Source organism: Myxine glutinosa, chromosome 13 (assembly GCF_964187855.1).
Source record: "Myxine glutinosa chromosome 13, kmMyxGlut1.1, whole genome shotgun sequence".
NCBI lineage: Eukaryota > Metazoa > Chordata > Myxini > Myxiniformes > Myxinidae > Myxine > Myxine glutinosa.
In genome coordinates this window covers 23,426,601-23,570,779 of record NC_136273.1, presented here as the reverse complement: position 1 = coordinate 23,570,779, position 144,179 = coordinate 23,426,601, and the positions used below count along the sequence as shown (strand labels likewise).

General features: G+C 47.4%; 3 protein-coding genes across 5 annotated transcripts in view; all 3 read left to right on the top strand.

Annotated features, from left to right (window-relative positions):
• The first annotated feature begins 30,164 nt into the window (after positions 1–30,164).
• Positions 30,165–47,801, top strand: LOC137438708 (high affinity copper uptake protein 1). Its single transcript, XM_068133981.2, has 6 exons — positions 30,165–30,237; positions 32,426–32,488; positions 40,422–40,558; positions 43,562–43,634; positions 43,970–44,138; positions 45,224–47,801. The coding sequence occupies exons 3-6, from the start codon at positions 40,442–40,444 to the stop codon at positions 45,423–45,425; spliced, it is 561 nt and encodes a 186-aa protein (XP_067990082.1). The 5' UTR covers positions 30,165–30,237; positions 32,426–32,488; positions 40,422–40,441; the 3' UTR covers positions 45,426–47,801.
• Positions 47,802–53,275: 5,474 nt separating this feature from the next.
• NIT2 (nitrilase family member 2) lies at positions 53,276–129,410 on the top strand. 2 transcript variants are annotated; one of them, XM_068133978.2, is made up of 11 exons: positions 53,370–53,504; positions 90,047–90,170; positions 90,579–90,697; positions 105,691–105,811; positions 105,951–106,039; positions 106,529–106,622; positions 120,803–120,877; positions 123,751–123,829; positions 127,778–127,876; positions 128,232–128,287; positions 129,052–129,410. In XM_068133978.2, exons 2-11 carry the CDS (start codon positions 90,152–90,154, stop codon positions 129,141–129,143), a joined length of 843 nt encoding a protein of 280 aa, XP_067990079.2. In that variant the 5' UTR covers positions 53,370–53,504; positions 90,047–90,151; the 3' UTR covers positions 129,144–129,410. The 2 variants fall into 2 exon arrangements, with proteins under 2 accessions (XP_067990080.2, XP_067990079.2); XM_068133979.2 differs by lacking the exon at positions 90,047–90,170 and having other exon boundaries at positions 53,276–53,504.
• Positions 129,411–143,443: 14,033 nt separating this feature from the next.
• Positions 143,444–144,179, top strand: part of TOMM70 (translocase of outer mitochondrial membrane 70) — a 56,473-nt gene continuing 55,737 nt past the window's right edge. The window contains exon 1 of one of the 2 annotated variants that reach the window (XM_068099924.2): positions 143,444–143,704. In XM_068099924.2, coding sequence (XP_067956025.1) covers positions 143,504–143,704 — 201 coding nt within the window. In that variant the 5' untranslated portion in view covers positions 143,444–143,503. Of the gene's footprint in view, positions 143,717–144,179 lie in introns of both variants that reach the window. The other variant, XM_068099923.2, reaches the window with a different exon arrangement.

Genomic DNA, 144,179 nt, shown 5'->3' with positions numbered 1-144,179 from the left:
GGGGGGGAGGGGAGGGGAGTATATTTTGCAAGTATCGTGCTCTATGCGACGTCTTTCTTGTTTGTTTGTTTGTGGATGGATTCGGTCGCAATTTGGTGGAGAGGTTGGGTAGGTGACAAGGACAAAATAACTAGATTTTGGTGAAGATCTAGATCCGGATCTGGGTCCGAGAATTTTTTTATTACCTCCGCCACCAAAGGTAGACGGAGGTTATGTTTTCACCTCTGTCTGTCCGTTTGTTACTTGGCAAAAAAAAATTTTTTTAATTGCAAGTATGTTGATCACTCCTATCCGGTTTGTGTGTGTGTTTGTTACTTGCCGGAAAAATTCCGGCAAGTCTGTCTGTTGGTTGGTTGGTTGGTCTGTCTGTCTGTCTGTCTGTCTGTCTGTCTGTGCGCAGTACTACATCTGCATCGTTGCACATAGCATCGCCATACTTTACACACATATTTGCCTTGCCCTGGAATAGACTGTGCCCAATATTTAACTCTCTAGGCTCAAGGTCTCCATTATGACGTCATAATTCGATAATGCGACAAGTACAAAACTTCATTCAATCAAGATGCAATTTCTTGAGCGCGATGTCGGCATAAACTGGTGGAGAAAAAAATAATGATGACGTCATCGGTCACGTGGTTCGGCCGCCATCTTGGAAAAACCGAAAAACTTTGCACCTCCATAATCTCGGAAAGTGCTGAATAGAAAAAATTGAGACATGGCTCATTGTAAACAACTCTCCATGAGGAATAAAATATGTTAATGATGATGTCATAGGTGCCTCCATTATGACGTCATAATTCGACAAGTACAAAACTTCATCCGATCAAGATGAAATTTCTTCAGCATAATCTAGGAATAAATTAGTTTAGAATTTTTTTTTTGATGACGTCATCGGTCACGTGGTTCGGCCGCCATATTTGTCCAAAATGGCCGATAAAAAAGTACAGTCCTGCAAGTCCTCGGTCTCTGACCGATTTTTCATTTGTTTGTCTGTCCGCTCTCTTATACTTGCCTACAGGTCACAATTTTAAACCAATCTTCACGAAACTTCACCAAATGGTAGAGTTTGTGGTCTGACAAAATCTTATATACTTTTGGGGTCAAAAGGTCAACATAGGCTAAAGGTCAACCACTTTTTTAAAATTTATAAAATCCTCAATTTTCATCCGATTGACTTGAAATTTGAATAGGATATACATATCGGCCAATTTAATTCAACCACCAACTATTTTTGAGATCAGCACAGGCCAAAAGGTCAACATAGGCCAAAGGTCAACAACAATTTCAAATTTCTAAAATCCTCAATTTTAATTGGATTCACTTGAAATTTGAATGGGATTAACATATCAGTTAACTTTCATATCATATGTGTTATCATATAACTTACATATCATACTTACATATCATATCATATATGATTTACATATCATATGTGTTCTGTACCATCCTCCAAACAGTGATGACTCCATTTACATTTCGCTGTCTGACAACATGGACCAACTTCTATCCACTCATCCCCACCCTCTCTTCCTCATATGTGGCGACTTCAACTGTCATCATGCCAGCTGGCTGGGTGTGGGTTCCTCTCTCACCAGCCATGGCACCTCAGCAAAGGACTTCTGCGACTCATTGGGACTGACGCAATCTGTCAATTTCCCAACCCGGATCTCAGTCAATGGAGTATCTTCTCTTCGAGACTTGCTTATGACAAACTTCCCTGCAAATGTCTGCTGCTCTTCTTCTGCTCCAATCGGTTCTTCTGATCATGTGCTTGTTAAAGTGGACATCTCTCTGGCCATTCTCAGAGAGCCTCTTCAGCGTCGACGAGTCTGGCATTTCACTCAGGCTGACTGGCATGGTCTGCAAGCAGCCATCAATCATCTGGACTGGTTTCCCATCTCCACTGCCTCTGACATCAATTCTTCCTGGGAATCCTTCCAAAGCAAACTGCTCTCTCTCATGCACAGATTTATCCCATCTCGTCTTCAGTTGTCTTACCCTTCCTCCCGTCCATGGTACACTACATCTTGTGGAGAGGCAGTTGCCCTGAAACAACTTGCCTTTGCCTCTTGGAAGGCAAATCCAACTGAAGGCAATCTCAGTTCCTTCCACCAAGCTCGGAACAAGTGTGTGTCTCCCCTCAGGAGAGCCAGGAAACAATATCTCTCTACTCTCAAGACTGAACTCTCAAACCTGTCTCCTTCCTCCAAATCCCTGTGGCGTCTGGTCAAACCCGTTTCTGGTGTTTGTTCCCCCTCCATCCCCTCCCTTACCTCAAATGGCTACATAGTTGACGCTGCACGTGACAAAGCCAAAAGCCTCAACTCTGTGTTTGTCTTAAAATATTTTGTCCAAAACCCATCTCTCTCTGTTTCCACCTTACCCAGTCGAACCCAACTGCTCCTGGACTCTGTGTCCTCTCCTGACAAGGTGTAGAAGTTTTTGTCAAACCTCGACTCTGATTCTGCAACTGGACTAGACGGCATCAGCCCACGGGTCCTAAAATCCTGTTCTGCCGCTCTATCTCACCCTCTCTTTGTTCTTTTCACCCTCTCTTTTGCTCAAGGTCATCTGCCAGCATCTTGGAAATCAGCAAACATTACCGCTTTACACAAAAAATGTGCAAAAACAGATCCTTGCAACTACAGACCAATCAGCCTGCTTCCAATTATCAGCAAAGTCATGGAATCCATCATTGCTTCGGATATCAAATCCTTCCTCTTCTCCAATGGCTTGATCTCCGATCATCAATTTGGATTCAGACCAGGTCATTCTCCTCTGGACATGTGGCTTCTGCTGTCTCAACAATGGATAGAGGTCCTCAATGCCAAAAAGGAAATCAGAGCTGTCTCCCTTGACATATCACGTGCCTTCTATATGGTCTGGCACCCAGCTCTGCTCACCAAACTCTCCTCCCATGGTATCCATGGAAATCTCCTCGCATGGCTGGCGGACTTCTTCTCTGGTCGTGGTCAACGTGTGGCCCTGAATGGATTTCTCTCATCTCCCCTTCCTGTTCTGGCTGGAGTTCTCCAAGGTAGTGTTCTGGGACCTGTGCTTTTTCTGGTCTTCATCAATGATCTCTCCGACTCTCTGGAAATCCTCTCTGTCTCTTTGCTGATGAAGCCACTCTCTGCCGCTCCATTCCTTATCCCTCAGATCAGCAGTCTGCAGCCTCCTCACTCTCTGCAGACCTGGACAAAATCACAGACTGGTCAAACAAGTGGAACATGTCTTTGAATCCTGACAAATCTCACATTCTTACTGTCTCTCCGAAAAGACCGACTGGAAAACCCTCCCATCTACTTTCTCAACAAGCCTCTCCAAGAGGTTCTGTCGCTCAAGCTTTTGGATCTCACTATCTGCCATTATCTTCCTTGGGAAAACCACATTTCCAAGCTGGCCTCCAAAGCCAGTCGCCGACTGGGCATCCTCCATCGTGCGAAGTCCTTCCTTGGCACACCTGAGTTCCTCACCACATACAAGGCTTTCGTCCGCAGCTCAATGGAATACTGTCCCCCCCTCTGGGCCGGTGCTCCTGCCTCACACCTAGCTCGGCTTCACGCTGTTGAAACCAAAGCTTTCAGAATCATTGGAATATCCCGCGATGAAGCCAACTCCGAGGGCCTTTCACTCACTCACCGCAGGCAGGTTGGTGGTCTCTCTGTCTTCTACCGACTCCTCTCCGGCCTTGCTCCCCCAGCTCTCTCTGTGCTCTGTCCCCCAAATATTCCTACAGGTCCCACAACATCTGCCCTCTTATGGTTAAACTACCAAAATCTAGGCTCTCTGCTCACCTTCTCTCTTTCAATCCCCTTTTCTCCTGCCTCTGGAACAAACTCCCCCACTCCCTTCAATCCCACTACTCCCTCCAGGTCTTTAAAACACCTGTTCACCACCATCTCTTATCTTCCCCCATCCAAAACCTTGATCTTTTCTACCCCTGCTAATTCACCTCAGATCCCAACTTCTTTCCTGGAAGTCATTGCAGTGTCCATATGTTTTATACCTCTCCCACCTCCCCCCAAGCCCTCTCTCTCCCACAGTTCTCTCGATGTCCCTGCTCTCAAATGTTGTGTTTGTGTCCTTCCCCCTCTCTCCCCATCTTGTCTACCTCTCTCTCCCCATCTTGTCTACCACTCCCCTTATTTTGTGTTTTATGTGTCGGTTTGACTTTTTGTGTGATTAATGTTAGCTCTTTCACAAGCCTCGATCTTGTACGCAAAAAAAAAAAAAAAATCCTCAATTTTCATCCGATTGACTTGAAATTTGAATCGGATTTTCATATCAGCTAACTGAATTCAACCACCAATTATTTGTGAGGTCAAAAGGATGCTCTACGTCCGTGGTTCTTAACCTGGGTTCGACCGAACCACAGGGGTTCAGTGAGCCAGTCTCAGGGGTTCGGCGGAGGTCCTCCGAAACGCATTGCAATTTGTTTTTTTTCGTTTTTAGTTTTGTATCAATTTTGAATCTATGTGTAATTACGCTTATTATTAATATTATTATTATTTTGCTATGTATGTTACGAACGAATAGAAATGTTATTTGTAATTGTATTCCCATCCCATTCATGGTTTCTCTGGTCTGTGTTTAAGATAAGTTGTTTCACACTGACTGTAGTAAGTTGAATCAATGAGCAACTTGCTAATTATTCTGTTGATGGTGCTTACTTGCTTACTTACTTACTGGATTTTGGACTTTGCAGGTGTTCGGAAATTCCAGTGAATAGCCTCGATTAGCTTGCCGTGTGCCGTGCGTCATTGGTCGCGCCTTACTTTGGAGTTATTGATTAATTGAAAAGTAAGTTGGAAATGTTTGTGGATATGCAGGGCGGGTTCAGAGTTATATTAAAGTCAAAAGTGGATGGTGATTATAAAATATGATTGAATTACTCGGAAAATTAGGTGGAGGTGATATAACTCCTTTGGTCGCAATTCAAAACCAACAATTCGCAGTTTTCTATGTAATATTATAATGGGATTTGAGGTGACATAGAGTTGAGTAGATAATAAATCCCGTCATCGTAACTATAAGTTATGTTTTCTTCGTTAAAATTTCTCAGTTTTCAGAAGGGTACTGATTATATTTAAGCATGTTCCTTTTTTTATTTTTGTCATATAATTATTGGCCCGAACTCAATTAAGATCAGTTTGTTCCTTTTTTTTTTTTTTTTTTGCAGTATGTCGAGCAAAAAAAGGAAGTGGTCGGAGGATTACGTGCGGTACGGGTTCACGTGTTTGATGGAACGGGAGGGAAGTCAGCGTCCTCAATGCATGCTTTGCAATGTCAAGTTGAGCAACTCCAACCTAGCACCAGCAAAACTACGGGAACACTTCAAAAAAACTGCATCGCGAGGGGCTGTACAAAGACGCAACGCTGGATAAATTCAAATTGAAGAGAGTCCGATTCGACTCAAGTGCTATCTTGCCCACTCTCGGCTTCGTTCCAATTAACAAACTGATCCTCATCGCGTCGTATGAAGTTGTGTACCTGATCGCAAAGCAGGGCAAACCGCACGCCGTTGGCGAGACACTCATCAAACCGGCCGCGTTGAAGATGGCCAACATCATGTTGGGAAAAGCTGCTGAAAACAAGTTGTCTCTCATTCCACTCTCAAATGACACCATCAGATGCAGAATCGACGACATGAGCGACGACATCCTCGCCCAGGTAGTTGCAGATTTTGTCACGAGCCCGACGAAATTCAGCCTTCAACTCGACGAGACCACCGACATTTCGAATTTGAGCCAGCTCATCTTATTTGTGCGTTATGTCAAAGGAGACGAGATCAAGGAAGACTTTCTGTTCTGCAAGCCTCTCACAACAACGATGAAGGCAGCGGACGTGAAGAAGGTTGTGGACGACTTCTTCAGAAGCAACGGCCTCTCGTGGAACATGGTGTCTGCAGTTTGCTCGGACGGAGCTCCAGCCATGCTGGGATGCAACTCCGGTTTTGGAGCGCTGGTGAAGGCCGATGCACCACAGATCATCGTCACGCACTGCGTCCTGCACAGACACGCGCTGGCATCAAAATCCCTGCCTCCAAAACTGGCCAATGTTCTGAAAATCGTCGTTGAAACTGTGAATTACGTGGGAAGCCGTGCTCTGAATCATCGCATCTTCAAAGAGCTGTGCAATGAAATCGGCTCTGAATTCGAAGTCCTTCTCTACCACTCTAACGTTTGATGGTCATCACGAGGGAAGGTAGTGAGCCGTGTTTTTGCCTTGCGTGTAGAATTAGCCCTGTTTTTGCGAGAACACCAGTATTGCCATGCAAAGCACTTCCAACAGTAAGAGTTCATCCTCGCCTTGGCGTACTTGGCTGACATCTTCGACACACTCAATCATCTCAATTGCCAGATGCAGGGCGGTGGAGTGAATGTCATCGAATCTGAAGAAAAGCTGAGCGCTTTCCGAAAGAAGTTACCGTTGTGGAGGCGGCGAACAGAGAACGTCAACTTCGCGAACTTTTCACTACTGGACGAGTGCGTGAGCGGGATCGAAGATGAGTCTGGAGTTGGAGGCACTGCTGTACCGGGGGGGCTGAAGCAAGCGATTGCCACGCACTTGGATGAGCTGGGAAAGCCATTCGACGGCTACTTCCCCGACCAAGAGCAATACCCAGCATGGGTGCGGCAGCCGTTTACTTTCGATGTTGCAACGGCAGATGTCAACGAACAATACCTCGACGACCTCATCGAACTTCAGCAGAGCAAGACTCAACAACAACTCTTCCGCACAACAACGCTCTCAACATTTTGGTGCCGCCAAATGGAAGGGTATCCTCACATCGCTAAAATTGCCCTTGAGATCCTCACGCCGTTCGTTACAACGTATCTCTGCGAGCATGCGTTTTCGAAACTGGTGGACATTAAAACAAAGAAAAGGAGCAGGCTTGCATGCGAAAATGATTTGAGGGTGGCCCTTGCCAAAACAAAACCACGCATTTCCCAGATCGCCTCCCGAAAGGAGAACAGAAAACGCATTAAGATGCAATTCTTAATTTTTTTGTCAAATTTGAGGGGTCCCGCGAGTGTTCGGTGGGTTTTGTTAGGGTTCGGCGCCTTTTAAAAGGTTAAGAACCACTGTTCTACGTCTTCTGAGTGCCATTCTGCTTTGTTCTCTTTTGCCAAGTGTCACTCTATGAGGGATTTTTTTTATCTGTGAACAAAATATCTCAAAAAGTTTTTTGGACGGATTCGGATGTAATTTGGCAGACATGTAGCGTATGTACCACCAACGAAATGATTAGATTTTGGTGAAGATCCGGATTACATTATGGGGTCAAGAGGTCAAAGGTCAGAGGTCCTGTTAGGTAAAAATTCTGTTACTGCGCTAACTTGTGAACCATTGATGGGATTCTGACCAAACTTGGTATAAGTACATATTATGATGAAAAGATGAACTGATTATATTGTGGCATCAAAGGTCAGAGGTCATGCCAGGTAAAAATGGGATACTTGAGAACAGCTGAAGGGATTTAAATCAAACTTGGTACAAGTATGTATAATGATGTAAAAATGTGTGTGGAGGCATACCGGTCGACGTCAAAGAGTGCCTTCTATTTAGTGTATTTTGCAGACAGCCACACATTGAGACCGAGCAGTCACCATTTTACATTCCATATTAAACAAGCGTTACGCCTCGGTCCCCCGTCGGGGAAGTGATGTGAATTGACAAAGTGGAAGACGCAGAAAACATGCTATGATATGATATTTCGCTCACAGGGTTCAGACATACATGGAGGCAGCCATCTTGGATTTTGACCTGGCGACCCAATTTTCAATAGCGTTCTTCCTTATGCCGAGATACACCCACACACCAGATTAGAAGTTGGTACTTCGCTTATTTTTCAAGATATTCATCTCACAAAGTTCAGACATATATGGCGGCGGCCATCTTGGATTTTGACGTGGTGACCCAATTTTCAATAGCGTTCTTCCTTATGCCGAGATACACCCACACACCAGATTAGAAGTTGGTAGTTCGCTTATTTTTCAAGATATTCAGCTCACAAGGTTCAGACATACATGGCATCAGACATACATGGCGGCGGCCATCTTGGATTTTGACGTGGGTTGCACCCGCACACCAAATTCGAATGCGGTTCTTCACTTACGCACGCCCGCACGCACGGACGGAAGGATGGACGGTCGGACGGATGGACACACGGACGGAGGGGAAAACCATAGTCCCCCTTTCGCTCCGCTGTGCGACGGGGGACAATAAATACAAACCTGTTTACTACCTGTTGGGTCCTGTGTCACTTGATACCCTTTGCCATTGGTGACATATTTCTGATACCTGTTATTCTGTACTGATTATAGAACAAGATCAGCTTACTATACATGTTCTTCCTGATGCGCTCCGATAAGACCTCCATGTATTTTGTTCTCAGTGAGGAGGGTTTATGATTTATGATTGATTGTTGTGGTAACCAGAAGAGGAAGTAGATATACTGCATGTGTCACCTACATGCGATTACAGATTGTGTGGGTCACGTGGACGTTGCTGTGTCCAGACCTGCACCTGGACTTGGCTACTGTGTTCGTCGGTTTTACCAAACCTGCCCAAGCGACATAATCCCGAAGGCTCTCAAACAGGGCAGCCATTGAATCTTACACTGGGCCCTTGTGGGGGAATTGGTAGTTGTTTTTGGAGGTAGTCCGAGACGGTGCTATCAATGCACCTTTCGCACATTGAAAACGTCGAGAGTCTTGAACGATTTAGAAATCCACTCGTTTGGGCAGTTCTGATGCGATTGAGCATCGAAATGGACGAAACGACTTGTTAACATCACCATGACCTTCTTTACTACCCGTCTTATTACGGTACCATGTTGACAGGTCGGCCAGATGACACCTTTTTGGCTCAAGCCTTTCACGAACCGCTGGCCAGGCCTGTCGTTCGAGTGGAGACGTTAGATTGAAGGTGATTTTTAACTTGTTCAGACGATAAAACTCGCCTACTCTTGGCCAAAGACACCTTGGGATCTTGAACGTCCATCAGTTAATGCTAGCAGACGGGACGCCCGGCTTAAGATCCGGTGGTTTGACCGGCGAAGTTTGTGAAGCACCAGGGCGGCAGTTTATAGCTGGGTCGGGAATAGAACCTCGGTTAGACGTTTCGAAGACAACTCAGGCTGAGTCACAAGTCCCAGGGCACGGTTTTAGCTGCTTATACAAAATTCGTTCATACATCCACCAGGCTGAGCCATCAGCTCCAGGAGTAATAACATAACACATTTATAACAGTAATACATAATAACAGGTATAATAATAACCGATGACAGTAATATAACAATTGCAATACCTTCTTAGACATTTAGTGCATCCATATGACGTCCGCCATTGTCACGACACAAGGTCATTTTTGTCCACGCAAAATACCATGTGTTATGGTGACAGAATACCATGTGTTATTGTGCCAAAATACCATGTGTTATGGTGACAGAATACCATGTGTTATGGTGACAGAATACCATGTGTTATGGTGACAGAATACCATGCGTTATGGTGACAGAATACCATGCGTTATGTTGACAGAATACCATGTGTTATGGTGACAGAATACTATGTGTTATGGTGACAGAATACCATGTGTTATGGTGACAGAATACCATGCGTTATGGTGACACAATACCATGTGTTATGGTGACAGAATACCATGTGTTATTGTGCCAAAATACCATGTGTTATGGTGACAAAATACCATGTGTTATGGTGACAGAATACCATGTGTTATGGTGACAGAATACCATGTGTTATGGTGACAGAATACCATGTGTTATGGTGACAGAATACCATGTGTTATTGTGCCAAAATACCATGTGTTATGGTGACAGAATACCATGTGTTATGGTGACAGAATACCATGCGTTATGGTGACAGAATACCATGCGTTATGTTGACAGAATACCATGTGTTATGGTGACAGAATACCATGTGTTATGGTGACAGAATACCATGTGTTATGGTGACAGAATACTATGTGTTATGGTAACAGAATACCATGTGTTATGGTGACAGAATACCATGTGTTATGGTGACAGAATAGCATGCGTTATGGTGACACAATACCATGTGTTATGGTGACAGAATACCATGTGTTATCGTGACAGAATACCATGTGTTATGGTGACAGAATACCATGTGTTATGGTGACAGAATACCATGTGTTATGGTGACAGAATACCATGTGTTATGGTGACAGAATACCATGTGTTATGGTGACAGAATACCATGTGTTATGGTGACAGATTACCATGTGTTATGGTGACAGAATAGCATGTGTTATGGTGACACAATAGCATGTGTTATGGTGACAGAATAGCATGTGTTATGGTGACAGAATACCATGTGTTATGGTGACAGAATACCATGTGTTATGGTGACAGAATACCATGCGTTATGGTGACACAATACCATATGTTATGGTGACAGAATACCATGTGTTATTGTGCCAAAATACCATGTGTTATGGTGACAAAATACCATGTGTTATGGTGACAGAATACCATGTGTTATGGTGACAGAATACCATGTGTTATGGTGACAGAATACCATGTGTTATGGTGACAGAATACCATGCGTTATGGTGACACAATACCATGTGTTATGGTGACAGAATACCATGTGTTATTGTGCCAAAATACCATGTGTTATGGTGACAAAATACCATGTGTTATGGTGACAGAATACCATGCGTTATGGTGACACAATACCATGTGTTATGGTGACAGAATACCATGTGTTATTGTGCCAAAATACCATGTGTTATGGTGACAAAATACCATGTGTTATGGTGACAGAATACCATGTGTTATGGTGACAGAATACCATGTGTTATGGTGACAGAATACCATGTGTTATGGTGACAGAATACCATGTGTTATTGTGCCAAAATACCATGTGTTATGGTGACAGAATACCATGTGTTATGGTGACAGAATACCATGCGTTATGGTGACAGAATACCATGCGTTATGTTGACAGAATACCATGTGTTATGGTGACAGAATACCATGTGTTATGGTGACAGAATACCATGTGTTATGGTGACAGAATACTATGTGTTATGGTAACAGAATACCATGTGTTATGGTGACAGAATACCATGTGTTATGGTGACAGAATAGCATGCGTTATGGTGACACAATACCATGTGTTATGGTGACAGAATACCATGTGTTATCGTGACAGAATACCATGTGTTATGGTGACAGAATACCATGTGTTATGGTGACAGAATACCATGTGTTATGGTGACAGAATACCATGTGTTATGGTGACAGAATACCATGTGTTATGGTGACAGAATACCATGTGTTATGGTGACAGATTACCATGTGTTATGGTGACAGAATAGCATGTGTTATGGTGACACAATAGCATGTGTTATGGTGACAGAATAGCATGTGTTATGGTGACAGAATACCATGTGTTATGGTGACAGAATACCATGTGTTATGGTGACAGAATACCATGCGTTATGGTGACACAATACCATATGTTATGGTGACAGAATACCATGTGTTATTGTGCCAAAATACCATGTGTTATGGTGACAAAATACCATGTGTTATGGTGACAGAATACCATGTGTTATGGTGACAGAATACCATGTGTTATGGTGACAGAATACCATGTGTTATGGTGACAGAATACCATGCGTTATGGTGACAGAATACCATGTGTTATGGTGACAGAATACCATGTGTTATGGTGACAGAATACCATGTGTTATGGTGACAGAATACCATGCGTTATGGTGACACAATACCATGTGTTATGGTGACAGAATACCATGTGTTATTGTGCCAAAATACCATGTGTTATGGTGACAAAATACCATGTGTTATGGTGACAGAATACCATGTGTTATGGTGACAGAATACCATGTGTTATGGTGACAGAATACCATGTGTTATGGTGACAGAATACTATGCGTTATGGTGACACAATACCATGTGTTATGGTGACAGAATACCATGTGTTAGGCAGTTAGGGTGACAGAATACCATGTGTTATGGTGACAGAATACCATGTGTTATGGTGACACAATACCATTTGTTATGGTGACACGATACCATGTGTTATGGTGACACGATACCATGTGTTATTGTGCCAAAATACCATGTGTTATGGTGACAGAATACTATGTGTTATGGTGACACAATACCATGTGTTATGGTGACAGAATACTATGTGTTATGGTAACAGAATACCATGTGTTATGGTGACAGAATACCATGTGTTATGGTGACAGAATACCATGTGTTATGGTGACACAATACCATGTGTTATGGTGACAGAATACCATGTGTTATGGTGACAGAATACAATGTGTTATGGTGACAGAATACCATGTGTTATGGTGACAGAATACCATGTGTTATGGTGACAGAATACCATGTGTTATGTACCAAATTACCGTGTGTTATGGTGACAGAATACCATGTGTTATGTACCAAAATACCATGTGTTATGGTGACAGAATACCATGTGTTATGTACCAAATTACCGTGTGTTATGGTGACACAATAGCATGTGTTAATTTGTGTTATGGTGACAGAATACCATGTGTTATGGTGACAGAATACCATGTGTTATGTACCAAAATACCATGTGTTATGGTGCCGAAATATCATGTGTTATGTACCAAAATACCATGTGTTATGGTGCCGAAATACCATGTGTTATGGTGCCAAATGCTTCCTGAATGCGTCGTTTCAGTTCATCAACATATGCCATGCGATGTTCTGCATCCTCAGTTTTGACGCATCCCCACGTTCTGCAACCTCAGTTTTGACGTATCCCCACGTTCTGCATCCTCAGTATTGATGTATCCCCACGTTCTGGAATCTCAGTTTTGACACATCTCCACGTTCTGGAACCTCAGTTTTGACACATCTCCACGTTCTGGAACCTCAGTTTTGACACATCCCCATGCTCTCGAACCTCAGTTTTGACGCATCCCCACGTTCTGCAACCTCAGTTTTGACATATCCCCACATTCTGCATCCTCAGAATTGATGTAGCCCCACGTTCTAGAACCTCAGTTTTGCCACATCTCCACGTTCTGGAACCTCAGTTTTGACGCATCCCCACGTACAGGAACCCCCACAGTGCATTGCCACAGACGTTTTGCCGCTGTCGACCTGTTTTCCTGATCTGAATCTAACAATTCACAAATTAAAGTTGATTTATATGGTTTCATGTGAAGGTATTCTTTAATTGTGCTACGTAACGATGAATATGAAACACCCAACTCTGCATAACGTTTCTGTAATGATTTTTTCTGAGATCTGATCACGGATGTTTTAATGTTTTGAATTCTCAAATCACGAATTTTTTTCGTCCGCTGCGTTTGCTGTCGAGCACACTTCCAGTCTGAAATTCCTATTTTCCCCAAAGATGAAGATTTGATTTTGACGGTGCTGGATTTCCAAAACGCTCCTCCAAGTCTTATTGTACCTGTTTCATCATCTTGTTTGTGTTTCTCCTCTCGTACCACACCACTGCTACCAGCCTCTCTTCCACTGGAAATGGACTGGTGTCTGCCATCTTGGTTTAATGTATTATTTGTACTAGTGAGACTCGGCGCGCTCGGCGCGCCTCGCCACACATCGTTTCAGAGGGATAGGCATCTTTGACCATTTCGGTGTCTTTTGGGTCTTCAGGGTCTTTGGGGTCTTCGGGGTCTTTTGGGACCTATGTGTCTTCAGGGGCGTTTGGGTCTGAAGGGTATTTTTGTTCCTCTGGGTATTTCAGGGTCTTGAGGGTGTTTTGGGTCTTCAGGGTGTTTTGGGTCTTCGGGGTCTTTTTTGTCTTCAGTGTCTTTTGGGTCTTCGGGGTATTTTGGGTCTTCGGTGTCTTCAGGGGCTTTTGGGTCTTAAGGGTATTTTTGTTCCTTTGGGGTCTTCAGGGTGTTTTGGGTCTTCAGGGTGTTTTGGGGTGTTTTGGGTCTTTGGGGTGTTTTGGGTCTTTAGGGTGTTTTGGGTCTTTGGGGTGTTTTGGGTCTTTGGGGTGTTTTGGGTCTTTGGGGTGTTTTGGGTCTTTGGGGTGTTTTGGGTCTTTGGGGTGTTTTGGGTCTTTGGGGGTGTTTTGGGTCTTTGGGGGTGTTTTGGGTCTTTGGGGTGTTTTGGGTCTTTGGGGTGTTTTGGGTCTTTGGGGTGTGTTACGGATTCGTCACTTCCGTTGTGGTGGTTTTCATCCACTGTAAACATTTTTGATTCCATCTACTATTATTGTTTTCAAAAGGTTTATTGTAGAATCCCTGTATATAGAGAGTTGTGTCAACTCAAATTTGGACGCCATTTTGTGTCTAAGTGTGTCGGATTAGATATACATGTACATTCGCGATATGGGGTGATATATTCTAAACCTGCTAAAAAAAAAATTACTACACATATTTAGTCTTATTATTACATACAGGTGATATTTGTTTTGTCAAAAACTCAGCTATTGCCGTGAAAAAGAGCTGTGTGGTGATATTAAAAGTGGTATGGCAATGCATATTACAAGCCAACACTGCATATAAGAGCTAACATTATAAGTAAGACAAACCAATGCTGTCGTTCTCTGAATTTTAATAACTTTTAGAAAGGAGTGTGGGCATATCCAATATTTTTTAAAGGGTGCCGAGAGCAATTCCGGTGTAGGACTTCCAGCCGACATATAGTCTAACACACTTAAAACAAATTCTGTACATGGTATTGCCATATTTCTATAGTGTACAACTTTAGTTTTATCGACATTTGTATTCAATTTCCATTGTAATGATTTAACAAGCTGCAAGTCAGCTTCTGTCTCTGACATAAGGAAAACGTCATCGGCATCTAGTAAGATTGAAACGTTCATTTATTACTCCACCCTTGCCCAGAACTCTGATGGATATTGCCTGATCGATTAATATGTTTCATAGCTGGCGACTTAATTAACACTTAATTTTCGACTGCGCCAAGCCGTAATTAAACAGAGAAAAAACTTTTAAAAATACCTGCAGTGTGCACGGTTCGTCTAGTCGAACAGATATGGAAAAGCACAGATAAGACGTCGTATTCACCATAACTTGTTTAATTTCACCAGGAACACGATGAGGCCAACACAGTAAACATTCAGTACAAAACTTGGTTCATACATTCAGTACAGAACATGATTCATACATTCAGACCATAAGAAAACTCTGCCCGTAATACAACACTCTGACCAGACCAACACTTCATCCCACTACGTTCACTCCTCACAAGTGAAACTCATCACCACTCCGACAAGTGAAGACTTGAATATGACTACAGACGGAGAGACTGCTCACGATACGGCGAGAAGAAACCTCATCTGTCTTCTGCGATGAGTGCAAGAGACCTCACGACAGCCACTTGGATGAGAAGAGACCCCGTACGAAGAGAAGAGACCCCGGGAGTTCACATGACCATTTCACTTCTTTCACACCACACACACAGCTCATCGTTCACTTAATCGTTTAAAATATGTCATTGTTTGAACATGTCCTGCCATGATTTTGTAATAAATAAAACAATTCTTATATTGAGATTCATTTGAGGAGTCAATACGTTCATGAGTGGAGTAGGTGTGGTCGGACAAGTTTGGTAGATGTAGTCTCTCAGTTCTGGACGGTCCACGCTTCTTGGGGGAGTTGCGCAGCTTCACGGGTTTCCGGTAGCTCAATATTGTTGGAACTGCAGAGCACTTCAACCTCTTTTTGTCATCAGCTCGCCCCCTCTCAAACTGATTCACATCGAAATGTTCCTGCAATCATACAATGAGTGTCCTTGATGTATTTATTTATTGAAATTTTTATTCTAACACAACACAGTTTAATTTTAATGAGCTGTCATGTACTAGTACTTCCACAACAGAAAATCACATGGACAATCTTCCGGAAGATGGCCAGACAAATCGCTAGCTCTATCGACCACATGTATATTGATATCAAACAGGGATAACAGCTTTTGAAAGTTGAGCCAGTTTTAAATGTGGGTACACAAATACACCTGTTTTACTGCATTAATCACCTAGAAATATTGTATGTTTTGGGAACGATAGCTGTCACCAGGTTAAATATATAGGGATTGTCCAATGTGCAAAATGTTCCATCACTACAATTTGGCCATAAATCCCAGGGTGGGAAATATTTGAGCAAATATGCCACAAGACGCATGAGCACTGTACAAAGCAAACAATAACTCGTCAAATTTTGGACGTATGGATGGCTGCACAACCCGCAAAAAAATTGAGCAGGTCCCCCCCTAAAATTGCTTTTATGATTGCCGATTAGGCTAAAGATTTTAAACCAAAAAAATAACTTGCCTCGGAATAAGTTTTGAATGGACGGACAGACAACTGAAAACAAAACGGACCATGGGTTTCCCACCCCTATAAAATCAAAATTAATTCCCTCTGAAAAAGTACAGTGACATTGCCCGCAGACTACCCAACCGCAGACCAGGCAATGTCACTGTACCGGGACATTTCATCAATCAATGACAATATGCGGTCCGCTAGGACTACCCGAAAAAAATTGAGCAGGGTTCTTCCCACGGAAATGCATTTTTGGTCAGCTCCTTGAAGATTATAAACAAACACAAATCACTTCCCTTTAAAAGGGTTTTCAACGGACAGACAACCAAAAAAAAACCGAGCAGATACAATTGCTTTTGAACATCGATCATCAAGCGGCGTGGGCCTACCTGGCAGAGTCTCGAGGAGTCGATCGCTTTCCAGCTCTTTCGTCTGACTTTCGCTTCCCAAATTTGTCTTCTGACTTTATCACTTGGAAATCTATACATCTTATATTTCCCAGATTGGTTTGAACAACCAAAAGCAGAACAACCAGTCATTTTGTTTGGCAATAAACAACATTCCCGTACCAAGCTGATGTTCACGCACGGTGAAGTTAGACACAAAATGGCGCCACGAAATCACGTGACCAGAAATCTCGGGTCAGCGCATGGCGCAACTCTCTTTATACAGGGACTCTAGTTTATTGTGTATGAACTGTTTTCAAAAGGTAGAAAAGTTAGAGTTAAAAGAAACCGGAAACCAGATCGGGAACCAGACGACGAAGAGGAAGAAGAAAAAAAGAAGGTGGAGCGAGTGGAGTCCGACAAGAAGCATAGTTGCTTTGCGGTCTGGAGCGAACGTTGGCGAGCAAGAGTCACGAGTAAACTTTGGGTTTCCCAGGAAAGCGATTCCTGCAACAGAGTGGTTATCGCTGTGACAGATCAACCTGCGTGTCAGGTTTTGCGGTCGATTCCGAAGAGAATCGTTGGACTGCCGTTACGTCTCGAGTACGGGCCGTCGGCCATTTTGACTCGCACGCTTTGCGCGTCGAGCAAGGTTTCTTTGCTTCGCTTCAGCCTTTGCATGTCGCGCAAGGTTTTTCTTTGCTTGACTTCAGCCGTTTTCACCGCATTCAGACGTATCTGGTGTGTGTGTGTGTGTGTGTGTGTGTGTGTGTGCAACGCGGATTTTGAAGGTAAATCTGAGGTTCGCCGACTGTGAGCCTTGGAACGTCCATACCCGAGGGTGTGATTTCCCAGTCGCCTGGAGGGCGCCGTTGCACAGCTTTGGCAGCAGGACTGTAACTGCCAACCCAACGGGATTCTGGTCTCGATTGGACATTGATCTGACGATCACTGGAGCGAATCCACTTTGGCTTGAATCTGGGAATTAGAGACATTGGGAATCTTCTTCTTTCCGCTCACTTGGAGCACAGTGAGTTACATATTACGAAACTGATGGTACCATCATAGGGTATATATTGATTGTACTTTTGATTACTATTATTGTTGTACTGTTATTCTTGTGTGATCTTAATACAATATTTGTTTGTGAGTAACAATTGGTGTGGCTTCTCCATTGATCTTTGACATACAGAATAACACATTTTTCTGCCATGACTCCTCTCGGGGCTCGGAGGTACACCGTGACCAGGGGGTCGGGGAGGAGCACGTAACAGAAATTGGGGGCTCGTCCAATTGACTCGGGGGCTCGAAATTGGGTCTTCATCTGGGATAGAATTCCCTAGCATTCCCAAAATTCCCAAATTTGGAATTTTTCTAACATTCCCAATTTTTTCTAAAAAAAAAAATACTTTTTTTTTATAATTTCTTGTTTGAAGGTTAACAGGTGCTAACGGATAGTCACTATGGTGTTTGATGCAGAAAAGTTTGCGGCGTCCCCTAGTGAAGCACAGTTCCAAGCGTTTAAAAAATCGGAACTCTTGATATTGGCCAGACATTTTAACTTGGAGGTCCGAGTTAATATGAAGAAAGCAGAGATGCAGACATTGGTGATAGAGGCTCTGGTGGGACAGGGCACATGGACAGAGGTAGCCTTGGATTGGTTACCTGAGGAACAAGAAAATGTGGAGCTCCGGAAACTGGAGATGCAACTGCAGAGCCAGGAAAGGTTAAAAGCAGAGGAAATGAAGGCAGAAAAGGAAAGAGTAAAACAGGAACGAGAACTTGAGGAAAAAAGAATAGACCAGGAACGAGAACTCGAGGAAAAAAGAGCAGCGGAAAGGAGAACTGAACGGGAACTCGAAGAAAGAGGAGAAAAGGAAAGAGCAGAACAGGAACAAGAACTCGAGGAGAGAAGAACAGAGGAAAGGAGAATTGAAAGGGAACTCGAAGAAAGAAGAGAAAAGTAAAGAGCAGAGGAGAGAAGAGCCGAAAGGGAGTTAAAGGAACGTGACATCGAGCTTCAGAAGGAAATTAAATTCAAAGAGCTGGAGTTAAGGAGAGAACGGGGAGAGGTAGCATCCATGCCGGCTAGTTCGACAACTAGTCAGCACACCTGGGATGTTGGTAGACATGTGAGGCTGGTTCCATCCTTCAATGAAAAGGAGGTAGCCAAGTTTTTTTTACACTTTGAGAAAGTGGCTCGAATGCTAAAATGGCCTGTGGAGTCCTGGACCATGTTAGTGCAAAGTGTTCTGGTGGGTAAAGCTCAAGATATATATTTTCGGCTTTACCGATTGACCAATGTGCAGATTATGAGATAGTGAAGAAAACCATTCTCAAAGCCTATGAATTGGTCCCTGAAGCTTACCGGCAAAAATTCCGGAATACCAGGAAGAGGGAGAGTGAGACCCATGTGGAGTTTGCCAGAATGAAGGAAACCATGTTTGATCGGTGGTGTGATTCGAAAGGGGTTGGGAAAGACTTCAAACTGTTGCGACAATTGATCTTGGTGGAGGAATTCAAACAATGTGTCCACGAGGACATTAAAGTACATCTGGAGGAAAAGAAGGTACCAGAGTTGTATGAGGCAGCAACCGTGGCAGATGACTATGCGTTGACACACAGGATGGGGTTCCACAAACCTAACTTCCCGCCTAGAGTTCGCCAGGGGAGTTATGGTACATCCGGTGCGGAGAACGAAAATTCATGGGGGCGGCCTAGAGATGACTATGAGGACAACTCTGATACCGCCACTTTTAGGGATCAGAAGACTACAGTTCCAAGACAGACTTATCTTCCGGGGGGCTCGAGGCGGACCACGAGTTTTTCCGCCGGGCCTACTTGCGCTTTTTGCAAGAATCCTGGACATTTGATGTCCCAATGTTATGCCCTGGAAAGGAAAAATCAGGAGCGGAGTCAGATTAGTACAACTCCGAATGCATTGGCAAATGTGAGAAATCGTCCTTGGAGGACAGAGTCTTGTGGAGGTTCCCATGCCAAAGTTCCGGCATCTCAGAACGACCTTGTTCAAGGGGGTTACAAACCATTTATTTCAGAGGGGTTTGTGTCACGGGATGGAGACTTAACGAACCAGAGGCCTGTTAGGATATTGAGGGACACAGGAACACATCAATCTTTGATGCTTGAGGGCATTTTGCCATTGTCAGAGAAGACGGCAACTGGTGTCAGTGTTCGTTTACAGGGGGTTGGTGGCTATGTTAAAGCTCCACTTCATGTCATCCATTTGCAGTCTGATTTGGTGTCAGGACCGGTCACCGTAGGTTTACAAGCCACTCTTCCTGTAGAGGGAGTATCTTTTGTTATCGGGAATGATTTGGCTGGTGTTCAAGTTTCTGGTAACCCGATGTTTGTTGAAAGGCCTAGTATGGAAAATAACACCGCACAAGTAGAGCAGGAGATTCCGGGTATCTTTCCATCCTGTACCGCGACTCGTGCTATGGGTAGGAAGCACCCTGAAGAGAAGAGGAAGTACCCTGAAACTAAGTGTCAGCACACACAAGTCAGGGATGGAAGCAATGTTGGCAAGCTCTTTGTAGGTGGACTGAACTTCAACACAAGGGAAGATGTTCTGGATTCTGTCTTCGGCAAATATGTACCGCTCTTGGAAGTGCTGCTGATAAAAGACAGGGAGACGCAAAAGTCAAGAGGATTTGGCTTTGTCACATTTGAAAACACAAAGGATGCCAAAGATGCAGAAAAGGATTTGAATGGCAAGGATTTGGATGGTCGGACGATAACAGTAGAGAAGGCAGGCCATAGGCGTCGAGGGGGCTACAGAGGAGGAAAACGTGGAGGTAGTTTCAGGGGTGGCTATGGCTCCCGGGGTGGGAGTAGTAGTTTTGGTGGTGGCCGCAGTCGATATTACTATGGAGGCTCCCAGAGTTACGGCAGCTCCCGAAGGGATGATTAGCAGGGTAGTGGCCGAGAAGGAGACCACTATTCACATGACTACAGCGACAAGCGGTCCAACCGTGATTATTATGAAAGTTAGGAAGAGCTGAAGCACTGAATGCTGCGGAGCAGCCGAGCCAAGATTCCTACACGGATTAACCGTGAACGCCACGTTCCTAAAGGCGTCCATGTAGTGAACTTTCCTACACGGATTAACGGTGAACTCCACGTTCCTAAAGGCGTCCATGTAGTGAACTTTCCTACACGGATTAACCGTGAACTCCACGTTCCTAAAGGCGTCCATGTAGTGAATACTTCCAGGCCTCACCACCCAACCACCATGGAACTCTCAGCTCGGCCTCCCGGAAAAAGTGCTATAGATTTGCTTGACTTTGGATTTATGATCACAACCCCTTAACCTTCATTCAAAAGAAACTAAAAATATAAATCAGAGGTTGATGAGATGGAGTTTGGCTTTGCAGGAGTTCAACTGGGAAATTGAGCATGTAAAGGGCAGGGACAATGTCGTTGCTGATGCTTTGTCCAGAGTGAATTAACTTTGGAAATCTCTGTAGGTTGTTTGAAGTTTTGTTGCTTTATTTTTGGGAAATATTGATTATCGTTGCTCACGAGAATTGATGATTTGGGTGTGAGTTTACTTTTGTTTGTTGGGAGAGTTTTGCCTACAAAGAAAGTTTTCACTATGTTCAAACTTTCTTTCTTGAGGGGGGGAAGTGTTACGGATTCATCACCTCCGGTGTTGTGGTTTTCATCCACGTGAAACATTTCTGGTTCTATGTATTATTAATTATTATTATTTTTTTTTTTTGAGGGAAATAGCCATTATTATTGTCAAAAGGTAAAAAGGTTAATGTTAAATGAAACAGGAAACCGGATCGGGAACCGGAAGACAAAGAAGAAGAAGAGGATAGAAAAAAGAAGGCGGGGCAAAAAGTCGGACAAGAAGCTGGTCGCTTCAAGCTCCGGAGCGAGCGTTGTCAAACGAAAGTCACGAGTGAACTTTGAGTTTCCTTGAAAGGAATTCCTGCGATAGGTGTTATCGCTGGGATTGATAAACCTGCGTGGTCAGGTTTGGCATTGGGATTCTGAAGAATCATCGCCGGGTCGTTGCGACTCAAGTACGAGCTATCGGCCATTTTGACACTCGCGCTTTGCTCATCGCAAAAGGTCTTTGCTTCGCGTCAGCTTTTTTCACCATTCAGACATCTATCTGGGATGTGTGTGTGCAACGCGGAGTTTGAAGGTTAATTTGCAGTTCGCCGACGGTCAACCGTGAACGTTCATACCTGGAGGGCGCCTTTGGATTTCCCATTCCTCCATGAGTTTGCCTTAGGCGGTTTTGGACCACGTGACTCTTTGCGCCGCTTCGGCCGCCTACGCCTTTGTGCTGTTTTGGCGGAGTGACTGGGCCCATCATCTGAACGGGGTTCGGGTTTCGATTCGATATCGCTCTGACGCTCGCTGGAGGGAATCACCTTTGAGCCATAGAGACATTGGGGAATGTTATTTTTCACTCACTTGGAGCACAGTGAGTTATCTTATCCTAGCTGATGGTACCATCATAAGATGTGTTGATTGTACTTTTGATTGCTATTATTATTGTACCGTTATTCTTGTGTGATTTTTAATATAACATTTGTTTGTTGATAACCAGTGGTGTGGTTTCCCTATTGATTTCTGACACAGAATAACATATTTTTCTGCCGTGGCTCCTGTCGGGGCTCGGAGGTACACCGTGACCAGGGGGTCGGGGAGGAGCACGTAACAGGGGTGTTTTGGGTCTTTGGGTTTTTTTGGGTCTTTGGGTTTTTTTGGGTCTTTGGGGTTTTTTGGGTCTTCGGGGTCTTTTGGGTCTTTAAGGGTATTTTGGGTTTTCAGGCGTCTTGGTGTTCTTAAGGGTCTCGGGGGAGTTAAAGGGTCGTCAAAGTTCTGAAGGGTCTCAGCAGTCGAAACGTAAATTAAGAGGAGGTTAATTATATTTGAAGAAGAAGAAGAAGACGTTTCGGTCACATATAAACATACATACAAACCGACATAACCATATATGTTTACTCCAATATAATAAGATTAAGCCCTTGCCTCCCCCCCCCCCCCAAATAGAGAAGCCAAACTACACCTATGGTTGCAAGTCTGGATGTGATCGACCCAGAACTGCAGGAGGAGCGTGACAAACACATATATACACACAAACACCAACGACACACACACACACACACGCACAAACACATACACACAAACACACATACACACATGCATACGTACACATAACCACACATACATGCGGACACAAAAACACACGTACACACACAAACATACACATAAACACACGTACACACATACACACGTACACACAAACACACAATCACACACATACAAGCACACGTACACACACAAACATACACACAAACACACACACACACGTACACACATACACACATCCACACAAATACACAAACACACACATACAAACACACGTACACACATACACACAAACACACATACACACAAACATACGTACACACGTACACATACACACAAACATACGTACACACATACACATACACACAAACACACGAAGACATGTACACACATACACACACACACACACATACACACACAAACACACAAACACACATACACACATACACACACACACGTACACAGATACACACAAACACACACACGTACACATGTACACATACACACAAACACACGAACACACGTGCACATGTACACACATACACAAACATACAAACACACATACACACATACACACAAACACATACACAAACACAATGCACAAACACACGTACACACGTACACACGTACACACATACACACGTACACACAAACACATACACACAAACACACGTACACATACACACATACACACACAAACATACACACCCCAGTCCGTGAATTATAATTATTGAATTACGCTGAGGTAATGTGAAGGCGTTTCGTGGATATGAATAATGCTTACGATATAGTGTCAGTGTACCCAGAGGTAAAACGTCAAGTGTACCCCGAAGTGATGTGAACGGAGTCGGCAAGCACGATACGTTCCTGGGTGCCATGAGTTATCCACAGATTGCGTTTCACGTCACAACCAGAAAGGTCGAAAGAAAAATAAGCGTATCCAGAGGTGTGGGAAACGAACGTTATTTGGGAGACCAAACCTGAAATTGGAAGATTTGCATTTTGCCCATTTTACTGCAGGGGGTCCAGGAATACACAACATTTCGTGGCGATCGGTTCAGCCGTTTTTGCGGTACCCAGGACAATAACGTTATGCGGGAGTCCAAACCTGAAAATGCTGGAGACCAAAGCTGAAATTGGGAAAACAATATGGTGTAGCGGTTACCGCTGGATGCACACAATCGCCTTGCACCGGCCAGAACACGGCCAGACGCGCCTCTCCCGGGCATGCCCGGACTCACTGTTCCCGGGCACGCCCGAACCTCCCGGGCACGCCCGGTCTCGTCTTTCCCGGGCATGCCCGCTCTCGCCTTTCCAGGGCTCGCCCAGAGCGTCCGGGCATGCCCGCTCTCGCTTTTCCAGTGCTCGTCCAGAGCGCCCGGGCACGCCCAGCCTCGACTTGCCAGGCCGCAGCCAAACACGCCCGGGCAGGTCCAGACTCGCCTTTCCAAGGCTCGCCCTTGACACCCGGGCATGCCCGGTATAGCTTTTGCCGGGCAAACTTCCCGACATAAATGTGTATATATATTGCTGCCCGATAAACGGGCTTGTCAGAATACCTGAGCTGTTTTGTTTCAATGAAGCAACTCGGACGAATTCCGTCTTTGGTCGCGTCAATTCTTTCGACTCGCGTTGGAGCGCAGTTCCTTCATTGGTGACCTACCGACATGGATACGGCAGTGACGCTTAAACTGCCTACCTTCTGGGAGGCTCACGCGGCTGTTTGGTTCGCTCAGGCGGACTCTCAGTTCGCCCTGCGAGGCATCACCGCGGACGACACCCGCTTCCACGATGTTGTGGCGGCGCTCGGTTCCGCCACCGCGGCCCGTGCCTTGAGCCTCCTCGAGCACCCGCCGGCTGCTGACAAATACGACGCGCTGAAGACACTCCTCCTCGACGCTTTCGCCCTCTCACCGGCAGCACGCGCACGGCGCCTGCTCGCTCTGCCCGAGCTCGGCGACACGCGCCCGTCCGAGCGCATGGACTATATGCTCTCGTTGCTCGGTGAGCACTCTCCGGATTTTCTGTTCCGCGAGCTGTTCCTTCGCCAGCTGCCTCACCCGGTACGCCTCGCCCTGGCTGGCACGTTGATCACGGATTCCCGCGCCCTCGCCAGGGAAGCCGATAAGATCTCCTCGGCGGGCCAGCACATCGGCGCGGTTACCTGGAGCCCGCCGCCGTCCGAGGCGACGCCCACGACACCCGAGTGCCCTGCGCGGTTGGAGGCCGAACTGCCGGTGCAACTGGCGGCCGCCACGCTGCACCGCCCGCTTCCGACACGACGGCCGGGGCCTCCACCTGACCGGGCGTGGTGTTATTACCACGCCAGGTTCGGACACAAGGCTCGGACGTGCCGGCCCCCGTGCACTTTCGGCAGGTCGGGAAACGGCCGGGCCGGCGTTCATTCCCAGCCATGAGCGCCGGCCACTCGGGCAACTTGCTGTTTATTCGGGACAAAGCGTCTGGGCGGCGTTTCCTGTGTGACACCGGCGCCCAACTGAGCGTCATACCCGCCTCCGAGCAGGACAGGCGGGACGCCGTTTGCGGCCCCTCTTTGGTCGCTGCTAATGGCTCGGCCATACGCACTTTCGGCCCACGCGTCGTCACCCTCTGCTTCGGCAGCCAGCGTTTTCAATGGACTTTTGTGACCGCCTGCGTCCCCATGGCTTTGCTGGGCGCCGACTTCCTCTGCGCGCACGGGCTGCTTGTCGACGTCAAATGTCGTCGCCTTGTCAACGCCGAGACCTTCAGCTCCCTGGCGTGCACGATGAGCAGCTCCGCGCCGACCGAACTGGCGTGCGCCCTCCCGGCAGCGAACGAGTTCGCTCGCCTGCTCGCGGAATTCCCGGCCCTCACGCGGCCGACGTTTTCGGCCGTCGCGGTGCGGCACGGGATCGAGCACCACATACCCACTACGGGCCCGCCGGTCTACGCCAGGGCCCGCCGCCTCGACCCGGCCAAGCTCGCCGTGGCGAAGGCCGAGTTCGACGCGTTGGAGCACCTCGGCATCGTGCGGCGCTCCGATAGCGCGTGGGCCTCGCCACTGCACATCGTGCCAAAGCCGGGGGGTGGATGGCACCCGTGTGGTGACTACCGCCATCTCAACGACGCTACCACCCCCGACAGGTACCCGATCCCGCATATTCAGGACTTTTCCGCCCGTTTGGCGGGACGGGTCATCTTTTCGAAAATTGACCTGATACGGGGCTACCACCAGGTACCTGTCCGGGCGGCCGACGTCCCAAAGACGGCCGTCATCACGCCGTTCGGCCTGTTCGAATTTTTGCGGATGCCGTTTGGCCTCAAGAACACGGCCCAGGCATTCCAGCGCTTGATGGACGGCGTGCTGCGCGACCTACCGTTTCTTTTCGTCTATCTGGACGATATCCTCGTCGCCAGCACGTCCCGCGCCGAGCACCTCCTCCACCTCCGAACACTGTTCGGTCGCCTCAGCGAGCACGGCTTAATTGTCAACCCGGTCAAATGCCACTTCGGCGCGACGACCGTTGACTTTTTGGGCCACCGCATCACCAAGACCGGGGCCGTGCCGCTGCCGACCAAGGTCGAGGCCATCACCACGTTCCCGCGTCCCCGTTCCATCAAGGCCCTCCAAAAGTTCCTCGGCATGGTGAATTTTTATCACCGATTCGTGCCCCGCGCTGCTCAGCTCATGCGGCCCCTTTACGAGGCCCTCCGGGGCAAGCCGGCCAAGCATGACATTGTTTGGTCCACGGCCATGGACGCGGCCTTCGCCAGCGCCAAACGGGCCCTCGCCGACGCAACGCTGCTGGCTCACCCGGTGCTCAACGCGCCCATCGCCCTCACTACGGACGCCTCCAACTACGCGTTGGGCGCCGTCCATGAGCAATGGGTGGACGGGGTTTGGCAGCCACTCGCTTTTTTCAGCCGGCAACTCCGGCCGAACGAGTTAAACTACAGCACGTTCGACCGCGAGCTGCTCGGTCTATTCCTGGCCGTTCGCCATTTCCGACACCTCCTGGAGGGCCGCCCGTTCACGGCTTTCGTCGACCACAAGCCGTTGGTCTACGCAATGGCTAAGGTCACGGAGCCATGGTCGGCCCACCAGCAGCGCCACCTCTCCGCCGTGTCGGAGTTCACCACGGACATCCGGCACGTCACCGGCAAAGACAACGCCGTGGCCGACTGTCTTTCTCGGGCCAGCGCGAACGCGGTCCACCTCGGCGTGGACTTCGCGCTCATGGCGGCCGACCAGACCACCGACGCCTCGGTGCAGGCACTCCGTGCGGCGGACACGGGCCTCCGCCTGGCCGACATTCCCTTCGCGGGCACCGTCCTGCTCTGCGACGTCTCCCAGGGCCAGCCTCGCCCCATCGTGCCCGTTTCCTGGCAGCGCCGCATCTTCGCCTCCATCCACGGCCTTTCTCACCCGGGCCGGAAAGCTTCTCAGAAGCTGGTGTCGGCGCGTTTCGTCTGGCACGGCCTTCGACGAAACATCCGCGACTGGGCCAACGCCTGCACGGCCTGCCAGCGGGTCAAGGTCCACCACCACACCCAGGCCCCGCTGGCACCTTTCGCCGTGCCTGAACGGCGTTTCGACCACGTCCACGTGGACCTGGTGGGTCCCCTGCCCCCCTCGCGGGGGTTCACCCACCTGCTCACCATGGTGGACAGGACCACCAGGTGGCCGGAGGCCGTGCCCCTCGCCTCCACCACCACCGCCGACGTGGCGCAGGCGTTCATCGCCACCTGGGTCGCGCTTCGGCGCACCAGCGGACATCTCGTCCGACCGCGGCCCACAGTTCACGTCTGAGCTTTGGGGCGCGGTCGCCCGTTCGTTGGGGGTCACGCTGCACCGCACCACGGCCTACCACCCCCAAGCCAACGGGTTGTGTGAGCGGTTTCACCACTCCATGAAGGCCGCACTCATGGCCGGCCTTCAGGACGACGGTTGGGCCGACCGGCTGCCGTGGGTCCTTTTGGGCCTTCGCACGGCCCCCAAGGAAGACCTCCAGGCGTCCGCCGCCGAGCTCGTCTACGGCCAGCCGCTCCGCATCCCAGGCGAATTCGTGCCCGACGCTACCAGTCCCTGGTCCGCCGCTCGCCAGCGCTCGGACCTCCAGGAGGCCGCCCGACGATTTGCCCCCGTGCCGACGTCCCGCCACGGTGGCCCCCAGTCCTACGTCCCCCCGGCGCTTCGCACAGCGGAGTACGTCTTTGTGCGTCATGACACACACCGGGGGCCACTCCGGCCGCCGTACGACGGGCCCTTCCGGGTCCTGCGACGGGGCGAGAAGTCTTTCATCGTCGACTTCGGCGGCCGGCCGGACCGGATTTCTGTGGACCGCCTCAAACCGGCGCACATGGACGTCGACCGACCACCACGGTTGGCCCTTCCTCCGCAGTGAGGCCGCCCCCCGTCCACAGTTCCCCCCGCTCGACCACCCACCACCACGTCGGACCCCTCCCCACGACCCTCCAGGGGTCGCTTCGGCCGGGTCATCTGGACCCCCCTTAAATTGACCCTGCCGGTGCAGGTCGATTCTGGAGGGGCGTGTGTAGCGGTTACCGCTGGATGCACACAATCGCCTTGCACCGGCCAGAACACGGCCAGACGCGCCTCTCCCGGGCATGCCCGCTCTCGCCTTTCCAGGGCTCGCCCAGAGCGTCCGGGCATGCCCGCTATCGCCTTTTCAGGGCTCGCCCAGAGCGTCCGGGCATGCCCGCTATCGCCTTTCCAGGGCTTGCCCAGAGCGTCTGGGCATGCCCGCTATCGCCTTTCCAGGGCTCGCCCAGAGCGTCCGGGCATGCCCGCTATCGCCTTTCCAGGGCTCGCCCAGAGCGTCCGGGCATGCCCGCTATCGCCTTTCCAGGGCTCGCCCAGAGCGTCCGGGCATGCCCGCTATCGCCTTTCCAGTGCTCGTCCAGAGCGCCCGGGCACGCCCAGCCTCGACTTGCCAGGCCGCAGCCAAACACGCCCGGGCAGGTCCAGACTCGCCTTTCCAAGGCTCGCCCTTGACACCCGGGCATGCCCGGTATAGCTTTTGCCGGGCAAACTTCCCGACATAAATGTGTATATATATTGCTGCCCGATAAACGGGCTTGTCAGAATACCTGAGCTGTTTTGTTTCAATAAAGCAACTCGGACGAATTCCGTCTTTGGTCGCGTCAATTCTTTCGACTCGCGTTGGAGCGCAGCTCCTTCAATGGCCTATTTTACTCCAGGGGGTCCCAGGATAAACCCACCAAAAATATCGTTGCGATTGGTTCAGCCGTTTTTGCGGTACCTGGGAACGGACGGACGGACATTTGGTGAATTATAGTAAGATGATCTGAAAAAAAAACAGCATAAATATACATGGTAACTAGAATGGCACTCAGTGGAGAGCATACTTCCGCCATGTGATCAGTTTACGTTTTGTATCCGTTTTGTATCAGTTTACGATCAGTTTACGTTTTTTTGTATCCTTCCGCCAAAACGATTTGTTTTGTATCGTTTCATCAGAATAGACCAGAAAAATCACAATACAGAATCACATTTGATCAAAATCATCAGTCCACAACTTTTTGAGATATCCTGCTATGTATAGTTTTTGGCCCAATCTCCCAATGGTGAAGAATCACTTAAAAAATTAAATAATTCTCATATCCGAATCCATATTCAGATCTTCACCAACATCGAATCTATTTTTCCTCGTCACACACAGAAAACCTGTCCAACAAGTTTCGTCCAAATCCATCCATAACTTTTTGAAATATCCAGCTATGTATCGTTTTTGGCCCTATCACCCAATGGTGACGAATCATTGAAAAAATTAAATAATTCTCATATCCGAATGCATATTCAGATCTTCACCAAGATTGAATCGATTCTTCGTCGTCACACACACAACCTGTCCAACAAGTTTCGTCCAAATCCATCCATAACTTTTTGAAATATCCAGCTATGTATAGTTTTTGGTCCGATCACCCAATGGTGAAGAATCATTGAAAAAATTAAATAATTCTCATATCCGAATCTATATTCAGATCTTCACCAAAATTGAATCGATTCTTCCTCGTCACACACACAACCTGTCCAACAAGTTTCGTCCAAATCAATCCATAACTTTTTGAAATATGCAGCTATGTATAGTTTTTGGCCCTATCTCCCAATGGTGAACCATCACTTAAAAGATTATGACTCGCCCATTAGGATGCTTGAAGAAGGGCTCATGCCCAAAACGTCACTCCAACCTACCTTGTTAGTCACCACAACTGATGTACCATTTATTAGGGTGGTGATGTGAACCCGGCATTCTTTATTACCTCCGCCATCTTAGGTGGATGGCGGTTGTTTTCACCCTTGTTTGTCTGTATGTGAGAGCGATATCTCAAAAAGTTTTGGACGGATTTGGTCGAAACTTGGTGGACAGGTTGGTTGTGTGACAAGGAAGAATTGATTCGATTTTGGTGAAGATCTGAATATAGATACGAGATTTAAAAAAAATAATACAAGTGATTCTTCACCATCAAGAGATGGGGTCAAAAACGATGTATGGCATGGTAACTCAAAAAGTTGTAGACAGATTTGGACGAAACTTGGTGGTTGAGTTTGGGTGGTTGACATGAACAAGCTGATTCGATTTTGGTTCAGGTTCGAATCCAGATCCAACCTATCAGTGGGGATACTAAATGTAAACCGTTCGGCCTGGTGGAGGTGTGTGCGCTACCGAGTGCTGTTCGAGTTACCTCCATGTTTTTTGAAAAAAGAAACCGAAGGAATATTGTAACCTGCTTCGTCTGTCTGTCGGTCTGTCTGTCTGTCCGTCACACTATCTCCTCCTAAACGGTTTGGCAGAAATTGACCAAACTTGGTAGTTGTGATCTCACCACATGGCAAGAAGGTGTGAGAGCAGTATCATTTTTGGTTCCGCCACTTGTGGTGGGGTCAAAAGTTCAAATACTGAAAATGCAATTATGGCCGCTTCTGGATGAAACTTCACAGATGCGATTAACATTTGTGGACACATGATATATGTCACAATTATTTAGATTTGACCCCCGTTTTCATGCCCCAGGGGGCTGTGGGACTTGGTGTGGGACGGGGAATACAATTTAACTGTAGATTTGATATTGGGTCATTGGTGGTGGAACTTTTTGCCATCTTTCAACTTTGCTTTGGATGTGAAGTTGGGGATTTTTGATGACACGTCATCGACTGCTATGACACGTGTATAGTTTTATTTACTTACATTCCTGCTTACACTCACCTTTCCTGTTTTCTTTCATTTTTCCTGTATAAAGTCAGGATATAGGACTGTATCACAATTAGATACGTTTATTAATGGGTCACAAGTGTGGTTGTTAGTCTGAAGCCATGACAATTTAAATAGCGTTATAAAATAAGCTTCAATCTTTTGCATTTCAAAGTGTTGCGTGAGGTTGTGTACATTTTCAGAGTAAAAGATAAGCCGGCTATCCTATTCGTGTGTGTGTGTGTGTGAGTGTGCGTGCTTTTGACCGTGTGTGCTTTTGAACGTGTGTGTGTGCGTGCTTTTGTGTACGTGCTTTGTGTGTGTGTGTGTGTGCGCGTGCTTTTGAACGGGTGTGTGTGCTGTTGTGAGTGTGTGTGTGTGTGTGTGCTTGTGTACGTGTGTGTGTGTGTGTGTGTGTGTGTTTGTGACGTGTGTGTGTATGTGTGTGCGTGCTTATTTGTGTACGTGTGTGTGCTTGTTTGTGTACGTGTGTGTGTGTGTGTGTGTGTGTGTGTGTGTGCTTGTGTACGTGTGCTTGTGTACGTGCGTGTGTGTGGGCGTGCGTGATTGTGTGGCGTGCGTGCTTGTGTGTGTGCGTGTGTTAATGTGTGTGCGTGTGTATATGTGTGTGCGTGTGTATATGTGTATATATGTGTGTGTGTGTGTGTGTGTGTGTGTGTGTGTGTGTGTGTGTGTGCGTGTGTATATATGTGTGTGTGTGTGTGGTACCTTTACACATTTTATTTCCCCACTGCTCTATATATTTAACCGAAGTTTCTGAAATCTACCATTGATCGACATATCAATATTTGCATAACCACACGACATATTACTGAGAAATTTATATTGGTCATTAATAAACAAAGTATTGTCATCATTATTTAATAAGCACATGTATCAATGAAACCGCTTTCAAGCAAACATATGATACACGTGACGTGGCCTGTTTTTTTTGTTTTTTAAATAAAGAAAATGACGTTACTTTTATAAAGACATACTGTACTGTATACTCCAGACAGTAACATTAATGAATGATATAATTTAGCTTTCCAGTGTAACTATTACTGCGCTGTTAAAAAAGTGTAATGCTGCCACTAACTTCTTTATCATGATCGTCATACATTGTGCGAAGTCTGAAAATGTGATCAAACCGTAAGCGTTGCAACAGCGTAGATAAAAGTACAGGTAAGTAATAAACCCATAAACACCTGTATTCTCTCGATATAAAATCCCAAATTTAAAGCCGATGTTATCGCCTGCATCTATCTTCATGCCATGAGTGATGAGGGCTCTTCCTCTTTCCTGGCCGGCGTCTCGCCTCCTCCCCTCATAAGAACCCCTTTCCCGTCCACGACTTTCATTGCAGCTGTGACTTTGTCCATCCACTTCGTCTGCTGTCTCTGTCCGTCTTCAGTCGCACTTTAAGCCGGTAAGTCTCGTCCGCGAACATCTCATCGACGTATCGGAGCCTGTCGTCGGACCTGTGACGTCATAGTCAAATTTCGAAATCATTCATAAAAAAAACCCACAAATGTTCTTTTGTAAAGCGATAGATCTGATCCGAGTGTGACCTTCATATCGCTTAAAATGAGTATTGCGTAGATCAATATTTACTTACTGTACTTTACTGATTTATTTACAGAATAGCTTTTAGATTTTCGTTAAAACGAAGCTTTTCCTGACTGACGCCCAGTGGAGAGGTTATTGCGATGTCAAAGAAACCACAATGAAAGAATTGTGTGGTATTACGTCAGAAGGTTCGTGTGTTTATGTTATTATTAGTAGGCCTATGTGTTTGTATTAATGTCGTCGAGACTCTTCAAAAGAAAGTTTTAATGACTATGCGCATTTGTTTCCGTTCTCCCTGCGCGGTTTCAATGTCAGGGTCCATCCAAGGCGATTCGCGCGTCACTTGGGTGCAGTGACGTCACAGTTTTTTGGGGTTTTTAAAATCTACGTTTGCTGTCTGTATTCATTTAATGTTTCCGACATTGACACAGTTTGCCATTTACGGAGAAGTACAGAATATTTGAACTCTGGCAAAGCGATGTAACTTGAGATTGAAATACGGACAAACAAGTAAACTTTGACGCAGTAAGAGGTCGTTTGGACCATCGTGCCTGCACCGTATCGACACCACATCGATTCATTCCAGATCGGTTCATTAGGGTTATCATATTTGAACTTTCGAAAAAGAGGACACTCCAAAAAAAAATGGGATACCCCAGAGAGGGGAACACCGAAAAAAGAAGATACTCTGGAGAGTGGAGAGGGTGCACACCGAAAAAAGAAGATACTCTGGAGAGGGGCACACCGAAAAAAGAAGATACTCTGGAGAGCGACACACCGAAAAAAGAGGATACTCCGGAGAGGGGCACACCGAAAAAAGAAGATACTCTGGAGAGGGTGCACACCGAAAAAAGAGGATACTCCGGAAAGGGGCACACCGAAAAAAGAAGATACTCTGGAGAGGGTGCACACCGAAAAAAGAAGATACTCTGGAGAGGGGCACACCGAAAAAAGAAGATACTCTGGAGAGCGACACACCGAAAAAAGAGGATACTCCGGAGAGGGGCACACCAAAAAAAGAAGATACTCTGGAGAGCGACACACCAAAAAAAGAGGATACTCCGGAGAGGGGCACACCGAAAAAAGAAGGATACTCTGGAGAGCGACACACCGAAAAAAGAGGATACTCCGGAGAGGGGCACACCGAAAATAGAAGATACTCTGGAGAGGGTGCACACCGAAAAAGAGGATACTCCGGAGAGGGGCACACCGAAAAAAGAAGATACTCTGGAGAGGGTGCACACCGAAAAAAGAAGATACTCTGGAGAGGGGCACACCGAAAAAAGAAGATACTCTGGAGAGGGTGCACACCGAAAAAAGAGGATACTCCGGAGAGGGGCACACCGAAAAAAGAAGATACTCTGGAGAGGGTGCACACCAAAAAAAGAAGATACTCTGGAGAGGGTGCACACCGAAAAAAGAAGATACTCTGGAGAGGGACACACCGAAAAAAGAAGATACTCTGGAGAGCGACACCGAAAAAAGAGGATACTCCGGAGAGGGGCACACCGAAAAAAGAAGATACTCTGGAGGGGGACACTCCAAAATAAGAGGATACCCCAGAGAGGGGAACACCGAAAAAAGAAGATACTCTGGAGAGGGGCACACCGACAAAAGAAGATACTCTGGAGAGGGGCACACCAAAAAAAGAAGATACTCTGGAGGGGGACACTCCAAAATAAGAGGATACTCTGGAAAGGGACACTTCAAAAAAAGAAGATACTCTGGAAAGGGGCACTTCGAAAAATGAGGATACTCTGGAGAGGGACACTTCGAAAAAAGAGGATACTCTGGAGAGGGACACTCCAAAATAAGAGGAAACTCTGGAGAGGGACACTCTGAAAAAAGAAGATACTCTGGAGAGAGACACTTCGAAAAAAGAGGATACGTACTCTGGAGAGGGACACTTCGAAAAAAAGGATACTCTGGAGAGACACTGAAAAAACAGAATCCTCGGGAGTAGGATACTCTGGAGGGGGACACTCCAAAATAAGAGGACACTCTTCAAGAGTTTTCTTTACGTTTTGAGCAATCGTATTGGTAGTCTCATTAGGTGTGTTCCAGACCTCGATTAATTTTGACTACAAATCACCATTCATCCAGTTGAAATGCTGAATTGTTACTGCCAATATTGTCCTTGTGCTTATCCAAGTCCACCTGAGATTGTAAATCAATAGCACCTTTATTTTCCACAGAGATGTACGTACCAGCTGTACATACCAAGCACTCGGTTTCTCATTCTTCTCGACCACTTCAAACGGGAATTTTATCTTTAGTTCTGCAGTGAATCTTCACTTCCGTTTTTGGCATTACGTTTAGGGGGAAGTAAAATAAAATATCAAATAGTGAGCTCTTGAAGAAAATCAAACAAGTGTGTACGGTACGGACTCCGAAAATACCCTGAATTGCGGACTGAGTATGTCACTGGACTCTCTCCCTGTGTGCGAGGTTGGCCAGGAAGTGGACCTGGGGGGGTAGTACAGACCTGTAGCAAACTGTCCTGGTCCTAACATTACACAACCACATTATTACCGTAAGAAAATGTCCAAAAATGGATTAACTGTTTACATAAGGTAAAAAGTATCCCAAATATTAAAATTTATCCCTTTGAAATTGCAAAAGCAAAAAATGGCAAAATCCTGCACATTTTTCGTTATTTAAAAAAAACCAGGCCGAATGGAGATTTAATGACCGAAAAAAAGGACATGCCTGAACCAAACAGGATGCATGGCAATCCTAGGTTCATCAACTTGACTTTATCAAAGTAAATGTTTGATTTAAATTGCCTCGTGACTACAATATGAAGTGCAATACACAGTACAAGTACAAGACTACAATACAAATATGTTTAATGATGTAATAATGTGGGTGGAGGCATAATGGTCGACATCATGACATCAAAGAGTGTCGTCCTAGTTCGGATTGTGATGAAATGAACAAAAAACACCTTTTTCATCATAACTTGAATAATTTTCCTCTGATTTTCATGATGTAGAATTTTATGGATAGATTGTATGTGGGGACACATTTTCTTTATTTACGCTCTATTCATAAATGTTGAAGGTTGAGGTAATACGGTGGTCAGAAGAAACAATATGGACATCATTGCATCAAGCATAAGTCGTGGGTGAGTGATCACCAAGGGTAAGCTTCCATCGGTTGGGGGAGGCTTACCCTTGGCGATTGCTTTGTGATCGCAGATATCTAGTTGTTTTTTGGGTTTTTTTGATAGTGCAAAAGTTTAAAAAGGAAGATGGCCTGGGATCAGTGTAAAACATGATCCTACCTGTCCTGGCTGGATGTTGCGGAGGTGGAGCACATACGTTTGTACCGTCTAGTCTGGGTTCGGTTTCCAATCTTACAATAAGCTGCCAGATTGGCCCTTCGCTGGTAGCACGGATGTAGTATCACAATGTGCTCCGCCCTTGGATGTGCATTAAGCCAGGTGTCTCATCTGCCTGCATCAGTTGGTGGCCATTAAAGATCACACAGTATCCTGTGTTGGTTGAGTTATCACCGGCACCCTGAACAAATTACAAATTCCTGTGCAGTCGAATGTCAGGCCTGGCCAGCCTATTTGTGAAGGGTAAAAAATATTCCACTGCCGACCCCACAAATAAGGTGGGTTTACATAATATTAGACTTGCATTATCTTGAGGCAGAAATAATAAAGTCTCGTATTTCCAATCAGAATATGTACATTAGGGCCGTTCTGTTTGTGGGTTGAGGAATTTGTTTCATGAGTCAGATTAAAAAAGGTTTAATCTCTCAAAAAATAAAATCACACAAACTATTCAACCAAAGTAGTAATTGACCACTATTTACATGTCAACCTTGTGCATACACCTTAAGTATAACTAATCTATGATGACATAACTCACACACACAGTCCCAAATTGCTCATACATAAATTCACCATACAAGCCTCTTCCTCTCGTTTCACCTCTTTTGCCCTCTCTTGATCCGTCTGGAAGCCCCTGGTTGTGTTTGAACAGCCCCTTTACACGTATTGTCACCAGATTATAGAAGGAGGAGGGGGAGGAGGAGGAGGGGAAGAGTTTTGTCATATTCCAGAATTGAAGAGTAAGACTAGTTTCGTGTATACCTGTAACAACGATGACCTTTATGATCTCGTGTACAACACACACAACAACAGGCATTTTAAGGCCATTTTCCCTGCTAGAGCGGGGGTTCGTTTTGTGGGCCCCATGATAATCTTCTCCATTTTGCCCTATTTTCTGCATCTCCCCTTGTTAACCCCCTTGCCCGCATTTCTTCTTCCACCATCTTTAGCCAAGTCTTTCTCGGTCTTCCCCGTCCTCTACTTCCTTCTACATTAATTTCCATCACTCTTCTCAACCAGTCACTTTCATCCTTCCTCAACACATGACCAAACCATCTCAACCTGTTCCTCTTCACAGCATCAATCACAGGCAATATTCCCATCATCTTTCGCAATTCATCATTTGTCTTCCTCTCTCTCAACGATACTCCGCACATCCATCGAACCATTCACATTTCCACCCTTTCCAGCCTTCGTTGCTGCTCTACGTTCATTACCCATGTAATTAACCCATGTAATTAACATTAACATGTAATTAATTAATGTAATTAACATGTAATAACCCATGTTCATTACCCTGCTCCCATAAATCATAACACTTCTCACACATGCAGCATACACCTTTCCCTTCAGCTTCAGCGACACTCTCCCCCTCATCAGCACGCCACTCAGTTCCCGAAACTTCTTCCATGCACATCTCACTCGAGCAACCGTTGCCGAGTCTGATCCACCTTCTCCATTCAGCATGTCCCAGAGGTAGCAAAATGTCTTCACACCTTCCAGCTTCACGCCGTCTCCAAGATCCAACTCAACATTTCCTCCATCTGCAGCTCCCTCTGAGCACACCCTACACTTGAATGTAGCTGCCACACTGGTAAATTACCCTCTCAGACCACTACATTTTTGATGAACCCACTCAGCGCACATTGTACATTGAATGGAGTTCACTCCAACACCCTTCCTGCACACAGCACACGGCCACTTCCCAGTTCTTTCCACCTCACCACATGCTTTACCACTTGCCATCACCTTCGTCTTTCCGATATTCATCTTCAGACCTTTTGTCTCGATACATTCCTTCCACTTGTTCATCTTCTCCTTCAGTCCATCCATACTTTCTACAATCAACACCAGATCATCTGCATACAACAACTCCCACGGTAAACCCTCCTTTACGTTCTGAGCCAGCACCTCCATCACAGCTACAAATAGTAGTGTACTTAGTTCTGACCCCTGATGCACTCCCACCTTCACCTCAAACTCACGACTGTTCCCGTCCTTCGTCCTTACAGCTGTGCGCGCTCTTTTGTACATTGCCATCACTACTCTGATCAACCATTCCTCCACTCCTAACTTCCTCAATGCCCATGTCACTACTTCACGTGGAACCCTATCGAATGCTTTCTCCAGATCAACAAACCCAAGAAACAACTTCTTCCTCTTCTCCATGTACTTCTCCTGCAACTGCCTCACAATAAAAAGCGCGTCTGTCGTTCCTCTTCCTGGCATAAATCCAAACTGCATTTCGTCAATCTTCACTTTCTTCCTTATCCTCCTCTCCAACACCCTTTCCAATACCTTCATTCCATGCTCCAATAACTTTATCGCTCAGTACGAGCCACACTCCAGGGGGTCACCTTTCCCCTTGTATAGAGGGATGAGGGTACTCAGTTCCCAATCCACTGGAATGCGGCCTTCTTTCACCACCAGATTGCAGATCTCTGTCATTCTCTTCACACCCCAATTTCCCGCTGCATTCAACATATCTCCCACAACTCCCGTTGGCCCTCTCGCTTTTCTACTCTTCATTGCTTTTATCGCTTCCTCAACTTCCTTCTCGGTTATCTTCTCTGCCGGTCCTAAAACTGGGTTACTCTCTATGTTGCCATCCCATTCATTCTCTGCATTCAACAGCATTTCCATATATCTTTTCCATCTTCCTTTAATCCCATCTGGGTCCACAACGATTTGTCCCACTTCATCCTTCAAGCAATTCACCCCCATCACATCACACCTCTCTTTCGCTATCTGCTTTGCAATCCTGAATACCGCTCTCTGACCCTCTTCCGAATCCAAGCGTTCTCCGAACATTTTCCTACATGCCTCCTGTGCCTTTGCAACCTCTTTCTTTGCAGCCTTATAACTTTCATGCTCTGCCTTTTCTGCCCCCATACCCTTCGCCTTCTGCCACTCCTTGAACTTTTTCCTCTTCTCGTCAATCTTCTTTCCAACTTCATCATCCCACCACCATGTTTCCGAGTGCCTCGGTGGTCCTTTTGTCCATCCACATACCTCACCAACGGCTCCCCACAGACTATCTTTCATTGACATCCAACCACTTTCAAGCTCAACCACATCATCCTCCACCAAACTCAGCCTCTCTTTTAATGTCTCCCTCACTGTCACCTCTTTCAACATCCACACCTTCATTCTCGGTTGGTACTTCAGCCGCTGAGCTCTCCTCACACCTTTCACCCTTATGTCGCAGACAACCAAGTGCTGTTGTGAAACAGCCTCCTCCCCTGGGATCACCTTTGTGTCCTGGAGGTGCCCCCTATCTCGCCTACGCACCAGCAGGTAGTCAACGGTTGTCGTCGACCCACCTGACGTGTATATAACAAGCTTATTATCCTCTTTCTGGAACTGAGTATTACAAATCAACAAATTAGCTCCATCAGCAAACTCCAAAATCCTTTCACCTTCTCCATTTCTCACACCATATCCGTAATCCCCATGAACTCCCTCAAAACCGTCCATACTCCTTCCCACATGTCCATTTAGGTCTCATCCTACCACAACAACTTCCTCATCTTTCATGTTTTCCATCAGCTTCTCTATCGCAAACCAGAACTTGTCCTTTTCTTCATCGCTTCGACCAACCTGTGGAGCATATCCTGAGATGATGTTCACCAAGAGCTTTCCAATCATCACTTTCACCATCATCAACCTTTCACTCACTCTAGTCACACTCACCACACTGTCTACAAACTCCTCAGAAAACAGGACACCAACACCATTCACGCCCTCCGGGCACCCTTGCCACACAAACTTGTATTTCTGTCCCTGCCTACCCTTCACCATTCTCACACCACTTCCCTTTCATCTCGTCTCCTGCACACAACATATGTCCACTCTTCTTCTGACCAATACTTCCACCACTTCTCCTGATCTCCCTGTCATTGTCCCTACATTCCATGTCCCAAATCTCAGAAACCGATCTCCACGTCGGGATCTCCAGTCTCCACCGATCTCCACTTTATGATCTCGTGTGAGGGCGCTTTTTTGTGGTACGAGACGCGGATACCAGGAATCGCCAATGATATATTTAGAAATGTCCGGTTTGTAACCTTTGAGCAGGTGTCCTCATTATCAAGGTAATTTTTTTTCTCTTTCAAATGTTCCGTGCTCATATATGGCAGGTGTATACAATACATAGTACAGGTTTTATTGAATCAGTAAATCGCTCATTACAGCAGTGCCAAACTTGGATGAAAGTAGTCATTCATAACAAATGGTATAATCATCTCCGAGATGGCTGCCTCTCTGGACATTTGATAGATGCGTCTATTTTGATGGAAAGATAGTTTGTTGAGCATCGTGATGACGATGAAACGGGAGGGGTTAACGGATTACTTTGGTTACCAGGTGAGATTTCTGTTTTCCACATTTTAATCGTATTCCCAGGATGGCAATGGTGTCAGCGAGTGTGTGTGTGCCGTGTGTACCGCAGGAGCTTGAAGAAAAGATACCATGAACATGAACGTGACAGCCTCTCACGTCCATCACCACCACCATGACATGGAGCATGATATAATTAAAGAATCGGGAGGTGATGGTAACGGCGCAATGAGTCATTCACATAATATGGTATGTCTGCCTCGTGTTATCATTCACACTATATTATGTAGCATGTGCCTCAGGAAGTATTTCATAATTTCACCTTAGATGCCAAAGTCACACATCTCTATAATGCTGAACCTCCTCAAACATGATCAACTGCAGGTCAACCAATCGATCAATAAATCGGTTTATTACAAAAAGACTTTCGCAGCCATAGGCTGAATTACAGTCAATTTACAAATATTACAGGGATAAACACAAAAAATAGAAATGGCTCAAACACAAAATGGCAAATAAATAAGATAAAATTGCCGTCCAAACCGAGAAAAAAAACACAGATATCGAACAAAACACAATGGGCGTCAAACTCATTAACACAAGGACCTCGTCCAATTCTTATTCAAAAGGGGGGGTTAAAAAGGGGATGGGGCTGCACTTGTGGCGGTTGGTTCGACATCTAATAGTAGATAACATGTCGGAGTTCCTTAAGGTATTGTTTCTAGGTGGGGGGAGCCAATCTCTGTGTATGTTTGATTTTAAAACTACATTACCAAAATTGAGGGAGAGAATGTGATATTTCAGTTTTTTCTTTTTAATAAATGTGCAAAACTTTCTAAAATCCTGTTTTCTCTTTGTCATTATGGGGTATTGAGTGTAGATTGATGAGGGAAAAAATGAATTTAAACGATTTCAGCATAAGGCTGCAACATAACAAAATGTGAAAAAGTGAAGGGGTCTGAATACTTTCTGAATGCACTGTAGGTCGGTAGGCAACTGGTTAAGATCGAGTTGCGGAATGTCTTGAGCCACCGAGATGAAGTGTTGATTCACTTCATTGGCAGCATCCTTGAGTAACATTTCCGACAAGGTAAAACTTGTTTTGCTGGTATGTCCAGTAAGTTTTTTTTTTTTTTTTTTTTTTTTTTTTTTTTTTGTGGTGGAAGATGCCACTGGCGAGGGTTAAGCTTTTTCAATTTGCCAATGCTGGAATCATAAAAGTCGTTTAGCACGCTTTACTAATCTAATTATTTTATTACATAGGAGTAACCCATGGTTAACCCCCGCTTTAGCGGGGAAAAAATGGCCTCAAAACGATCATTCATATTCATTCATTCATTCATTCATTCACATAGGAGTCACCATATAAATTATTACTCCCGCCAGGGAGTAATGCATTCTATCGTGTCCGTCCGTGTGTGTGCGTATGTGTGTTTGTATGTTCATGAGTTCGTGTGTTCTGGATGTATATATGGAAAAGTTCGTGTATATCTGGAAAATTTCTGAACGGATTTGGATGAAAGTTGGTGGGATGATTGCCCTTGGGATAAGGAAGAATTGATTAGTTTTTGGTGAAGCTCAGGATATTATTCCGGATCCAGGAATTTTTTAAAGGATTTTTTACCATTGGAAGATCGGGCTCAGCAGCGGCCACCCACGGCGGGAGTATGCGCTCTACTGAGTGGCGTTCTAGTTTACCACTGGAGAAAGCTTTTTATCTTTTATAAAATGGACGATTTCAATTCTGGTGTAAACCACGGTTTATCCTCAGAGTCAATAGATGTGACTTTAGTTGGGAAAAAATTATCGATGGCGTTGTGCAACACTTCGTAAAATACGGAAGTTTTTTCTTGCGCAGTTTCAGCAACTTGATCCTCGCTGCATTTGTGGTTAGTTATCCACTGATCAAAGGATCGTTGATCTGAGTCTTTGATAGGACGTGCAATGCGTGTGTGAAGAATGTTACGCTCATTGTCAGGTTGCAAAGGTTGCCACAGAACTGCATTATGGTCACTCAAGCCAATAGGTGGCAGTGAGATTAGGATGTGACGCAGTGGTTTCCACAAGGGTGTATGAATCATCATGTGTGATCATCACAGGTGCTGGCACCTGTGGTCTTCTTTTTTGTAAATACCATGGCAATGGTGGTATAAAGATATATTGCAGATGAGAAGGCCGTTTTAGGGGAAAACATTTCCTTCTATAGGATCCGGAAGCCCTTGATATCCCCACTCCTTTTGAAGAAAAAACAATGGGTGGATATTGTATTGTTATCGGTTCCATCTCTGTCTGTCCGTTCATTGCGCTACATCCTCCTATAGAGTTAGGCAGAAGTTCACCAAACTTGGTAGTCATGATCATCACATTGCACGAAGCTGCAAGAGCAGTATCATTTTTGGCATTGCCCCCAGGGGCAGGATCAAAAGGTCAAATATTTTAAAATGCAATTACTAGCACATTTTTAATGAAACTTTGTACTGTGTATACAACTAACATTGGGGGACGCATGAAATATGTAAGGATTTGTTGGATTTGACCCCGGGTCATTCCCCAGAGTGTGGGGACTTGGTATTACAGGGGTCAAAATGGAAAGAAAATTGGATCATTAATGTTGGAACCTTTTGTCATCTTTCAACTTTGCTTTAGGTGGGAAGAATGGGGATTTGTGATGACATGTCGTCGACTTCACTCCAGTTAGGTCGTCTCGATCTTGAAGAGATTAACTTGTAAAATGGGTCAGATGTCCGGTCGTCCGTTAACTTTTTGCTATTTCTTCTACTCCTCCCTTATCACCCGGCTGATTGTTCTGAAACCTGACACGTGAATACAAGACAGTATCCCGCACAATCGCTCAGGCTTCAATTTTTCAATTTCGGATCATGGGAGTTCCCCCAAATCAGCAGAGGTCTGAACTACAACCTCATGCGATAACCGTCAGCCCACTCGGAGCTATTTTTTTTGTTCTTGTCCGAGTGTCTCGGTGTAATCATTTGTCTGATTATGAAAATAGATGGTAAAGTTGTCCTTTCATTTTGTATTTTGTATTGTTTGTTCCTCTACAAAAAAGCTTCGCGTTTGCGTCTACCTGCATGGGGCCATTAGCAATCGCATATCCCATCACAGCAGTTCTGTGACCAAGTTCCCTATTGCAACATCCAACCTTCCCTGCATGCCAGACATCTTGTTGGATAGCAGACCTTGTTCTACGGTGATGGTGTGAGATTATTGGCATGTGTGTGTGTGTTTGAACAGCCCATGACGTTTTACTTCGGGTGCGACAATGTCCCCGTGCTGTTCAGCTGCTGCATCATCAATTCGGCAGCAGGTCGGCCAAGCAACACCATGCACCTGTAGAGAGAGTAGTGAACTGCACACCGCATGATTTGGCTACATTATTTAATGCTTGTCTGAATGACTAATTTAATAAAGCATTTGCTAACGATACTTGTCACCAATTGGCACAAAATGAGAAAGATTTGCCCCAAAAGATGGCCTGGTAACATTTGTTCATCAATGTCAGTGCACATGGGCCATTATGGAGTTGTTTGTTGATGATTCTGAGCTGGAGATGCAATAGCTTTTCTTTCTATCCTTTTGTGGCTTTGTCCATGTTTAAAATAATTATTTTAATACGATTCACCCATCCATGTTATTAACCAGGAATGGTCATGGCCTGTGTTGTCGTCTTCCTCGTTTCTGCTCTGTACGAGGGACTCAAGGTGTTTCGTGAGGTACTGCTGCGCAAGTCCCAGGTTCGGGTTCGCTACAATAGCATGCCCGTGCCTGGTCCTGACGGGACCATGGTGATTGAAACGCACAAGACCGTTGGGTGAGCCCATTGAAACTTTTAAATGAAAGTGGAACTGATGAATCGTATTGCTCGGAGCACAAGTTCAAATCCCACTCATCGTATGTAGTTGTCTATTGTTACCTCCACCACCAAAGGTGGATGGAGGTTATGTTTTCAGCCCTGTCTGTCTGTTTGTCTGTGTTTTTTGTCTGTTTGTGAACAAAATATCTCAAAAAGTTGTGGACGGATTTGGCCGAAATTTGGCAGCGAGGTAGCGTATGCGACAAGGACGAAATGATTAGATTTTGGTGAAGATCCGGATCTGGCTTGTATAATTTTTCAAGTGATTCTTCACCATTGGGAGAGAGGGCCTAAACGATACATAGCAGGATATCTAAAAAGTTATGGACGGATTTGGACAAAGCTTGGTTGACCGGTTGGGTATTTGACAAGGAAGAATCGATTCGATTTTGGTGAAGATCTGAATATGGATTCGGATACGATAATTATTTAATTTCTTAAGTGATTCTTCACCATTGAGAGATCGGACGGAAAGCGATATATAACACGATGTTTAAAAACATAAATTTGATGAAGAATTGCAATTTTAATTGTGCCGTGGACCGACCGCATGTTACAATGATGTGGTCCAGCAAATTTTGCGGCCAAATGGCTCGGGGGTAAAGGATTGTATTACAAACAAACAAGAGCATGACACACGCTGCAGGGCAGTGTGTGTGTTTGTGTGTGTGTGTTTGTGTGTGTGTGTGTGTGTGTGTGTGTGTTCGTGTGTTTGTGTGGATGTGTGTATGTGTGTGTGTGGTGTGTGTTCTACGGTGATGGTGTGAGATTATTGGCATGTGTGTGTGTTTTTGAACAGCCCATGACGTTTTACTTCGGGTGCGACACCAAAGGTGGATGGAGGTTATGTTTTCAGCCCTGTCTGTCTGTTTGTCTGTAACCCATTATAATCACTCTGCTTGCTTGTTCACACCAATGTTCGTTCAATCACACCTATGTTTGTTCATGATACTCCCTACACCTTAGAATGTAGCATTGTTATTCCATAGCTGCGTGTTGATTGAGCCAAATTGCTTAAAATGTCGGCGGTGTGTGTGTTCCAGGCAGCAGATGATCAGTTTACCCCACATCTTGCAGACATTCCTGCAGGTCATTCAGGTCGTCATTAGTTACTGCCTCATGCTGCTTTTCATGACGTTCAATGGATACCTGTGCTTGGCTGTGGCCTTAGGCGCCGGAACGGGATACTTCTTCTTCAGCTGGAAGAAAACAATTGTGGTGGACATCACAGAACATTGCCACTGAGATCGCTTTTCTTCAGTTCGATGCACTTTTACTCGTCTTCTCATCTCATCTGTGCATCCGATTTCCGTATTTCCCATCGCGCCTTGCCACCTTGAGTACCGATTCCGACCTTCCTTGGTTGAACTTCTCTCACCTGACTTACATTTTTTATCTCACTGCATTCAGTCCAGCCTCTCTTATGTTTTTTTCATCTACCCCTAATATGTTAAGTATTTTTTTAAATCACTCTTTCTTTTAGGATTCCAGAAATATTAAGCTTTGCACGCATCTAACACGTTGAACTGACACGCTGTACATTTAGGCTCATTTGGTCATCAGGGGTTCGTCAGCCAATGAGCTTGTGGGTGGCGATCATGTGACATCCTGAGGTTCCTTCGTGATGCATGATGTGAACCAAAGGCATTCTTGTTGAGAAGATTATCAGATAGGAAGTATAAGGATGGAGTCCGATGAATACATTTTGATCACCTTGTTGAACCTCCTGAAATGGAACGGTGGGTGCCAGGCTTAATATTTCAGTTATGATTCTGGTGTGTGTGTGTGTGTGTCTGTCTGTTTGTCTGTGTGTCTGTCTCTGTCTGTCTGTGTCTCTGTCTGTCTGTGTCTCTGTCTGTCTGTGTCTCTGTCATGGTTAAAGCTGGCGAATGTTATACCCGAAGGAACTGAGCACTGTATATTTTGGTGTTGAGCATCATACGACTTGAAGTTACCATGAGGGTTACAAGTGAGCACGCCAATATAATTTGCCGTATGTTTTATGGCACGTGGACCAATGACAACCATCCTCGTCTTGAAGCGATAATGCACGTGTAAACACACCAACAGCAAATTGTACTTGAACCGTCTCCGAGTGTGTGCATTTGTTCGGTCAGTAAGACACGGTTCTGTTTTTGTATGTTTTCTTCTTGGTTGTGGCAGGGGGGAGACTCGTATGTCATGTATGTTTGTGGGAAGAGGGGGGTTTAGAAAATTCACGTTGAGAAGCCGTAGAGGGAAAGTGAGTGAGAAGAGAGATGAGCGAATGTTCATAAAAGGAGGGGAGTCTCAGGGGCACGCCATTGGGGTTTCTCAAAACACCTGCCATGTCCGTGTTTATCAATCGATGAATGACCTTTCGTAGCATGAATGTCAAACCCAAAGGAGAGTAAACACGCCGATCGCAACCGTCACCAGTCCGTCCTTAGCAAAATCTCGGTCTCTGTTCGTTTCCAAACTAGAATTTCATGTTTTTTTTTTGTTTGTTTGTTTGTTTTTAACAACTGTTCACAATTTGCCTTCAGATTGTTACAAGCAACGTTTGTTGTCTCCGCGGTACATGTTGATGGGTGCTGTGTCATGCCTTTGGTTATTGGTCACAGCCACCCCCGTGCTTCGCCTTCGGGAAACTTGGGACAACTTGTCAAGTGTAAATTCTGGGAAATCGGTTTTGAATTCCATCCCTCTGCAAAGGTCTCGAATTTTATAAACTGTTATCTCAAGATGGGGCACAAAAGGTTTTTGTGCGGAAGCTTTTGTCATTGGCTCGATTCGGCAGAAAGTTGTTTCAAGCGGAGGTTTTTCTCTGTAAATTTTGTTGCAATTTATTATCTAAGTAAATCTGTTTTGGAAACCTTGAAGAGTATTGCTTGGTTATCCTTCCTGTTACTCGTCGTACATTCTTCTTTTCCGAATTAAGGACTGTTTCAGAGCTCCCATGTGTTTGATAAGCAGTTTTGCTCCAACTTGAGGAACTGCATTTTGTTTCCTGTTAAACATCGAGTATCACGCATCCATATCAACCCAAAAGATGCCACACTTCTGTTAATTATATTAACCTACTTCATTTATTATAAAAGAAGCCACTAAGGAACGTCTGTTTGGTAATTGTGACGTGTTCGGTACATTTTTCACAGTGAGTGAAGTTTCTGTTCCTGCATTTAATTCAGTTATTTGCTGGGAGAGGCAGCTGCCGGGATGTCTGTTTGTGGAGTTTTTAACAGAATCTGCAACATAAATCCATTTATCTCTTGTAAACAATTTGGCATCCACTTTGGCCATGTTTCCCAACAGGCTTTGAAACATTTTTCCAAGGTCATTGGGTCGTAACCTTTTCTTCCTGTTCTCATCACTCAGTTTTAACTACGTTTGCCATCACCAGGTGCTGTGTTTCCATGGTATGTGTCGATGCTTTATTACATTTGTGAGGCAGATGTTCATTTTAGTTCAGATGACAGGAAAGCACATGAGTTGACCGCAGTTGATAATGTGATGCAACAGTGGCTGAGAAAAATCGTAACTGATTCGGTTCCTATTCAAAAAGGATGCATTATGACTGAATAGGTTTTCCCTATTTTTGGTAATAAATAGGAAGTAAAATAAAAAAATCTTTTGATGATACATTTTTGCAGTCAAAGATTTTAATATTGAACTCATTTCAGCCCCACCTCCCAAGATTAACAGTCATTTACTATTTAGCTGTATGCCAGGGGACTCCATTAATCCTCCAACATGGCTGCTGCGTGGAATTAATGACCTGGTGACGTCACCATACAACCTCTACAGGCGAATTATTTAAATTCCCTAAACACATAAATTCAGCCCACGTTATCGCTGACTTCCTCAAGCAAAGGTGTCTTCACCTGTGGTGTCGAAACGACCAAGCGTGACTGGTGGATTCCGTATTTTTGAGACGAGGATGTAACGAACTACTTTGCCATGGCCGTTGGTTCCTCATCAAAAAGGAAAAATAAATAACAACGAAGTAAAGTGTTAAATAGGAAAAGGAAATAAGTATTAAAGCTAGAAATTAATGAGTAATAATTGAGCCAACAAGTTGATTGGAGTTTACTTAGATTGATGAGATGAATAATAGGCGAATTTAGGGAAATGTAATGGCTAATAGTGGTGGGAGGAGGGAGAGGCCCTGCGTGAGTACCTTTGCTAGTAAGTTATTACTTGCAAGCATGTGTCTTTTCACCTTTCTCCGAAGTTTCAAGGTATATTCAGGTACATTGAACTGCGATCATTGCCACAGCTGTTCAAGTCTCTACTGCGACCTTTGGAGTACAGCAACCTGGCATGGTTCATTGCTCGATATGTAGCAGACAGGAATAAAATTGGAGAAGGTACAGAGGAGCAACCAAATTCGTCAATACCATACGTCATCTCCTCTACCAAGACTGAGACACCTCAATATGTACTCTGCAGTAGTTACAGATGCAGGTGACATGATACAGGTGTTCCGGATCATAAAAGGACTAGACCGCAGCAATCCACCACTTCTTCACTCCTGCAACTACGAACGCTACCAGCAGTCATCCCATGAAGGTGTTCATTCCCAGGTGTAGTTCACTTCTCAGAAGCGGTTTCTTCAGTCAGTGATCCAGGATTGGAACAGCATCCCAACCTCCCTGGTAGAATCCACATCTGTAACAACAACCAAATAATTTGGACAAATCTTGGAAAAGTGAAGTCTTTAAAAGTGAAATAAAATCTTGTGAAATAAAAAAAACCAAATCTTGGAAAAGTGAAATCTTCACCCTGTACTAACTTGCCCAGCATCTGTTGGTGGCAATCCGTGGCACTAACTACCAACCAACGCAAAACAACTATGGTAGTGCAGACCGGGAAAAAATACATTGATGATGAAAATGATGAATGTATGTCAAGATCGTCCCACGGAACACTGCAATTTTTATTTTATTTTTTACAGATTTTTTTGTGTATTACGTGAAACTTGTGAACAGGCAAAGATGTTAGGACAACAAATTCTACCCGTGACCTGGACTGGACCCATGATCAATAGGCAAGGATTCATTCCCCGTTCATATTGCTCGGACAACAAACAGGCCAAATACATCTCGATTCTTTACTTTTCACAAATTGCTTGTTGTTTACGAATTGCCACCGCCAGATTGTGAATTGCTTGTTGTTTACGAGATTACGAATTATGACTACGAATTGCCACAAATTGCCATTGCCAGATTACGAATTGCCATTGCTGGACCATGAATTGCCACTGCCAGATTAAAAATTGCCACAAATTGCCATTGACAGATTACAAATTGTCATCGCCAGACTATGAATGGCCATCGCCAGATTACGAACTGCCATGAGTTGCCATTGCCAGATTACAAATTGCCATCACAAGACCATGAATTGTCATCGCCAGATTACAAATTGCCATCACAAGACCATGAATTGCCATTGCCAGATTACAAATTGCCATCACAATACCATGAATTGCCATTGCCAGATTACAAATTGCCATCACAAGACCATGCATTGCCATTGCCAGATTACAAATTGCCATCACAAGACAATGAATTGTCATCGCCAGATTACGAATTGCCATTGTCAGATTACGAATTTCCATTGCTAGACCATGAATTTTCATCGCAAGATTACGAATTGCCATCACCAGATTACGAATTGTCATCACCAGATTACGAATTGCCATCACCAAATTACAAATTGCCAACACCAGATTACGAAGAGCCACGAATTGCCATCGCCAGATTAAGAATGTCCATCACCAGATTACGAATTGCCATTGCCAGAATACGAATGTTCATCACCAGATTATGAACTGCCACAAATTCCATTGCCATATTACAAGTTGCCATTGCCAGATTACAAATTTCCATCGCCATATTATGAATTGCCATCGCGAGATTATAAATGGCCATCGCCAGATTACAAATTGCCGTCGCAAGACCATGAATTTCCATTGCCAGATTAGGAATTGCCATCACCAGATTATTAAGTGCCACAAATTGCCATCGTCAGATTATGAATTGCCATCACAAGACCATGAATTGTCATCGTCAGATTAAGAATGTCCATCGCCAGATTATGAACTGCCACAAATTTCATTGTCATACTACAAGTTGCCATTGCCAGATTATGAATTGCAACGTATTGCCATTTCCAGATTAAGAATTCCCATCGCCATATTACGAATTCCCATCGCCATATTACGAATTGCCATCGCCATATTACGAATTGCCATCGCCATATTATGAATTGCCATCGCCAGATTATAAATTGCCATCGCCACATTACAAATTACTACGAAATGCCATTTTCATATTACGAATTTCCATCGCCATATTACGAATTGCCATCGCCAGATTATGAATTGCCATCGCCAGATTACAAATTGCCATCACCAGATTACGAATTGCCATCACAAGATTACAAATTGCCATCACCAGATTACAAATTGCCATCGCAAGACCATGAATTGCCATTGCCAGATTACGAATTGCCATCCCCAGATTATGAACTGCCACAAATTGCCATCGTCAGATTATGAATTGCCATCACAAGACCATGAATTGTCATCATCAGATTAAGAATGTCCATCGCCAGATTATGAACTGCCACAAATTTCATTGTCACTACAAGTTGTCATTGCCAGATTATGAATTGCTACATATTGACATTTCCAGATTACGAATTGCCATCGCCATATTACGAATTGCCATCGCCATATTATGAATTGCCATTGCCATATTATGAATTGCCATCGCCAGATTATGAATTTCCATCGCCATATTACAAATTGCCATCGCCAGATTACAAATTGCCATTGCCAGATTGCAAATTGCCATCGCCAGATTACGAATTGCCATCGCCATATTACGAATTGCCATCGCCAGATTACGAATTGCCATCGCCAGATTACGAATTGCCATCGCCAGATTACGAATTGCCATCGCCAGATTACGAATTGCCATCGCCATATTACGAATTGCCATCGCCAGATTACAAATTTCCATCGCCAGATTACAAATTGCCATCGCCAGATTACAAATTGCCATCGCCAGATTACAAATTGCCATCGCCAGATTACAAATTGCCATCGCCAGATTACAAATTGCCATCGCCAGATTACAAATTGCCATCGCCAGATTACGAAGATTTCCTTGTTGTTGGGCCACTCCTCACCCAATCCCCTCCTCCCACAACTCCTCACCCATCCTCCCCCTCCCACCACCTGTTTGTTGGGGTGACTGGTGGTGGGGTCATGGGGAAGGAGGGAGAGAGAGGGGGGAGGGGAGGTTGGGAAACGCCAATGTCTCTGTCTTTTGATTAAACCCATCAGCGGAGCGATGAGCAGATATTGGAAGCGAAATGAGAAATGTGTTACAACCTGCACGGAGCAACAGGTCGAATTATTAGACCACAGTGGTGAAGTAGTAAAAAATATGGTGGGTAAAGTAAATGTAAACTATACGACAGTCAGTTGAGGCTGTGAAGCAGCTGAACTTGAAGGCTAAGCTGTCCCGGCACGTTCGTGGGCCTCTCCTGCAGGATCCGTTGGCTGTCGCCATGTTCCAAGCCAGTTTGTACAGAACAGCAACTGAAAACTGTGCGGTGCAGGATTTGTGGCTCACGTCTGGGAGATCGATCGGCTATCCTCAGAGAATGCAAAATGCCCTCAGGGCACATGACAAACCAAGCCCCAGCAGCCACATCCAATAATAGACCTGTGGGCCCTTCATAAACTGATGAAATATTCCCATATGCTGGTGGAGTTATCTTCTTATGAAAATGTGATCTTCTTCATCTGCGGACTGAATGCAGACACAATGAACCAATATAGCAATTTTCTGCCAAGAGGACGATTAATTGGTCCTTCAGCGAAGCGACATGTAGGCTCTGCTAGTATTCTACTTCTAGTAATATAGGTGAGGGCGAGACTACCGGAAGTAAGCTGCAACACGTGCCCTTTTGTTGTTTTTTTTGAACGTATCCAATCACGTGACTGTTGTCGCGAAGGGTGCACTAACCGGAAGTTACGTAGTTCCGCGGGCGGCTATACAAACATTTCGTATTATTTTTCATTAAACTTTATATTGTTAGAAAGAGAATTACTTCTAGCTTGTCGGAAAGTTAAAATTTTAAACATCAGACAAGAATTAAGCGAGTTATGATCAAATAACCTACACCGTTTCCATAATTTCCGGCTGTAACACGTGCCCTTTTGTGGTTTGTTTTCAACGTATCCAATCACATGACTGTTGTCGCGAAGGGTGCACTACCCGGAAGTTACGTAGTTCCACGGGCATCTATAGATAACTCCTGGAGGAGCTTGGCCCGCATTGACCTCACCTCAAATCAACAGGTAATTCTCGCCCGGTGAGTGTCGGTACAGCATCATGTTTCAGCAATTTCGAGGCTTGTTTCCAAGGTAGTGATTTCCTGTTGATCAAATACTATCACTGACGGCTTGAAGTGGTCTTCACAAACAACACGATATTTTGAACGAACATACGTTTTGATGTTGAATTTGGTTGTTTCAGGGTTTTTTTTAACCACAAAGTACATGATCGTTGACGATCTTTTTGTGGGTCAGGGATTGAACGGCAGAATAGTTTGTGAAGAAACGCAGACGTACACGTCCGTCAATGACTTGTGCACCCATATCATCACGCGGATCGACGGAACGGAAGTAGCTTATTTGCAATATTATTATTAAACAGAAGTGAAAATACTCCGATTTAAAAATACGATTACTGTATCTGAACTTATTATTCTCCAAAACAAATATTATCCTTCAGGGATCCTCTAAAACATATCTCTTCAGAAAGTTTCATAATTGTGTCCCTTTAATCATTGAAGCATTTGCCCTTGTGTTCCATTTAGTCCGCCTTTAATACCTTGGATGGTCATTTTAGACTATCATTCGTGCCACTTTTAATAAATCTGTTTAATGTTAATGAGAAAACGATCTGATAGTGTTTCTAAATTAAATTGCTAGTGGTTGAAAAATTTCCACGTTTTAAGTGGAAAATAAAGAACAATAAAATGAAATTATCTTAGGCGCTGTAAGAGCATATTTGAGCTTAGCGACGCTGGTATGCAATCATTTCAGGGTTTTGTTTTTATTTATTCTAACTCTCCTTAGATATTTTTTTAAAAACTCAAAGTAGAGAAGGATCAGGTGGAGATATCCCATTTAAAGTAAATAAAACAACAACATCCAATTCGTCTTCAACAAATAGACAAGTGTGTGTTTTGTATTTAATCAAATAATGCGAAACGGTGGACTTTGTTTGGACAGGTGATTGAGAAGGAGGATGGCGGTGAAGGGTGAGTAGATCATTAAATAAACATGTACAGTATATATTTATATTTTTAGTACAGGAATATTTGTCAAAAATACCCTGCTCCGGTCTCACGACTTTGCACACGATAGATAAGATCTGAGTCGAGTGAGAAAGGTACAGAAGGTGCACAATATCCGAACTAATCCAGTCGGGGAAAGAATAACACACCTGCAAAAGTAACCCCTTCCCCCCTCCCGGGCTGGTGGTGCACATATATATATACACACACACACGCATACACATATATATACACATTTACACATGTACACGCACATACCACACACACATACATACACACACATATATATATATATATATATATATATATATATATATATATATATATATATATATATATATATATATATATATATATATATATAATTATATATATACTGTATATATATATAATCGTTAGATTAAATAAGACGCGGACGTAGCTTCAGGACGTCGATCTTTAATTGTCGACAAGCTTTCGACCAACAAAGGTCTTCTTCTGAGTCAGCCCCAAGTTCAACGGAAGTATATATATACAACGGAGTTCAACGGAAGTTGAACTTGGGGCTGACTCAGAAGAAGACCTTTGTTGGTCGAAAGCTTGTCGGCAATTAAAGATCGACGTCCTGAAGCTACGTCCGCGTCTTATTTAATCTAACGATTATTTATTCAATACAAATGAGACGCCCTGCTCGTACTTTGGAGTTTCTACTATTTCTTACAGTTATATATATACAGTATATATATATATATACAGTATATATATATATATATATATATATATATATATATATATATATATATATATATATATATATATATATTGTGGCGGACACGGAAGCTCACTGGCGTGGTGACATCATTCCGCGCACCAAGTGGGCGGCGGCCACGCCGAGGTGTAGGCGTGGCCTTAGGATATACACCGGGCGCGCAGCCCGGAGCGCGCCAGTGCTACAGTGACCTCTTGTCAATAAAGACTTTTGTTTTACCCGCGTTGTCCGCTTCCTTCTTGGTAAGCAAGGAGCGCGCGTAGCACCGCGCTTTAATTGGTGACCTCCGACGTTCTGGTCAGCCGTCACTGAACCACCCGACATGGCAACGAACGCGGTAGCAATGAAGCTCCCCGAGTTCTGGGAAGCTCAGGCGGAGATCTGGTTCCTGCAGGCCGAAGCCCAGTTCAGGCTCCGAGGCATCACGGTGGACGAGACACGTTACTGCCACGTGGTCGCCTCCCTCGGGGCCAGCACGGCCGCCCGCGTCGTGTCGGTCCTGAGGACCCCACCTGCCGACGACAGGTACGAGGCGATCAAGAGTCTCCTCCTCGGCACGTTCGGCCTTACGGTGGACGCACGGGCCGATCGCCTTTTGGACCTCCCCGACCTCGGGGACACGCGACCGTTGGTCCTTATGGTTCATATGCTGGCGCTCATGGGCGACGAAACCCCGAACGCCCTATTCCGGGCGTTATTTCGACGCCAGCTGCCGGCACGAGTCCACCTCGCGTTGGCCGGTTCCGCCTTAACGGAACCCCGCGTGCTCGCTGCCAAGGCCGACAAATACTACGCGGCTTTGGACACGCAGGCGAGTCTTGGCGTGGTCGCCGCGGCTCCAGAGGCTTTCCCTGATGCACCGCACCTCGTGTCCGCCGCCACGCCCCGCCCACCACCGCCGCCGCCACGAAGAAAACCGCGGCCGCAGCCGCCCACCTGGTGTTTCTTCCACGCCAAGTTCGGCCACGAGGCTCGGCAGTGTCGCCCGCCGTGCTCATTCGGCGGGTCGGGAAACGGGTGAGCCGACGCTCGGTGACGGCTTTGAGCGTCGGCAATTCAAACAGCCTCCTGTACATAACGGACACCTTGTCCGGGCGCCATTACCTGTGCGACACGGGAGCACAGGTGAGTGTCGTTCCTGCCGGTACGTCCGACAAGCAAACCGCGGGCCGAGGTCCCGCGCTGCTTGCGGCCAATGGTACGTCTATACGCACGTATGGAAAACGCTGTCTCTCTCTGCGGTTCGGAGGGCAGGTTTTCCGTTGGTCGTTCGTTACGGCCGACGTGCCCATGGCACTGCTCGGCGCGGACTTCTTATGTGCTAATGGATTACTGGTGGATGTAAAGCGCAGAAGGCTTGTCCAGGCTGAGACGTTCAGCTCGCTCGCATGCGCGCTGCCCGGCTCGTTGAGCAGCTCACAGAGCGGCTCATCGAGCGGCTTGCTGAGCGGTTCAGTTCCAGCCAGGTTAATCTGTACGCTTCCGGCAGTGGACGAATTCACCCGCCTCCTCGCGGGTTTCCCGGCCCTTACGCAGCCCACCTTCTCGGCGGGGGCCGTCAAGCACGGGGTGGAACACCACATCCCCACCGCCGGGCCACCGGTCTACGCCTGGGCACGCCGCCTCGAGCCGACGAAGCTCGCCGTAGCTAAAGCGGAGTTCGCTACGCTGGAGCGGCTCGGCATCATGCGGTGCTCCGAGAGCGCGTAGGCGTCCCCGCTCCACATCATGCCCAAGCCCGGCGGGGGATGGCGACCGTGCGGGGACTACCGGCGCCTCAACGACGCCACCACCCCCGACCGCTACCCCGTCCCCCACATACAGGACTTCTCCGCCCGGTTGGCGGGGATGTCCTTCTTTTCAAAGGTGGACCTCGTACGCGGCTACCATCAGGTCCCTGTCAGGCCGGAGGACATCCCGAAGACGGCTGTCATCACGCCATTTGGGCTTTTCGAATTTCTTCGGATGCCCTTCGGTTTGAAAAATGCGGCTCAGGCTTTCCAGCGCCTAATGGACAGCGTCTTGCGCGGCTTGGATTTTTTGTACGTCTACCTGGACGACATCCTCGTCGCCAGCGCTTCCCGCGAAGAGCACCTTCATCACCTCCGCACGCTCTTCGAGCGCCTGGGCCAGCACGGCCTGATCGTGAACCCCGCCAAGTGCCGGTTCGGCGTCACCGGCATCGACTTTTTGGGGCACCGCATCACCAGGCACGGGGCCGTCCCCCTACCGGCCAAGGTGGAGGCGGTGAAGGGGTTTCCGCGCCCCCGCACGATCAAGGGGCTCCAGGAGTTCCTGGGCATGGTAAACTTTTACCATCGGTTCCTGCCCCGCATCGCCCAGCTCCTGCGCCCCTTGCACGAGGCCCTTCGAGGGAAGCCGGGCAAAGGTGACGTTACCTGGACCGAGCAGATGGACGCGGCGTTCTCGGGCGTGAAGCTCGCCTTGGCTAACGCCACCATGCTCGCGCACCCGGCGCCCGATGCACCGATCGCCCTCACCTCCGACGCCTCAGACTACGCGGTGGGCGCGGTGTACGAGGAATGGGTGCGTGGTGCGTTGCTTGGGCTTCACCTGGCGGTCAGGCACTTCCGCCATCTGCTCGAGGGCCGTGCGTTCACGGCCTTCGTCGACCACAAGCCGCTGGTTTTCGCGATGGGCAAGGTCGCCGAGCCGTGGTCGGCCCGGCAACAGCGTCACCTCGCGGCCGTGTCCGACTACACGACGGACATCCGGCACGTCGCGGGAAAGGACAACCCGGTGGCCGATTGCCTTTCCCGGGCCGTCGCCCACGCAGTCCACCTTGGCATCGACTATGCCCGGATGGCGGCGGACCAGGCCACCGACCCCGGGGTCCAGGCCCTGCGGACCGTGGTCACGGGCCTCCGCGTCACCGAGGTGCCTTTCGACGGCGCGGGCACGGCCCTCGTTTGCGACGTCTCCCTCGGGCGGCCTCGCCCCATCGTGCCCGCAGGCTGGCAGCGCCAGGTTTTTGACGCCATCCACGGCCTGTCCCACCCGGGCACGAAGACCTCCCAGAGGTTGGTCGCCGACAAGTTTGTCTGGCATGGCCTCCGGAAGGCCGTCCGCGGCTGGACCAGGACGTGCCTCGCGTGCCAGCGCGCAAAGGTGCACCGACACACCCAGGCCCCCTTGGCCCCGTTTACGGTGCCGGAACGTCGGTTCGACCACGTTCACGTGGACCTGGTGGGACCTCTGCCCCCCTCGCGGGGTTTCACCCATGTCCTCACCATGGTGGACCGCACCACCCGGTGGCCGGAGGCCGTGCTTTTGGCGGCGACGACGGCGGCGGACGTCGCACAGGCATTCATCGCCACCTGGGTCGCCCGGTTCGGCGCCCCCTCGGACATCTCGTCCGACCGCGGCCCCAGTTCACCTCAGAGCTCTGGGGGGCGGTCGCGCGGGGGCTCGGGGTCCAGCTGCACCGAACCACGGCCTACCACCCCCAGGCCAACGGCCTGTGCGAGCGCTTCCACCGCTCCTTGAAGACCGCGCTCCGGGCCACCCTCCGCGACGGCGGCTGGGTCGACAGGCTCCCCTGGGTCCTGCTGGGCCTCCGGACGGCGCCCAAGGATGACCTGCGCGCCTCCGCGGCGGAGTTGGTTTTTGGACAACCGCTGCGGGTGCCGGGCGAGTTCCTCCCCGACTCCACGGCACCATGGTCCGCGGCGCAGGAGCGTTCCCTGCTGCAGGAGACTGCCGGGAGGTTCGCCCCGGTGCCGACGGCGCACCACGGGCACCCTCCTACACACGTCGCCCCGGAGCTCCGCACCGAGGAGTACGTCTTCGTCCGGCACGACGCCCACTGGACACCACTGCGGCCCCCGTACGTCGGGCCTTTCCGCGTGCTGGACACCGGGGTGAAACATTTCACCCTGGACATCGGCGGCGCTCCTGACCGGGTCTCCATAGACCGCCTCAAGCCGGCCCACCTCGACGTGGACCACCCACTGCCGGCGGCTCGGCCCCCGCGTCGGGGCCGCCCCCCTGCGGGCAGACCCCCGGCACCGCCCAGCACCGCCGGCACGCCACCCCCCGGTCCGGCACCCATCCCGGGTATAGCCGGGGGCATCCCAGCTGGCATCCCTGCACCCCGGATGCCTCCGGTCGCCAGAGGGCGCTTCGGCCTTGTCAGCCGCTTGCCCCGCAAACTGGCCCTCCAGGTGCGCGGGAATTCTGGGAGGGCGCGTGTGGCGGACACGGAAGCTCACTGGCGTGGTGACATCATTCCGCGCACCAAGTGGGCGGCGGCCACGCCGAGGTGTAGGCGTGGCCTTAGGATATACACCGGGCGCGCCAGTGCTACAGTGACCTCTTGTCAATAAAGACTCTTTTGTTTTACCCGCGTTGTCCGCTTCCTTCTTGGTAAGCAAGGAGCGCGCGTAGCACCGCGCTTTAATATACACATTTACACATGTACACGCACATACCACACACACATACACATATATACACACACACGCATACACATATATACACATTTACACATGTACACGCACATACCACACACATACATATATATACACACACACGCATACACATATATACACATTTACACGCACATACCACATACACATACACATACACATATATATATATATATACACATTTACACATGTACACGCACATACCACACACACATACACATATATATATACACACACACACATACACATATATTCACATTTACACATGTACACGCACATACCACACACATACATATATATATACACACACACGCATACACATATATAAACATTTACACATGTACACGCACATACCACATACACATATACATACACACATATACACACATATACACACACATATACACACACATATACACACACACACACATATACACACATGCATACTCATATATATTGTTGCGGATATGAGGATTGAGTTTTTTTGATTGTGTTGTATTGTATAGTAAATGGTTGTGAATTATTGTTTTAGTCTGAGCCGTCCTTGCTCCAGTGTGTATAAAGGTCAAAGGGCGTTCCGGTAGTTAATTCCATAAAGCATACATTGAAGGACACTATAATACCCTTGTTCAGTAGTTTATTTCCTTATTCTGTGTATTAGGTTAAGGCTTTGTCTTCCATTAAAATGACACTCCATTGCACCAAGTGAAATAAGATAGATTCCCTTCATTCTTCATTCCCATTCCCAAAAACCTCCATTTCCCCTTTCGTCATGGCCAAGCCTCAATTTGCCAATTACATCCCCTCCAAAACCACCATTGAACATGTGCTCGGGTCGGGGAAGAAAGGCGTGCCCGCCCGTCGTCATCAAGGGCGGAGCCAGAGGGTCGCGCGACCAACCATGGCCGAGGTGAGCACACCGATGGGCGTGTCCTAAAGGCCGGCGGCTTAATCGCCGGAGGCGCTATAAAGGCGCGCGCGCAAGAAGTTGTGGTGGTCAGTGGTTGCGTTGGGTTGTCGATGGTGAGGAGTGGTCGGACCAAGAAAGAGAATGAGTTGTTGGACCAAGAGAACATAGAGAACATCCAAGGAGAGGACATCCCAGAAAGCACAAAGCCTGTTGTAGTCCTGGCAAAGCACGCGACGTCCACAGCAGCAGCAGCAGCGGCGGCCACAGCAGCAACAACACTCAACAGCCGCTTGGGGCCTGGACGGCGGTTTTGAGCAGGGCCGCGAAGGAACGGCGGCTGCTAAACACGCCGATCGTGCTGCAGGACCCCTCGGACTTTCCTCTCCCTCCAGCCATCCACCTCCCGCCAGTCCTATCATCATTCCCCGTGTGAGTCGTCTTCGTTTGTTCTGTCCTGGGTATTAATTAAGTCTGTTTAGATAAGCTAGCGATTTTCACTGTGTCTCTAAAATCTTCTGTATATTATTTTCTTATCTTTCCTTCTCCTTGGTTATTTTGAGCCTGTAAATAGTAAATAAATTTAGTAGTATTTGCCAACCTTTTCGTCTCCTCCTTCTTCTTCACATCCGTGTCGCTTTTGTCTTTTCCATATTGAATAGCTGTGGCGCGATCCGGCCAACGTTCAGCAATCGGGTTAGTCGGGGTAACTGTTAGGCCGCGGTGCCATCCGCTCGGCAAACCAACATCCTTATCCGCGGGCAGTAACAATTGGTGTCTGGGAGTGAGATACGAGGCCTGAACCAAATTTTGAAAACATCAAGAAAAAAATTTTGGTCAAAATTTGGAGCGGCCGAAATTTGTTTTGTTTTAGGAAAACCTGAATTTTGAAATCGCGCCATGGATAGTCAAGGCGATCGGATGCCGGTGGGGGAACTAGGAGAGGGGTTAGGAGTAACCCAGGATCAGAGGGACGAAATAGAGGAGAGCAATGAGGAGGTGGTTGAGGAGGTTTCAGGCGCGCAAAATGGCGTCCTCGCGCACGAGGTTTCAGGCGCGCAAAAAGGCGCCTCGCACGAGCGCGCGGTAGCCGAGCCCGCTGTATCAGCGGGCTTTAACATGCAGCCGTTTGACATGCAGCAGTTCATGGCACGGTTCAGCGAATACATGGCAGAGTCGAAGTGCGACAACGAAAAAAGAGATAGGGAAATGGAAAAAAGGGAAAACAGAATGGGGGAGCGGCTAGAAGCTAAATTTGAGGGGTTAGATAAGAAATTTGAGGGGTTAGACAAGACATTTGAGGGGTTAGACAAGAAATTTGAGGGGTTAGACAATGGGATAGAAGGGGTGAAACATGGGTTAACGGGGGTGGAAAATAGAATGGCTGCCCAGGAGAATCAGATATAAGGGGTGAAAAATGGGTTAAGGGGGCTAGAAGAAAGAATGGAAGGCAAATTGCGGGAAATAGGGGAGCAATCCGCCCGAGAAATTAAACAAATGGGAGAGCAGATAGAGGAGGTGAAAATCGGGGTAGAAACCAAACTGGATGCTCAGAGGGATGAATTGGGACAGATGAGGGCGGCATCTACAAAAGAGAGGGAGGAGATGAAAGAGGAGATACGACGAGGTGTAAGCGAGGAGGTCTCGGGGATACGCGAGGAGGTAAAGCGAGGCGAGAAGCGTATGGAAAAAGAGGTGAGAAATGGGACGGCAAAGTTACAAGGGGGCATAGAGGACCTGACAGAGGAGGTGGAACAGCTGACGGTGGGACAGACGGAGTTAGTGGAGCAGGTTCAAAGGAACACTGCGGTACTAGGAGGGTTAAAAGCGACACAAAACGACATTAAAAATGACTTAATAGCGACACAGAGGCAATGTCAGATGGTACGTGAGGGACTGACAACGAGGTTGGACGAGGTGACAGAAGTAATGGAGACGAAGGACCGGGAGGTGAGGACGCAAATAGAGACGGTCAAGGTAGCCTTAGAGGACGAGATTGAGGAGACGCACCGGGAGATAAAAGAGGTGAAGCAAAAGTTAAAGGAGGTGGAAGAGGGGGTGAGTGAAATTAAGAAGAGACGGACAGAAACTAAGAGAGAAATACAGGAGGAGGTGATAGAATATGTACAAGGTCGGTGCTCAAATCGTGATGATGTGCTCGCTAACCAAATAAAGAGTTTGCAGGTGGCGAAGGAGGTGCGGAGACGAGGTGCCAAGGTGAGTGGCGATATACGTGGAAATGTACATGATGTGAGGGGAGCTTCAGTCGGCTTGGGGGTTGATTTGGATCAGGTGTTCGGGTGCCTCAGACAGGCAGGGTTAAAGCTGAACCCGATTAAGTGCACTTTGTTTGCAAGAGAGGTGGCCTATCTAGGTCACGTGATCGGCTGCGAGGGGGTAAAAACGGACCCAGACAAAATTAAAGCGGTAGAGGAGTGGCCCGCACCACGTACCATCAAGGAGGTGCAGGGATTTTTGGGACTCTGCTCCTACTACCGGCGCTTTGTGGCGAAATTTGCGGAGTTGGCCCGTCCCCTCCACCGGCTTACGGAGAAGGGGACGCGATTTAATTGGACAAGGGAGTGCCACGAGGCCTTCCTAAAATTGAAGGGGTGTTTAACATCCGCACCCCTTCTAGCTTACCCCACTAGTAACGGGACATTTACCCTGGACACGGATGCAAGCCAGGAAGGATTGGGCGCAGTTTTGTCTCAGACACAGGAGGGCGTGGAGAGAGTGATTGGTTACTATAGTCGGGCCTTAAGTAGGCCCGAGCGAAATTATTGTGTCACTCGCAAAGAGTTATTGGCTATGCTGGCTGCCATGAACCATTTCCACCCGTACCTGTACGGGCGGAAATTTTCGGTTTGAACTGACCATTCCTCCCTGCAATGGCTCCTTCGGTTCAAGGAACCGGAGGGCCAAATTGCAAGGTGGTTGGAAAAGTTGCAGCAGTACGATTTTGATGTGACCCATAGGGCCGGGAAGGCCCATGGTAATGCAGACGCACTCTCTCGGCGTCCTTGTCTGGGGGAAAACTGCAAATTTTGTGCGAGACACGAGGAGAGGGAGCAATTGGGCGATTCTGCCGCGATTCTCGTCGTCCGGGCAACCCGGGTGAGAGGGCCAATTTTGCCACTAACCGCGGATGAAGAATTTGGAGATTTGGCTTGGAGCATGGCCCAGCAGGAGGATCCTGTCCTGGGACCGGTGTTCAATTGGGTCAAAGACCAAAGGGGGAAGAGGTCACCCCCCTCGGGGCGCAAACAAAGGCGTATTGGGCTCAGTGGCAGACCCTGGAGTTGAAAGGCAACATCTTATATCGCAAGTGGGTGGAGGTTCCCTCTGATAGAACTTCCTGGCTGGTGATAGTCCCTGACAAATTCAAGAACGTCATCTTACAACAGGTGCATGGTACCTGCTCCGGCGGCCATTTGGGCAGGACAAAGACAATATCTCGGGTCCGCCGGAGGTTCTATTGGGTGAATATGGGGCGCGACATACAGGACTGGTGTCGGAGATGCGACGCCTGTTCTGCCAAAAAGGGACCAGCACGGAGGATGAGGGCCCCCCTTCAATTACATCAGGTGGGGGCCCCCCTTGAGCGGTTGGCTATGGATATTCTAGGACCGCTGCCCCGCACCCGCCAAGGTAATAAGTATATCCTCGTTGTGATGGACTATTTCACCAAGTGGCCGGAGGCCTATGCCCTCCCCAACCAAGAAGCAGGGGTGGTAGCACAGGCCTTCGTGGAAGGATTTGTATGTCGGCACGGGATTCCACAGGAGCTGCACACCGATCAGGGACGAAATTTTGAGAGCCACTTATTAAAAGATGTGTGCAGACTCCTGTCAATTCGGAAAACCAGGACCACGCCCTTGCGACCACAATCTGACGGGATGGTGGAAAGGTTCAATCGAACATTGATCCAACAACTGGCATTGTTCACCACCACCCGTCAGGATGACTGGGACGAACATCTCCCGTACCTGTTGATGGCCTACCGAACTAGCCAGCACGGGGCCACCGCATGCAGTCCAGCGTTGCTTATGTATGGGCGGGAGTTACGGGCTCCCGCCGACTTGCTATGCGGTCCCGTGCCAGACACCACGGATACACCGCCGAGGGAGGGTTACGCACGTCACCTGGAGGAAGGCATGGAGCGGGTCCATGCCTTCGCCCGCCGCCAGCTCCATCTGGCGGGGCCAAGATGAAGCGCAAGTACGACGACCGGAGCCAGGGGAGTCAATACGCTCCGGGGATGAAGATTTGGTTCTTTAATCCCCGGAGGCGGAAGGGCAGGTGCCCAAAACTCACCTCCCCCTGGCAAGGCCTGGGAGTCGTCCTGTCGCAAGTCTGTGACGTGGTCGTTAAGATCAAAATGGGGCCACGGACCCCCCCTCGGATCGTCCATGCCGACCGGATAAGACCTTATGCCGGCGAGCAGGCGCCCTCATGGATCGCCTCGGCTCTAGATGCCGAGGCAGGACCCAGTACCTCTTGCGACGGGGCTCGTAGCGTCAGAGGACTGGGGGGATGGTAGTGGGAGATGCGCGATGTGGTGGGATGGCAACTCTGTCATCCCTCACAGCGGGGGCAAAGGAGCACTAGAGTTATGGGGTTTGGCAGTGAAAACTAGCCCGGGAGGGTTAGGATAAAATGATAGGGACCTAGAAGATGACAATAGGTAACGTTAAGATTAGTTAGTGACAATGATACCTGTAGTGGGGACGCAGGTAGATTAGAGTGGATGATAATGACGTGGTATGTGCTTAGTTTAAAGGGAAGACGGGGAGCACTAAGTTAGCAGGGCAACAGGTAGATTAGATGATGCCGTGTGAGTGTTGGAGGTGTATTTAGAAGTGTATTGAGAAAAGTGTGTGAGGAACAGGTGTGATTGCACAGGTGTGCAACTGAACAGGTGTATGGAGCAGTGTTTGAGTGAGTGATGGTGATGGGTGTTGTGTTGACCAAATGGTCCAGGAAGGAAGGAGGGTGCAGGTGGCACCAGGTGTGATTGCACAGGTGTGCAACGACAGGTGAATGGAGAACAGGTGTATGGAATAAATGGTAGTGTGGAATATCTGGAGTATTGGAATGGATGGTCGTGGAGTGAGTATGGTGGAAACTATGGAGTGGAGTGGATGGTGCGAAGGTGTGAATGGGGGAAGGATGGACCCCCATCACGAATATCCGGGGAGGGTAGTGTAAGTGTTAGGTAGCGGGTACAGGTAAATTGTGGTTGGATATTGGCATCTGTGGTGCGGGTGACAGAATGGTATTTGGATGGGTGCATTAGTGTTGTGGAAATGGCTGTGCGTGTAGCCTGTTAGTGTGTGTAGTTGGTTTGGGCACTCCACCACTGTGAGGATGTCGGCCAGGTGAGGCCGCAGGTGGGCTCTGGGAGCCGGTAGTTGTTGTGGATGGGGCCCGAGGATCCGGAGGACGGACCCTGGTAGCCCAGTGCCAGAGGGCACCGAGGGGTGACAGAGCCAGGAGGGGCCTTTCCCAGTTAGATAGGTTAGGTAAGGAGCAGGTAAGCTCGGGTGGCAACTACAGTGGTGAAGGTGTGCAGGTGGGTAGACCTGCTGGGAGAGCTACACGACCCAGCCCGGAAATTGTGCAAGGGCACCGGGAGATGAATCGGGGGAGTGAGACCCCAAATTGAGAAGCACCACAGTTTGGTCAATGGGAATTGGTTTTTAGAACCCATAGTGTAAGTTGGCCAATGGATTGGCAGGAAAAGACCCCGGGTAGTGTAAAGTGTGTTAATGTCATTTAGAGGACTAGGGCATGCCCGTACTATATCTATATCTAAAATTATATCACCCCCCCTCTATTTACATGAAATGGTTTGGTCCAAAGCGAACGGCTTGCGAGTACGGTGACAATCCCCCCCCCCCTCTATTTACATGAAATGGTTTGGTCCAAAGCGAACGGCTTGCGGAGTTTGGTAAAGAAATCGCCATCGCGTGCACAAACGCGCAGGAAAGCGAAAGAATCGCAAATTAGTTTTAATTAGTTTTAAAACATAGTTTAACGCCAACATAGCGGCAACATAGTTTGCCAACGTGAAATAAATGAATACGCTCTCAAATGTGCCGTCCGAGGCAGAGTCTGTTCGCCACGTTCGGCACACGTGATAACTCGCTGCTCTCTGATTGGTTGAATCGTTTTTTGGACATAGCTCGGTAACTACTTGTCCGATTAATATGAAACCTTGAAAAGGCACATCCTCGGGTCCCCAGCAATATACCTGGCAAGTTTAAAGTATATCGGACCCGTGGTTGTCGAGAAACAGCGGTCACAGACATACATACATACATACATACATACATACATACATACATACACACAGAGATTACTGGAATTATAGATAGATAGTTAGGATGAAGAATCTCCTTGCACCATCTACATCCACTCACCTGAGGTGTGACGTACCTCCACACCATGCCATGTTATTATTATTTTTATGATGCAAATGTTTGGATTGTGAGACGCATCATGACGTGGGTGTGACATTGTGCTTTGTTGTTCCATCTCTTCCTCTTTATGAGGATTGATGATGAATTGGGTGATGGCAAATTTTGGCTAGAGGGATTGTGGTGACGAATTTGGTATAGAAGAAATATGGGGAAGACGTGACAGTAGTGACGAATTTGTAAATGTGTAGATTTTGTAAATATGGGGTAAGGGCAAGGGTAGTGTAGGTGACAGGGGGGGTGACGTACAGTAGGGACGAGCTTTCTCACTTCGCTCTCCGTACGCACTTCACCTTGCATTGCCTTATTGATGTGTACCCTTGTGACCTTGCCCCTCGCTCATCTGTCTTGTCCCCCTTTTGTCTCCCACATGACCTGTGCGCCACTGGGCGCCGAGGGGAGCATGCGTGAGTCCGCCATTGTGCGCCCGGAACTCCCAGAACCAGCTGTCTGCATCGATGCACCACATTATGGACCACATGTCTGTGGCCGAGCACCACTTATGGACCCCATGGGTTGGGGCATGGCCCCTCTGCTGGAACCGGCCATGAAGGCCCGAGATCTTGCTGGCGGACCTTGATCACAGGGCACCGATGCCCCACAGGTGAACCACACTAGTCGGCCCCCTGTGGGCCATAAATAAAACAAAAATGGACACGTTGGGTGCATTTTATTATTGCAATAGGCCGCCAGCAAAGGAAGATGACAACACCAGGAAAATAATAATAGCCAGCAGAGGGAGCCGAAGAGCAAGAGACTACCTGCAGGGTTAGGGGTTGTTGTTTTTATTTTGATGAACAATGATGACTGTGCACCGATTGGTGCTTGAGGGTGTGTTGGTGCGTTTTGGGTGCTTTCATGGTGCATTGATGCAGAGCAGACTGTCTTCCCCCCCAGAAAGAACAATCACAGGTCCTGGGTTACGTTTTGTAAATAAAGTAACGTCAGTGTAAATAATGCTCCCCACCGTCAGTGTATAGTTTGAAGACCATTCCGCAATTCGGTTAGCTGTGGGCGTGAGTCTGTTAGGTAGGGTGCAATGGAGCAGCGGGACATATTTATTTATGTTTTAAAACTGTCGCACTCAGAATCAGGTTAAATGTAGAGGGAACTACACCTACGTGTCACACTAAATTAAAGTTATAGGCCCGGGACGTGCCTAAGAGGAGGAGGGTGCAGTGTTGCGGATATGAGGATTGAGTTTTTTTGATTGTGTTGTATTGTATAGTAAATGGTTGTGAATTATTGTTTTAGTCTGAGCCCTCCTTGCTCCAGTGTGTATAAAGGTCAAAGGGCATTCCGGTAGTTAATTCCATAAAGCATACATTGAAGGACACTATAATACCCTTGTTCAGTAGTTTATTTCCTTATTCTGTGTATTAGGTTAAGGCTTTGTCTTCCATTAAAATGACACTCCATTGCACCAAGTGAAATAAGATAGATTCCCTTCATTCTTCATTCCCATTCCCAAAAACCTCCATTTCCCCTTTCGTCATGGCCAAGCCTCAATTTGCCAATTACATCCCCTCCAAAACCACCATTGAACATGTGCTCGGGTCGGGGAAGAAAGGCGTGCCCGCCCGTCATCATCAAGGGCGGAGCCAGAGGGTCGCGCGACCAACCATGGCCGAGGTGAGCACACCGATGGGCGTGTCCTAAAGGCCGGCGGCTTAATCGCCGGAGGCGCTATAAAGGCGCGCGCGCAAGAAGTTGTGGTGGTCAGTGGTTGCGTTGGTTGCGTTGGGTTGTCGATGGTGAGGAGTGGTCGGACCAAGAAAGAGAAAGAGTTGTTGGACCAAGAGAACATAGAGAACATCCAAGGAGAGGACATCCCAGAAAGCACAAAGCCTGTTGTAGTCCTGGCAAAGCACGCGACGTCCACAGCAGCAGCAGCAGCGGCAGCCACAGCAGCAACAACACTCAACAGCCGCTTGGGGCCTGGACGGCGGTTTTGAGCAGGGCCGTGAAGGAACGGCGGCTGCTAAACGTGCCGATCGTGCTGCAGGACCCCTCGGACTTTCCTCTCCCTCCAGCCATCCACCTCCCGCCAGTCCTATCATCATTCCCCGTGTGAGTCGTCTTCGTTTGTTCTGTCCTGGGTATTAATTAAGTCTGTTTAGATAAGCTAGCGATTTTCACTGTGTCTCTAAAATCTTCTGTATATTATTTTCTTATCTTTCCTTCTCCTTGGTTATTTTGAGCCTGTAAATAGTAAATAAATTTAGTAGTATTTGCCAACCTTTTCGTCTCCTCCTTCATCTTCACATCCGTGTCACTTTTATCTTTTCCATATTGAATAGCTGTGGCGCGATCCGACCAACGTTCAGGAATCGGGTTAGTCGGGGTAACTGTTAGGCCGCGGTGCCATCCGCTCGGCAAACCAACATCCTTATCCGCGGGCCGTAACAATATATATACACACATTTACACATATACACGCACATACCACATACACATACACACATATACACACACATGAGTAGTGTAATAATGTTGCTTCTGGGACACCTCCGTTTAACATGGGAAATCCCTATCTAATGTCATTTACCCCCTTGTCTTTTTCAAAAATCATAAACACCTCTATTTCTCCCACCCTCATCTTTATGAACCTTTTGTCTGTAGTACCTATCCTTAATGTTGTTCATTAGACCACTCAAACACTACAAATATTTGTTTTCTCTTATAGACCTATCATCCTTCTTCTACATATCATCTGGCAGATTAATCTTTGACCCATTCACTTCCATATTAATTCTTTCCCTCCCTCATTGACCCTAAACACCTATATTTCTCTCACCCTGTTCTTTACGAACCTTCTAACCTTTTGACATGCTATCCTTATTCATTAGACCACTTAAACACCTGTGATCCTTCTGACCTTATGGACCTTTTAACCTTTTACTCTTAATATCATCTGGTGAATATAACCCACTCAAACAACGACCCTACAAATATTTGTTTATGCGTGGGAAATAATTTAATTCTCTTGCCACTCTCTTCACCATCTAATATATTAACAAAAAAGATGATTGAGTTTGGTTCTTTATTAAGATATTTTAACTGAGCTAAGATAAAATGGTAAACCTCCCTCAATGTTCTTATTTGAGCGCCTCCAGTGCCACACACTTTTTGGTAGGCTCTGCCCACCTTTTGTTAAGCTCCGTCCACTTTTTGGAAAAACCCCGCCCACTTTTTGGTAAGCCACGCCCACCTTTTACTAAGCCCCGCCCACTTTTTGTTAAGCCACGCCCACTTTTGCTATACCCCGCCCACTTTTGCTAAGCTCCGCCCACTTTTGCTAAGTCCCACCCACTTTATAAACTCTTCAGCATTGTATCATTTCCAGGTAATACATAACATCATTTTCAGGGAATTTCCATCACATCATTTCCAGTTAAGACACGCCCAGGGAATTTCCACAGGAAATGACACACACCCAGCCCTTCTTATAAAAGGCACCGACCACACAGGCTTTTTCAAACACGCTTTCTGCTTCACTTGAGAATGGACTCCTATGCCGAAATGGAATGGGATAACTTTGCTATTCCTTGGAGTCCTACTACCTGTGTAGCGCTCAACCTTCAGATTGATGAACTGGACTCGAACCTCTTGTCGATGGAGGAAATTGTATCTGAGCTACGAAATGAAAATTCTACTTTTAACACAACTTGGGATAAAGTTATTTTTTTGTTTGAAGATCTTTTGAACAACCAAGACCCACAGAACGAGTTCTACCTTGATGACCCAGCCAAAGAGTTATACCTTGGAGATCCACAAAATCCTGAAAAAGAGTTCTACCATGATGATACTTATTGTGAGTTATCAAAACAAAACCCACTGAACGAGTTCTACCTTGATGACCCAGCCAAAGAGTTATACCTTGGAGACTCACTAAATTTGGGAAAAACAAATTATGAGGTTTGCCTAGATGGTTCTAACTGTGGAGCCTACCTTGGAGACTCACTAAATTTGGGAAAAACAAATTATGAGGTCTGCCTAGATGGTTCTAACTGTGGAGCCTACCTTGGAGACTCACTAAATTTGGGAAAAACAAATTATGAGGTTTGCCTAGATGGTTCTAACTGTGGAGCCTACCTTGGAGACTCACTAAATTTGGGAAAAACTAATTATGAGGTCTGCCTAGATGGTTCTAACTGTGGAGCCTACCTTGGAGACTCACTAAATTTGGGAAAAACAAATTATGAGGTTTGCCTAGATGGTTCTAACTGTGGAGCCTACCTTGGAGACTCACTAAATTTGGGAAAAACTAATTATGAGGTCTGCCTAGATGGTTCTAACTGTGGAGCCTACCTTGGAGACTCACTAAATTTCATAAAATTAGGAAAAGAGTTTTACCTTGGAGACTTTGAAAACTGGTTTCGTTTTGGAGACTCGGAATGGGGGTTTTGTTTTGATGACTCGGAATGTGATACCTATCTTGGAGGCTCAACAGGAATGTGGTTATACCTTGGGAACTTGGAAAGTTGGTTTTATTTTGGAGACTCTACCTGTGGGGTTCCTCTTGGAGACTCTTTGGATTCTAAAGCAATGAACAATGTTCTTTATTTAATGACGCTTGATTTAAGCAATATCAAGAAAGTTCGAGGAAGAAAATGCTGGAAAATTCTTTCTTCCCATTTCTACTTCTTCAAACTTAAAAGCCTTGAAAGACAGAATTGGAGGAAGAGGAAAAAAAAAAAGAAATACGTATTTAAAAAAGAAGAAAAGAAAGATTATGTTAGGGTTTGGGTGGGATTTTGAATGTGAGGGTTAGGGATGGGGTTGGGTTAGGGTTGGGATTTTGAATGTGAGGGTTAGGGTTGGGGTTGGGTTAGGGATGGGGTTGGGTTAGGGATGGGGTTGGGTTAGGGATGGGTTGGGTTAGGGTTGGGATTTTGAATGTGAGGGTTAGGGTTGGGGTTGGGTTAGGGATGGGATTGGGTTAGGGTTGGGATTTTGAATGTGAGGGTTAGGGATGGGGTTGGGTTAGGGATGGGGTTGGGTTGGGGATGGGGTTGGGTTAGGGATGGGGTTGGGTTAGGGATGGGGTTGGGTTAGGGATGGGGTTGGGTTGGGGATGGGGTTGGGTTAGGGATGGGGTTGGGTTAGGGATGGGTTGGGTTAGGGATGGGTTTGGGTTAGGGATGGGGTTGGGTTAGGGTTTGTATATTATTATGACTCACTCGCACATACACACACACACAAAAGTTAAGCCCCAACTAAAAAGTTGTGGGATTCTGTGTTTGGGGTTCACAGATTTAAAAACGTATCCCCATTATACACACACAAAAGTTAAGCCCCAACTAAAAAGTTGTGGGATTCTGTGTTTGGGGTTCACAGATTTAAAAACGTATCCCCATTATACACACACAAAAGTTAAGCCCCAACTAAAAAGTTGTGGGATTCTGTGTTTGGGGTTCACAGATTTAAAAACGTATCCCCATTACATTTTATTTATTTATTTATTATTTTCAAGGGTATTATCTGCTTACTTGTGTTTTTTGTAATTCTTGTGAGTAAAATGAACCCAAGATTTCTTCTCCATTTAAATCATATAATTTGTAGGTCCAAGGGACTGTATCCATTACATCAATGATTTTAAATAATTCACGAGTCCATTTTTGTGTATAACCTTTCTCAAAATGACTTTTCCATTTGTATATTCTTACAATATCACCAACTTTAAACTTGGGCTTTCTCAAATTAATCTCCTTTTCATATTCTAATTTTGTAAATGTTTCTGATGGTTTTGATTGTGTTGATGAATGAACTGTATTATTGTAATTATCTACAATATCCTGAATTAAATACACCCATTTTTGAGAACCGAGTTGTGTGAATTTTTTATATAATTTCTCTTTTAAAGTACGATTAAAACGCTCAATAACAACTGCCTTTCCTTCATTAAAGGTGCTGTATAATTTAATACCCTTCCCCTTAAGAAATTTCATGAATATTTTGTTATAGAACTCTGTTCCCTCATCAGTCCATAACTTCTTTGGTTTCCTTTTATCCCGATCAAATATTAGCTTAAAGGCTAACATTAAAGTATCACCCCTTTTATTTTTTAAAGGGACAACCCAGGCAAATCTACTCCTCAAATCAATAACGGTTAAAGCATACCTGTATCCCCTGTCATTATTCAATTCAATTAAATCAGCGGACCATATGTGGTCAGTGTATTTAGAATAAACCTTCCTTCTTTTAAACTTTGTGATTATAGGTTTGTGTAATTCTTCAGCCAAAAGCTCCTCAGTCTTGATGGCATCATTAGAGCCTAATAGTTTTTTGAGGAATAACCAAGACCAAGTTTCAATTTAGCATTTATCAAATTTCTCACAATAAACCTATCAACTTTCTCTCTCAACGTTGGATTTTGTATCAAAGACAAATTATACAACATTTCGCTGTCGGCTTTATGTTTTTCAGTCAACGTAGTGGTTTTCCCATAAGCAATATCATGCTTCATACACACTTCGTCAACCCTATTTGTAGGTTTAGACCAAGGTTTAGGATTGTCAGCCTCATCTAATCTTTTATCCAAGTTTGTTCCTGGACCACAGAAAGAATACCCTGGAAGGTGTAATTCCCCTGGAATTCCAGTTGTTGTAAATTTACTTCCTGACAGAAACTTTTGTATGTCTCCTCCTCTTTTAGGAGAGATGAATTGGCACTTTTTAGAGCCACATACTTGACATATTCCTTTTTGATAAACTCTATTATTTTTAGCTTTAACATAAGAGATATTTTTAGATTTAGTTTTCTTTTTACATTTGAGACAATAACTCATATTTATTTATCAGAAAAATTCCGACAGAGTATCAAAACCTTTTTGGTTTTCAACATATACATTTCAATCTTTATTTTTAAAACATAAAAAATCCTAAGGAATGCCTTCACTCTCTCCTCCATTTATTTACAAATAAAAACTAACTAAAGTCAATGACACCAACATCATCAATCACATAATCTTTTCCTTCTTCTTCTTCTTCTTCTTCACCACTTTCTCGTTTAAATCTCTGAAATTGAAGACATTGACGTTCTTATTTTTGAAACCATTATCTTCATAAGAGTTGTTAATTCTTTAATTTCCTCTTCGGTGCGTTGAGATTGATTTATTTGCTTTAATACACTCAATCTTTTATGAATCTCAGTGATTTCCATCTTTTTATATTTTTCCTCCCTCTCTCTTTGCTCCCTCTCCTCCTCCTCCATTTTCTCCCTCTCCTCCTTCTCCTTTTTCTCCCTTTTCTCCCTTTCCTCCTTCTCCCTTTTCTCCCTTTCCTCCTTCTCCTTTTTCTCCCTCTCCTCCTTCTCCTCCTTTTTCTCCCTCTCCTCCTTCTCCTCCCTCTCCCTTTCCTCCTTCTCCTTTTTCTCTCTTTCCTCCTTCTCTTCTTCAACTCCTTCCTCATCCCTTGCTACCCTTGAGTTTGAACCCCAAAGAATATTATACATATACTCATCTGGATTTTGAGATATTCTTGTATCTATAATTATTTTTCTCATAATAGGATACCAATAAGATTTGTTGACGATTTCTAAAAGAGTTTTATATTTCATAACTTTGAGAAGTTCATTTTTATTTAATATTTTAAACAAGTCTCTATTTGTGGGTTTAACAATATCAGTATAAGGCCAGTTTTTTATGACAAAATTCCCATGTATATGCTCCAAATCATAAGGTATGTAATACCGAGCACCCTTTTCTTGTAGGTATCCTTGAATACAAAAATTATAATTCTCTTGTAGTCTTCTTCCTGCCATTTATGTATCAGAAATATATGTGAGATTAATATTATGACAGGTAATACCACCCCATCTTCCCACTACCAAATCGGTTTGTATTCCTCGGCTTTCTATCCTTATCTCATTACCTTCCTTCTTTGTCATGCGAACCATCGCTATACTATCATATATTTTTATTTTCTTAAAATCACGTATTTGTTGTTTACTAATTGTACTTCCACATAAATCCTTATCTTCACCAAGTGGATAATATTCTTCTTTACGAGACTGATTTAAATCATGTAGGTCTTCTATGTTTATTGAAAAAGACCAATTATACCCTAAATCAGGCATATCATACCCCCATTTATTAATTCGCATATTAACTAAATGTCCTTCTTTATAAAATTTAATTGTAAGCAGGTAGTTAAATTCAATGAGGAAAGGTGTATGGTCAGTATAACCAGGTGTTGTGGTTGTAAATTTTACTTGTTTCACAAAACGTGCTGTTTTCTTTAAAGATATATATTGTGATAAATCACTGAATCTAATCAAGTCATTCGCATCTGTAGGGTTTGGATAATTGATTAATTTATAAGTATTCTTCATATTAATATTTTTACTTACACTATATTTTTGTCGTTCAGCCTGTGCCTTTGTATAATAATTTGATAAATCAATATCCTGAGAGGATTTTCCAAAGATAGAACCATCTTTTCCAACATAGGTCATTTATATTAGATAAAAAATGATATCATAAAAATTTTCATTATTGTTGAGTTGAAATAATACATATAAACATAATTGGCCACAACATTTAGAATTAATTTCTTGAACTTGGAATGTTTGATAAACACCATTCTGTAAGAATTGTATTACTTCAACAGGTGGTGGCATACCATAACTATCAAAATAATATTTATCCTGACTATTATGAATACAAACCCAATGAGAACCATTCTGTGTGTCTAAATTCATAATAATATTCTTTGTATTCTTATTTATATGTGTTAATTCATCTCTCATACAAATAACCACATTATCAATTTTTAGTGTTTTACAATACTTAGCTAGTTCTATATTTGACGTTGTATTCTTTCCAAATTGTTTAAACCATTTATCCATTTATTTATGAGAAAGATACAATCCATTACCCCGTTTAGTTAGTTTAACACCCGCTTGAGCGATAGAGGAAAGCATATCTCCAACCAACAATCTAGCTTTATCAGGTAGACTTTCAAGTTTTTGAGCAAAATCTACAATTACACCACTTCCACTAATTTGTTTCTCCAACTCCTTGTTATGTCTTTCCAATTCTTTTTGAGCTTTTAGTTGTGCCTTCCTTTCGTTAGCAGTTTTTACCGCTGCTGAAATACCACCAGTCAATGCTCCCGCCGCACTTAAACCAGCAAATAAAGGAATTAGAAACGGGAGAAATCCTCCTCTTGACTCATCTATTGAATATTTCTTTAACATAGGTTTCGTCATTTTAATTTTAAGTGATCCAACATCATTTAGTGTTTTTACTTGTGTGTGTGTGAGTAAAACATCAATTCTTACAGCTCCTTTTCTTTGAATTGTATTAACATTAATAATACAAGGCTTTTGATTTTGAATACAAGATGTTAATTTATTAAGATTGATTTGATTAACATATACCCCAACCATTTATTTATGAGAAAAAACCTATGTGATATTAATCATAACACCATTATCTGTATTAATCTGTAATTCTGTTTCCTCCAAAAGCAAACAATATGCATTAACCTCTTCACTCTCCCCTCTTTCAATGTATAGAGAAGTATCCACTCGATTAGACTTTATAGTTTCCTTTTGAGAACTCAGGTCAATTGCGTAGATTGTATAAAGTTTTTGAAACGCAACCATATCCAAAATAGGATCATTATTACCATTACTTTCACACACCTTTTGGTAGGACTTGTAGGCTTCCGCATAATCATTTTTTTCCCAATCAATTTCCAATCTATCTCGCGGATAAAATGTGCCATCAAGAGAAACCCGAAGTTGTTTCACCTTAGCATTATCACTCAGCGCATTATTCTTATTAGTACCGTCCTCTCCATCTGGTTTTTTAAAAATGAGCCAGAGGTATCGTGGCTTTCCTTGAAGAACACCCAAATTCCAAGTGTAGGTAGTGTGTTCCAGTTTAACGTGTTGACATCTTCTTTTAAGGTATGATACATTTAGCGGTTTCTTTGAGTTAAGTCTTCTATTTAACATCTCTTCCGTTTTAAGATTAGGAGTATATTCACTGATATACCAACACAAATCATTAATAACAAATTTATTGTTGTCTCCAAAAGCATTTTCATCCCCAAAAAGCAACCTATTTACATTATCATTCCTTTGTAGTTGAAATCTAATTTTAAGACCATACAAAACTTTATCATAATCGCAAAATCCAAATATACCTTTAAGAGGTACTGCTACGGTAAAACTATTCACTGCTTTTGTTTCATCATTATACATTGACTTCCTTTGACTATAACCAGGGTCTGCGTTTGTACCCGTTGACATATCAGGAATAAAACCTTCAACAGCTCCCTTACCCATTCTATCACTAAACGAATATAGTGTAAATTTCATCATTTCAGATGTAGCAGAGACATAATCAACCGCTTCAACCTCTTGTGTTCCAATATACAGGCGGACACTGTCAAACATTTTCCAGAAGAAATCATTTACGAGTGTAGCATTAGTATTATTCGCAGCCTTAGTGAATTTAAATTTACACAGCAAGAAACTATCAGCTATATTCAAGTAAGTTTGTTGATTATTTATTTCAAAACTTTTTGTTCCGTTTGAATTCCAGTCTGTTCCTGTTATAGCATTTACCTTAAAATAGTCTTCCTTTTTAGTGGAGTTTGAAATGATAATCGTATCATCCAAATCATAGATACTATCAATCGCTTCCATACTTGTATTTATATAGCATTAAAATTGTTGAAACCCTGACCCAAGTATTTTAATGATTTTTTGTCGTTCTTGTGAAGATAGTTGAGTTTTACCTTTTTTTATTTCTTTGATTGCTTGTAATTTATGAGACTCCTTTTGAGCATCTTTTATACTCTTTATAGCACCCGCAACGGAGCCCACGGCAGAAGCAGTTGAACCAATTAGGTCTTTATGTTTAAGGATGGTTGAACCAATACCCATTAGAGTATCAATTATCCCATCTCCTTTATTTCGAAATTGATGACCTACACCTCGTTGTCTCTTAGGTTTATAGTATCCTCTACCCACATACCTTGTATAGTCTGGTGAAAGGAACATGCCCTCCCCTGTAATTATTTTATATTTTCCCAACTCGTGTTTTCTCACAATAACCATTATTTATTTATTGAAAAACTTCACGTAGGTGAATTCTGATGGATATAATTTCATCATTAAAGGATATCATACGATTATCTTGGTCGGTTATCCTAAAATTTACTCTGTATATGGTTTTTCCTGACACAGGTAAATAGACAAGATTTTTTGGTTCCATATTAAATTTATAACCAATCGGGGTTGAGTATGCACTGAATGAAAATATTGTATTTGTTCTTATTCCATCGTTATAAGCACCATCAATCAAATCACAATGAATTAATACTGAATTTATACCGGAGGATATTTGGATAACATTATCACTGTAAAACGTCCCGTTATTTTCAATCTTTTTTGAAGAGAAACCCAATAGCTCTCTAAACGAATTTTCAATCGTGAAATCAACTTTATAATTATTTTTAAGTTTAATAGTTGATTTTGAAGTGTGTTTTTGAATATCTATTACAATATTTTTTGGTTCATCACCTTTTTCTTTCATAAGGCGAGAGACTTCTGAAGATATTTGAGAAATCTCGTAAGCTCCAGGTGAAACAGTTATAGTTTTATATCCACTTCCTGGATTATAACTAAACTTGCTGTTTTTCTCTGTGATATTAAACAAGGTATTATAAGTTTCCATCGACAATAAAGATGCCTCATATGAGGTAAGGGGGTCAAGTTGTAGTGGGTAAGGGAATGAAGCTGTGTAATCGCTCGTTGTGAAATTAAAACTAAGAATTGTGCTTCTCATCTTATTTAATATCTAATAAAATATCTTTGTATTGACATTTATTAATTATTTTCATATTCATCAACTGATCTAAAATGGCTGAGGATTCATTAAAACAATTGTTGTTTCCAGCCTTCTTACTACCTAACAACAATAATAGCCTATTAACTAATTGTGATGGGTCATTTGGAAGAAAACTAACACCTGAACCAAGTTTACTTAAAGCATCAATAATATGTTTCTCCTTCTCATTCTTCTTACTTTTACCAGCAACAGAAACTCCATAATCAAGTGCATTTAACAACTCAATATATACCCTATCTTCCTCTCTTTCCATATCAAGTGGTTCCTCAAAATATTTTGAACCGCTGAATCCGGGGTTTGTTAGAAGAAACATTAATCTTGGAGTTAATTTAACATTTGGTTGAGTTGAACTCAAGAACATCAATTCATCATTAAATATCAATACCTTTTCTTCCACAAGATGAAACACTGCTGGTTCTTCTGTTGGAATGAGACCTGCTCTGGTTTTTGAACCCGCCGAATATTCATTGTTTTGAAGAGCTTCCACAACATAATTAGGGGGTTGATTTACCTGCTCAAGTTTCCGAAATAATCCCTCGTCATCATATTCTAATTCACCAAGTTCTTGTTTTGTTATCTGACTAAAATCTTTGAGCATTTGAAGTTTTTTCGGAGTAAATTCTACCGTGGGAACTGTAGGTGAGTGTTGAGTTTTCAAAAGTGGTTTAAAGAATTTCTCTTGTTTTCTTTCAAAGGCTTCTTCACCAGTTAGTTTCTGTCTCCGTTTCTTCTTTATCTCTTCCTGTTGTTTAACAACTTTTGAAACTAATTGTTGATGTTCCTTAAACTTTCTTTCTCTTTCTTCGGTATTCATTTTCTGTATTTATTTATTGAAAAATATCATTTAGTATCTCATCTTGTTTCACAACAATATATTTATATTTTCCAATCGTGTGTTTCATATAATTTTCAAATTCTTTTTTACTACATAACGTAGAGCAATTATCTCTCCAAAAATTATTTACATCTATTGAATTTAACTTAAATAAAATAAAAGTATTGGCATTGTTTCTTATTGAGCGTCGAGGGAGTTGAAAATATGATTGACTAAGATATATACAATTACAAGAAGAATGTCTCCCTCTTGTATAGTAGCTATCCATTACTGTTTGGTTTCTCTCATTAACACAATCATCAAAGATGACGAGGTTCTTTTTTGATTTATCTAAATCTTGAGGTGAAGGTATATCATCCGTATTATCACTGAGAATACAAGTTATGGGTTTCGATTTTGATTTCTGTGTATCACAAAATAATTGTATTATATCTTCAATATTATAATCATTCAGTTTGTTTTGAAGTTTAAATAAACCGATAATGTCTTCCTTTTTAAGACCTGCATTAAAACCCTGTGAGAGTAGTTGATACTCGGGTTGAAAACTTGACTTTGTAAAAATTATTAAATTATCATAATCTAAAAAATTAGGACCAAGGAGCATCTTTAAAAGTAAACAGGTTTTCCCACATCCGCTTGAACCAACTATTAGACATCTCAATGAATTTGGAATGTTTTTATGGTTATTAAACTTTATCTTATTTTCCCAAACGGGTAAAAAATCATTCATTTATATATTTGGAAAACAAGTCATCTAACTTTTTTTGAGCTATTTTAGAAACTCTATATTTTATCCTGAGTTCGGGTTTAATTTCAAAATAATTCATTATTTTATTTATATAGTATCTTGTATTAACATTTCCATTAAAATTATTTTGAATAATAAATATCATTAAACCCTTATACATTTCCTCAATACAAAGAGTCTCTTTCCTTGTAAGAAATGGTGTATTATCACCATAATGCTTAACATTCATCTCTCTTATTAATCTTGTAAAGTAATTCATTTTTGGTTCTAATTTAAAAGAGTTATATGTTTTTTTATATTTCTTATTATCATTAATTAGAATATAATCACAGAATAAACATTGTTTATATGAACCCTCATTATTAAGCCCTATTCTATCACAAGCTGGACAATTCTCTAATTTATCATATGGAGAGTCTGGAAATTCTAAATATCCTTCAGAACTTATCATATTTATATAGTAAATTTTTACTTAAACTAAACGCAAGTTTATTCATTAATAAATACAATGTTTCAAAGCACAAAAGACAAATTTCAATCAATCTCTACTTCGGTGGAAGATATAGAAAAATATGTCAAAGATGTTAAATTGAACAAAGATAAATATGGAAATTTTTGGGTAAAACCAGTTATGGAAAATAACATGAGCCCCTCTATTTCATTTAAAGGAAGAGCTCTAACTATACCTGGAAAGACATCCATTAAAGTAAATCTAACAAAAGTTTCTCCTCTACTCCTGGCAATTTATTCAAAGCTTGAAAAAGTGATTGACCACGATACTTTGAAAAAGAATGATAAGACCATTAATAATTCTAGAGGAGACATTTGTATTTTCTTTAATAATCCAAAGGGTGTAGATCTAAGTAAAATGAATGATGTTAATATTTCTGGTGAAATGTCATTTCGTTCTATGATAGTTAGAGATTATTTAAAGATAACTTTTGATATTAAAAATGTAGAGATTGAATCCGTTAATGAAAGAAAGTATATTGGTATAGATGGAAAGGTTTTTTCTGCTAATTAAATATGAGTCATTACAGCAGTGAAGATTTTACTATTTCATTGAACTCGGACGATAGTGATGATAGTATTTCATTGAACTCGGACGATGGTGATGATAGTATTTCATTGAACACAGATGATAGTTATGATACTAATAGTTTGTGCTCAAATGATAGTTATGAGAGTAGCTTTATTGATGACTCTGAGTATGATTCTGAGTATTCATGTGATAGTTATGACTTAGATGATTCTGAGTGAAAAAGTGTTTTAGTTTAAGCACAGCGATATATATAAAACGGAGCTGTAAAGCTCAAAAGTGTTTTATTTTAAGCACAGTGATATATATAAAACACCACGTTTTCTCACGCTATAAATATGGTTTATTGTGATACTTGCGAGAAGGAAGTAAAATATTATAAACAACATATTCTCACCGCAAAACATACATACAACATTTTAAACAAACTTTCCCCTCTTCCACCTGAAACAAAACACTGTTCTACATGTAATAAAAATATCCTCAAGAAAGGCTTCAAAATACATCTTAAAACAAATCTACATTTATCAAATTTTATCACAACTAAAAACTCTGATGGAGCATTCAAAGGACATATTAAAATAAGAGTCTTTAACTTCAAACCTCCTGAACCAGAGTCTATAGTTGATGCTGTAGAAATAGTTAAACCTGCTGTTCAAACGTTGATTGAAAAAACACTAAAGGAAATGAAACCACTTAAATTTTATATGGGAGTAAAATTAGAAATGACAAAGGATGAAGGAGTTATAGATGCACCATACATGAGAACTGAGCCACACTTTATATCTTCATATCAAGATTTTAAAACATCAGGAGTCTATGATGAACTTATTAAACAAGAGCAAGATGTGGATAATTCAATCGTAGGAAGTGGATTCAATATAGGAAAAATTATTTACATAGACATTCATATTCTTAAATCAGATCCTCTAAAAGCTTCTTCTTACATTGATTTACCCAGTGTTATCAAAAATAGAAAAGCAGTTATCAATATCAAAAATAAAGACAATAAATGTTTTCTCTGGTCTATTTTAGCACACTTACATCCTCCACATTTTCATGATGAAAGAGTATCTCATTATAAAAAATATGAGAATACATTAAATACGAAAGATCTAAAGTTTCCGATGACTTTAAATGATATTCCTAAATTTGAAAAGATGAATAATTTATCAGTTAATGTTTATGGTCTAACAGAAACAAACAACATTCAGGTTTTAAAGCTTTCTGACAATTGTAAACAAACTCATATTAATCTTCTATATTTTAATTCAGACGAAAATTCACATTATACATACATCAAAGATATTGCTAAGTTAATAAAACCACAAGTCTGTAAGAGAACAAATAAAATATATATTTGTTTGCGTTGTCTTAACTTCTTCAATTCACAAGAAAGATTAGATAAACATTCAAATTATTGTGGCGAACATAAATCAACGGTAATCAATATGCCTAAAGAAGGCTCAAAGATCACATTCAAAGATGAAAATAAAAAGATCAAACATCCATTTGTTATATATGCTGATTTTGAAAGTATTTTAGAAAAAATTGATACTGCTTCTCCAGATCCAAAAGAATCATACACAAATAAATATCAAAAACATACTCCTTGTGGTTTTTGTTATTATATCAAATCATCCGTTGGTGATAAATATAACAAGTTAGAGATGTATAGAGGCTCAAATACCCCAGAGGAGTTTGTGAAACGACTAGAAAAAGACTGTGTTCGATTAACCAAGATAATGAGAGAAACCAATAAACCAATGTCCTTAACAAGTAAAGAAAAAAGGGAATTTATAAAAAACAATGTCTGTCATATTTGTGAGGAGAAAATTGGTAAAGGTCTAAAGGTTAGAGACCATTGTCATCTCACTGGTAAATATAGAGGTCTGGCTCATCAAAGTTGTAATATTAATTATCAACTCCCCTCTTTCATTCCTGTCTTTCTTCATAACAACGCTCATTATGATACACATCTATTTATCAAGGAACTCTCAAAGACTTCTGGAAGTATCTCAGCAATTCCAAACACGGATCAGAAATACATTTCATTCACAAAAACAATTCACACATCTCCTATTACTCATATCAGATTTCTTGATACATTTAAATTCATGGCAAGTCCATTGGTTAACTTGGTTCAAAATCTAAAAGAGTTTCCATGTCTTTCAGAGTATTTTTTAGATAAAGATTTTCTAACACAAAAGGGAATTTACCCCTATGACTATATGGACTCATTTGAGAGATTCAATGAAACACAACTTCCTTCAAAAGAAAATTTCTATAACAAATTAAACAACAGTAATATATCTGATAAAGATTATGTACACGCACAAAATGTTTGGGAAAAATATAACATCAGGAATCTTGGCGAGTATCACGATTTGTATCTCAAAACTGATGTGCTTTTATTGGCCGATGTATTTGAAGCCTTTAGATCTGTTTGTCGCACTGGATATGGATTGGATCCTGCTCACTACTACACAGCACCTGGATTGGCCTGGAGTGCGATGTTGAAAATGACAAAACAAGATTTGGATTTGATAACCGATGTTGATATGCTTTTGATGATTGAAAAGGCAAAAAGAGGTGGAATTTCACAAGTCTGCTCGAGTAGATACGCAAAAGCAAATAACAAATATCTTCCAAATTATGATCCAACGAAAGAGAGTTCTTACTTGATGTACTATGACGCAAACAACCTGTATGGCTGGGCAATGTCTCAGGCTCTTCCTTATGGAAAACTTAGATGGGTAAAGGAAAAAGACTACAAAAACGTTTTACAAGATGTATGTATCTCTACACAAAAAGAATTGGATGAAGAAAAAGTTGGTTATTATTTTGAAATTGATTTAAAATATCCAGAGGAACTCCATAACCTACACAAAGATCTCCCATTTGCTTGTGAGAAAGAAAGTCCAAAGAAAGAATGGTTGAGTGATTATCAACGATCGTTTGATATAGGTGAATCAACAGAAAAATTACTTACTACATTATATAACAAGAAAAATTATGTTCTACACCAAAGAAATTTGCGACAATATTTATCAAAAGGTCTAAGAGTAGAGAAGATCCATAGGGTTCTAAAGTTCAATCAAAGTCATTGGTTAAAGGGGTACATTGATTTTAATACACAAAGAAGAACAGAGTCAAAAACAGATTTTGAGAAAGACTTTTACCAACCCCCCCCCCCCAAACCCCCAGTAAACCACCATGGTGAGCGCAGATTTTGATGCGGTCAATACACCTTCGTTAGGCATCAGGTATGAAGATTGTGGCCAAGTTTAATCAAAATCATGTGTTTGGTTCAAGTGATAATGACTGAAGTGTTTACAGACTTACTGACTGACTCACTGAACTACGCACAATGCTCGATCGCATAAGCTCACCGTACTAAAGTCCAGTTGAGCAAATAAAATTATGTTACCGGGCAACTTGTGAACCAGTGATGGGATTTTTAACAAACTAAGCACAAATATGAACCGCCTTTAGAGGCCATTTTCCCCCGCAGTGCAGGGGTTGGCCATTTTTGGGCACCGTGGTCCCCTTTTTGGATGCCCTTCTTGCCACCAACCCCGTTGGTCACCTCTTGCGACACACAGGGAATTACCAGTGAACTGGTACTCGATTTGCCAACCTCGGAAGGATGACAGGCTGAGTCGCCCCCCTGGCGTTAATTCAGCGATTGACCAGGATTCGAACCCAGGATCCTAGGATCCCAAGCCGGCACCCTAACGACTGAACCCAGGATCCTAGGATCCCAAGCCGGCACCCTCACCGCTGAACCCCGGATCCAAGGATCCCAAGCCGGCACCCTCACCGCTGAACCCAGGATCCTAGGATCCCAAGCCGGCACCCTAACCGCTGAACCCGGGATCCTAGGATCCCAAGCCGGCACCCTCACCGCTGAACCCAGGATCCTAGGATCCCAAGCCGGCACCCTCACCGCTGAACCCAGGATCCTAGGATCCCAAGCCGGCACCCTCACCGCTGAACCCAGGATCCTAGGATCCCAAGCCGGCACCCTCACCGCTGAACCCAGGATCCCAAGCCGGCACCCTCACCGCTGAACCTGGGATCCTAGGATCCCAAGCCGACACCCTCACCGCTGAACCCGGCATCCTAGGATCCCAAGCCGGCACCCTCACCGCTGAACCCAGGATCCTAGGATCCCAAGCCGGCACCCTCACCGCTGAACCCAGGATCCTAGGATCCCAAGCCGGCACCCTAACGACTGAACCCGGGATCCTAGGATCCCAAGCCGGCACCCTCACCGCTGAACCCAGGATCCTAGGATCCCAAGCCGGCACCCTAACGACTGAACCCGGGATCCTAGGATCCCAAGCCGGCATCCTCACCGCTGAACCCAGGATCCTAGGATCCCAAGCCGGCACCCACACCGCTGAACCCAGGATCCTAGGATCCCAAGCCGGCACCCACACCGCTGAACCCGGCATCCTAGGATCCCAAGCCGGCACCCTCACCGCTGAACCCAGGATCCTAGGATCCCAAGCCGGCACCCTCACCGCTGAACCCAGGATCCTAGGATCCCAAGCCGGCACCCTAACGACTGAACCCGGGATCCTAGGATCCCAAGCCGGCACCCTCACCGCTGAACCCAGGATCCTAGGATCCCAAGCCGGCACCCTAACGACTGAACCCGGGATTCTAGGATCCCAAGCCGGCACCCTCACCGCTGAACCCGGGATCCTAGGATCCCAAGCCGGCATCCTCACCACAGAACCCGGGATCCTAGGATCCCAAGCCGGCACCCTCACCGCTGAACCCAGGATCCTAGGATCCCAAGCCGGCACCCTAACGACTGAACCCGGGATTCTAGGATCCCAAGCCGGCACCCTCACCGCTGAACCCGGGATCCTAGGATCCCAAGCCGGCATCCTCACCACAGAACCCAGGATCCTAGGATCCCAAGCCGGCACCCTAACGACTGAACCCGGGATCCTAGGATCCCAAGCCGGCACCCTCACCGCTGAACCCGGGATCCTAGGATCCCAAGCCGGCACCCTCACCGCTGAACCCGGGATCCTAGGATCCCAAGCCGGCACCCTCATCGCTGAACCCGGGATCCTAGGATCCCAAGCCGGCACCCTCACCGCTGAACCCTGGATCCTAGGATCCCAAGCTGGTACCCTAACGACTGAACCCAGGATCCTAGGATCCCAAGCCGGCACCCTCACCGCTGAACCCGGGATCCTAGGATCCCAAGCCGGCACCTTCACCGCAGAACCCAGGATCCTAGGATCCCAAGCCGGCACCCTAACGACTGAACCCGGGATCCTAGGATCCCAAGCCGGCACCCTCACCGCTGAACCCGGGATCCTAGGATCCCAAGCCGGCACCCTCATCGCTGAACCTGGGATCCTAGGATCCCAAGCCGGCACCCTCACCGCAGAACCCGGGATCCTAGGATCCCAAGCCGGCACCCTCATCGCTGAACCTGGGATCCTAGGATCCCAAGCCGGCACCCTCACCGCTGAAACCGGGATCCTAGGATCCCAAGCCGGCACCCTCCCCGCTGAACCCAGGATCCTAGGATCCCAAGCCGGCACCCTCACCGCTGAACCCGGGATCCCAAGCCGGCACCCTCACCGCTGAACCCGGGATCCTAGGATCCCAAGCCGGCACCCTCCCCGCTGAACCCAGGATCCTAGGATCCCAAGCCGGCACCCTCACCGCTGAACCCAGGATCCCAAGCCGGCACCCTAACCGCTGAACCCGGGATCCTAGGATCCCAAGCCGGCACCCTCACCGCTGAACCCGGGATCCTAGGATCCCAAGCCGGCACCCTCCCCGCTGAACCCAGGATCCTAGGATCCCAAGCCGGCACCCTCCCCGCTGAACCCAGGATCAAGCCGGCACTTGTTTATTTTGTAAAACGACTGCCATGAAATGGAAGGACCTGTTAAACTGCTCTTTACACCTTAACATTGCGTGCGTTTTGAAACGTGAGAATTCTTCCAGATTATTTGTAGTTAATTTATCAACTCACGGGATCATGACGATCATTTTGGTGCATCACATTCCACATTGGCAAGCTCCAGTATTAATTAATAAATGCTTTGTGACAATGTTATCATTATTTTTGTTATTTATTACTTACAAAAAGATTTTAAGAGGATTTGCATATCTGGATACTGAATTCAACCACCAAGTATTTTTGAGGTCAACATAAGCCAAAAGGTCAACATATGCCAAATTTCTAAAAGCCTCAGTTTTCATCTGATTGACTTGAAATTTGAAGAGGATTTGCATATCTGGATACTGAATTCAACCACCAACTATTTTTGAGGTCAACATAGGCCAAAAGGTCAACATATGCCAAATTTCTAAAATCCTCAATTTTCATCCAATTAACTTGAAATTTGAAGAGGATTTACATATCTGGTCACTGAATTCAACCACCAAGTAATTTTGAGGTTATCATAGGCCAACAACTTATTTTAGGGATTTCGCAAGTATCGTGCTATGTACGACATATTTCTTGTTTGTTTGTCTGTTTGTCATTTGCCTACAGGTTACAATTCTAAACCGATTATCATGAAACTTCACCAAGTTGTAGAGGTCGTCACAATTGAGAAGCCTATTGACTTTGAGGTCAAATTTCAAAGGTCAAGTTCAATGAGCCTCTTGATTTTGAGGTCATCTGGAGGTAAAATTTCTAAAATCGCCATTTTCACCCAATTGACTTGAAAATTAAACAGCATTTGCACATTGAGTCACTAAATTGGGAAACTAACTATTTTGAGGTCAAAAGGTGAAAGGTCAACTCAAGGTCAAACTCCTAAAATCATCAATTTTCATCTGAAAAATCGTCACTTTACATTCTATTAACCCGAGCTTTGATCAAGATCGTCAATTTTAATCTTAATGAAATGGACAATTTGATGGATCAATGGCAACCTTTTTTTGAGGGGGGTGGGGGAGGGGGGTGGATTTTGCAAGTATCGTGCTCTGCATGACATCTTCTTGTTTTGTTATTGGAATGTCATGTGAAGGAAGGACCTATTAAACTGCTTCAAACACCTTTACAGTTTAAAACCTGGCATGTTTAGAACCTCGGGAATTCTTCTGGATTCTTTGTAGTTTACTATCTAATCAACTCATGAGATCATGATGGTCATTTTGGGTTGTCACATTCCACATCAGAAATTTCCAGCAGAACAAAAAACATGCCCCCACCCCCCCCCCCCCCCCCACACACACACACACTCAACTCTTCAATTTATCTATCATAATAAAAATGTGTGTGTGTGTGTCTCCATAACTTCAAGGGAGTGTGTGAATGAAAACTGGGTGTTTGGGTGCGTTAAAACACCCTTTTTGAAGATGATTAACGGGTGCTTATAACAATAAAACCAAAATAGGCCTTACCAAAATGGCGGTGTGCCATCTTGCTCAGCCTTCTGTGACATCGCTCGTTTCTAAAGCCGCCATTTTGTTTCGGCCAATTGAAACGTGCCTTGGCTTGGAAACACTATCTACGTGTGGCCCTGAATGGGTTTCTCTCATCTCTTCTTCCTGTTCAGGCTGGAGTTCCCCAAGGTAGTGTTCTGGGCCCTGTGCTTTTTCTGGTCTTCATCAATGATCTCTCTGACTCTCTTGAAAATCCTCTCTATCTCTTTGCTGATGACTCTACTCTCTGTCGCTCCATTCTTCATCCCTCAGATCGGCAGCCTGCAGCCTCCTCACTCTCTGCAGACCTGGACAAAATCACAGACTGGTCAAACAAGTGGAACATGTCTTTCAATCCTGATAAATCTCACACTCTTACGATGTCTCTCCGAAAAGATCGACTGGACAACCCTCCCATCCACTTTCTGAATAATCCTCTCCAAGAAGTTCTGCCACTCAAGCTTTTGGGTCTCACTATCTGCCATGATCTTTCCTGGGAAAACCACATTTCAAATCTGGCCTCCAAAGCCAGTCGCCGACTGGGCATCCTCCGTCGTGCAAAGTCCTTCCTTGGCACACCTGAGCTCCTCACCACATACAAGGCTTTCATCCGCAGCTCAATGGAATGCTGCTCTCCCCTCTGGGCTGGTGCTCCTGCCTCACACCGAGCTCGTCTTCACGCTGTTGAAACCAACGCATTCAGAATCATTGGAATCTCCTGCGATGAAGCAAACTCCAAGGGCCTCTCACTCACTCACCGCAGGCAGGTTGTTGGTCTTTCCGTCTTCTACCGACTCCTCTCTGGCCTTGCCCCCCCCCCCCCCCCAGCTCTCTCTGGGTTCTGTCCCGCAAATATTCCTACAGGTCGCACAAGATCTGCCTGCAACCCTCTTATGGTGAAACTGCCAAAATCAAGACTCTTTGCTCACCTTCATTCCTCTTTTCTCCCGCCTCTGGAACAAACTCCCTCACTCTCTTCAATCCCACTCCACCCTCCAGGTCTTTAAAACAGCTGTTCACCACCATCTCTTATCTTCCCCCATCCAAAACCTTGATCTTGTCTACCCCTGCCAATTTCACCCCAATTCCACTTTTTTGAAATACCAACTTCTGTCCTGGAAGTCCTTGGTGTCCTTGTGTTTTATACTTCTCCCACCCCCCCCCCCTCCAACTTCCCACGCCTCCTCCCCCCAAGCCCTCTCCCTCCCACACATATCCCTGCTCTTAAATGTTGTGTGCTCTCAAGTGTTTGTGGGCTTCCCCTTCTCTTGTCTTCCGCTCCCTCTTTTTATATATTTTGTTTGTCTGGTTGATTTGTTTGTGAAGTAAATGTCAGCTCTTTCACGAGCCTCGATTCAGTATACAAAAAAAAAAAAAAAATCTGACTAATTCTAGCATATAATCGAAATTTGGATTCCGATTTGACGATCACATTCCATACACTTAATAATGCCACGTTACATTCTCCTGGCGTTTCTGAGATGCCTGGGCATTTACGTCAGCACTGTAGGCCATATCTGATCTATGTCGAACAGAACTGTGGCCGTGCATGCGCTCAATACAGTTGTCGCTAAACGCTGAGACAATTGTCCGTCTTATGGACGACGCAATTGGCACAGGCCACACACAAAGACCAAGTGAATCAACAAGGGTTAAAATAAAACACATTAACAATCATAAATAAATCTGGTACACACCCACGAACAGATCAAGCGTACAAACAGAAGTTCTTATTTAACCGATAACTTAGGCCTTCATTCAAGAGTCAGGACAAAGACTAAGGGAATTCACAGGGCATCGAGAGGTTGTTGTCAAACCCGGGCGGCAGAACAGTGCACCATCTCTGATTGCACCCCCGACCCCGAGACAGGGTAATCATGGGCAATTAATCTGGGCCATAGAGGAAAAGGAAACTCGAGTGGCAGCACCAAAGCGAATCGAAGCCTTCCCTCTTGAATCCACAACCGTTTCTCCTCCTCAGATCTCTCGCATCTCATTTTTTTTTTTTTTTCAGCTTGTGTGCCCTTCTGCTCTCTTTCTCATTGGTGGTGACCCAACTGATGGGCGGGGCATCTTCGCTGTACTGGCAACTTCACAAGCCGACTTCTCCTCGTATGTAATGGCTCCAACCGTCCGAGGTATTTTAGGCACCTTTTCACAGCTCTGGTTGGTTTTCCCGGTAGCCTCATGCATCTGGTGTCTGGTGTCCGCTTTAAGAGAACATAGACGACAGATTACAAAGGAAAGAACAGAAAACATAAGCTCACAGGGATGAACAGTTTAGATATAGACAATGGGGAGGGGATGTGGGAGGGAAGATGAACTGTCTATCTATTACATATGCAACCCATATATATTGCATAAAAAGTACGTCACGCTTTTACGAAGAAATAAATAATGTTATACTAAACAGTTTTACCCCACTCGATCGATTCCCGCAACGATTTCTGTGAATAATTTCTTTTTCGAAAAACAAGGTTATTTTCTTGAGTTCATGCAGTTCTTGGCCTCTTCTTGAGGCACTCCTGTGGGCCTTTTGTCTCCAGTGTGCAGACTTGCTTTGCTGCAACTCAAGGTTTCCATGTGCAAGGCAGATAACATATCCCGAGCACGAAATCTTCTGCATCAGGCGGTGGGCGGAGGAGCGGAGATTGCCATATTACCTGTAAGTACTCTGCCGTTATCACACATTAGTACAAGTATTATTCCAAAATGTTTGATGGTAATTGGGAGGACAGTATGTGACATAACGTCGGCACGATGGTCCAGGCATATTATGATTTATTAGCTCATTTACATGCAAATACAAATGGGGAAAGAATGAATGAAAATCAATCGATGGTATGTTTTGAACTCTATCCCCTCCTCCGCCAGACTGAACTTATTCGCTTTTGTATATACTAGGGCATGCCCGTACTATATCTATATCTAAAATTATATCCCCCCCCTCTATTTACATGAAATGGTTTGGTCCAAAGCGAACGGCTTGCGAGTGGTGACAATCCCCCCCCTCTATTTACATGCAATGGTTTGGTCCAAAGCGAACGGCTTCCGGAGTTTGGTAAAGAAATCGCCATCGCGTGCACAAACGCGCAGGAAAGCGAATGAATCGCAAATTCGTTTTTATTAGTTGTAAAACATAGTTTAACGCCAACATAGTTTGCAAACGTGAAATAAATGAATACGCTCTCAAATGTGCCATCCGAGGCAGAGTGTGCCCGCCACGTTCGGCACACGCGATCGTTCGCTGCTCTCTGATTGGTTGAATCGTTTTTTGGACATAGCTCGGTAAGTAATTGTCCGATTAATATGAAACCTTGAAAAGGCACATCCTCGGGTCCCCAGCAATATACCTGGCAAGTTAAAAGTATATCGGACCCGTGGTTGTCGAGAAACAGCGGTCACAGACAAACGTACAGACAGACAGACAGAGATTACTGGAATTATAGATAGATAGTCGTGGCTTGGAAAGAGCGAGTACACTGAACGGATCAGGACTTAACATACAAAAAAAAAACAGGATGAAAAACACGCATGCATGTAGAAGGAAACTCCAAGGAAGAAAAACTGGAAAATTAGGAGGAAGGATTTGGGTGGTGTTAACGTCAGTAGAAAAGACCATGGTTTTGGATCTGGGATGATCTGAGTTGGTGGTGAACCGTTCACTGTCTTGAAGACCTGGAGGGAAGTTTTGTATCCTTGGAAAGGGAAGTCTGTTTCTGGTGTAAGCTCCCCTTCCAACCCTTCCCTCACCTCAAATGGCACCACAACCGACTCTGCTCATGAGAAGGCCGAATGCCTCAATTTTGTTTTTGCTTCAAAATCTTGTCCCGAACCCTTCTTTCTCTGTACCCACCATTCTCAGTCGTACCCACCCGCACCTGAATTATGTGTCTTTTTCACCTGAGAAGGTGGAAAAGTTTCTGCCAACCCTCGACTCTGATTCGGCAACTGGACCGGATGGTGTCTGACCGGATGGTGTGTATATATATATATATATATATATATATATATATATATATATATATATATATATATATATATATATATATGTGTGGAGTCCCGCGAAGACCGTTCGCCCTGGAGACTGGTTCTCGATTCCACTTGTTGAAGAAATAACAAGTTTATTGAAGAACCAAGCACAGCTGTGGAGCACGCTCGATGGTCGCCAGAGTACAATCGTGGCGCCTTCAAAACGGTCTAAAATCTACGACGAAGGGTCTTCTTTAAGTATAGTCCAACCCGTGATCGTTATCATAATTAAATTCACCCCCGTTAATTCACACCAGATCCAATTTTTTGAAATAACGACTTCTTTCCTGGAAGTCCGAGCAGTGTCCAAGTGTTTTTTGTACCTCTCCCACCCCCCCCCCCCCCCTTCCCATGCCATCTTCCTCCCAAGCCCTCTCCCTCCCACAGATCTCCCGATGTCCCTGCTCGCCATATTGTTTTCCTGCTCCCTTTATCATATTGTTACGGAACCCAACGTCGGCCTCTTTCCCCCTTATCGAGGGGGGATTAATCCCCTCGTCTATGACTGACCGACGTGGTCCTGAGGGTATGACGTCACACCCGGTCAGCACTGGGTAGGGTATTAGGCCCAACCGTCCTATGACCTAAATACCAGCGCCTCCCGGTACGCAAGGAAACACGCCCGCTCACGGCCGCAGCGTAATAGATTGGTTGCGCCGAGCGAAGCGAACTGCGGCGTGAGCCGTTTATCAAAGGGGCTAAACCCGATTCATATTCGTTGGCCGAATCGCGCCACGTACACTCAATTTGGAAACCTCTAAAGCGACCGAATGTGAAGAAGAAGACAAAGTAGGAAGAACAGGGATTTATTATTATTTACACAAAACTCAAGGAAGAAAAGCAATCAAAGTAATATACAAGGAAATGGAAGAATCAGAAGGACACAGTGCAAATACTAGCTTATACTATGCAGTCTTACTTAACCCAGGACAGAACAAAGACAGACTCACACGGGGGATGATGGCAGGAGGTGGGTGGCTGGAGGGAGAGGAAGGTAGAACCACAAGGCTGGAAGGTTGAGCAGGGCGCACAGCAAGCAGGTCCTTTCCGGGCTGGGAGCGAGCAGGGCGGTGGCAGCACACGTATCTTGGTCGTTCCACGCGGCAGGGCTCGTTCTTGCCTTGACACGCCTCGGGCTCTTTCGGTCATCTGCTGCGGTCCTCTCGTTCTCTCCTGCGCGATCGTCGCACGCTTGTCTCATACCTCAAACGCAGGTGTGACATGCCCCCTCTCTTTGGGTACCACCCTCCCCCATGCTCTGTTTCGTTGCCTTCTATGGCAATGCCACGGTCTTGCTACCTTATTTGGGCATGGAGTCGAACAGCACGCCCCTCGTGGCGAGCCACGGGCTTGTCTCCTTATTTGGTCATGGGGCCGAACAGCCCCCGCCCCTCCTGTCCAAACAGAGCACGGAGCACATATTCATCCTTGCAGCGAACGCCGCTTCCAAAGCCAGGCCAGTTGAGGGGGCGCGCACCCCACGCTTGTTAAGCTTCGTTACCCAGAGAGGGAGAGTTCGGCTGGGAAATGTCGTTATTGAAGGGGATCTATCCTTATTTGATTCGGTGAAATGGAGTGTCAACTAATGGAAGACACAGCCTTAAACTGGAACACATAATAAGGGAATAACTATTTAGAGGCTCTAAGATTGGCTCGGTGTATGCGATGAATTAACTAATGGGGACGACCTTTGACCTTTACCATTATGGGGGTATATACACAGATTCACTTCATTTACAGAGGGTGATATTTACAACAATTATACAGGATTCTCAAATCCGTTACACTGCACCCTCCTTCCTTCAGGCACGTCCCGGGCCTATAAAAATTTAGCTTAGTGTGGCACGTAGGTGTAATTCCCTCTACAATTAACCTGACCTTGAGTGCGACAGTTTAAAAACACAAATAAGTATGTCCCCCTGCTGCATTGCATTGCACCCTATCATTGCACCCTATCTAACAGATTTACGCCCACAGCTAACCGAATTGCGGAATTATTTTCAAACTAAACATGAACGGTGGGGGAGCATTATTTACAGTGACATTATTTTGACTATTTACAAAACGCAACCCAGGACCTGTGATTTTTCTTTTTGGGAAACAAAAAAGAAATTCCTGTTGGGAGGGAGGAGACAGCATGCATTGCATCGACGCACCAGCACCAATAAATAACAAAGCACCAATCACCAAAAGCACCATTTGGTGCAACAGTCACCAGTTCATAATAATGACACACAAAAAAACAATTGGTGGTGGTCTTCCTCTTCTCTGCTGGGCCGATGTTCTTCCTGACGTTTTCTCTACTTGCGGCCGATTTGGAAATAAAAGGGCACCAACGCGTCCACTTTTATTTAGGGCCACAGGGGCCAACTAAGGGTGGTCCACCTGTCTGGCATAGGTGCCACCTTTACCCTGGGCCGCAAGTGAGATTACCTGGCCACCATGGCCAGTCCCCAGCAGAGGTGCCAGGCCCCAAAACATGGGGTCCATAAAGTGGTGCTTGGCCGCAGAATGGCGGTCCATAAGTGGTGCATCAATGCAAGCATGCTGGTTGCGGGAGTTTCGGGCTCACAGAGACGGCCCCCCGCACGCTCCTCTCAGTGCCCAGAGAGCACAGTCCTCGGGTGGGAGACAGGGGGACAGAAGACAGGTGAGTAATGGGTCAGGGTGCAATTGTACACATCAAACAAGGTAATGCAGAATGAGGTGCGTACGGAGAGCGAAGTGAGAAAGCTCGTCCCTACCGTACGCCCCCCACATGTGACCTACACTACCCCCCTTGCCCCTCCCCGTATTTACAAAAACCTACACATTTACCAATTCGTCACTACCGTCACGTCTTCCCCATATCTCCCTTATACCAAATTCGTCACCACAATCCCTATTTCTAACCAAATTTGCCATTACCCAATTCATCATCAATCCTCATGAGGAGGGAGAGATGGAACATCAGCACAATGTCACACCCACGTCATGATGCGTCCCACAATCCAAACATTTGCACAAAAATAATAAAACCAACAAACCATGGCATGGTGTGGAGCTTTGTCACCTCAGGTGAGTGGATGCAGATGGTGCAAGGAGATTCCAATCCTATCTACCTTCTAAATGACATTAACACACTTTACACTACCCGGGGTCTTTCCCGGCCAATCCATTGGCAATCTTACTCTATGCGGTTTTAAGAACCAATTCCCATTGACCAAACTGTGGTGCTTCCTCAATTTGGGGTCTCACTCCCCCGGTTCAACTCCGTGTGCCTTTGCACAATTTCAGGACTGGGTCGTGTGGCTCTCCCAGCAGGTCTACCCACCTGCACACCTCCACCACTGTAGTTGCCTCCGAGCTTACCTGCTCCTTAACCTAACCTATCTAACTGGGGAAGGCCCTCCTTGGCGCTTACCCCACTCGGTGCCCTCTCTGGCACTGGGCTACCCGGGTCCGTCCTCCGGATCCTCGGGCCCCATCCACAACAACTCTACCGGCTCCCAGAGCCCACCTGCGGCCTCACCTGGCCGACATCCTAACAGTGGCGGAGTGTCCATTCAACTACACACACTAACAGGCCACACGCCCAGCCATTTCCACGACACTAATGCACCCATCCAAACACCATTCTTCCACCACGCACCACAGATGCCAATATCCAACCACAATTTACCTACTCCCTCTACCTAACTCTTAAACTACCCTCCCCGGGTATTCGTGATAGGGGTCCATCCTCCCCATACACACCTTCGCACCATCCACTCCACTCCACAGTTTCCACCATACTCACTCCACACCATCCATTCCATACTCCATGTATTACACACAACCATTCTCCATGCACCTGTTCACTTGCACACCTGTGCAATCACACCTGGTGCTTCCTGCACCCTCCTTCTTCCCAGGCTTCCTCAATCATTCAATACAATGCACAACTACAATTGTTCCTCACGCAGTGCTCCATACACTTTCACGCTCAATACAACTCACAATCACAATTATTCCTCATACGCTGCTTCATACTCTTTCGATTCTCAAACACACGGCATCATCTGATCTACCTGGTTTCCTGCTAACACTCGCGCTTCCTCGTCGCCCCTTACATTATTGCGCTCCCTCGTCATTATCATCCATTCTAACCTCTCTATGTCCCCGACTACCTGTCCAATGTTGCTACTTAAATCTACAGTTACCTATGGTCATCTTCTCTAGATCCCTATTATTTTATCCTAACCCTCCCGGGCTAGTTTTCACTGCCAAACCCCATAGCTATCGCTCATGTGCCCCCGTGTGAGGGATGGTGGATTTGCCATCCCACCACATCGGGTATCTCCCACTATCAATTTTGCTCATCAAATTCCAGCCAATCAAAAATCTGCCAATCACTGCCAATCATTCTACCAATCATTTGCCAATCATCAAATTTTTGCCAATCCTATTCACTACTCTAAATTTCGGATCAAAACACTATTACCATCACAGTCCACTATATCCGAGCCTCGGTAGGTCGTTACCTCATTAAAACTCGGCTTCGCAAAGCCGAGCAATGAATGCAGGTGGTTTGGTCGCCTGCAGGTCGAGTCCGTCCGGCATTCACGATTCTGGGGAGGAGGCTTCGTTGGGCCGAGATTCCACGCACCATCTCGGCGCGGCACCTTGCGGTCGCCGGCCCGATGGCTCAATCTCGCCCGGTCGGAACCCCGCCCCCGCCACCAGGGGGCACCGTTCCGATCCCTTCGACCTGGCCCCCCTCCCCCGGAATCGCGCCGATCGCTGCTCTGACGCGGCACCGACCATTCAGTGCGGAACCCGGCCCGATTCGTGTGCGACGCTCCGAAGAGCGACGCGCTTACGGTCCCGGCCGGTCCTCACTGCAAACAAAACGCACCGCGCACGGAGTGCTCGCCTCGGCTATCCGTCGCCCTATCTGCTAACCCGGTTAACGTCGATGCTTCACTTGCATGCTCACACCACGCGACCCTTTTCACACTCACCAAACCCGGCATCTCGGCGCCTCCAGTGCATCCCACACACTCCGTCCATTCCACCACCGCACTCCCTGTTACACACCACACCTCTCGCGCACACTCGCCGTTCGCACACTTCCTTAACACACCTCGCGCACCGTCTTGCGCACTCTCCCTCGGTACGTACTCCGTACCACTCACCATGGGCGTGCACTCTCGCATCCACCCACACACGCGCTCCGATGTGCCCTGCCGCACACGCGCCACAACCAACTCAGGTGTGCTTTCTCGCACACTCTCGCCGTTCATCCCAGGTGTGCATTCTCGCACCCGCTCCTCCACCAACTCACTCTCCGGGTCACTCTCACCCTCGTACGTACACTCCGTATCGCTCTCACTCCCTGTGTCACACCCCGACGTGCATTCCCGCTCGCACTCGGTTTCACACTCGCGCTTTGTAACACGCTCATTCCCCGATGCACACTTTTTTTTCCACAAGCGCGCCATTTACACTCACAGGGGACCCTTCACCAACGCCCGGATGCTTTCTCGATCCCAAGCGCGTGAAAATTCTTTTTGCGCCAAACATCCTCCTGCTGAAAAACCTCTTAGCACCATATACAGCCCGTCTCACCTTTGGGATCCTCTTCACGCGCACCTGCAAATCTTTATAAGGATTAGCAAGTACGGCATCAGGATGTGAACTTAGACTTTGTGCACAATCCATTTCTCCCTCCAACTGGTGCTTTTTAAATTCTGCCGTCTCTACAAGCCCGATTTTAACTATTTCTTTTTTCTTTAACGACCGTTGGCTTTAATAAAATTCCCTCTACCTCCGCGGTCGCCGGCTGCCCCATACCCCGGGTCGCGATCGCTATACCCGTCATTTTACCCGCGCTTTTCTCCACTTCGCCCAACCAGCGCTTCGCGACCCGCTTTACCTCGTCGTGCACCCTCGGGACCCTCTCGCCCGACATGCGATCCATGGTCTCCCCACATTTTCGTGTGCTCTCCCCAAATTTATGTATGCTCTCCCCACATTTTTGTATGCGGTCACCCATTCTATCCCCAACTTTACCGATTTGCTCCATTTTGCTTCCTAGCCCCCCGATTCGATTTCCCATGTCCGTTTTTAATCCCCCGATTTGATTTTCTAATCGCTCCCCCATTCTGTTTTCCAAACCTCCGATTTGGTTTCCCATTTGCTGCCCCATTCTGTTTTCCATCCCTTTGAAATTATCGTCTGTCTTTACCAAAACATCTGTTTCATAAACAGGTCCAAATTCATTGGTGGCACGGGCTCAGCTGCCGCAGCCACGTGCGAGCCGCCATTTTGTGCCTCGACAACCACGTGCGCGAGGGCGCCATCTTGTGCACCTGATACCCCCGCAACCACATCTTCATTGTTCTCCTCCTCCCTCTCCTCCATATACATTTCCCTGGGGTCCTGGGTCGCTTCTAACCCCTCTTCTAATTCCCCCACCGGCATCCGGCCGCCTTGATCATCCATGGCGCGATTTTAAATTTGGGATGTTAAACTAAATTTCGGCCGCTCGTAATTTCGACCAAATTTTTTCAGATGTTAAAAATTTGGTTCGGGTCCAATCCCACTCTCCTGACACCAATTGTTACGGAACCCAACGTCGGCCTCTTTCCCTCTTATCGAGGGGGGATTAATCCCCTTGTCTATGACTGACCGACGTGGTCCTGAGGGTATGACGTCACGCCCGGTCAGCGCTGGGTAGGGTATTAGGCCCAACCGTCCTATGACCTAAATACCAGCGCCTCCCGGTACGCAAGGAAACACCCCCGCTCACGGCCGCAGCGTAATATACTCAGAGGCAAAAGTTAGTGTGACATGGAATTTTTTCATTGGTAATCTTGTGAATGAATTTTTGGATTTGAACCAGAGAAAGAGTGTGTTAAAATGGTCGAAGAAACGCAACCAAGCAGTTGTTGTTCGAATTGCATGAAATTTGCAAGAAGCATGACATATTCGAGAAAAATGGCCAGCAATGTTCACTTTAAAAGGCCAGACAACCAGACGCTTATCATTTCCACTCAATGCAGTCTTAAGAAGTGCAGAAGTCAGAAAAACACCTCTATTCATCGTTCTGGAATAAGTTCGACATGCCACGCCTCGGGGAAAATGACAGATGGAGAGCTATAGGTATGCTTCAGTCTGGTACCTCGCAGCGTGATGTTGCTCGTCGATTCAACATCCATAGAAACACCATTTGGCACAGCTTCACCGAGCTGATGGTAGGACACGTGTCTACAGGTGCACAGGTGAACGTTACATCAGGCCATGTGTTCTGGAAGGGGATCGTTTTGGAGGTGGGGGCGTTATGATCTGGGGTGGGATAACAGCTGCAGCAAGAACACCAATGATTGTGATTGAGGGAAACTTGAATGCTGTGAGGTACCGAGACGAGATTTTGCAAATGGCCGCTTTACCGTTTTTGCAACAGAACGGCCCTAGAGTGACGTTTCAACACGATAATGCCAGACCACACGTTGCTCGAGTTGTACAGCAGTATCTTAATCAGAACAATGTTAATGTGTTACCCTGGCCTGCAAGATCCCCTGATTTGTCACCCATTGAACACGTCTGGGATGAAATTCCAAATTTACGACGTCATCCGAATCCTCCAAAAACGCTGCAGGAACTCCACCAAATCCTTCCTCGGATATGGAATGATCTTCCCAAGGACTTTCATCGACGTTTAGTGGCCTCAATGAGGCGAAGGTGCCAGGCCTGCATCAATGCACAAGGTGGACACACTCGCTACTGACTGTATGAACTTGCTTGTGAACCCCCTCTTGTGTTGTGGCTCATTTGCATATGCCAGGTGCACTGTTCTTATGGACTGTTGATCGTTACCATACCTTGAAACATTTGTCTTTCCATGTAATAACATTTCATTCGCAGCAGTAAAAGTTTAACACTGATTCTGTTTGTTGTTTGTGTGTCACAATAACTTTTGCCTTTGAGTATAGATTGGTTGCGCCAAGCGAAGCGAACTGCGGCGTGAGCCGTTTATCAAAGGGGCTAAACCCGATTCATATTCGTTGGCCGAATCGCGCCACGTACACTCAATTTGGAAACCTCTAAAGCGACCGAATGTGAAGAAGAAGACAAAGTAGGAAGAACAGGGATTTATTATTATTTACACACAACTCAAGGAAGAAAAGCAATCAAAGTAATGTACAAGGAAATGGAAGAATCAGAAGGACACAGTGCAAATACTAGCTTATACTATACAGTCTTACTTAACCCAGGACAGAACAAAGACAGACTCACACAGGGGATGATGGCAGGAACGAATGGCAGGAGGTGGATGGCTGGAGGGAGAGGAAGGTAGAACCACAAGGCTGGAAGGTTGAGCAGGGCGCACAGCAAGCAGGTCCTTTCCGGGCTGGGAGCGAGCAGGGCGGCGGCAGCACACGTATCTTGGTCGTTCCACGCGGCAGGGCTCGTTCTTGCCTTGACACGCCTCGGGCTCTTTCGGTCATCTGCTGCGGTCCTCTCGTTCTCTCCTGCGCGATCGTCGCACGCTTGTCTCATACCTCAAACGCGGGTGTGACACGCCCCCTCTCTTTGGGGACCGCCCTCCCCCGTGCTCTGTTTCGTTGCCTTCTATGGCAATGCCACGGTCTTGCTACCTTATTTGGGCATGGAGTCGAACGAGCGAGTTCTCGTTCTCTCGTTCTCTCTCATTCTCATCGGCGAGCCACGGGCTTGTCTCCTTATTTGGTCATGGGGCCGAACAGCCCCCGCCCCTCCTGTCCAAACAGAGCACGGAGCACATATTCATCCTTGCAGCGAACGCCGCTTCCAAAGCCAGGCCAGTTGAGGGGGCGCGCACCCTGCACTTGTTAAGCTTCGTTACCCAGAGAGGGAGAGTTCGGCTGGGAAATGTCATTATTGAAGGGGAGCTATCCTTATTTGATTCGGTGCAATGGAGTGTCAACTAATGGAAGACACAGCCTTAAACTGGAACACATAATAAGGGAATAACTATTTAGAGGCTCGAAGATTGGCTAGGTGTATGCGATGAATTAACTAATGGGGACGACCTTTGACCTTTACCATTATGGGGGTATTTACACAGATTCACTTCATTTACAGAGGGTGATATTTACAACAATTATACAGGATTCTCAAATCCGTTACAATATGTTTTATGTTTTATGTGTCAGTTTGTCTTTTTTGTGATCAATGTTAGCTCTTACACGAGCCTCGACCTTGATACAAAAAAAAACAAAAAACAACAAAAAACACACATGCAGCATACACCTTTCCCTTCAGCTTCAATGACACTCCCCTCCTCGTCAGCACGCCACTCACTTCCACCTTCTCCATTCAGCATGTCTCCGAGGTAGCAAAATGTTTTCACACCTTCCAGCCGTCTCCAAGATCCAACTCAACATTTCCTCCATCTGCAGCTCCCTCTGTGCACACCTTACACTTGAATGTAGCTGCTACACTGGTTATTGACCCTCTCAGGACACTACATTTTTGATGAACCCACTCAGCGTACATTTTACATTGAATGTCGTTCACTCCGACACCCTTCCTGCACACAGCACACGGCCACGTCCCAGTTCTTTCGACCTCACCACGTGCTTTACCACTTGCCATCACCTTCGTCTTAACTATATTCACCTTCAGACCTTTTGTCTCCATACATTCCTTCCACTTGTTCATCTTCTCCTTCAGTCCATCCATACTCTCCCCAATCAACACCAGATCATCTGCATACAACAACTCCCACGGTAAGCCCTCCTTTACGTTCTGAGCCAGCACCTCAATCACAGCTACACATAGTAGTGGACTTAGTACCGACCCCTGATGCACTCCCACCTTCACCTCAAACTCACCACTGTTCCCGTCCTTCGCCCGTACAGCTGTGCGTGCTCTTTCATACATTGCCATCACCACTCTGATCAACCATTCCTCCAGTCCTAACTTCCTAAATGCCCATGTCACTACTTCGCGTGGAACCCTATCGAATGCTTTCTCCAGATCAACTAACCAAAGAAACAACTTCTTCCTCTTCTCCATGTACTTCTCCTGCAACTGCCTTACAATATAAAGCGCGTCTGTCGTTCCTCTTCCTGGCATAAATCCAAACTGCATTTCGTCGATCTTCACTTTCTTCCTTATCCTCTTTTCCAACACCCTTTCCAATACCTTCATTCCATGTTCTAATAACTTACCCACTCTATAAGAGCCACAGTCCAGAGGGTCACCTTTCCCATTGTATAGAGGGACGAGGATACTCAGTTCCCAATCCACTGGAATGCGCCCTTCTTTCACCACCAGATTACAGATCTCTGTCATTCTCTTCACACCCCAACTTTCTGCTGCCTTCAACATATCTCCCACAACTCCCGTCGGCCCTCCCGCCTTTCTACTCTTCATTGCTTTTATCGCTTGTTGGGTGTCGGAGTGCTCTCCATTCAATGTACAATGTGCACTGAGTGGGTTCATCAAAAATGTAGTGGTCTGAGAGGGTCATTAACCAGTGTGGCAGCTACATTCAAATGTAAGGTGTGCACAGAGGGAGCTGCAGATGGAGGAAATGTTGAGTTGGATCTTGGAGATGGCGTGAAGCTGGAAGGTGTGAAAACATTTTGCTACCTCGGAGATGTGCTGAATGGAGAAGGTGGATCAGACTCGGCAACGGTTGCTCGAGTGAGATGTGCATGGAAGAAGTTTCGGGAACTGAGTGGCGTGCTGATGAGGAGGGGAGTGTCGTTGAAGCTGAAGGGAAAGGTGTATGCTGCATGTGTGAGAAGTGTTATGATTTATGGGAGCGAGACATGGGTAATGAACGTAGAGCAGCAACAAAGGCTGGAAAGGGTGGAAATGCGATTGGTTCGGTGGATTTGTGGAGTATCGTTGAGAGAGAGGAAGACAAATGATGAATTGCGAAAGATGATGGGAATAGAGCCTCTGATGGATGCTGTGAAGCGAAACAGGTTGAAATGGTTTGGTCATGTGTTGAGGAAGGATGAAAGTGACTGGTTGAGAAGAGTAATGGAAATGAATGTAGAAGGAAGTAGAGGGCGGGGAAGACCGAGAAAGACTTGGCTAAAGATGGTGGAAGAAGAAATGCGGGCAAGGGGGTTAACAAGGGGAGATGCCGAAAATAGGGCAAAATGGAGAAGATTGTCATGGGGACCGCAAGGCTAACCCCCACTCTTGCAGGGAAAATGGCCTTAAAATGCATGTTGTTGTTTGTTGTATTGCTATTATCGCTTCCTCAACTTCCTTCTCAGTTATCTTCTCTGCCGGTCCTAAAACTGGGTTACTCTCTATGTTGCCATCCCATTCATTCTCTGTATTCAACAGCATTTCCATATATCTTTTCCATCTTCCTTTAATTCCATCTGGCTCCACAACCATTTGTCCCACTTCATCCTTCAAGCAACTCACCCCCATCACATCACACCTCTCTTTCGCTATCTGCTTTGCAATCCTGAATACCGCTCTCTGACCCTCTTCCAAATCCAAGCGATCTCCGAACATTTTCCTGCATGCCTCCTGCGCCTTTGCTACCTCTTTCTTTGCAGCCTTCCTGGCTGCCTTATAACTTTCATGCTCTGCCTCTTCTGCTCCCGTACCCTTTGTCTTCTGCCACTCCTTGAACTTCTTCGTCTTCTCGTCAATCCTCTTTTAAACTTCATCATCCCACCACCATGTTTCCGAGTGCGTCGGTGGTCCTTTAGTCCATCCACATACCTCACTAACGGCTCCCAACAGACTATCTTCAATTGAGATCCAACCACTTTCAAGCTCAACCACATCATCCTCTATCATACTCAGCCTCTCTTTTAATGCCTCCCTCACTGTCACTTCTTTCAACCTCTACACCTTCATTCTCGGTTGGTACTTCACCCGCCGAGCTCTCCTCGCACCTTTCACCCTTATGTTGCAGACAACCAAGAGGTGCTGTGAAACAGCCTCCTTCCCCAGGATCACCTTTGTGTCTCGGAGGTGCCCCCTATCTCGCCTACGCACCATCAGGTAGTCAACGGTTGTCGTCGACCCACCTGACATGTATGTAACAAGCTTATTATCCTCTTTCTGGAACTGAGTATTACAAATCAACAAATCAGCTCCATCAGCAAGCTCCAAAATCCTTTCACCTTCTTCATTCCTCACACCATATCCGTAACCCCCATTAACTCCCTCAAAACCGTCTTTACTCCTTCCCACATGTCCATTTAGGTCTCCTCCTACCACAACAACTTCCTAATCTTTCACGTTTTCCATCAGCTTCTCTATTGCACACCATAACTTGTCCTTCTCTTCATCGCACCGACTGACCTGCGGAGCATATCCCGAGATGACGTTCACTAAGAGCTTTTCAATCATCATTTTCACCATCATCAACCTTTCACTCACTCTAGTCACACTCACCACACTGTCTACAAACACCTCAGAAAACAGGACACCAACACCATGCACGCCTTCCGGGCACCCTTGCCACACAAACTTGTATTTCTGTCCCTGCCTACCCTTCACCATTATCACACCACTTCCCTTCTATCTCATCTCCTGCGCACAACGTATGTCCACTCTTCTTCTGACCAATACTTCCACCACTTCTCCTGATCTCCCTGTCATTGTCCCTACATTCCATGTCCCAAACCTCAGAAACCGATTTCCACGTGGGGAATCAGACGTTTCGTCATCATAAATGGAGTGATTTCCACCCTTGCTTCGACCGGGTTCCCCACCTTGATTTTTGACGGGAGGGAGTGGGGTCCCCCACGGGGTACTTCGGGCTGTACCCTGCCCATATGTAATTGTAATTGTCATGGTTCCCTTTTTGAGGCAATATTTTATGGCCAGATGCCTTTCCTGACGCCAACCCTTTTAGTCGCCTCTTGCGACACGCAGGGATCTTCCTCTTTTCAGATCCGGGGTACACACCTATTCTAAACCCGGGGTACACACCGGGAGATATGAGAGAAACTGCCTCGACCTCGTCACGGAAGATTCCAGTAAAGTCGAGGTCTTTGGATTCCACAGAATCCGGAAGAAATACAATAATATGTGATGCGAACTCAGTGTATGAGAAAGAAGTCAGTTATTTTGTTGTTTATAAACTGATCTCCTGTGCTCTGAACATAGACATTGTCGGAATGAATCGGGTCTTCCCTCACCATACTCATGATCTCTTCTACCCAAAATGACAACATTCCTCAGTACTCCCTTTTCCCAGGTTATTGTGATATTTTCCCTTCTACCTCACTACACCTCTCTTCGTTTGTTAGTTGTCGGTTGGTTTGATCCTTTTCTGTTATCCCCGCTTTCCACTTCCTCTTCTTGCTGTGTTTCATTCGGCTTGTGCGCAGCTTGTTCACCTGCCATGTGCCCTCCTCCGCTTCCCCTTGATCACACTGTCACTGTCACTTTCACTTATACTCTGCTGTTGGTGTTTTCCCTTTCCATTTGGTTCCATTACATTCTGCTCTAGCTCTTCCATGAGCCTCCACCATGTATACAACAGTTGACTCTTATTTGCAAGTGATCCCAAATGTTTCAATAAACAACCTTTTCGGCTTTCCTTGTCTGTCCTTGCTCTCCATTGCAGATTTATTTTTCCACACTTCAAACTAATTCTTACATTTGCATTCCCACGTTTTCTTTTAGGAGTGCTTCAATTCTCCATATGGGGTGTCATACTTCGCAAAGTACGCTGAACCGATCCCCGGCGAAACGACGGAGGCGTTGTCTGAAATGGCCATCAGTAATGGTGTCTACGTCGTGGGAGGTAACGGTGATCGTAACATGATCATTGTTGACATTTTGAGAGTAGATGATTTGCATGCTAAGTTACCTGATGTATAATTGACTGAATGTAAATCTGACCACCATGTAGGGAGGTAATTATAAATGTTTTAATTTTCCAGGTTCCATTCCAGAATGTGACCAAGAAGGGTTATTTAACACAACAACTGTTTTTGCTCCGAATGGAGATTTGATTGCCAAATATCGGAAGGTATGGTGGATTATATACAGATGGGACACTTGCTGATGGGATCATTGGGGTATTTACAGGGGTGATGGGATATGTGGGGGTATATACGGGGTTGATGGGATATTTTTGGGGGGAGAGGGGGGGTATATACAGGAGTGATGGGATATTTGTGGTATGTACAAGGCTGATGGGAAATTTGGAGTATATGCAGTGCCGATGGGATCATTGGGGTACATAGAGGCGGGCTGATGGGAGGTTTGGGTATGTACAGGGCTCATGGGATTTCTGATACGATTAGTAAATAGTGGGGTCATAAGATTAAATTAAATAAAGCCTGTGTTAACATGGATACAGAGGGGGGAGGGGGGGAAGAAGGGAGATGAAAGGTGACAGGATACGGGCCTCCAAGTTAGGATTGGTTTCTGGCAAGAGATTAACAGCATGTGATTGAACAAACCTTTATATCAATTGAGATTCTCTTATTCTATGTAACAATGCTTGTTTTTATAGATGCACCTTTTTGACATTGATATTCCTGGGAAGATCACATTCAAGGAATCGGACGCTTTGATGCCTGGTTCCGGTTTTACACACTTCACAACACGTATGTGAATGAATGAATTCACTTGTTTCGTTCTATTTTGGTGAAGTGTTTTGTTTCGGCACAACAGCTGACTCAGCTCGTGAGAAGGCCGAAAGCCTCAATTTTGTGTTTGCTTCAAAATCTTGTCCCTGAACCTTTTCTCTCTGTGCTCACCCTTCCCAGTTGTACCCAACTGCTCTTGGATTCATCATCAGGGTCATGGAATTCATCATCACAGTTGACGTAAAATCATTTCTTTTCTCCAAAAGCCACATCTAAGATCATCAACTCGAACTCAGACCTGGTCGCTCTACCTTGGGTATGCTGCTTCTACTCTCCCACCAATAATTGGGTCTCCCTCTCAGCCATGATCTCTCTTGGGTCTCCCTCTCAGCCATCTCTTGGGTCTCACTCTCAGCCATGATCTCTCTTGGGCAAGCCATATTTCAAAGTAAGCCTCCAAAGGCAGCCACCAACTGGGCATCCTCCGTCATGCAAAGTCCATCCTTGGCACACCTGAACTCCTATCCTCTTTCAAGGCTTTTATCTGCAGCTTGATGGAGTACTGCTGTCCCTTCTGGGATGGCCCACCTGCCTCACATCTTACTCAGCTTGATGCCATGGAAACCAAGTCTTTTAAGATCATTGGAATCTCTCGTGATGAAGCTGAGTCTATGGGCCTATCACTTCGCCATCGCCGACACGTTGGTGGTCTGTCGGTCTTCTGCCTCATTTCTGGTCTTGCACCCACTGCCCTCTCCATGCTTTGTCCCGCTCCTCCTCCATCCCCCCTCCCCAGGTATCTGCAATACGCATGCGGTCCACCTGCTACCACCTCCTCGTGAAACTGCCTAAATACAGAACTGTAGCGGTTACCGCTGGATGCACACAATCGCCTTGCACCGGCCAGAACATGGCCAGACGCGCCTCTCCCGGGCATGCCCGGACTCACTGTTCCCGGGCACGCCCAAACCTCCCGGGCACGCCCGGCCTCGTCTTTCCCGGGCATGCCCGCTCTCGCATTTCCAGGGCTCGCCCAGAGCGTCCGGGCATGCCCGCTATCGCCTTTCCAGGGCTCGCCCAGAGCGTCCGGGCATGCCCGCTATCGCCTTTCCAGGGCTCGCCCAGAGCGTCCGGGCATGCCCGCTATCGCCTTTCCAGGGCTCGCCCAGAGCGTCCGGGCATGCCCGCTCTCGCCTTTCCAGTGCTTGTCCAGAGCGCCCGGGCACGCCCAGCCTCGACTTGCCAGGCCGCAGCCAAACACGCCCGGGAAGGTCCAGACTCGCCTTTCCAAGGCTCGCCCTTGACACCCGGGCATGCCCGGTATAGCTTTTGCCGGGCAAACTTCCCGACATAAATGTGTATATATATTGCTGCCCGATAAACGGGCTTTTGTCAGAATACCTGAGCTGTTTTGTTTTAATAAAGCAACTCGGACGAATTCCGTCTTTCGTCGCGTCACTTCTTTCGACTCGCGTTGGAGCGCAGCTCCCTCACTGGTGACCTACCGACATGGACACGGCAGTGACTCTTAAACTGCCTACCTTCTGGGAGGCTCACGCGGCTGTTTGGTTCGCCCAGGCGGACTCCCAGTTCGCCCTGCGAGGCATCACCGCGGACGACACCCGCTTCCACCACGTCGTGGCAGCGCTCGGTTCCGCCACCGCGGCCCGCGCCCTGAGCCTCCTCGAGCACCCGCCCGCTGCCGACAAGTATGACGCGCTGAAGACGCTCCTCCTCGACGCTTTCGCCCTCTCACCGGCGGCACGCGCACGGCGCCTGCTCGACCTGCCCGAGCGCGGCGACACGCGCCCGTCCGAGCGCATGGACTATATGCTCTCGCTGCTCGGTGAGCACTCTCCGGATTTTCTGTTCCGCGAGTTGTTCCTTCGCCAGCTGCCTCACCCGGTACGCCTCACCCTGGCTGGCACGTCGATCACCGATCCCCGCGCCCTCGCCAGGGAAGCCGATAAGATCTCCTTGGCGGGCCAACACATCGGCGCGGCTACCTGGAGCCTGCCGCCGTCCGAGGCGATGCCCACGACGCCCGAGCGCCCTGCGCGGTTGGAGGCCGAACTGCCGGTGAAACTGGCGGCTGCCACGCCGCGCCGACCGCTTCCGACACGACGGCCGGGGCCTCCACCTGACCAGGCGTGGTGTTATTACCACGCCAGGTTCGGACACAAGGCTCGGACGTGCCGACCCCCGTGCACTTTCGGCAAGTCGGGAAACGGCCGGGCCGGCGTTCATTCCCAGCCATGAGCGCCGGCCACTCGGGCAACTTGCTTTTTATTCGGGACAAAGCGTCCGGGCGGCGTTTCCTTTGTGACACCGGCGCCCAACTGAGCGTCATACCCGCCTCCGAGCAGGACAGGCGGGACGCCGTTTGCGGCCCCTCTTTGGTCGCTGCTAATGGCTCGGCCATACGCACTTTCGGCCCGCGCAACGTCACCCTCTGCTTCGGCAGCCAGCACTTTCAGTGGACCTTTGTGACCGCCTGCGTCCCTATGGCTTTGCTGGGGGCCGACTTCCTCTGCGCGCACGGGCTGCTGGTCGACGTCAAACGTCGTCGCCTTGTCAACGCCGAGACCTTCAGCTCCCTGGCGTGCACGATGAGCAGCTCCGCGCCGACCGAACTGACGTGCGCCCTCCCGACGGCGAACGAGTTCGCTCGCCTGCTCGCGGAATTCCCGGCCCTCACACGGCCGACGTTTTCGGCCGTCGCAGTGCGGCATGGGATCGAGCACCACATACCCACTACGGGCCCGCCGGTCTACGCCAGGGCCCGCCGCCTCGACCCGGCCAAGCTCGCCGTGGCAAAGTCCGAGTTCGACGCGTTGGAGCACCTCGGCATCGTGCGGCGCTCCAATAGCGCGTGGGCCTCACCACTGCACATCGTGCCAAAGCCGGGGGGCGGATGGCGCCCGTGTGGCGACTACTGCCGCCTCAACGACGCTACCACCCCCGACAGGTACCCGATCCCGCACATCCAGGACTTTTCCGCCCGTTTGGCGGGACGGGTCATATTTTCCAAAATTGACCTGATACGGGGATACCACCAGGTACCTGTCCGGGCGGCCGACGTCCCGAAGACGGCCGTCATCACGCCGTTCGGCCTGTTCGAATTTTTGAGGATGCCGTTTGGCCTCAAGAACGCGGCCCAGGCGTTCCAGCGCTTAATGGACGGCGTGCTGCGCGACCTGCCATTTCTTTTCGTCTATCTGGACGACATCCTCGTCGCCAGCACGTCCCGCGCCGAGCTCCTCCTCCACCTCCGAACACTGTTCGGTCGCCTCAGCGAGCACGGCTTAATTGTCAACCCGGCCAAATGCCACTTCGGCACGACGACCATTGACTTTTTGGGCCACCGCATCACCAAGACCGGGGCCGTGCCGCTGCCGACCAAGGTCGAGGCCATCACCACGTTCCCGCGTCCCCGTTCCATCAAGGCCCTACAAGAGTTCCTCGGCATAGTGAATTTTTATCACCGATTCGTGCCCCGCGCTGCTCAGCTCATGCGGCCCCTTTACGAGGCCCTCCGGGGCAAGCCGGCCAAGCATGACATCGTTTGGTCCGCGGCCATGGACGCGGCCTTCGTGAGCGCAAAACGGGCCCTCGCCGACGCAACGCTGCTGGCTCACCCGGTGCTCAACGCGCCCATCGCCCTCACTACGAATGCCTCCAACTACGTGGTGGGCGCCGTCCATGAACAATGGGTGGACGGGGTTTGGCAGCCACTCGCTTTTTTCAGCCGGCATCTCCGGCCGAACGAGTTAAAATACAGCACGTTCGACCGCGAGCTGCTCGGTCTATTCCTGGCCGTTCGCCATTTCCGACACCTCCTGGAGGGCCGCCCGTTCACGGCTTTCGTCGACCACAAGCCGTTGGTCTACGCAATGGCCAAAGTCACGGAGCCGTGGTCGGCCCGCCAGCAGCGCCACCTCTCCGCCGTGTCGGAATTCACCACGGACATCCAGCACGTCGCCGGCAAAGACAACGCTGTGGCCGACTGTCTTTCTCGGGCCAGCGCGAACGCGGTCCACCTCGGCGTGGACTTCGCGCTCATGGCGGCCGACCAGACCACCGACACCTCGGTGCAGGCCCTCCGGGCGGCGGACACGGGCCTCCGCCTGGCCGACATCCCCTTCGCGGGCACCGTCCTGCTCTGCGACGTCTCCCAGGGCCAGCCTCGCCCCATCGTGCCCGTTTCCTGGCAGCGCCGCATCTTCGCCTCCATCCACGGCCTTTCTCACCCGGGCCGGAAAGCTTCTCAGAAGCTGGTGTCGGCGCGTTTCGTCTGGCACGGCCTTCGACGGAACGTCTGCGACTGGGCCAACGCCTGCACGGCCTGCCAGTGGGCCAAGGTCCACCGCCACACCCAGGCCCCGCTGGCACCTTTCACCGTGCCTGCACGGCGTTTCGACCACGTCCACGTGGACCTGGTGGGTCCCCTGCCCCCATCGCGGGGGTTCACCCACCTGCTCACCATGGTGGACAGGACCACCAGGTGGCCGGAGGCCGGGCCCCTCACCTCCACCACCACCGCCGACGTGGCGCAGGCGTTCATCGCCACCTGGGTCGCGCGCTTCGGCGCACCGGCGGACATCTCGTCCGACCGCGGCCCACAGTTCACATCCGAACTTTGGGGCGCGGTCGCCCGCTCGTTGGGGGTCACGCTGCACCGCACCACGGCCTACCACCCCCAAGCCAACGGGTTGTGCGAGCGGTTTCACCGCTCCATGAAGGCCGCACTCATGGCCGGCCTTCAGGACGACGGTTGGACCGACCGGCTGCCGTGGGTCCTTTTGGGGCTCTGCACGGCCCCCAAGGAGGACCTCCGGGCGTCCGCCGCCGAGCTCGTCTACGGCCAGCCGCTCCGCGTCCCGGGCGAGTTCGTGCCCGATGCTACCAGTCCCTGGTCCGCCGCACACCAGCGCTCGGACCTCCAGGAGGCCGCCCGCCGATTTGCCCCCGTGCCAACGTCCCGCCACGGCGGCCCCCAGTCCTACGTCCCCCCGGCGCTTCGCACAGCGGAGTACGTCTTTGTGCATCATGACGCGCACCGGGGGCACTCTGGCCGCCGTACGACGGGCCCTTCCGGGTCCTGCGACGGGGCGACAAGTCCTTTGTCGTCGACGTTGGCGGCCGGTCGGACCGGATCTCTGTGGACCGCCTCAAACCGGCGCGCATGGACGTCGACCGACCACCACGGTTGGCCCTTCCTCCGCGGCGAGGCCGCCCCCCGTCCACAGTTCCCCCCGCTCGACCACCCACCACCACGTCGGACCCCTCCCCACGACCCTCCAGGGGTCGCTTCGGCCGGGTCATCCGGACCCGCCTTAAATTGACCCTGCCGGTGCAGGTCGATTCTGGAGGGGCGTGTGTAGCGGTTACCGCTGGATGCACACAATCGCCTTGCACCGGCCAGAACACGGCCAGACGCGCCTCTCCCGGGCATGCCCGGACTCACTGTTCCCGGGCACGCCCGAACCTCCTGGGCACGCCCGGCCTCGTCTTTCCCGGACATGCCCGCTCTCGCCTTTCCAGGGCTCGCCCAGAGCGGCCGGGCATGCCCGTTATGGCCTTTCCAGGGCTCGCCCAGAGCGTCCGGGCATGCCCGCTATCGCCTTTCCAGGGCTCGCCCAGAGCGTTCGGGCATGCCCGCTATCGCCTTTCCAGGGCTCGCCCAGAGCGTCCGGGCATGCCCGCTCTCGCCTTTCCAGTGCTTGTCCAGAGCGCCCGGGCACGCCCAGCCTCGACTTGCCAGGCCGCAGCCAAACACGCCCGGGCAGGTCCAGACTCGCCTTTCCAAGGCTCGCCCTTGACACCCGGGCATGCCCGGTATAGCTTTTGCCGGGCAAACTTCCCGACATAAATGTGTATATATTGTTACTGATCGCGGATTAAGATGTTATTTACCGAGCGGTGGTATTGCCGCGACCGTTACAGGATCCCTGACTCACCCGATTCACCCAGAACTTTGGCCGTATCGCGCCGCAGCTGCCCAATCTGGGAAAAAGACTAAAACGACGAAATGCAAGAGGAAAAGGAATAAAACGAGAAGACGGACAGAAGAGTAATTGGATTTATTATTTACACACGCAAAAAGGAGCAATCAAGGTTTATTTACAACACATAAGACGCAGGTGACACAGTGCAAATACTAGCTTATAGTTATACAGACTTAACTTATTCCCAGGACAGAACAAACAAAGACACTGACTCACGCGGGGAATTGCAGAGTGGATCGCTGGCAGGAGGTGTGTGGCTGGAGGGGGGAAACGGCACGGAGCTGGCTGGAGCTTGATCCCGCACGGGACGTCGGGCTGGACCTCGACGGCCGCTGATGCCACCGGGCCTGTCGTGTGCGCGGGATCACGGGTCGGAGCTGCTTGGTGGAGCCGATGCGCTGGTGGGGGGGGGTCTGGCGTGACGGGTTCTCTCCTCCTTACGCGCTGTTGCTCTGATGACCCAGCTCTTTTTCGTCCCTCCTTGTCTCAACTCAAAGTGCATCACCCTTGGGAACACGCCCGCCGTGGGTTATATAGGCCCCGCCCCTCAACCTTTGCGAACCTCCCCCAAACGTTCTCTCCCCGCCCTCTCAAGCCAAACCCCTTGTTCATGGTTGGTCGAGTGGGGCTGGTTCACTCCTCCCCTCTCTGATGAGGTGGGGACCCGCCTTTCTTCCCCAACCCTGCCTCGTGGTCAATGGCGGATGAAGGGAAAACCGCCCAACATGCAGTTGGCAATGCGAATTGCAATTGACGGAAAGGGGGGAATGGAAGTGTTGGGGGTGGGAATGAAGGGAATCTATCTCTTTCACTGGTGCAATGGAGTATTTCAATTAATGGGAGACACAGCCTTACTCTAAAAACACATAATAAGAGATAACTATCAAACAGAGGTATTCTATTATTTGGCTGATGTGTATGCTTGTGGACTAATTATGGGATGCCCTTTCACCTTTACACAGCTCCGGAGGTAGGGGGGCACAGAATAAACAATAATAATAATAATACAGCACACAATCAAAAAATATACAGTCCTCATCTCCGCAACACTGCACCCTCCTCCTCTTAGGCACGACCCGGGCCTACAACTTTTACTTTTAGTGTGACACGTAGGTGTAGTTCCCTCTACTTTTAACCTGACCCTGAGTGCGACAGTTTTAAAACATAAATAAATGTGTCCCGCTGCTCCATTGCACCCTGCCTAACAGACTTACGCCCACAGTTAACCGAATTGCGGAATGGTCTTCAAACTATACACTGACGGTGGGAAGCATTATTTACACTTGACGCTACTTTTATTTACAAAAACTAACCCAGGACCTGTGATTGTTCTTTCTGGGGGGGAGACAGTCTGCTCTGCATCGATGCACCATGAACGCACCCAAAAACGCACCAATACAAGCACCCAAGCACCAATCGGTGCACAGTCATCACTGTTCATGAATAAAAATAACCAAACAACCCCTAACCCTGCAGGTGATCTCTTGCTCTTCGGCTCCCTCTGCTGGTTATTATTATTTGGTCTTCCAGATGTTGTCATTCTTTTGCTTTGCTTACTGGCGGCCTATTTGTATTAAAACTTGCACCCAATGTGTCCTTCTTATTTATTTTATTTATGGCCCACAGGGCCGACTAGTGTGGTTCACCTGTGGGGCATCGGTGCCCTGTGGCCAAGGTCCGCCAGCAAGATTTCGGGCCCTCATGGCCGGTTCCAGCAGAGGGGCCATGCCCCAACCCATGGGGTCCATAAGTGGTGCTCGGCCACAGACATGTGGTCCATAATGTGGTGCATCGATGCAGACAGCTGGTTCTGGGAATTTCGGGCGCACAATGGCCGACCCACGCACGCTCCCCTCGGCACCCAATGGCGCACAGGTCATGTGGGAGACAAAAGGGGAAAGACAATTGAGCGAGGGGTAAGGTCACAAGGGTACACATCAATAAGGCAATGCAAGGCGAAATGCGTACGGAGGGCGAAGTGAGAAAGCTCGTCCCTACCGTACGTCACCCCCCTGTCACCTACACTACCCTTGCCCTTACCCCATATGTACAAAAATCTACACATTTACAAATCCGTCACTACTGTCACGTCTTCCCCATATTTCCCCTATACCAAATTCGTCTCCACAATCCCTCTACTTCAAAATTTGCCATCACCAAATTCATCATCAATCCTCATAAGGAGGCAGAGATGGAACATCAAAGCACAATGTCACACCCACGTCATGATGCGTCTCACAATCCAAACATTTGCACAGTAAAAATAATTAAACATGGCATGGTGCGGAGTACCTGTCACCTCAGGTGAGTGGATGCAGATGGTGCGAGGAGACTTCATCCTAACTACTTTCTAAATGACATTACAACACTTTACACTACCCGGGGTCTCTCCCTGCCAATCCATTGGCCAACTTACACTATGGGTTCTAAAAACCAATTCCCATTGACCAAACTGTGGTGCTTCTCAATTTGGGGTCTCACTCCCCCGATTCATCTCCCGGTGCCTCGCACAATTTCTGGGCTGCGACGTGTAGCTCTCCCAGCAGGTCTACCCACCTGCACACCTCCACCACTGCAGTTGCCACCCGAGCTTACCTAGCTCCTCACCCTAACCTAACTAACTGGGGCAGGCCCTCTCCTGGCTCTGTCACCCCCTGGTGCCCTCTGGCACTGGGCTACCCAGGTCCGTCCTCCGGATCCTCGGGCCCCATCCACAACAACTACTACCGGCTCCCAGAGCCCACCTGCGGCCTCACCTGGCCGACATCCTCACAGTGGTGGAGTGCCCAAACCAACTACACACACTAACAGGCTACACGCCCAGCCATTTCCACAACACTAATGCACCCATCCAAATACCATTCTTTCACCTCGCACCACAGATGCCAATATCCAACCACAATTTACCTGTACCCTCTACCTAACACTTACACTACCCGCCCCGGGTATCCGTGATGGGGGTCCACTCTTCCCCCATTCACACCTTCGCACCATCCACTCCACTCCACAATTTCCACCATACTCACTCCACGACCATCCATTCCAATACTCCATTTATTCCACACAGCCACATACACCTGTTTGTTGCACACCTGTGCAATCACCTGGTGCCACCTGCACCCTCCTCCTCTTCCTGGACCAGTTGGTCAACACAACACACATCACCACTACTCCCTCATACACTGCTCCACACACCTGTCCAGTTGCACACCTGTGCAATCACACCTGTTAAATCTCACCTGTTCAAGCTTCAAACACACGGCATCATCTCAGCTAACTACTCCCCTCTGAAACTTGCGCTTCCCAGTCATCCCTTTAAACTATTGCGCTCCCACGTCATTATAATCCACATTAATCTACCTGCGTCCCCACTACAGGTATCAGTCACTATCTAAACCTTAACGTCACCTAATGTCATCTTCGCTAGATCCCTATCAATATAACCAAGCCCTCCCTGGCTCGGTTGTCATAGCCACCCCATAAACTATTGCGCATTTGCCCCACGTCTGTGAGGGATGGTGGATTTGCCATCCCACCACATCGGGGGTCTCACTATCAATTTGGCCCACCAAATTTCAGCCAATTAAAAATTTTCCATTTACTGCCAATTCTACTCACTTTTCTAAATTTCGTATCAAATCACTATCACTATCACCATCACCCGTCTACTTATTAGGTCCTCTCGGTGCGCCAATTCACATCTACAGCCCGGCTTCGTACAGCCGAGCAATGAACGCGGGTTCTTTTGTGCCAGCGGCTGGATACGTCCCACATTCGGTGCAGGGACGGGGGCTTACCCGTGCCGAGATCCCACGCACCACCTCGGCGCGTAGCCATCCCATTGCCCGATCTCGACCTGCCGGCACGTCTCAATAGAAAGTGGTCGCCATGACGACCCTTCCTATCGGCCTGCCCGCTCTGCCTAGTGGAGCCCGGACGCGGCCGTTCCAAGCGAGGCACAGCGTGGATCGCGTACGGCGGTTCTTTCGAAACCGCCGTGGTTCGGATCCCCGCTGGTCCTCGCGGCACGCGAAGCTGCCCGACGCGCACCGAGGGCCCGATTCGGCTATAAGTCGTTCTAACCTTTAACCCGGTTACCGTCGATGCTTCACCTGCACGCTTACATGCATACGCTACCCCTTTCTTGCTCATACCTTTCCTTACACACCCAGGTACCCTCATTCCGCTCACCGACTTGGTCACACACCTGACCACCGAACACCTTGGCACACATTCGTCGCTCGCACACCTCACCAACACACCTCTTCGCGCCCCTTTCTCGGTCACCTCCTTTGTGACAATCACAGGTGTGCTCTCATTCGCACACCCAACCACGTGCCTCACGACCAACTCAAGTGTGCATTCCCACACACGCTCTACCATTCCAGGTGTGCATCCTTCCATTCCAGGTGTACATCCTCGCTCACCTGTCACAACCAACTCACGCTCCGTGTTATTCTCACTACTTCCACCTCCATTCTTGACAGCGCACTCACCCTTACTCTCGACGGCACACTCTTTCCTCATGCACCTGTCCGTTACACACCTTTCTCGCGCACACTCTCCCGTTACATCCTCTGTAACACTCACTACAGGCGTGCATTCCCCCTTACTCTTGACAGCGCACTCTTTCCCCATGCACCTGTCTGTTACACACCTTTCTCACGCACACTCTTTCGTTACTTCCTCTGTAACACTCACCACACCGCGCTTCCATGTACCCCCTCGCACACGCGCTTCGACCAACTCACTCTTGACGGCACACTCACTCCTCGGCGTGCACTTTTTCCTCACACACCCCATGGTCGGACATTCTCGCACACCTCTTTTTTCGCACACCAGACCTGTCGCACACTTCACCAACGGCCTTTCACGAACACCCGGATCCAAACCAATCCCCAAACCGACTGAAGCTTTCCTCACATCATATACATTTCCACTCACCTCCGTACCTCGTCTCCGCACCTCTTTTGCCACCTGCAAACTCTTTATTCGGTTAGTGAGCATCACATCATGAGTTGAACACCGACCTTGTACCAATTCCATTACCTCCTCCTGGATTTCTCTTTTAGTTTCTGTTCGTCCCTTCTTAATTTCACTCACCTCTTCTTCCACTTCCTCTAATTTTTGTTTAACCTCTTTTATTTCTCGGTGCGTCTCCTCAAGTTCGTCCTCTAAGGCTACCGTGACCGTCTCTATGTGCATCCTCACCTGCCGGTCCTTTGTCTCCATTATCTCTGTCACCTCGTCCACCCTCATTGTCAGTTCCTCCCGTACCATCTGACATTGCCTCTGCGTCGCTATTAATTCGTTTTTAATTTCTTTTTGTGTCGCCTTTAACCCTCCTAGTACCGCAGTGTTCTTTTGAACCTGCTCCACTAACTCCGTCTGTCCCTCTGTCAGCTGTTCCACCTCCTCCGTCAGATCTTCTATTCCCCCTTGTAACTTTGCCGTATTATTCCTCACCTCTTTCTCCATACGCTTCTCACCTCGCTTTACCTCCTCGCGTAGCCCCGAAACCTCCTCACTCACACCTCGTCGTATCTCCTCCTTCATCTCCTCCCTTTCTTTTGTAGATGCCACCCTCATCTGTCCCAATTCATCCCTCTGAGCATCCAGTTTGGTTTCTACCCCGATTTTTACCTCCTCTATCTGCTCTCCCATTTGTTTAATTTCTCTGGCGGATTGCTCCCCTATCGCCCGCAATTTGTCCTCCATCCTATTTTCTAGCCCCATTAACCCATGTTTCATCCCCTCTATCTGATTCTCCTGGGCAGCCATTCTATTTTCCACCCCCGTTAACCCATGTCTCACCTCTTTTATCCCGTTGTCTAACCCCTCAAAATTATTGTCTAACTTCCCAAATTTCTTGTCTAACTCCTCAAAATTATTGTCTAACTTCCCAAATTTCTTGTCTAACCCCTCACCGGTACCCCTCGCTTCGTCCCTCATTACCCCCAATTGCTCAACCTGAGCATCCATCCGGTTCCCCATTACCCCCATTTGGTTTCCCATTACCCCCATTTTTGCTTCTAGCCTCTCCATAAGGGCCCCCATTTGCAACATAAAAAGGTTCGAATCCACCTGCGGCGCTGCTACGGTCGCGGGCGCGGTCGCCGTGGCCATGTGCGAGGCGCCATTTTGCGCGCCTGATACTCCCTCAACCGCCTCCTCATTGCTCTCCTCCATTTGATCCTGGGTTACTCCTAACCCCTCTATCTCTCCCACCGGCATCCCGTCGCCTTGACCAGCCATGGCGCGATTTCAAAATTCGGGTTTTTCTTTAAAAAAAAACAAATTTCGGCAGCTCGTAATTTTGACCAAATTTTTTTTTCTCTATTCGTTTTAAAAAATTTGGTTCGGGCCTCGAATCCCACTCCCAGACACCAATTGTTACTGATCGCGGATTAAGATGTTATTTACCGAGCGGTGGTATTGCCGCGACCGTTACAGGATCCCTGACTCACCCGATTCACCCAGAACTTTGGCCGTATCGCGCCGCAGCTGCCCAATCTGGGAAAAAGACTAAAACGACGAAATGCAAGAGGAAAAGGAATAAAACGAGAAGACGGACAGAAGAGTAATTGGATTTATTATTTACACACGCAAAAAGGAGCAATCAAGGTTTATTTACAACACATAAGACGCAGGTGACACAGTGCAAATACTAGCTTATAGTTATACAGACTTAACTTATTCCCAGGACAGAACAAACAAAGACACTGACTCACACGGGGAATTGCAGAGTGGATCGCTGGCAGGAGGTGTGTGGCTGGAGGGGGGAAACGGCACGGAGCTGGCTGGAGCTTGATCCCGCATGGGACGTCGGGCTGGACCTCGACGGCCGCTGATGCCACCGGGCCTGTCGTGTGCGCGGGATCACGGGTCGGAGCTGCTTGGTGGAGCCGATGCGCTGGTGGGGGGGGTCTGGCGTGACGGGTTCTCTCCTCCTTACGCGCTGTTGCTCTGATGACCCAGCTCTTTTTCGTCCCTCCTTGTCTCAACTCAAAGTGCATCTCCCTTGGGAACACCCCCGCCGTGGGTTATATAGGCCCCGCCCCTCAACCGTTGCGAACCTCCCCCAAACGTTCTCTCCCCGCCCTCTCAAGCCAAACCCCTTGTTCATGGTTGGTCGAGTGGGGCTGGTTCACTCCTCCCCTCTCTGACGAGGTGGGGACCCGCCTTTCTTCCCCAACCCTGCCTCGTGGTCAATGGCGGATGAAGGGAAAACCGCCCAACATGCAGTTGGCAATGCGAATTGCAATTGACGGAAAGGGGGGAATGGAAGTGTTGGGGGTGGGAATGAAGGGAATCTATCTCTTTCACTGGTGCAATGGAGTATTTCAATTAATGGGAGACACAGCCTTACTCTAAAAACACATAATAAGAGATAACTATCAAACAGAGGTATTCTATTATTTGGCTGATGTGTATGCTTGTGGAGTAATTATGGGATGCCCTTTCACCTTTACACAGCTCCGGAGGTAGGGGGGCACAGAATAAACAATAATAATAATAATAATACAGCACACAATCAAAAAATATACAGTCCTCATCTCCGCAACAATATATTGCTGCCCGATAAACGGGCTTTTGTCAGAATACCTGAGCTGTTTTGTTTTAATAAAGCAACTCGGACGAATTCCGTCTTTGGTCGCGTCACTTCTTTCGACTCGCGTTGGAGCGCAGCTCCCTCAGAACCACTGCTCGCCTCCACTCATTTATACCTCTTTTTGTCTTGCCTCTGAAACCACCTTCCACACTTTCTTCAACATCATTCTTCCCTCCAGTTCTTCAAGACCACTGTTCACCACCATCTCAAGTCACCCCCCATCCAAAACCACGATCTTTTCTACACCCGTTAAACCACCCCCCACCCCTCCCAAATCTTTCCTTACATCTCCATCTTGTTCATCCCTTGATTTCTCCCCTACCACTCATCGTTATCTGAATCCCTTGGTTGTCCGTCAGATGACTTTCTCCCTCTGCCCTGCTGTTGGTGTTTCCCCTGTCTCCTGCTGTTGCCTTTGCTATGTTGTGTCCTGATTTGTTGTGTGTCCCAGCTCTTCCACGAGCCTAGACCTGTATAGAAAAAACAAACAAAAAAACCTGCCACCTGTCGGTGGTTTCAAGTACTCTCATATTGTGTATTAATTTTTGATACTTTCTCTCCCCCGTTCCTCCCCACAGCGTTCGCAACTATTGGCCTGGGTATCTGTTATGATATCCGATTTCCAGAGCTTGCCCAGATATACGCCAATAAAGGTAGCTTATCTTGTACGTGTCATTTTCATCAGTGTTGCTGTTTTTGCTCATTTCGAGTTTTGTTGTCTTCTCATTTTTGGAATTGATGCATACGAATGGTAAGTGGTACGTGGAAGGGAGACATAATCTTGTTCTGTCGATCTTGAGTGTAAACCATGCCAAAGATGAAAATAATTAATTTACCGAACCAGCAATTTTGTGAGAATAACCTTCCAAATTGAGGAAAAAGGAAAATATGTAATTGACCAAAGCAAGACACGAGGTATAGAATGGTATTATTTGGCCATTGGTAGATATTGACAGAAACTAAGGCAATGATATGATAATGGTATCAGGACTGCAACAATTCCATTTGTCATTCTCCTTGTCTCTCATTTTTAGCTCACCTGGAACGAAGTTCAGGGGAGCTCATGCGATGGCGCGTCGTCCGTCTGTCAGTCCATCTGTCCATCCATCCATAAACACTTGAATCTTCTTCTCAGAAACCGCTGATGGGATTGCGATCAAATTTGGCACAAATGATAAATGTAGTGTTGTGACTAAAGTTTGTTCACGGCATTAAAAAAAACTTGGGGTATAAGGGGGTTTACCGGGGTCAAAGTGTGTCCAGGTTTGACCCCCCAAAATAAATATTTGCTTTCTTCTCAGAAAGTGCATATGCAATTCTGATGAAACTTGACCACCATCTTAATCACCCGTGTTGTACCAAAGTTTGTTCCTGGCATTTAAAAGATTGGGGTCTAAGGTGGTCTATGGGGGGGCTTGCTCCCCAAAATAGGTATTTCCTTTTATCTCAGAACTGAACCTACACACACAATTTTGATGAAACTTCACCACAACCTTCATTTTCCATGATGTATCAATGTTTGTTCAAGGCATTGGAAAAATGGGGCCTGAGGAGGTACATGGGGTGGGAGGGGGAGGGGGGTGGGTGATGCCACCCAAAATAGTTTTTCTTGTTTGTTTGTTTAAAGTCTTATGATTATGTTAGTATGATTTGACATGCTGCCCTGTCTTCTAGCAAGCATTGAAATTGGTTTAAAATACTATCCTGTGGCTGGCTCAGTTAACACCGAGAGTACGCCATGGATGGCTAATCAAGCTTAATGAGGCGTTTCCAATTAATGGCGGATCATACGCGAGCAGGGGGGTTTGGGGGAGAATGCCGCTTACCTTCACGGCCCGCGATGTCTTCACCCTTTCAAAAGAACTCACAAACGAAAACGGAATTAAAGTTGGTTGGGAAAATAATACAAGGGTTTATTTAATATGGTGTCGGGACAGGAAAATAACGTGCCGGTAATCACTAAACCCCTCTAATGGAGCGCCCCCACACTTCACTTCAAATACAAGACAAGGGAATGGAGAATAAAAGCAAATGTTGTGTGGTGCATCTTATCTGTCTGGATGTGGTCCGTCAGGAATCGTCCAGGCTCTGGTGTTCGCGCTCCGTCAGGAGTCATTGAGCGCCTCGCTCGTGCCGGTTTTGCCCGCTCAGCGGCAAGCCTCGCTCGCACGTGAACGCCAGGGAGGAGAATAGACGGTGCTCCAACGTTTCCCCAACGTCTGTCGTAACGCAGGCAATTCGTGGATGGCAAAGGAAAAAGGTCCAAACAGAGAGAAAGACAAGGGCAGAAGGGAGGTCCGGGCATGAAAGAAGCCAAAGTGAGAAGAAGGAAATGTCTGCGAGCCAGTTATTTTATCGCTCATTGTCTGACGTCAGCTCTCTTCCCCCTGCCAATCAGTGCGTCGTTTCCTTCTGACCTTTCACGCCTTTACACGTCACCGGCGCTTCTCCTCCAATCAGCGACCTGCTTCTAGGTAGCGGTTTTGCGCCTTCCGCACTGATTGGCCGTGGTGTCATCGGTCGGTGGCCAATCAGTGTGGCACGTCCTTCACCTTCCTTACCCCCAATCACGGGGAAGCTTTCTGTCCCTCCCCCGACCAATCACATGTTCTCCTGGGCATGGCTGTCAGCCTGCCTGATCGATGTTTGCCTGCTGTGGCGCCATAGTGCGTGGTTGCCTCCTGTTTGTTCTTTCGTCAGTCAGTGTGAGAGGGGAATTAATTAATGTGGTGCGCTATTGGGGCTAACTAATGTCCATGAGTGCATTGCCATACAGGACAAATGGAATGATAACCAGGTCTGACACACAGGGGAACTAGCATAATCCCTACTCTACATACCACACGATCATCCTTGTATGATCACAGATAAACACTTAATCCGACATACTGCCTAAACAAACTTATTACAGGTGAGGATTCTCTTGCACGACAGACGGAGCACCTATTTATGCAGATCTACCTAAATCTACATATGCCCCTACCCAACCGACATAACAATACCTTTATTCAGTACAGTGTACTGTTTATTCTACCAGGTGAGCATCAGGGGTATTTCCCTTATGTTTAGGTCATTTCATCTCGATTATTGAGGAGATGAACTTATAAAATTGATCGTGATGTCCGGATGTCCATCTGTCTGTCCATCAACCTTTTGCTAGTTCTTATGTAGTGCAGTGATGTTGGCGAACTTTAAAGCAAATGGAAGATGGCCTAACGCAAATAACAGGATGAAAGGGGATGAGAGAGGATGTGCAAGAGCAGCAGAGCAGGTTTTAGGACACATGAGCTGTCTTTGAGACACATCCGGTCCAGTAGCATAGTCAAAGTCGAGGTTTGAAAGAACCTTCCACCTTCTCAGGTGCAAAAGACATAGACCACTTGTAGTTGTGTACGACAGGGAAGAATGAGTACCGGGAGTGAGGGGTTGGAGACACTAGATTTGAAAGCAAACACAGATTGAGGCATTCGACCTTCTCACGAGTGGAGTCAGCTGTGGTGCCATTATCTCTTGCATTTATCCTCAGGTTGTGAGCTGTTGATCTATCCCGGTGCCTTCAACATGACAACAGGACCGGCCCACTGGGAGCTGTTGCAGAGGGCACGGTAAGGCCGTGAGGAAGTTCAGAAATATATTAAAGAAAACTCCAATTTCCTGACATTTGAGTAATGGAAAACGCCTTGCAAATTTCAAATGTTTCACATGTGTCTTTGTCTTGCGATTTGAGTTTAAAATTGATAGGTGGGCCCAAACCTGAAGCTATGAGTACATTAGTCAGCATTTGAGCAACAAATTAATGCAACTGAATAAATCTCAATAATTTCCGTGGGGGCAGCCACGTCTTGCCTCTGTGGGTCTCTAATTGGTTATGAAACATGACATGCTTTTCATAGCCAATCGGGGACCTTGATGGGGGTTTTTCAAAATGCAAATTGAAAAATGTGAAAACGATCAGACTTTTATTCCGTTTTAGGAAGCCCGAGTTTATTTTCCTCTTTCAGTACTGTATACATAGTGCAATATACAGACATGGCATTTAATATGGAATAGTTTTTTTGTGGGGGTGAACTTACTTTTCAAGATGTCTTAGAACCAAAAGTTCATTGGAATTATGTTGAAATTATTCTAGATTTTGTTAATGTGACCTTTAAAAGAAACAAAAACCACATATGACATTTCGAAACAAATAAATTGATTCTTGAAAGTGATGTAAACTGATATCGAACTCAATTCATGGACAGTACTGTGTTAAACTTCTGTACGTTTTCCAGAAGTATCTCTTTATTCTGCACATTAGCCAAAAAAATTTCAACGAAAACAAAAGTTAAATTACGACTGGGATTACGGACAGTAAAATTACAGTTCAGTACTTCGTGTAACCCCCACGAGCATTCAGCAGAGCACGTACACTTTGAGGCATGCTGTTCACGAGATTTGCCAAGGTTTGGACAGGAATCGCTTGCCATGCAGTGACAATAGCCTGCTGCAATTCACGCACAGAGGTTGGCTGCTGGTCCAAGTGGTCGATTTGACGCATTAATTCTGCCCACAAGTTCTCTATCGGATTCATATCCGGGGACATGGCAGGCCACTCCATATGCTCTACACCACGGTCAGCAAGAAAGTGTTGGATCATGCGAGCACGATGAGGCCGTGCATTGTCATCTTGGAAGACAAAGTTTCCTCGAAAGGCTGCACGAGCAAATGGAAGCAATGTTTCTTCCAGAATGGCCCTGTACTTGAACTGGTTCAGGTTTCCATTCAGAACAACCAGGTCAGTTTTGCCCCCTGCATGAAAAGCAGCCCAAACGGTCACCCCACCACCTCCAGCTTGGACTCTTGGCACTATACAATCTTTGTTGTAGGCTTCATGCACTTGTCTGCACACTCGGACGCGGCCATCTTGACGATAGACCAGAAATCTAGGCTCGTCACTGAAGATCACGTGATTCCAGTGTCCTGGCTGCCATTGATGGTGCTCTCTGGCCCACTGCAATCGGCGCTGGTGGTGGTGTCTGGTCAGGCGTGGCTTTCTCAGGGGACGCTTGGCACGATAGCCTGCTTGAACCAGTCGTTGGTTGACTAGCCTTCTGGATACAGGCACATTTGTCAGTTGCTGCCATTCAGCCCTAAGCCGATTAGCTGACTTGGTACGGCCATTGTGGACTAACCGGTGCAGCTGGCGATCATCCCTCCTTGTGGTTCTGCAGGGACATCCTGGCCTCGGTATTGGAGTAGGGACACCCCTCTGAGCATTTCGTTTCAGGATCTTTGACAGCTGACCTTGAGTGATGCCATACTGCCGAGCAATAGCACGCTCTTTCATGCTGTAATTTCGTAAAGCCACCACTGCATGACAAACAGCATTGTCGAGTTGACGGAACATCTCCAGAGGAAGCGGCAATAACTTTTGTAGACGTGCAGCAGTTGTTTTCCACTAATACAGAACGCAACAACCCTTGTATACCCGACTGTGAAGCCAATCGTCAAATGCACCTGTCCGTACATTTTGCCACGCCACCTGTGATATAATCCTGTTGTTGACTTCTTGCTGCGACAGACAATCAGTGACATGGTTCTTTTAACAAATAAATCACCAAAGTGTAAAAGAAACTCACCAGATTGATATCCTGAGTTAAGAAAGTAAACCCAAGTGAAGAAAAAAAAAAAAATTCCATATTAAATGCCAAGTCTGTATATAATTCCATTTTGAGTCTTGTTTTATCCGAATTTGTTTGTTTGTCTTTATTATACTACAGAGTGGTGGTGTGATGGTGTGATGGTGGTGGGAGGCTAGTGACAGAGAGGGGCCCTTTGGAGGCAAAAGGGCACTCTAGTTTTTATTGAAAGTGTGGGTTGGATATTTTAAGGAGCTGTTGAACGAGAAAGGAAGCAATGGTGAGCTGGAGCTACCGAGTTAGGCGTAGGAGAAAGTGGAGTTGGTGGAGATCACAGATGAGGTAGTGCAGTTGGCATTGAATAGGGTGAAGGGAAGAGCGCCAGGCATTGATGAGGTGTGTACAGAGATGATAATTGCAGTTGGAGTCAGTTGGACGAAGAGGCTGTTGAATGGATGTTTGAAAGAGCGTTCAATTCAGGAGGATTGAAGGACAGGGTGGGTTAATTGTGCTTATATGGAAGAGTAAGGGAGATGTTCAAGATCCAGAGAAGCACAGGGGCATTATACTCCTTAATCATATCATGAAGGAGCTGGGGAGGGTTCTGGACGGGAGGATAAGGAAGAGAGTGAAGAAAGAGATCGGAGAAGAGCAGCAGGAGGTTACAAAGGGTAGGGGAACGACAGATGGGATGTTCGCACTGTGACAGCTGGTGGAGAAGAGGTTGGAGGCACTAGGTGAAATGGCATTGGGATTTATGGCCCTGGAGAAGGCCTATCCCGAGAGAGACGGTGATGGCGACACTGAGATGGATGGGATTGCTGGAGGCAGAAGTTCGATTGGTGGAAGGAATGTAAAAGGAAATGAAGGGAAGAGTTTTGGTTAGTCCTGGGATGTCTGAGGAGTTCAGTGTGAACGATTTGAGGCAGGGATGTACAAGGGAATGAAGGGAAGAGTTTTGGTTGGTCTTGGGATGTCGGAGGATTTCAATGTGTACATTGATTTGAGGCAGGGAAGCTCTCTCAGCCCACTCATCTTTATCATGGTGATGGAGCTGGTAAACAGGAAGGGGAACATGAGGGATTGTATGGGGATGATGTTGTATGCGGACAATCTGGCTGTTGTGGTGGAGAGTAGGTGGGAAATGCAGGAAGTACTGGGGGAGTGGAAGGAGGCATTTGGAAAGCATGGGCTGAAGATGAGTATGGATAAGACTGAGGGGATGTGGGTCAGGCAGCAGAGAAAATAAATTAATATCAGGTTAGAGGGGAAAGAGATCAGACAGGGAAATAGGTTTGAGTATCTGGGGGGCTAGTGACTGGTGATGGTAAGTCGGAGTCAGAGGTGCGGAGAGTTGGCTGAGGACAGAGGGGAGTGGAGGAGGATTGTGGTTGAGGCAGGACAGGAGCTTTGTGCCATTGGACCCTCACCCCTTATAAAGGGAGATGGAGGAGAAGATGAAAAAGAAGAACGCACATATGTAACAGTAGGATGAAAGGAATTACTTCCCATTCGTAATGGGTGACAAATGGAAAAAGAAATGCAAGAAGTGAGATATTAAAATGGGGGCAGAAATAAATGAGTTGAAGGACGGAGCAAACAATTGGGGGTTATATATGTATATGGTGAAGCTCAATGATAGCGGGTGATGTTTTAAAAGTGGAGACAAAATATTTGTTCACTTTTAAATAAGAATTTTACAAACCATTCCCCCATAGTTTCATTTATTATGTTGATCGATTGGGGAATGATAACCAGATAAAGTATTTTGATTGGCCATTGGTTCTAAGGTGGCTGAAAGGAACACGTTTGTGCGGAGTTTGGTGTTTGTCCACTGCAGTGATAAAGTGTGCGTGGTTGTGCGCTCCGACTCGTGCGTTTTTAGACGGAACATTGGTGGTAGCTGAGAGCTCTGCCTGTACTTCTGACACCCAGGGCGTTGGACAATCAGCTGTTTGTGGCTACGGTGTCCCCTGCTCGAGACCCTGATGCAAGTTATGTAGCGTGGGGTCATTCTATGGTGGTGAATCCGTGGTGAGTGAACTATCACATACTTGGTATCCTGCCCACAGAAATTTGGATTACATTAGTGCGTTAATTTACCTCCTGCCTTAATGTTGTACTCAATTGCCTGGGTTCTACTTTGGAGGAGGGGGTAGTGGCAGAGGGGATGCGAGAGAGAATGATAGTGAGGTGCATGGCGTGAAGACTTGGGCCTTGAGAAAGGAAGAGGAAACATTGCCGCACAGTACAGATGCTGAGAGAGCTGGGAGAAACCTCTCTACGAAGACTGAAATGAAGTAGTTGGAGTAGTCTACCTCTTGTTTTTTTTGCTGACAATTATTATGATCTTGGCAGAAATGAAATAAGATGTGACTTTCAATTTCAGGGGAACCGTGATCGCAAGTGCTGAAGGTGATGAAAAGATAGTGTATGCCGATCTTGGTATGTATGTGTTTACAAATTGTTTTCTGGGTTCTTTTTCTTTCCCCTCTTCTTCATTCATATGCAGCACAAGGCTGCGGGGTAACATCCTTGGCAAAGGGGGTGACTGTGCCACTGATGCAATGCCCTCTGCTGGTTATGGCAGGAATTTGACATTTGTCCAGGGTGCTCACCTACTCTTGCTACTCTTCATACTTGCCTACTTTTCACGAAGGACACCGTTCGATCTTTAACATCCACCCACGAATGCAGGCAGATGGGACACCTGTTTAACGTCCATCTGATGGACGACACTCACGTTGATGAATCATCCTTCCTGTAAAACTCCAGGATGACAGTTTATAGCTGGGTTGGGGTTCAAACCCAGGCTAGACAGCTTAAAGGCAAGTGTGCATACCTTTAGGCCATCCTGACAGTCCTTTGCCCACTCTAATGGATTAGAGTGGTAGCAGAACAGTAGAAGTGTTTGAATTCTGTACAGAGTGCATGCACACACATTCTATCAATGAAACACAGTTCTGTACATGCTGCCCAAAAGGGCACTCCAGTTATGGATTTGTTTTGGGAGATATTAGGAGATGTAGGGCGGGCAGAAGAGGGGAGGTGGACATGTGAGTGCGACAACACCTCTAAAATTCCACAGTCTGAGTTTATCGGTAGTAATGTGTTTAACGCATCCACGAGAAACTGATTATATTTATTAAAAAATAAGCTGACTGTGGAGGCGAGAGAGCTTGCGTACTCTCACGATGTACTTCTTTCAGACATGGGCCTTCTGCGCGATGTTCGACGGAGAATACCGGTGATGGCGCAAAAGCGCTTGGACCTCTACCAAGAGAGCACCCCACGGCTCTGAGTCTTCCCATTTGGCAAGAGCACAATGGGGGATTCCACAATTGTGTCTGTATGCAGTCTTAAGGACAAATAAGTTTTTGATCTGCTAATCAGTTGACTTATGGTAAACACACATAGTGTCTCCAATGCACGTAGAGATTATTATACCAAAGTAACATTCATATAATGCACAGTTGTGAATTTATAGATATATAAACTTTTGATTAAAATTGCTCCTTTAAAAACATTTCCCTTTGTTTAAAAATAAAAAATATCATTGAATGACCCAGGTATGACTCATTGACGTGATGACACTATTATATAAATATACTTTCATCGGCTAGGTTTGGATTTTCAGAATTCCTTCTTTTGTAATTCATTCGGTGGTGATTGTAACGTTTATCCGAAACTTAAAATGTCGCCTTGCACATCTCCCTCGGTAATTGAATGAGCAATTATGAGGCTCGACTGTTCATCATTTAAAAATAACTTAGTAGAGGGGTCAATATATGGTTGAACCCCCAAAAAATTGATACAAAAGGTTTTTCAATGGATTCTGGTACCATTGGGCATGCTAAATAACATACTAAAAATCTAGTAACATCTGACTTCCGGAAAGGGGTCATTTTCAAGATGGCGTCCAAAATGGCTGCCGGGAGCTTAAAATGGCCATATCTCAATTATTATTCAACCTAGAAAGGTGGTTTTGGTGTCTAACCCTAGGTTTAAGGGCCCAAGGAATCCAATTGAATCAATAAAATTACCATCAGTTAATTATTTATTGACAAGTCCAAGATGGCATCCCAAGGTGACATCCTGATCCACTAAAATGGCTCTGTCGAATAGTAGTCAACCTAGAGAGATTTTTTCAGTGTGTATACCTAGGTTTAACGCACCCAGGAAATCATCAAAATTACTTAAATAAGCACAAAGTAATCAGGTAATCCAGTAAGCCAGGTTTACCAGCCCATTAGGCATTTGTTGTCTTATACAGTTAGTCGCTATTCATCGTCATCCTCCGACTCCTCTGGAAGAAACTTGTTATGTGGATCGTCACATTCTTCAAGTTGGCACGGTCCACAGGCAGTAGTACATGGTAGTCCATATCATCTACAAGAGCAGCGGAGTGTCTTGCAGGCAGTGGAGCAGTTACAATGAATGACCTTCAAGAGACTGTCTGGAGCAGCGTTCATTCTTGACATAAGTGGGACAAACTGATTATCCTGCAGGCTCCACCCCCATTTCATGGCATCCATACCCTCTTCTTTTCCCATCCACACCATGATCTGGTAGTATGTTCTACGACAGTGAAGTTTGAGGTCTTTGAGTTTGAGTCAATAAAGGTCCACAGCCACGGAATCTCACTTAAAATGCATTTGATGTCATCTAAATGAGTCTTTTTATGGTGAATTCAAATATGGCATTGATTTTTTGTTCATTAGCTGGTGAGTTCATTAGCTGGTGAGTCAGAGGATGATGATGAATAGCGACTAACTGTATAAGACAACAAATGCCTAATGGGCTGGTAAACCTGGCTTACTGGATTACCTGATTACTTTGTGCTTATTTAAGTACTTTTGATGATTTCCTGGGTGCCTTAAACCTAGGTATACACACTGAAAAAAATCTCTCTAGGTTGACTACTATTCGACAGAGCCATTTTAGTGGATCAGGATGTCACCTTGGGAAGCCATCTTGGACTTGTCAATAAATAATTAACTGATGGTAATTTTATTGATTCAATTGGATTCCCTGGGCCCTAAAACCAAGCGTTAGACACCAAAACCACCTTTCTCGGTTGAATAATAATTGAGATATGGCCATTTTAAGCTCCCGGCGGCCATCTTGGACGCCATCTTGAAAATGACCCCTTTCCGGAAGTCAGATGTTACTAGATTTTTAGTATGTTATTTAGCATGCCCAATGGTACCAGAATCCATTGAAAAACCTTTTGTATCAATTTTTTGGCGGTTAGGTGAGTTTTTTTCGTATATTGACCCCTCTATAGTGAGCACTGGATCTTATTAGCTATCGGTAAGTGGCATATATACACTTTTTTTTTTTTTTTTTTTTTTTTTTTTTTGTATACAAGATCGAGGCTCGTGAAAGAGCGAACATTAATCACACAAAAAGTGAAACCGACACATAAAACACAAAAAACAAGTGGAGCGGTAGACAAGATGGGGAGAGAGGGGGAAGAGGACACAAACACAACATTTGAGAGCAGGGACCGAGAGACATCGAGAGATCTGTGAGAGGGAGAGGGCTTTGGGGGGGGCATGGGAAAGGGGGGGCATGGGAAGGGGGGGCATGGGAAGGAGGGGGGGTTGGAGAGGTATAAAACATATGGACACTGCCAGGACTTCCAGGAAAGAAGTTGGAATTTCAAACAAGGTGGATCTGGGGTGAATTAGCGGGGGTAGAAAAGATCAAGGTTTTGGATGGGGGGAAGATAAGAGATGGTGGTGAACAGCTGTTTTAAAGACCTGGAGGGAGGAGTGGGATTGAAGGGAGTGAGGGAGTTTGTTCCAGAGGTGGGAGAAAAGAGGAATGAAAGAGTGAAGGTGAGCAGACAGCCGAGATTTCGGCAGTTTAACCATCAGAAGGTTGCTGGCAGATCTTGTGCGACCTGTAGGAATATTTGGGGGACAGAGCACAGAGAGAGCTGGGGGTGCAAGGCCGGAGAGGAGTCGGAAGAAGACAGATAGACCACCTACCTGCCTGCGGTGAGTGAGTGAAAGGCCCTCAGAGATAGCTTCATCGTGGGAGATTCCAATAATTCTGAAAGCTTTGGTTTCAACAGCGTGAAGCCGAGCTAGGTGTGAGGCAGGAGCACCGGCCCATAGGGGAGAACAGTATTCCATTGAGCTGCGGATGAAAGCCTTGTATGTGGTGAGGAGCTCAGGTGTGCCGAGGAAGGACTTCGCACGACGGAGGATGCCCAGTCGGCGACTGGCTTTGGAGGCCAGCTTGGAAATGTGGTTTTCCCAAGAAAGATCATGGCAGATAGTGAGACCCAAAATATTGAGCGACAGAACTTCTTGGAGAGGATTGTTGAGAAAGTAGATGGGAGGGTTGTCCAGTCGATCTTTTCGGAGAGACATAGTAAGAGTGTGAGATTTGTCAGGATTGAAAGACATGTTCCACTTGTTTGACCAGTCTGTGATTTTGTCCAAGTCTTCAGAGAGTGAGGAGGCTGCAGACTGCCGATCTGAGGGAAGAGGAATGGAGCGGCAGAGAGTGGAGTCATCAGCAAAGAGATAATAATAATAATAATTCATTTATTTTGTATAGCGCTTTTCATGAAGCCCAAAGGCGCTTTGACAGAGTGCAAAAGATAGAGAGGATTTTCCAGAGAGTCGGAGAGATCATTGAAAAAGACCAGAAAAAGCACAGGGCCCAGAACACTGCCTTGGGGAACTCCAGCCTGAACAGGAAGGGGAGATGAGAGAAATCCATTCAGGGCCACACGTTGACTACGACCAGAGAGGAGGCCCACAAGCCATGCATGGAGATTTCCATGGATACCATAGGAGGAGAGTTTGGTGAGCAGAGGTGGGTGCCAGACCGTATCGAAGGCACGTGATATGTCAAGGGAGACAGCACTGATTTCCTGTTTGGCATTGAGGACCTCCATCCATTGTTGAGACAGCAGAAGCAGCATGTCCAGAGTAGAGTGACCTGGTCTGAAACCAAATTGATGATCAGAGATCAAGCCATTGGAGAAGAGGAAAGATTTCATATCCGAGGCAATGATGGATTCCATGACTTTGCTGATAATTGGGAGCAGGCTGATTGGTCTGTAGTTGCAAGCATCTGTTTTTGCACCTTTTTTGTGTAAAGCGGTAATGTTTGCTGATTTCCAGGATGCTGGCAGATGACCTTGAGCAAAAGAGAGGGTGAAAAGAACAGAGAGAGGGTGAGATAGAGGGGCAGAGCAGGATTTTAGGACCCGTGGGCTGATGCCGTCTGGTGTGGCGGACACAAAAGCCCACTGGCGTGGTGACATCATTCCACGCACCAAGTGGGCGGTGGCCACGTCCGAGGGGTAGGCGTGGCCTCATGAGAGACACCGGGCGCCCAGCCCGGAGCGGTACAGTGTTACAGTGTAGTCTTGAATAAAGGCGTTTATATGTTACCGCTTGTCCGCTTCCTCCTTGCTCACAAGCAGCGCGCGTAACGCCGCGCTTTATTGGTGACCCTCGACGTTGGATCTGCCGGAGCGATCCTTCCACACGCGACGCCATCGCCATGGCCGCCTTCGTCAAACTTCCGGAATTTTGGGAGGCTCAGGCCGAAGTCTGGTTCGTCCAGGCCGAAGCCCAATTTCAGCTTCGGCACCTCACCGGCGATGACACGCGCTACTGCCACGTCGTCGCCTCCCTCGGGCCCGGCACGGCCGCTCGAGTTGTGTCCGTCCTTCGCCACCCACCGGACGGCCACAAGTACGAGGCACTCAAGCGGCTACTCCTAGCCACGTTCAGACTCACGGACGACGCACGGGCCGACCGCCTCCTGGATCTCCCCGAGCTCGGTGAGACGCGCCCGTCGGTCCGAATGGACCATATGCTGTCACTGTTGGGCGACGAAGCCCCCGGTTCGCTATTCCGGGCGCTTTTCCGTCGCCAACTTCCAGCGCAGGTTCGCCTCGCGTTGGCCGGGACCGGGCTAACGGAACCCCGAGCATTGGCGGCCGAGGCGGACAAGTACTTCGCCGCTTCGGACACGCGGGCGAGCGTTGGCGTGGCCGTCACGGCCTTCGACGCTGCTGTTCCACAGCATCATCTTCTACAGCACGCTGATGTTCCACAGCATCATCTTCTACAGCACGCTGATGTTCCACAGCATCAACTTCTACAGCACGCTGTGGTTCAGCAGCATGCTGATACGCACCTCGTGAACGCCGCCACGCCCCGCCCACCGCCGCGGCGAAAACCGCCACCGCGGGGAAACCCGTCGACTCCACCGGCCTGGCGGAGCCAGCCGCGCTCCTCCAGCTCCACCACCTGGTGCTGGTTCCACGCCAAGTTCGGCCACGAAGCTCGGCGGTGTCATCCGCCGTGCTCCTTCAACGGGTCGGGAAACGCCCGGGCCGGCGCTCAATTGTGGCGATGAGCGCCGGCCGTTCGAGCAGCCTGCTGTTCATAACGGACACCTTCTCCGGGCGCCGTTACCTGTGCGACACGGGAGCACAGGTGAGTGTCATTCCCGCCGGCATGTCAGACAAGCACGCCGCGGGTGGGGGCCCCGCGCTGCTTGCCGCGAACGGGACGCCCATCCGTACGTACGGAAAACGCTGCCTCTCTCTGCGGTTTGGAGGGCAGGTTTTCCGATGGACGTTCGTCACCGCCGACGTGCCCATGGCACTGCTTGGCGCGGACTTCCTGTGCGCTAATGGGCTCCTGGTCGACGTCAAGCGCAGACGGCTTGTCCAGGCCGAGACGTTCAGCTCGCTCGCATGTGCGTTGCCCAGCTCAACGAGCGGCTTGCCAAGCGGCTTGCCGAACGATTCGGTTCCGGCCACGTTGGTCTGTACGCTTCCGGCAGCGGACGCATTCACCCGCCTCCTCGCCGGTTTCCCGGCCCTCACGCGGCCCACCTTCTCGGCGGGGGCCGTCAAGCACGGGGTGGCCCATCACATCCCCACCGTCGGGCCACCGGTCTACGCCCGGGCACGCCGCCTCGAGCCGACGAAGCTGGCGGTGGCAAAAGCGGAGTTCGCTACCCTGGAGCGACTCGGCATCGTTCGGCGCTCAGAGAGCGCTTGGGCGTCGCCGCTGCACATCGTGCCGAAGCCCGGCGGGGGATGGCGACCGTGCGGGGACTATCGCCGTCTCAATGACGCCACGACTCCCGACCGCTACCCCGTCCCCCACATTCAGGACTTTTCCGCCCGTTTGGCGGGCAGGTCCTTCTTCTCGAAGGTGGACCTCATACGCGGCTACCATCAGGTCCCCGTCAGGCCGGAGGACGTCCCGAAGACGGCGGTCATCACGCCATTCGGACTCTTCGAGTTCCTGCGCATGCCCTTCGGTCTGAAGAATGCGGCTCAGGCGTTCCAGCGACTGATGGACAGCGTCCTGCGCGACTTGGATTTTGTCTACGTCTACCTGGACGATATCCTCGTCGCCAGCGCGTCCCGCGAAGAGCACCTACGCCACCTCCGCACGCTCTTCGAACGCCTGGGCCAGCATGGCCTGATTGTGAACCCCGCAAAGTGCCGGTTCGGCGCCGCCACAATCGATTTTCTGGGGCACCGTGTCACCAGGCACGGAGCCGTCCCCCTGCCGGCCAAGGTGGAGGCGGTGAAGGGGTTTCCGCGCCCCCGCACGATCAGAGGGCTGCAGGAGTTCCTGGGCATGGTGAACTTTTACCATCGGTTCCTGCCCCGTATCGCCCAGCTCCTGCGCCCCCTGCACGAAGCTCTCCGAGGTAAGCCGGGCAAAGGCGACGTTACCTGGACCGAGCAGATGCACACGGCGTTCACGGGCGCGAAGCTCGCCTTGGCTAACGCCACCATGCTCGCGCACCCGGCGCCCGATGCACCGATCGCCCTCACCACCGATGCCTCGGACTACGCGGTGGGCGCGGTGCACGAGCAATGGGTGCGTGGAGCTTGGCAACCGCTGGCGTTCTTTAGCCGGCAGCTTCGCCCGCCCGAACGCCGTTACAGTACCTTCGACCGCGAGTTGCTCGGACTTCACTTGGCGGTCAGGCACTTCCGCCATCTGCTCGAGGGCCGGGCGTTCACTGCCTTCGTCGACCACAAGCCGCTGATCTTCGCGATGGGCAAGGTCACCGAGCCGTGGTCGGCCCGGCAGCAGCGTCACCTCTCGGCCGTGTCCGAGTACACGACGGACATCCAGCACGTCGCGGGGAAGGACAACCCGGTGGCGGATTGCCTTTCCCGGGCCGTCGCCCACGCAGTCCACCTCGGCATCGACTATGCCCGGATGGCAGCGGACCAGGCCGCTGACCCCGACGTCCAGGCCTTGCGGACCGCCGTCACGGGCCTCCGCGTCACCGAGGTGCCGTTCGACGGCGCGGGCGCGGCCCTCTTGTGCGACGTCTCCCTCGGGCGTCCTCGCCCCATTGTGCCCGCGGGCTGGCAGCGCCAGGTGTTTGACGCCATCCACGGCCTGTCCCACCCGGGCGCGAGGGCCTCCCAAAGGCTGATCGCCGACAAGTTCGTCTGGCATGGCCTCCGGAAGGCCGTCCGCGGCTGGGCCAGGACATGCCTCGCGTGCCAGCGCGCCAAGGTGCACCGGCACACCCAGGCCCCGTTGGCCCCGTTCACGGTGCCGGAACGCCGGTTTGACCACGTCCACGTGGACCTGGTGGGACCTCTGCCCCCCTCGCGGGGTTTCACCCACGTCCTCACCATGGTGGACCGCACCACCCGGTGGCCGGAGGCCGTGCCCTTGGCGTCGACAACGGCGGCCGATGTCGCGCAGGCTTTCATCGCCACCTGGGTCGCCCGGTTCGGCGCCCCCTCAGACATCTCATCCGACCGCGGCCCCCAGTTCACCTCGGAGCTCTGGGGGGCGGTTGCGCAGGGGCTCGGGGTCCGGCTGCACCGAACCACGGCCTACCACCCCCAGGCTAACGGCCTGTGTGAGCGATTTCACCGCTCATTGAAGGCCGCGCTCCGGGCCACCCTCCGCGACGGCGGCTGGGTCGACAGGCTCCCCTGGGTCCTGCTGGGCCTCCGGACGGCGCCCAAGGAGGACCTGCGCGCATCCGCGGCGGAGTTGGTCTTCGGGCAACCGCTGCGGGTGCCGGGCGAGTTCCTCCTCGACTCCACGGCACCATGGTCCGCGGCACAGCAGCGCTCCGCTCTGCAAGAGACCGCCCAGAGGTTCGCCCCGGTGCCAACGGCATGCCACGGGCACCCACCGACGCACGTCGCCCCGAAGCTTCGCACGGCGGAGTACGTCTTCGTCCGCCACGATGCCCATCGGACACCACTGCGGCCCCCGTACGACGGGCCTTTCCGCGTGCTGGAGACCGGGGCGAAGCACTTCACCCTGGACATCGGCGGTACTCCTGACCGCGTTTCGGTAGACCGCCTCAAGCCGGCCCACCTCGATGTGGACCATCCACCGCCAGTGGCCCGACCCCCACGTCGGGGCCGCCCTCCTGCGGGCGGACCCCCGGCACCGCCCAGCCCCGCCGCCACGCCGCCCCCCGGTCCTGCACCCATCCCAGGAGCAGCCAGGGGCATCCCACCTGGCATCCCTGCACCCCGGACGCCGCCGATCGCCAGGGGGCGCTTCGGCCGGGTCATTCGTCTGCCCCGCAAACTGGCCCTCCAGGTGCGCGGGAATTCTGGGGGGGCGCGTGTGGCGGACACAAAAGCCCACTGGCGTGGTGACATCATTCCACGCACCAAGTGGGCGGTGGCCACGTCCGAGGGGTAGGCGTGGCCTCATGAGAGACACCGGGCGCCCAGCCCGGAGCGGTACAGTGTTACAGTGTAGTCTTGAATAAAGGCGTTTATATGTTACCGCTTGTCCGCTTCCTCCTTGCTCACAAGCAGCGCGCGTAACGCCGCGCTTTACTGGTCCAGTTGCAGAATCAGAGTCGAGGTTAGACAAAAACTCCTCCACCTTGTCAGGAGAGAAGGACACAGAGTCCAGGAGCAGTTGGGTTCGACTGGGAAAGGTGGGAACAGAGAGAGATGGGTTTGGGACTAAAGATTTTGAGGCAAACACAGAGTTGAGGCATTCGGCTTTGTCACGTGCGATGTCAACTGTGTGGCCATTTGAGGTAAGGGAGGGGATGGAGGGGGAACAAACACCTGTAGGAATATTTGGCACTTGTAGCTTGGCAAAAAAAATTGCCAAAATTTTGGCAAAATAGAAACACCTGTAGCTCTAACTTATTGAACAGTTATGTTAAAATTGTACGAAGATGTAGGTACAGTCATGGCCAAAAATATTGGCACCCTTGCACTTTTTTCAAATAACTCGTTGAAATTGACAAAAACAATACATTAGGTCTGGATTACAATTAATAGAGTGAATAATGTAAATGTAGGTGTCCAATGTTTCAAATAACATAGATGTATTAAAAAAAGGCAAAATAAAATTATATTATCACTTTGACAAAGTAATAATTCTTGTGGTCCACCCTAATTATAACAGGTCTCTTTTATGATGCACTGACTTTTTCAATTTGAAACCCACAAATGAAAGATTAAGTAACTTGACGAACTGAGTATTTGAGATCTCTACTGGGACAGATAGGCAGATTAGTCCTGGAAGTATGGTGGGTGAAGACGATACAGCTACCTTTGAGTAAGTTACACACTTGCTTACCTATGTCTATGTCACAAACCGAATATCCGGAGAATACTTGGATCTGCTACCCTGCAGCCTGACATATATTTTATTAGCCATTGTCCCCAAATAACGAACTTGGCTGCATTGACCTACAGGGTACATGTACACAGTGACCTATTCTTTTTGAAAATACTGCACTCCATCGTTACTGTACAGTCTAGTTCTGTTAATTTGATAGTCGAAAAATAAAATACAGTAACTTTTGAAAAAAATTAGAATAGCAAAAATTAATTTGAATTTTAAATAACTTATTGAACAGTTATGTTAAAATTGTACGAAGATGTAGGTACAGTCATGGCCAAAAATATTGGCACCCTTGCACTTTTTTCAAATAACTCGTTGAAATTGACAAAAGTATTTGGTCTCCACAATTCTTTATTTCACTGTTAATATTACAGAACCTTTGTTTTTCATTCAGAACTTAACATATCCTTTTAAATCAGAAAAAAACAAACAAATGGCATTGAGAAAAATTATTGCCACCTTCACCTTTGGACAAAATAACTGCAGTCAAGCGCTTCCTATAGCCTTGAATGAGCTTCCTACACCTCTCTATTGGCAGTTTGGCCCACTCTTCTTGTACAAACTGCTCCAGCTCTCCCAAATTTGAAGGGTGCCTTCTCCCAACTGCTGTTTTCATAAGATCTCCCCACAGGTGTTCAATGGGATTTAGATCTGGACTCATTGCTGGCCACTTCAGAACAGTCCAGCATTTTGCCTTGAACAATTCCTGGATGCTTTTTGAAGTGTGTTTGGGGTCATTGTCCTGCTGCAAGACCCATGACCTTCGACGGAGACCCAGCTTTCTGACACTGGATTGAACATTGTGCTCCAAAATGCCTTGGTAATCTCCTGGTTTCATGATGCCATGCACACATTCAAGGCACCCAGCACCCAATGAACCTCCTCCATGTTTGACTGAAGGGAAGGTGTTCTTTTCTTTGAAGGCTTCATTTTGTTTTCTGTACACCTCGAGATGATGTGAGAAGTAGAAGAATGGGGGTTCTGAAGCGCACTAAAATTTAACATTGAAGTCAATGGAGAAAATTAAGGTTAATTATTGACTCACTGGATTTTCAAATAGATTTTATCCTCCAATTCATTCCCATCCTAAAGATTTCAAGATGTTCAACAGACATTCACTGACGCTCTTTCTCACTCACTATGTTCGTTCGCTGTCAATTGGCCATTCAAGTCACCCCATTCTCCTACTACTTGTGGTGGAAGGGAAAATTGGGGGAAGGGGAATTAGGGAGGGGAAGGAGAGGGAGAAATGGAGGAAGGGGGAATTGGGGAGGGGGACTGCATTTGATTATACTCACTAAGTGGACCAATGAATATTTGTTGATGTTTTATTTTAGGGAATAATTAAATTTTCTTATAACACTCATCACCATCAAATATATTAACAAACAATATTGTCCTGTGATTCCCCTCGGTGAAGACCGGGAAATCACGAATAGTAATCGAGCGTTAATGGAGGCGTTCAATTCAATAGTGGATTTCACTAAAAAGCGCGGTAGAAAGAAAGAGGAAGAAGAAGTTGAAGAGATTACCTGGACGGCCTCGCAGATGTCTTCACCCTGTGAAAATAACTCACCTGGGACTGGTTGTAAAATTGTTGGGGAAAAATAATTCAAGGGTTTATTAAACAAGTGAATCCTCTTGGATTGCGCTGAGGTTCGGGCATGGAATTTCTAGGAGGAAGTATAATTTGTATGCAATGAAAGTACATGTAATATGGGATCGAGTAAGATCGAGTAAGCTTCACCAGTGCGCGTGCGCGAATTTACGTCACGTCGGCAGCGAGAAGGCGTTCCCCAACACGAACCAATCAGGAACTGCCACGCCCACTTATATGATCTCAGAATTCCTGTGACAGGAATTAGCGTTACACTGGCTGGAAGTCATTCGCTAGAGGCGCTTCCTCAGTGCCAATCACCAGTGCGCGTGCGCGAATTTACGTCACGTCGGCAGCGAGAAGGCGTTCCCCAACACGAACCAATCAGGAACTGCCACGCCCACTTATATGATCTCAGAATTCCTGTGACAGGAATTAGCGTTACACTGGCTGGAAGTCAATCGCTAACGGCGCTTCCTCAGCGCCAATAAATATCGGGACAGGAAAAACGTGACGATAACTAAAACCCCCCTAATGAGCGCTCCTTCACACAGAACCAGACACAGACCAAGGGATGGTAGAATGGGAATGAAAATAAAGAGGTGTGATTTTATGTGTGCTTAGCTCAATCGGATGGCGTCGCCGCGATGGTCAGGCCCCGAGCGCGGTCCGGACTTGGTGGGAAGTCGGCCTCCCCCTGTAGCTTCCCGCGCGAGGCGAACAAGCAGACGCGCAGCCGGCTCCCCTGGTGTGTCCGTCCTCAGGTGTTCGGCACAGGAACTGCGATGCACCTAACGTCCGTATCAAAAAGGAGAGAGAGTTGAGGGTGAAGGAAGGCGTGAGGGCAAGAGGTCGAGGTAGAGGAATCGCGAGGGCAGTAGAGGGATCCAAAAACGAGAGGAAAAAAATGCCGGCCAGCCGTGGTTTTTAACGTCTGGTCCTGATGTCCTCGGTGACTCTCCTCCAATCCCTGCCAGCCAACACCACAGGTTTAGCTCTCCACCAATGGCCGCGTCGCTTCTCCCTCATGCCATCGGTCCGTGGCCAATCAGCGCGTCGCTTCTCCTTGCTCCTCCCTCTACCAATTGGCGGGCTTCGTACTGCCTCATGTCTTCCTATTGGTCAACTCCCACCCAATAGCGAGTTGCTTCTTGGTCCACCCTGGCCAATCACGAGTCTCCGGGGCATTCTTCGGCCTGCTTGAGTGATGTGTGTTCAACCAGGCGGTGATGTTAGCCCTGGTGTTGATGTCTGGCTTCTTGGTGGTTTTATCGTTATTAATGCGTTAATTAGTGTACTGATGGGCCGGACTAGTGTCTATGTGCACTGTGCAGTGCCATACAGGACAACGGATAAATCACAAGGTGTCACACACAGGGGAATTAACATAATCCCTACACTAGCTAACACGCCCCATTCCTTGTAACGGGCACGAATATACACTTAATCAGACATTCGGGCTAAACGTCCCTGACATGTACATCGAAGTGGTTCTTTCTCCCCACGATCATCGGAGCACCGACCTATGCAGATCTACCTGAATCTATATATCACTACCCCAAAATTCATAACAATATGTTGGAACTTGGTTCTTGGTACAAGTATCTTTGTTGGGCAGAGATGAAATGATAGACCTCTCTTAATGTCCTTGTTTGAACACCTCCCCCCTCCCCTCCTTCTTCCCCTCCTCCTTCTTCCCCCTCCCCCACCCTCCTTCTTCCCCTCCTCCTTCTTCCCCCTCCCCCCCTCCTCCTTCTTCCCCCTCCCCCACCCTCCTTCTTCCCCCTCCCCCACCCTCCTTCTTCCCCCCCCCCCACCCTCCTTCTTCCCCCTCCCCCACCCTCCTCCTTCCCCCTCCCCCACCCTCCTCCTTCCCCCTCCCCCACCCTCCTCCTTCCCCCTCCCCCACCCTCCTCCTTCCCCCTCCCCCACCCTCCTCCTTCCCCCTCCCCCACCCTCCTCCTTCCCCCTCCCCCACCCTCCTCCTTCCCCCTCCCCCACCCTCCTCCTTCTCCCTCCCCCACCCTCCTCCTTCCCCCTCCCCCACCCTCCTCCTTCCCCCTCCCCCACCCTCCTTCTTCCCCCTCCCCCACCCTCCTTCTTCCACCTCCCCCACCCTCCTTCTTCCCCTCCCCCCACCCTCCTTCTTCCCCTCCCCCCACCCTCCTTCTCCCCCCCCCACCCTCCTCCTTCCCCTCCCCCCACCCTCCTCCTTCCCCTCCCCCCACCCTCCTCCTTCCCCTCCCCCCACCCTCCTTCTTCCCCTCCCCCCACCCTCCTTCTTCCCCCCACCCTCCTCCTTCCCCTCCCCCCACCCTCCTTCTTCCCCTCCCCCCACCCTCCTTCTTCCCCTCCCCCACCCTCCTTCTTCCCCTCCCCCCACCCTCCTTCTTCCCCTCCCCCCACCCTCCTTCTTCCCCTCCCCCCACCCTCCTTCTTCCCCTCCCCCCACCCTCCTTCTTCCCCTCCCCCACCCTCCTTCTTCCCCTCCCCCCACCCTCCTTATTCCCCTCCCCCACCCTCCTTCTTCCCCTCCCCCACCCTCCTTCTTCCCCTCCCCCCTCCCTCCTTCTTCCCCCTCCCCCTCCTCCTCTCCTCCTCCCCCTCCCCCCTCCTCCTTCCCCCTCCCCCCTCCTCCTTCTTCCCCCTCCCCCCTCCTCCTTCTTCCCCCTCCCCCCTCCTCCTTCTTCCCCCTCCCCCCTTCTCCTTCTTCCCCCTCCCCCTCCCCTCTCCCCTCCCCCTCCCCCTCCCCCCTCCCCCTCCCCCTCCCCCTCCCCCTCCTCCTTCTTCCCCCCTCCCCCTCCTCCTTCTTCCCCCTCCCCCCTCCTCCTTCTTCCCCCTCCCCCCTCCTCCTTCTTGCCCCTCCCCCCTCCTCCTTCTTCCTACTCCTCTCCTCCTTCTTCCTCCACCTCCCCTCCTCCACCTCCCCTCTTCCACCTCCCCTCCTCCACCTCCCCTCTTCCACCTCCCCTCCTCCACCTCCCCTCCTCCTCCTTCCTCGTCCTCCTCCTTCTTCCTCGTCCTCCTCTTCTTCTTCCCCACCACCACCACCTTCTTCCCCACCACCACCACCTTCTTCCCACCACCACCACCACATCCACAACCAGGACAATCCAAGTGAGATATTTCTACCCTTTTCGTCCTGATATTTTCTACCCTTTGCTACGCCTCTACGACTACGACTTGTGTTGTTCGTTGAGAGGATCGAATCTGTTAATTCGATCCTCTCAACGTAAAAACATTTTCATACATTTCCTCACAATAAATACTATTTGATGCTCTTCGTCATAATAAAGAACAATTTAATACTTTAACTCATAAAACAACATTTTTATACGAAAATAACCAACAACAACTACAGGATAACAGAGTGAAGAAGAAGAAGAAGAACGTTAAGAGATCTGTCAGTTTGGCAAGATGGCTGGAGATAGTGGGTCGACACGTTTGCGGATCGCTGCTGCGGTCGGCGTTACCTTGGCAGTTGGTTCGACTGCCTACCTGTTGTGGAGGTATCGGAGGTGTCACGGTTTGCCCTCTAAGCGCCGAGACCCCGATGGCGGCCCCGCCTCTACACTCCCACACAAATCCAATGGAGCTGGGGCTGACAGTTTACTGCAGGTGAGCGCTGAGGTAAATGAACAGTCGGCGAGGGTATTGTTCTCGGTTTTATAACCAAGGATGGACAAACGTTGATGTCACGTTGTTTTAATATAAAGAATAATCGCGCGTATTTCGTTTAAACAGATGAAGCTAGTGGCACTCACTGTACGTACTGTATTCACCTTGTTCCTCGTGTTTAGCCGGTCATTGTTATTTTATCACACCTTTCATGAATGGCTAATATCGTTTCGTAATAATACGCTTTGCTCTGAACTCCATTTGGATGTTGCATCTATGCGTGGACAGTCTATTAAATCCGAACTTTCAGCACAAGCGAGCACCGCTACTACTACTAGTACTCGCCGCCATTTACTGGACGTGACGTTACTGGATTAACCAATGAAATGGTTTTACCGGCCAAATAAGAAATAATTTTTTACCGGTAAAGTAAGAAATAATTTTACCGTTCAATGGTCTCCATTAGATCGGATCT

Excerpts from the sequence above, each read along its gene's own strand:
- LOC137438708 (XM_068133981.2), top strand. The coding sequence starts at position 40,442 with ATGAACATGAACGTGACAGCCTCTCACGTCCATCACCACCACCATGAC. Across the intron at positions 40,559-43,561 it reads TGAGTCATTCACATAATATG|CCCATGACGTTTTACTTCGG; the intron begins GTATGTCTGCCT and ends GTGTTTGAACAG. Across the intron at positions 43,635-43,969 it reads CATCATCAATTCGGCAGCAG|GAATGGTCATGGCCTGTGTT; the intron begins GTCGGCCAAGCA and ends GTTATTAACCAG.
- NIT2 (XM_068133978.2), top strand. Across the intron at positions 123,830-127,777 it reads GAGCTGTTGCAGAGGGCACG|GGCGTTGGACAATCAGCTGT; the intron begins GTAAGGCCGTGA and ends TCTGACACCCAG. Across the intron at positions 128,288-129,051 it reads GATAGTGTATGCCGATCTTG|ACATGGGCCTTCTGCGCGAT; the intron begins GTATGTATGTGT and ends TACTTCTTTCAG.